This window comes from Ambystoma mexicanum, chromosome 3q (genome assembly GCF_040938575.1).
Source record: "Ambystoma mexicanum isolate Mex_15411 chromosome 3q, UKY_AmexF1_1, whole genome shotgun sequence".
Classification (NCBI taxonomy): domain Eukaryota; kingdom Metazoa; phylum Chordata; class Amphibia; order Caudata; family Ambystomatidae; genus Ambystoma; species Ambystoma mexicanum.
This window is the reverse complement of record NC_090926.1, coordinates 735,481,133-735,625,311: the sequence shown is the minus strand read 5'-3', so window position 1 is coordinate 735,625,311 and position 144,179 is coordinate 735,481,133. Positions and strand designations below refer to the sequence as shown.

General features: G+C 47.4%; 1 long non-coding RNA gene and 2 other non-coding genes across 3 annotated transcripts; all 3 read left to right on the top strand.

Moving 5' to 3' along the window:
- The first annotated feature begins 97,755 nt into the window (after positions 1-97,755).
- On the top strand, positions 97,756-100,112 carry LOC138582919 (uncharacterized). The gene is made up of 5 exons (XR_011305107.1): positions 97,756-97,871; positions 98,167-98,241; positions 98,719-98,770; positions 99,354-99,431; positions 99,897-100,112. It is a non-coding gene; the product is annotated as an uncharacterized lncRNA (long non-coding RNA).
- Positions 99,482-99,549, top strand: LOC138448226 (small nucleolar RNA R38). The gene has a single exon (XR_011260069.1). It is a non-coding gene; the product is annotated as a small nucleolar RNA R38 (small nucleolar RNA).
- A 176-nt stretch (positions 100,113-100,288) lies between the features above and the next one.
- On the top strand, positions 100,289-100,418 carry LOC138448246 (small Cajal body-specific RNA 24). Its single transcript, XR_011260088.1, has one exon. It is a non-coding gene; the product is annotated as a small Cajal body-specific RNA 24 (non-coding RNA).
- The last annotated feature ends 43,761 nt before the right edge of the window (positions 100,419-144,179 follow it).

Genomic DNA, 144,179 nt, shown 5'->3' with positions numbered 1-144,179 from the left:
CCTGCTGATACTACACAGAATGCAGTGGTGAGCGATCAACCAACTGAACTATCTTTCCGCTTATTCTTCTTTTTTAGCACTTTCTACCTTCTCCCCACCCCCTCATGCACTTTCACCCTTTCCCTCTCCCATGCACTTGCACATACTCAATGTCACTGGGCCCAGTAAGATCGTTGTTTTGTTCTCCCCTGTCCACCTCCCTTGCCTCATCGCACTCTGAATCACATGTATACCAGCACAATACAAACAAAATATCAATCAATCAAAGCAAGAATTAACAGGATAAGGTGACTGAAAGGGAGCTTCCATGATCATTTTGATTGCTGCGAAGCAGCCTATCCAGCTATGGGTTGTCAATACGTTGAGGGGGTCGTGACCAGATATTTTGGATCTTTTAATTCCTTTGGTTCAGTGGAGGAGGGACCCCAAAGGTGTCCATGCCCAGGGCCCCAAAAGTGTTTAAGATGGCCCTGTGAAGGCAAGCCAGGCAGACCAACCAGCAATAATTCCTTGGCTCAATGCAGTCTGTCTGAGTGTGATGTGATTACTCCTCCCTGATCTTACTGTGGGCCTCCACCTGTTTTCTTTCTGCCCTACTAATGAAGGACATTACCATCAAAGATTGTCTCCAGGTGTCCTCAGCACTCAACACAGTGGCCAGCACACACCCCATGAGTACACCAGCCCCCTCTGCCCAGAGAGCCCGACTCCTATCCTTGCTTCCTCACCAAGTGTTATGAACCCAAAGCCTCAAATAATGGCCCCTCAGTGCTGTTCACTTGCAAGCCCAGTCCAATAAACTCAGGCTTCTTATGTGGTTACCAGCACTGCACATACGAGCCTGCCAAGGCCCCTGTCATGTCGTCTCCCGCCCGGGCAGCTGTCAGCCCACATCGTTATGTGGGCGGACCGCTGTTGCGGTCCTTCCCGCGGGAAAAGGGAAATGACGTTGGGGCTAGGGAGGGGGCGAGGGGAAGTTCCGGCAGTTACTGCCGTGTTTAATAAAAGCAAGTTGTAGGCAGCCCCGGCTCCCGTGTGATATGTGTTGTATGCGGTTCTGGTTCCCGCACAAAACCCAACAACTGGCGATGAGGGGTGTTTGACACCCGCTCGTGCCACTCCGAGGACCGCAGTCGAGTGGCTTGGTGCGTCAGCGCTCCTCGCTCCAACAATTCAGGAGAGGCAGCCACAGAGCCCCGGGGCACGCAGGCTGAGTCACGCTCAGGGCCAGTAAGGCAGCCCCGCCCCCACGTAGCAGCCCTACCGGCAACGGGCTTCGTGCTGCACCTAGGAGTCCCTGATAAGCGCGTATGCTCAGCGCGGGCCCATAAAAGCTGAAGCACCTCCCTGCGCCATGTATAAGGAAGGCGAAGGAAGACACGTGGGCCCAGAGGCCTTGTGTGACAAACCCCGAAAAAGGGGAACAGTGAAGCCAGCAAGTGGCATTTGGAATAACAACCAAAGAAGAAACATCAGAATCCCTCGCAAACAACATGTCCAACCCTTCCAGCCCAGGAGCATCCTCCTCTGCAGCAACAAGGATGGCACCGGATGACGCACAACAGACGCCAGGAGGCTCGGCCCAAAACATGCCCATGCCTAGCCCTTTTGATTTTAGAGACACATCCAATCTAGGACCCAGGTGGGTCATATGGCAATGCGACTTTAAGTTTTACACAGGGGCAATAGGCCTCACAGATGATGCAAGACTTAAAAACACGCTCTTCATGGCCGTTGGTCCAGCTGTCAGAGACATTGCCGGTGAACTACTAAATGTGGACACAGTAACATACGGGGAACTTCATGGCAAACTATCAGAATACTTTGACCCCCACACCAACATTGACCACGAGCGTCACATATTCCATACCACGAGGCAAGAAAAAGGGGAGTCGATGGACAATTTTGTGATGCGCCTCCGCATCAAGTTAAAATATTGCGAATTCCACAAATACTCGAATGAAGAGGCGCTGAGATCGCAGATAATAGCGGGGTGCACATCACAACCGTTCAGAGAACAACTGCTTCAAAAGCAAAGGTCGCTGGAGGACATACTCGCACACAGCAGCCGACGGCAAGCACGGATATGATTAACAAACTATACAGCACCCCCACACAAAGCGGAAAACGCGCAGACGCCACCTGCTATTGATGTGGTTACGAATATCCTCACACTGGTGAATGCCCCGCAGTAGGACAACAATGTGCCGCATGCGGCGGTATGGACCACTATAGAGCGGTCTGCAAAAAAAACGTGCCAGGACCCGCACCCAGCAGTCAGAGATATCAGGAAAGACGGAGGAGTTCATGCACCAGCCCACCAGCCAACAGGGGAGAAGGTGAACAAGAAGGATCGAGAAAGGAAGACAGAGCCCGAAGGAGATCATACGCACGGGATGACAAGAGGCCATCAGAAGGCTCCAGAAGCTCCCAGAGAAGAACATTTGTCAGATACATTGAGATGCGATCCCCATCCAGCAGTGCATCTCAGTCATCGGAAGAGGACCATAGGAAGAAAGGATACGTGTGGGCCCTTAACAACACTACGGCACCCAGCATAGTCCCACCCTCACACTACACGTAAACAACAAGCCACTAGAATCCTCATTGACACGGGGGCGACAGTCAACATAATAAGCGAACAAGCATACAACTCCCTTGTCAGTCCACCCAAGATCCGCAAGGCCACCGTTGACATTTATCCCTACGGAGCAACGACCCCGCTACCCTGTAAAGGCACAATCTCAGCATGGTGTATCCACAAATCTCATGCTGCAAAGATCCCGCTACATATTTTGAAAACAGAAGCCAACAGCGGCTGCATACTAAGCTTTAAGACTACGGTGGAGATGGGACTCGTCCACATACTAGACCAATTTATGGCCCACAAATACTTTGCCCAGCCCGACGCCATAGAGCAAGCTTTTCCAAATCTCTTCAAAGGCCTAGGGAAGCTGAAAAAAAAGAAGGTACAACTTCACATCAACCCAGATATCCCTTTGGTTGCACAGCACTACCGCAGCATACCCGTGAATATACAACCACAAGTAGAAGAAGAGTTAGACAAGCTCATTAAGCTTAATGTCATCAAACCCGTCTCTGGACCAACACCGTGGGTATCACCCATAGTCCCGGTCCCAAAGAAATCCCCTGACGGGTCAATACGCCTGTGTGTGGACATGAGAAGGGCAAACGTAGCAATTGAGAGGGAAAGGCATCAAGCACCCAGGATCACAGACATGATCCACCTTCTTCACAGATCACAAGTATTCTCCAAGTTAGACCTAACCAAAGGATACCATCAAATCGAGATAGCCCCTGAATCGAGATATATAACAACTTTTGTAACCCATCTAGGACTCTTTCAATTCAAGAAACTCCGTTTTGGCATTTCATCGGCCGCCGAGATTTTTCAAGAGGAAATCCACCGAGTGATCAGACACGTGCCCAATTGCTTAAATTACTCGGATGACGTGCTAGTCTTAAGGAAAAACCAAGGAGGAACACGATACTGCACTGCAAAGGGTGTGTGCGGCGCTAGAGGTGGCTGGACTCACACTCAACAAAGCCAAATGCGAATTCGGAAAAGGCTCTTTATGCTTCTTCGGACACATTGGGCTCATTACACGGTAGGCGGTGAACCAAGGTGCTATTAGCACCTTGGTCCATGCCGGTAAAATACCGGCACCTCCTTGGAGGAAAGGGGAATTACCGCCCTATTCCAAGGTTGGCGGGGCGGTAATTCCCCCTTCCCCCATTGCCCTTCCCCATTCCCATTTTTGCCCCTTAGGGCATAATGGGAATGGGGGGGTTGCTAATTACGGTACCGCAAATTGCAGTAGCGTAATTAGCACCCTGGTCCCTTTGCAGGTTGGTTTTTAACGCCTGCTAAAAAGCAGGCGTTAAAGTACCAACCCGCAAAGGGACCTCGTAATCAGGAGGTAAGGGTTAATGGTCATCGGTACCATTACCGGTGACCGTTAACCCTTACCGCCTACGATGTAATGAGGCCCATTGTCTCCAACAAAGGCATGCGGCCGGACCCAGACAAGGTAGCTGCCCTCAACTCAGCCTCGCCCCCCACAACCACAACAGAACTGCAATCGTCTCGGTTTGGCAAGCTACTGCTCGAGATACTTAAAGGACTACGCCACTGTCAGCAACCCCCTACACCTACTAACGCGAAAAGATCAACCATACGTCTGGTCTGTGACTGCCAGAAAGCGTTTGAAGCAATACGCAATGCCATTGCGAAAGCAGAAGACATGGCCTACTTCGATGCCAAGAGGGACACTGAAATAATAGTGGACTCCAGCCCGGTCGGGCTAGGAGCCATCCTCACGCAAAGAGACCCTAAGACACCCACAAACCTCTACATAGTAGCATACGCCTGTAGAAGCCTCACCCCTACAGATCAAGCTTACTCCCAAGCAGAAAAGGAGAGCCTGGCGGTGGTATGGGCGTGTGGGTACTTTCATTTGTTTCTATATGGGAAAGAGTTCATGATCACGCCAGACCATCAAGCCCTGCTCACAATATACGGAGACCCAAAGCAAGAATGCCCCCGCAGATAGCCAGGTGGGGTTTACGCCTACAAGACTACAAATTTGTCATCAAACACCGCCCAGGCAAAAAGGACAACACGGCAGACTACCTGTCCCGTCAGACGACAGGTCCAGCGAGTACCCAGCCATCCATAGCGGACGCGTACATCAATTATGTCGTACACCACCTACAACCCCTGCCAGTGGGGTGGGCAGACATCATCACACAGTCAGAAAGAGATCTGACTCTCTGGATCGTCCGACACTGCATACAGACAGAAAGGAGAGCACACATGAAACAACAGGCCAGACAGGCACCGGAGGCGGTGCAAGAGGACATCAAGTGGATAGACCACCTCCGAGATTAACTCTCCATTGTAGATGAGCACATAGTATTAAAGGGTTGCAAGGTGCTCATCCCGGAAGCCCTGCGAGAGAGAACAATACACACAGCACATGAAAGCCACCGGGGGGTAGTCGCCACAAAACGGCTACTAAGGCATAAGGTATGGTTCCCGAGGCTCGACGCCATGGTGGAAGAAATAGTGGGGAAATGCCTGACGTGTCAACAAATAGCACCATCACCACACCCGAACCCGCTCCAGATGTCACCCTTACCAGCACAAGTATGGGAGGAACTAGCGGTGGACTTCTTTGAGCCACAACCAGAAGGCACCTACGTGCTAGTGTTAATAGACGAACACTCGCGATTCCCGGAAGCGCAAATTGTGGAGTGCACATCCGCATAGAGCGTCATCCCAGCGCTAGACTGCATGTTGTCCACCTACGGGATCCCAAGACTGATAAAATCTGACAACGAGGCGCCATTCATGAGTCAGGACTTTGAGAACTTCTCCAAATACATGGGTTTTCAACACCGAAAAATAACACCCCAACACCCCGATGGCCACAGGCAAATGGCATCGTTGAGAGATTCATGGCCAATGTTAATAGAACACTACAAATAGCCACCCTTCTCAACAAGCCGTTCAAACAAGCCCTCTAACAATTCCTGAGGGACTACAGACACAGCCCCCATAGCACGACGGGAGTATGCCCGGCCGACCTAATGTTTAGAAGATCAATCAAAACGCGACTGCCAGAAGATCCCAACCCAGGAGTCGCAACACCGCTAGAACAGGGAGCCAAAGGAAACGACAATGACCCGAAGGCCAAAAGGAAAGCCACGGCTGATCAGAAGAGGCGAGCTCGGGAATCAATGGTGGAACCAGGAGACCAGGTGTGGATGCGCCAACCAAAACAACGGAAAGAGGATGCCACATTGGCAAAAGAACCACTGACCATGACCCAAAAGAAAGGAACAATGATCACGGCACAGAGATTGGATCAATCCTCAGTAACTCTCAACGTCTCACACTTCAAGCACATGATGTCTCGCCCCGAAGACACAGGGGACAAGGAAGCCCCCTGTATGGGGGAAAGACAACGAGACGAACCCTACTTAGGAGACAGCGAGGCCTCGGAGGGTGAAGACAGTCAGGCAAACCACCTCGAGACCTGGGCGACTCCTCGCAGCACAAGGAGACCACAGAGGAGTTGCATAAAACCTCACAGACCTATTGCAGAGATGGAGTGAGGAGAGGTGAGGACCTTATACGTTAAAAAGGGGGGAGATGTCATGTCGTCTCCCGCCCGGGCAGCCGCCAGCCCACATCGTATGTGGGCGGACCGACGTTGCGGTCCTTCCCACGGGAAAAGGGACATGACGTTGGGGCTAGGGAGGGGGCGAGGGGAAGTTCCGGCAATTACTGCCGTGTTTAATTAAAGCAAGTTGTAGGCATCCCCGGCTCCCGTATGATATGTGTTGTATGCGGTTCTGGGTCCCGCGCAAAACCCAACAGCCCCCATTCCTCACTCCCATTCATGCTACTGCTCCTTCCATTGTCCCTCCATTCCGGCCCAAGTCAGGGCCAGCCATGCATTCTCAATTGTGGCAGCCTGGAGCCATCGGCAACCACACCGGAGAGCTGCATACCCCGCTCCTGAGAGGTTGCTGGAGGATCACACAAGGCTTGGCTGCTGCACTGCGGATCCTATCCGATTCTGGCTCTGGTCACCTCTGATCACCCGCTGCACTGTTGCTCCGTCCCATGGCTGCAGTGCTGGTGCGCTGGGCAGAAAGCAGAGAGCGCCACTGCACAATTGATTCCAGAAGGTTCCGGGGATAAGCCGCATACCGGCCGGGCAACCCACTAGTCTCCGGGTTCTGCTTCCCTCATGTAATCCAGTAGGATGCAGTCCTTGCTGAGGGGAGGGTGGGGCGAAGGGGAGAAAAGGTGTTTCAAGGCTGGGGTGAGCTTTAGTAAAAATGGATTTTGAGGGCAGGTTCAGTCAGTGGTAGTAAGTGATATATCTTCTGACTATAGTTCATAAGCAAACAGAAATGACTAGGACCCAATCCCTATATCCTTTAATTGGAGAAATGCTACGACATGCAATTCTCTATAAATGTAGCGTGTACACATGTGTTTCTGAAACAACATTTAAATATAATACTGTGAAATAATGCCTTCTGTGAGGGATGAATATGCTGAGAAGCTTTTTTATTTGTATTACTAAAATGATGCAGGTAGATCTGTCTTTGAAAGTGGTGCCTGCTAATTAGAGCCCACTTTCCTCATGCTCCATGCTAGAAAAGCATAGTGCACACATGTGACTTTGTTCAGCTTTACTAAAGATGCCTTTCAGCAGCTGTCTTGTGGTTTGGCAACATGGTAGCCACAATGTGATATGTGCACTCCTGCCAGTCACTGTTAGAGCCAAAGACCAGCAGTCAGGATCTGCCTTTAACTGTGGGCAATCCTGAGCTTGAATTAAATGATATAATTATGTACTCCCAGAACCTGGTGGCAATGGTAAATGTAAATACAAGCCATGTTTGGTTTTTACAAATCAATTCACAATCATACTTGCCAAGGACCTATTCATGTCATTTTATTATCAGAGTTGTTACTTGTGATATTCCCGGTCAGGGGATCCCATGTATATACTGCCAGGAGTGTTACCCAAAAGAAGCAATATTGGTTACACCCCAGCAAAAGCCTTTTCTTCCCTTGAAAATGGTTTGAACTTCCCAGGAAGACAGGACCTGTCTCCAGTGGGCAGGAAGCTTTAAAGGATAGGCTCATACAGTCCAAAGAGACTCATGCTAGAGTGTTAATTAACATAGACCCTTTGATGTAGGAAGAGAGAATAAGGGAGCAGACTAGAGTAGGCCAGCTGTAACGCTCACCTGGTATCCACAGGGATGTCACTCAGCCTGTTCTGACCTCTTACGACCTCGAACCCTTCCCTGGAGTCTACTCGACTAGAGACTGGGCCTTGTTTTCTTGGAAAGTGTGCTCTCCGTACTACTTTCAGCGCAGGGGCGCGTTGATTGATGCGGGCTCGTTGCTGCCTAGTTACTTCACTGGCAAGAGTCCGACAGGTAGGTATAATGAGTCTTTTGAACAGTTCTCTAACTTCGTTCCTTTCCTTCCTTAGATGGTGGCCGGCGTCCGGGGATGCCGACGTGCTGCTGAGATGAGTAGCGCTGAAGGTGAGTGAGCGCGCGATGCGCGATGCAACCCTTTCGTATTTGTATTGAACTGAGTCCTTTTTCTGTGTCTTTTAGGTGCCGCGACGTTTTCAGCGTGGATGCCAGTTATGAAGAAGAAATGCAGTGAGTAAGCACGCTATGCGGCGCCTCTAGATGTTCCCACGCTAACCTGGAGTGTCTTTTCCCTCTTGCAGATGGATGAGAAGTTCCGGAGACAGAGTTCCCCCAGAGCGGCTGGGATTCAGGTAAGCGTTTGAAGCTCGTACAGTCTTTAAAAATAAGCGAAGATTTGCTGAATGCTTTCTAATGCCTTTTTTCTGTTCTTTTCCCTTTTCCTTAGGAAGCGGTGTGCCAGGATGGGAATAACACCGCCGAAGATGCCCGCAGAACAGAAGGAGCGATGAATGATGGGCAGAAGCGCGCAAGGTAATGCTGTTCCTAACGGTGTTCTTGTTCCTGCAGGAGCTGTGCGCAGAAGAAAGATGCAGGCCTACTGGAGACCGATCCGAACACGTTGAGTGTCACGCTGCAGGTGCAGAAAACACAAAGCATGTTTCTCAGCCTGGGCGTGGCTTAAATAGCCTCTGGGTATCCCAGGTGTCTCTGGGCTGAACCACACCCAAAAGACTAGACTGCACATGCAGTTCTGGAAACCGAAATATGTAGGGGCATCCATCTTGTCCCCATCAATGCACTACAAGTCCAATCCCCAATGTTATCCTATGGGAGTGAGTGAGTCTGGTGCCACAAGCACCAAGTCTAACTCCAAGTGGGTCTTTGGAGGGATGGAGAGGCCCTTGAGGGCCATGTAGGTGATCCTGGCCTGGCTCCAGCCTGACATCTTTGAGGGCTGGGGACATGAGGGGCAGGAATCATGACAGCACTCCCCCCCAAGGCCCCTCTCAAGGTGGCTCTTCTGTCTGGTCCTGGTTTGTTTGGATGGTTTTGATGAAATCGTCTAAGCAAGCCAGGTGCATGAATGTACTCACAAGGCTCCCATGTCCTGTCTTGTGGACCATACCCCTTCCAGTGTACTAAGTAGTATAATTTGGATCTGACATACTTTGAATCCAGGATGTCCTTGACTTCGAATTCTGGCTCCCTGGCGACTACTACTGGCTGCGGTGGCGTTGCTACCCGGGTCCCAGGTTGAACAGGTTTAAGGAGAGACACGTGGAACACAGGATGAATCTGCATGTTTGACGGCAAAGCTAGTCTGACTGCCACAGGATTTATCACAGAGGTGATGGTGAATGGACCCAGGTATCTTGGACGAAAAGTTCGGGTTCCTTTAATAGACACGTATTTAGGCGCCAGCCAGACTTTGTCTCCCACTTGGTAGTTGGGGGCCTTTGCTCGGTGTTGATCAGCAAACTTCTTTTGGCGATTCTTAGCTTGAAGTAGGTGTTCAGCTGCCCTTTTAAAGGTTTGAGAAATGATTGTGTGCAAGGTTTTGACTGCTGGCATTTCCAGTGTTGTAGGAACGTCCAACTCAGAAGAACGTGGGTGCCTGCCATACATGGTATAAAAGGGTGTCTGCCCAGTGCTGGTGTGAAGGGAATTATTATAAGCATATTCAGCTATCCATAATAGGATGAACCAGCTTCCTTCAGCTTGGTGTAACATGCAACGCAGATACTGCTTGAGCGTCTGATTTGTCCTCTCAGTTTGACCATCCGTTTGGGAATGGTGACTGGTGGATAGCCGGATGTCGATCTGGGCCATAGAGCAGCATTTTCTCCAGAAGTTAGATACGAATTGAGTAAGTCGGTCTGAGACTAAAACTGAAGGAAACCCATGGAGCCGTACGATGCCTTCAAGAAATACCTTTGCCAGAGTGGAAGCATTTGGGGGCCCCTTAAGAGGAATGAAATGTGCCATTTTTGAAAATAGGTCCACGACAACAATAATAGTGTTAAACCCTTGACTGGGTGGTAAGTCAGCAATAAAATCGAGGGACAACGTGTGCCAGGGTGATGGTGGGATTTCCAATGGTTGTAATAGCCCAGCCGGTTTCTGCTTGGATGACTTATTTGAGCACACACTCCACAAGATAGGTTGAATTGGATAATGTCTTTACGCCACGTGGGCCACCAATAATTTTGTTTTACCTTGGCTAGGGTTTTAGCAATTATGAGGTGGCCCTCGATCAAGGAATCATGATAACCGGACATGACTTGTTCTCGTAGTTCTTGGTTTGGTAAGAATAAACGATTCCTGAAGTAGGGCAACTGATCTTTTATCATGTAATGTTCTCCTTGTGCACTCCACCCTTGTAATTGCTCCGGACTCATCAGGTTTTGGATTTCTTCATGTAATTCTTTCTGTGTTATGGTTGCTGTGATTCCTAGGAGCTTGTCACACGGGATGATTGCTATTGGGTCAGGGGTCTGATACCCTTGCTCTTCCACCCCTATACGGGAAAGGGCATCGGCCTTCCCGTTTTTCACCCCTGGTCGAAATGTAATCACGTAGTCATATTCAGCAAAAAAAAGTGCCCAACGTAGTTGTCGTGAGGAGTGGGCCTTTGCCGTTTTTAGGTACTGGAGGTTCCGGTGGTCAGTTATTACGGTGATTGTGTGTCTGGCTCCCAAGAGGTACTGCCGCCATGCCTTAAAGGCTGACTTAATGGCCAGGAGTTCTTTGTCTGTGATAGCGTAATTGAGTTCAGGAGCAGGGTCGGACTGGGATAAGAAATAGGCCCGGACACTGAAAAAAAAGTGGCCCACCCCTCGCCTCACAAAAGTGGCCCACCCCTCGCCTCAAAAAAAGTGGCCCTCAAGCCATCATCTGTGAATCGTGTCAATTCACGACTTTACAGAAAATGCTACTTATGGAGCGTTCATGAGTTTCCCACATTACATCACAGCTCATAAAATATCGTAACTTTGCATACAAGAATGGATCACGATATGTATCATTAATATCTGTGTGTATAGATCCATATTGTCAAATTACTGTGAATGCAAGCAATCGTCCAAGGCCAAATGATAATATGTTATTGTATAGCACTTACGCTTAAGCTCTTTTTTATAGAACAAATTTGCATACAATATCACCCAACCTGTGTTGGTACTCATTTATCGACCTAAGAAGGATGAAAGGCTGAGATGGACTTGCTGGGATTCACACCTGCAGATCGAACACACATCGCAGTAGCGAGCGCTCAACCCACTGAGCTATCATATCGGATATAGTAAAATGAGCAATTATTATTTGGTGATACTGACAAAGCCTCACACAGTTTTGCAGCTGTTCAAACTGGTATACATTTCTTACATTTTACAGACAGTTCTCTGCTTAGCTTGTATAAAGATGCTTTTTATATTCTGCAAATTTTGTGGTTACACTTTAACTGTACATACATGCCTATCATTGCCATTTTTTTAATCACTCTTTTAGTATATAGAATCTTATGACTGTAATCTGTTTGTTTTCATTTCTGTATATTGCCCTGTATATCATATTTTATGTCAATCTGCCATGTAACCTAAGTGATGCGCTCAGATGCCCGAGGCCAGGTGCGCTTTATAAATAAAATACAAATACAATTATCTCTTTATTATGGTGAATATTGTGACCAATCAAAACAGAAGAGTCCATTATTCGCTTAAAAGGTTTTCTTAATAACTCAATATAAGACATGTTTAACATTTAAAATTGTGGACATTATGTTGTTCACATAATGCTCAATGCCTTTATGCAAATCGTCAGGATTGGGTTCTATTTAGAGATACTGTGTTGCACAACCTGCCCCCTCCTTCCCAAAGCCCCGCCCCTCCTAAGAAGTCGGTTCCCCCAATAAATGTTTTCCATGTTCAGCTGACTGGGTGCACATCAAGGACACCATACATGAAACCTTACTAACTCACAGCACTAGACGTTTTAAACCACGCGTTCGATTACTATTAACCTTATGCAACCCAAACATTTCCAAGTTGCTTCAAATATGTTGAAACAGGCTGCGGTTGTATCAGACTGTAAAACAGAAAACTATTATATATGCATGTTCTCCTTTAGCAACTTAAAAGTTAAATCTATAACTTCCGTTCCGTTAAATTAACCGTGACATGTCCGCTAGGTTTGTCAGTTTGATTTATAGAAATCCATTCAAATGGCACATCAGATTTTAGTCCTTACTTCCAGCGACACGCTGTGAACAAGCAAGGTCCCTTGCACACCTTACTAACATGGGGCTGCCGCGGCATAGCATCAATCACAGTACCTCTTGGCGCCAGTAGAAACCAATTCTCCAAGGACAGCGCAAAAACATTTTCTTTTTCTTTAATCTCCAAAAGTATCCCGAACTCCAGGGAAGCCTCTTCTCGAGTACGCCTCTTACGCCTGTCACTTCTTCTTTACTGTAAGGTTCCATGTGCGTCGCCACGCAAAGAGCGTTAAGAGGGCCCTTCCTCTAACGAAAGGAACTCCTGCTTGCCTGCAGTCGAAGGATCGCCAATGGTGCCGGGCTGTCCTTGGGTTCCAGCAACGGCAGGCTCCAGTGTAATACAAAACACTGGGAGGGATCAGGCCGGGCTGAGGCAGCTGCGCCCAGCATTGCCGCTCCCTCCCAGTGTTTTGTAACACTGACTGCTGCTGGCGCCAGGGTGTCGCGGCCGGGCCGCGGCAGTTGGCCGCCGGCCCGCCGCATTTATCAAAGAAAGGTAACACTTCAGTGTTACCTTTCTCTGCATCTGCGGCGGGCTGGCGGCGGCGGGCGCAGGGCTGCAATTGCAAAGGATCTGTAAGTTGCTTACTTACAGATCCTTTGCAACTTGCATCCATCCGTCCGGCGAGGCTGAGGCCCTGGGGGCTGGTTCCTGAAGTGTGAAGGCTTCACAATGAAGCCCATGCATGGGCCGAAACCGGCCCACATGGTCTTCAGGAACCAGCCCCCAGGTCTCCAGCCATGATTTTGCATCGGCCACGGGCCGATGGGCCGACGACCCAATCCGACCCTGTTCAGGAGGTGTGAATTTACGCGACGAGAAGCAATCCGACCCTGTTCAGGAGGTGTGAATTTACGCGACGAGAAGGCAACAGGGTGTAACTGGCCTGTTTCGGGGTCCTTTTGTGAGAGGACGGCTCCCACAGCCATGCTTGAGGCGTCCGTTTCCACCAGGTATGGGAGATCAGGGCGAGGGTGGCTTAAGATTGGGGCAGATGTGAATCTTGCTTTGAGTTCCTGGAAAGCTTCCTCAGCTTCTGTTGTCCACTGGAACTTTTTGTTGTTCCTTAGCAATGACGTGATGGGATGCACGATTTGCGAAAATCCTGGGATGAACCGGTAGTAGAAGTTTGCAAAACCCAGGATACTTTGAACCCCCTTGAATGAATTTGGAGATGGCCAGTTCAGGATAGCATCTACCTTGTGTACATCCATTCGGATTCCATTCGGGCTGAGAATAAAGCCCAGGAATTCCACCTCAGAGACGTGGAATGAGACCTTTTCGAGCTTGGCGAAGAGCTGGTGTTGACGGAGTTTCTCCAATATGGATCGGACGTGTTTAACGTGGTCCTGCTTTGATGCGGAATATACTAGAATATCGTCAATGTACACTAGAGCACAGACATCAATCAATTCCCGTAGGACATTGTTCATGAAGTATTGAAATGCTGCAGGCGCATTGCAAAGGCCAAAGGGGATTACTTGATATTCGTACAAGCCGTATTTGGTGCGAAAAGCGGTTTTCCATTCGTCCCCCTGTTTTATGCGAACAAGGTGATATGCCCCCTTCAGGTCTAGTTTTGTGTAGATTTGGGCATCTTTGACTTGATCAAGCAATTCAGGGATCAGTGGCAGGGGGTAGCGTTTTTTACGGTAATCTGATTCAGTGCGCGATATTCGATGCACGTTCTTAAGTCCCCCTCCTTTTTCAGTACGAAGAATAGAGGACTGGCTGCTGGAGACTTCGATGGACGGATGAACCCGTTGGCCAGGTATTGGTCAAGATATGCCTTCAGGTGCTGGTTTTCTGGTTTCGTGAGTGCGTAAATTCGCCCACAAGGGATTTGTGCGCCAGGTATCAGGTCGATTTGACAATCGTATGGTCTATGCGGTGGCAGGGTATTAGCCTGTTCTTTCTGAAAGACATCTTGAAAGTCCTGGTATTCACTTGGTAGGGTGCCGATTGCCACAGTCGAAAGCGTGGAGGTTCTGGTGTCTATTGGTTGTTTCTCTTGGTGATAACATGTGTGGGCGCAAGTCTCGGGAAAGGCCAATTCTTTTGCTCGCCAATCGATTCGAGGATTGTGAGCTACCAACCATGGCATTCCCAAAATCAACCGGAACTGTGGTGCCTTACTGAGGTCAAAAACGATAGATTCTTGCTGTCCATCCTGGCACAGAAGGGTTAAAGCTGCAGTTCATTGGGATACTGGACCAGAAGCTATTTTCGTGCCGTCGACAGTGGTAACAGTGTCGGTGGTTGATTTAGGGCGTAACGGAAGCCCCATCTTTGCCGCAAGATCCTGGTCGATGTAATTCCCAACGGCTCCACTGCCAATGTACGCTCTTACTGCGTGCATCCGAGATGGTTGTTGGTGATTGATCAAGACCACAGATAGTGCAAAATGGGAGGTCTGTAGTTCTCTTTCTTCACTTGAGAAGTGGACCCCTACACTTTCCGGGATGGGGAGTTTTCTGATTCCTTGATGGTATATTCCTTGTCCGTGGCCCCTACCATCCTCCTCGGTGGCTTCACAGGGCACCCTTTAAGGAAATGACCTGACCTTCCACAGTACAGACATAACTGCTGCTGTCTCTTTTTATCCCTTTCCGCTTTAGTCAAGGGGGATCTGGCCCCCCCGATTTGCATTGGTTATCCTGAACCTTCCGTTGTGCGGGCAATATTGTCCTTTGAACACACATACATAGGGCGAGGGTCCAGTCTGGTTCGATCTGCTCTTCGGTCCTGCAGCCTATGATCCAGTTGAACAACAAGGTCAATGAATTCTGAGCAGTCTTTCGGGGGGTTCACTACTTGTGCGAGAACATCCTTGAGCTCCCCCCGCAACCCCTGATGAAAAAACATGGTTCTCTTCTCCACTGGCCATTCTGCTTCAACTACAAGTCTATTGAACGTGGATATGTATGTTAATAGGTCTTCATTCCCTTGGCGTAGGGACAGAAGTTCGTTGTCTAATGCCTGCCCATGAGTACGACGGGCGAACAGCTTTTCCATCTCCTTCTGAAAGCCCCTGAAGTCATGCAGCAAAGGATCGTCTTGGGCCACAAAGGGTACAGACCAGTCTGCGGCGCTACCACTCAGGTAGGATAGCACAAAAGCGACCCATGATTGGTCATTCGGAAAGGCCCCTGGTCTACAAAGGAAGTGCAGGCGGCACTGGTTCATGAACGTTGCAAACCTCTTGGGATCCCCCATAAATCGTTCGGGTGGAGGGAACTGCACCAGGAAGGGTTATCTGAATGGGATTGGCTGATGGTGCTGGCATCGAGGGCACGCTTCCCGGCAATGGTGCATGCCCTGCTTGTGACTGGAGAAGTTGCTGGCTTAAATCATCAGTGCGTTCTTTGGCTACTATCAGCTCTCTCCTCAGGGTGTTGGTCTCCTGCCTGGCTGCATGTACTTCGGAACATAGCTGCCCCAACATGTGGGCTAACTGGTCCGTTTCTGACGTTTCCATGACGCCCAGGTGGATTTTGATGTGAGGCTTTGTGTTCTGTAACACTCACCTAGTATCCACGGGGACGTCACTCAGCCTGTTCTGACCTCTTACGACCTCGAACCCTTCCCTGGAGTCTACTCGACTGTAGACTGGGCCTTGTTTTCTTGGAAAGTGTGCTCTCCATCCTGCTTTCAGCGCAGGGGCGCGTTGATTGATGCGGGCTCGTTGCTGCCTAGTTACTTCACTGGCAAGAGTCTGACAGGTAAGTATAATGAGTCTTTTGAACAGTTCTCCAACTTCGTTCCTTTCCTTCCTTAGATGGTGGCCGGCGTCCGGGGATGGCAACGTGCTGCTGAGATGAGTAACGCTGAAGGTGAGTGAGAGCGCGATACGCGATGCAACCCTTTCGTATTTGTATTGAATTGAGTTCTTTTTCTGTGTCTTTTAGGTGCTGCAACGTTTTCAGCGTGGATGCCGGTTATGAAGAAGAAATGCGGTGAGTAAGCACGGTATGCATCGCCTCTAGATGTTTCCACGCTAACCTGGAGTGTCTTTTCCCTCTTGCAGATGGATGAGAAGTTCCGGAGACTGAGTTCCCTCAGTGCGGCTGGGATTCAGGTAAGCGTTTGAAGCTCATACAGTCTTTAAAAATGAGCAAAGATTTGCTGAATGCTTACTAATGCCTTTTTTCTGTTCTTTTCCCTTTTCCTTAGGAAACGGTGTGCCGGGATGGGAATGACACCGCCGAAGATACCCGCAGAACAGAAGGAGCAATGAATGATGGGCAGAAGCGCCGCAAGGTAAGGCTGTTCCTAACGGTGTTCTTGTTCTTGCAGGAGCTGAGCGCAGAAGAAAGATGCAGGCCCACTGGAGACCGATCCGAACACAGTGAGTCTCATTACACGGTAGGCGGTGAGCCATGGCGCTATTAGCGCCATGGCTCATGCCGGTAAAATACCGGCACCGCCTTGGTGGAAAGGGGATTTACCGCCCCATTCCAAGGTTGGATGGGCGGTAAATCCCCCTTCCACCATTGCCCTTCCCCATTCCCATTTCTGCCCCATAGGCTCTATGGGAATGGGGAAGGCGCTAATTATGGCACCGCAATTTTGTGGTGCCGTAATTAGCTCCGAGGTCCCTTAGCGGGTTGGATTTTAACGCCTGCAAAAAGCAGGCGTTAAACCCCCCAACCCGCAAAGGGACCTCGTAGTAAGGCGGTAAGGATTTACCGGTACCGGTATTTTACCGGTACCGGTAAATCCTTACCGCCATCCGCGTAATGAGGCCCACTGAGTGTCACGCTGCAGGTGCAGAAAACACAAAGCATGTTTCTCAGCCTGGGCGTGGCTTAAATAGTCTCTGGGTATCCCAGGTGTCTCTGGGCTGAACTACACCCAAAAGACTAGAATGCACATGCAGTTCTGGGAACCGAAATATGTGGGGGCATCCATCTTGTCCCCATCAATGCACTACAAGTCCATTCCCCAATGTTATCCTATGGGAGTGAGTGAGTCTGTTGCCACAAGCGCCAAGTCTGACTCCAAGTGGGTCTTTGGAGGGAAGGAGAGGCCCTTGAGGGCCATGTAGGTGATCGTGGCCTGGCTCCAGCCTGACATCTTGGAGGGCTGGGGACATGAGGGGCAGGAATCATGACACCAGCAGAGGACTTTCCAGTTAGGGAATGGTTCCACCATCTAGGATGTTCCTAGAGCAGCAGCCATTATTGGAGTACTTACGGCAGACTAGAAGGGAACCAATCCACTGAGGCCTTTTTTCAATTTAAGGAGGAAGACCCTCCCCTTAGCTGACTCATTATTGGACACTTAAAGGATACACCTGGAAATCTTTTTGGAGTAGAATGTGCTCTTACATAGAGGTGAAGACAGAGAGTTCCAAGGAAGAGGCATGCTCTTCCACCTAACCATCCTAATGGAAATGTGGGAGCCTGCTGGCCAAATAGTGCCTTTGGCTGCTGAAACCACTAGTACGGATGATCCTGCTCACTGAAGGTGACAGAACCCTGCAAGTGCTCTCTACAAACCATCCTAGTTCTGTGGTGGGTGCGGAAGAAAGAACTTACCTTGCCTTTTGAAGCCATGGCCAGGGCTTCCCAGCACCTAGAAGTCAAGAACCAGATCTTGACCCTGTTTTGCGCTTTGTTTGACTTTCGGTATGAATCGACCATTATAAGGCACTTTTTGAGACGCTTCAAGCATCCCGTGTTGCTTTTTCCACTCGCCGTTTTTATATATGCTGTGGGGTCGTCGAGTCGCTTACTCCAGCCATAACCTGCCTGCACTCCAGCCCTTTTTGAGCAGAGCGTCACTGAAGAATTGCATCACTTTGTTGGTCCTGTTTTAGACGACTCACGATTCGAGACACAGGGCCTCATTACACGGATGGCGGTAGGGAATTACCGTTACCGGTAATGGAATACCGGTAACGTTAAATCCCCATGCGGATCACGACCCGGCACACCGCTATTAGCGGCATCGCAAATTACGGTGCCACTAATAGCGGGCAGGCCGTGTGCGCGCGACCCTCCATCCCGTAAATTACGCCATGCCGCTATTAGCACAGCATCACAAGGCCAGTGGACATGCTAATAGCGGCATGGTAAATCCACCCAAACCCCTTACCGCCATGGTGCTAATACCGGCATCGCGGACCACCCGTTAAGAGGAATGAGCAGTGTTCCCACCTGCCACAGGTGGACACAATCAGCACAGGTGGAGGCAATGGAGACTGTGGCAGCTCAAAAGGAGCACACCACACCCCTTCCCACACCCCTTCCCACACAAAGATGGTTCCAATACTGGCAGCAATACATGGCCTGGGGGACCTCATTGCAGCGCAGCTGATACTACAACAGGCAGCACAAAGGAGACGCAGGAGGAGGAGGAGAGCAAGACAGGCACAGCAAGCACCACAACGGCACCTATTCATACCACAGAGGCACCCACCAATCCCCAGGATCAGAGCCAGTCCATTCAACCTAACCCCTGAGCAGATACACACCCTGTACCGTCTGGACAGGGTTACCATCACCAGCATCGTGGACATGATCCACGACGACATTGTGAGCCTCATAGACATCAGAACTGCCATCCCCCCGCTACTGAAGGTGGTGAGTGTGCTCCACTTCCTGGCCACAGGCACCTACCAGCATACAGTGGGACACATGCATGGCATCTCACAACCAGTATTCTCACGCACGCTGAACCAGGTACTCGATGCACTCCTGAAGCATGCACCTGAACACATATCCATGCCACGGACTGCCCAGGAGATTGCAAACACAAAAGTTGGCTTCTATTCACTGGCAGGCATCCCAAGTTGCATTGGGGCCATCGACTGTACACATGTGGAATTGGTGGTCCCACATCACAATGAAGTAGTGTACCGAAACAGGAAGCAATTCCACTCTATCAATGTCCAAATGGTATGTGACGCCAACAAGATAATCACACATTGCTGTGCCAGATTTCCAGGATCAACACATGATTCCATGGTCCTGCGGAACTCAACTATCCCACGCTACATGGAGCGACACCCCGGACAACGTTTGTGGCTACTCGGTGAGTAGCAGGGCAAGCACATGGCAACGTGATTGGGGGGGGAGAGAAACATACTGCAACTGGGAGTGATTGGGGGGGGCGGGAGAGATACATACTGCAACTGGGAGTTGACTGTCGTCCGTAGGAGAAATGGACATACAGATGTACACCAATGTGCATTCGGGAAGGCCACGATGTACTTGAGAAGAACCCACATGCAATTTGAAGCTGCACAACATCGACAACAATGCAGGTTGCTAAATATTACACATCCATCCACATTGAACATCCTACCACGCCACATTTCACACAAATCTGCTACATGGCGTCAAGATAGTAATACACAATCAGTGCAGCACAACATCAATCCAGCAATGCGCACTTGAATGCATGCAAAGGGATCACCCCTAGACATAGCACTGAACCACACACCTATAGCACCACTGAAGTGATGCCTGACAGCATGGCCACATTGGTGTCAGGATGTCAGTACACTCGCAGTGTGGTACCAAATTTGCCTGGGACAGGGACACCTAAGACCTGGCCACACCCAGGACATGTCAAATACTGTTGGAGGCATTAATGTTGCATTACTACTTGCAGGGTCAACCTCCCCCTTGCACGTTGCTGCCACACAGACCATCTGCATGTATGCTGTCAATTCAGTACTTGAATCACAATGCAATGTCAATTAGTGTGATGTGAACAGGCCGCTCTTGAGGTGAACAGTAACAGGACCCTGTTCATTCCCCCATACAGGTGATGCGGGCTATCCCCTGAAGACCTGGCTCCTCACACCTGTACGGAACCCACAGAACAGGCACGAGGAGGAATACAATCGTGCACATACCCGTACCCGCATCGTGATCGAGCAGACTTTTGGACTTCTGAAGTCACGTTTTAGGTGCATTAGCAGGTCTGGTGGTGCTCTCCTGTATGGACATGAGAAGGTGGCCAAGATCACCATGGCATGTGTCATGCTGCACAATATGTGTATCAGACGGAATGTGCCACTGCCCCCTGACGTTGAAATCGAAGCACCTGATGAGGATGATGATGGTGATGAGGACAGAGGTGAAGGGGATGCAGGTCTTGCAAGAGGGGATGGGCAGGAGGGACGTGCTGTGAGACAGCATCTGATCAACCAAATATTCTGAGGAACATGTTTTCGTACTGTCACATGGTAATGGGGAGTAATGCACTGGTGTATGTTTTCGAGCACAAAATGGACCCTGTCCCCAATAAAGTACACACACACAATGAAGTTGTCCAAGCCAGTGTTTAGATCAGAAACCAGTGTATTGAGTAACATTAAGGTGTGAAAGTGCAAGTCCCAAAACATCCCACCACCCTTCCCCCCACCCCCACAACAGACCCATAACACCCTTCCCCCCACCCCCACAACAGACCCATAACACCCTTCCCCCCACCCCCACAACAGACCCATAACACCCTTCCCACCCCCCCCCCAACAGTCCCTCATGTGTTTGCCAAGTTTGCCCTGGCCTATGCACACATAGGGATCTCTATCGACCCCCTATTTTCAATAGTCCTCGGGGGGATTCAAAGGGCTGGCAGATGTGCGCCTGGTGGTGCGCGTTGTGCGACGGAGGGGGCTTGTTTGTCTCGACCCAGAAGATGAGGATGGGGCAGACTGGCCTTGTTGGGAAATGTGGCGGTCCATAGTGTCAGCCATGCGTACCAGGACCTCCCTGAGCCTCCCTATCTCATCGCACAGCCTGTTGGTGTTGGCGTCCATCCGCTCTGTGGAGTGCCTCAACGCCTCCACGATGTTCTCACTGCGATTGGCAGCCTCCTCAACATGCTGGCACAGACAGCTCTTGTTGGCGCTGCAGGATGGTGGTCAATTGGAGGCCAGTGCTGGGTGACTGTGCACTTGAGGCTGTGCCCTCGGATGCATCCACTACAGCAGGTGATGCCAACATGGGGGACATGATTGCAGGGTTGGTGTCCTCAACTGTGGAATCAGACGCAGGGGTCTGGAATGGCACTGGCTCTGGTGATCCAGGGGGGCTTGGGGTGTGCATCTCCATGGCCTGGTCTAGGGTGTCCTCCAGATCGGATAGTGGGGCAGTGGCGGCTGCCTCACCAGTGGAGCTTGCCGCAGCTGATGGTGGGCCCTCGGTGGCTGGCATCGGTGCGGGTGGGTTCACCACCGGTGGTGGGGCCGCAGTTGGTGGTGCAGCTAGTACTGCCGTGGCAGTGGCACTCCGACGGAGTTTGGCACTCGTCTGGTGGGGCCTGCCCCCCTTGCCCCTTGATGTTGTTGGGGTATCCGCCGGCTCCTGTGCCCTTGGCCTCTTGCATGTAGCTGTTGCCTGTGTTGCATCAGCGGCATCCTCCCCATCTGTATGTGAGCCTGTCAGGGACGAGAGGGGGGATGGCATTGGTTGCGTTTCAATATACTTGATGCAGATTACATGAATGATGCAGTTATGGCCATTGGGACTTAGTGGTTGTGGATGCAGGTGATGTGCCAGTTCAGTGCCTCATCCATGCATGGTTGTGTGGTGTTGTGTGCATGTGTGTGTGTGTGGGTCTGACACAGGCATGGTGAGGGATGGATGCATGTGTGGATGTGTGTCCATGCATGAGAGGAGTCTGTGCTCACATATGGGGGGTACAGTACATTCACATCGCATCCTGTCATGTGTACACTCACCTCCATCAGAAGTGGTACCCACGCCGAGCTCCATGCTGCCTACTCCCTCTATTGACTCGACGGCAATCATGTTAGCGCACGTCTCCTCCCATTCCTTCATCCGGATTGGGGATCCATCTCCACCAGCACTGGCAATACGGTGGTTCTCAGCCAGGATGCCCCTCACCCGCAGCCTGAGGTCGTCCCACCTCTTCCTGCATTCGCGCACAGTGCGCGTGCTGGTGCCCACTGCACTGACTTTGGCAGCGACCTCCTCCCAGATGGCTTTCTTCCTCAACAGGGTTGGCCGGCGCATGTCATTCGCGAAGACCACCTCAGCATTCTCCGCAAGGGTCTGTGTCAACATCACCAATTCCTCATTGGTGTATTTTTCTTTGCGCTGCCTGTCAGTTGATTTCTTGAGTGCCTTAGGCATGATGCAGGTGTCCACAATTGTTTGGCACGGCTCACGAATCAATACAGGTCCAGGGGGCAGAGGATGGCAATGGATTGTGTTTTTAAAGATGGCCGCCGGGCTCTTTCCCGTTCCGGCGCGATGACGCTATTTCCGGTTCCGCTATTTTACGGTCACCGCTAATAGCGGTGACCGCTAATGGCGGTCACCGCAATTTGCATGTAGCGTGAGGGCGGAGGTGCTATCTGCACTTTCGTCAAAGCCGGTAAGGGACTTTTTGGGGACTTTTGCGGCATGGCGGTAGGGTCATTACCGGCATGGCGCTATGCTCGTGTCTGCGTACTCGTAATGGTACGTAATTAGCGCCCTCTTACGAGGGCGGACACGTTAATAGCGCCATGCCGCTAATATGCGGTTTTTAGCGCACAACGTGTAATGAGGCCCACAGACTCGACAAATCGCCTGCCTGTTCTTTAGCCTATTTGACCTAATCACCACTATAAAACTTGACCGCATCGATGGACTGTTTTGAGCTGACTCAACTGTCTCTGTGCGATCCATTGAACACTAACGACTTAAAACATCACAATGCTGACTCAATGCATTAAGAGCATCTAGAAGTCTGGCTACGGGTTTGTTGAGCCCCAGAACAAGAATTCAAAGGTATTTTATGTGGTTCTACCCCTTGACCTACCTTAAGGGGCCATAGTGACTAGTAAAATCCCACTCTCTAACTTTTTAAACATCAGTAAACTTTGTATTTAGTTATTTTCATGTGCGCCCCTATCTTTAAATCCAGATGGCCCCCTTTATTTCAAAATTTGCATTCTCTGTGTTTTTCCTTACAGAGGTGGGTTGTAGACTTTTGATTAAAGTGTTTCCATATATTGTTTTTTTAAATTCTGTATTTATTTATTTATTATTATTATTTTTCCCCCATATATTGTTTAATTACAATCTTGGTCGGTCATTATTTTTTTTTTGGATGCCACACTACTATTGTTATTTGGACTGCTTCTGTGCTACCTCACATGCCTCCTGAAGTATATACCCTGCCCTCAGCCTGCACTACTGAAAGAGGTGAAGGAGGTATACCTATTGGGATGTGCCTGTTTCACCTTTATGATTGGGGTCACTGCTGGATTAGTAGTAGCGTGGAGCTCAGTAGATGTTGAATTCATGCATTCATTTCTGTACAGCTGCACATCAGTAATCATTTTGTCACAAATATTTTTGGGATCATTCAACACAGCATCTAGAGCATATGATTAGACAAAGCACTACATAATGTGATAACAGATCCACTGTAATGAGTTAAACTGTTGCATCCACTTTGCACAAAAGCAGCATGTTAAAGCTGTCCTCCTAAGTGTGCACCTTAAGAATGCTGTGTAAATCAAAAGCACTATTAAAGCATGTATTTAATTAATTATATCTGTACATTTAAACGTGCCTCCAGCAAAAAAATAGGTCTTTGTTACTCTAGGCATCACATATATATATTCAAGTAAACATCTTTAGTTGCAGGGACGTTATGGTGAGAACGTAATGCAAATAAAGCCCCTGAAATGCAGCTAAAGCAACCTTAACTAAACGACCCCTGTTGCGCACCCTATGACCACAATGATGACATCACAGATCACATCACTGATGACATTACAGATCACATCATTGATGACATCACTGGTGACACACTAATTATATTGTATATAACAGATTACATCAATAATGGCATTAGATATAACATCATGTATAAGTTACCTTATAAAAACATTGATTATCATAATAACAATTTAGACCATGGACTTGGCAATGACGAAGGCTGTTGTCACTGTCCATCACCAAAGGCCATAGCTAGTGGTCGGTTAGTGTTGTAAAATATACAGTGGATATGGCTGAAAGCCATGCCTAGTGGCCCGTTACTGTTTTAAAATATACAGTGGGAAGGTCGAAAGCCATAGCCGTTGGCCATGGCTAAAGCCCATGGCCAGTGGACCATTAATATGTTACAATATACAGATGACACGGCCAAAGAACATAGCTAAGGACTCGTTAATCTTGTAAAATATACAGTGGGCACTGCAAAAGGCTATAGTTAGTGGCACATTAATATTTTAAAGTATATATTGATCATGGCTGAAGGATTTTTGGTGTAGTCAGGAAAGGACCCAATGACAAAGAGGGGTTCATGTTGCGCGCGCCAAATCTGTGACTGGGGTCCAGCGAAATGGGCGCAGTGTTGCAATTTCATATGTATCCAGTGTAGTTAAATGTGAGTGGGATATGTTACTTTAAGTGTTATTTGGTGTTCAAATTGATACATATTAGATTTGCACACGTGTAGAAAGACAAATGCCAAAACCACCAAATGAAATATAAAATACGATCCAGATATAACGTGCGATGAAGTGCCTAGAGGCTGGGCAGCGAGGAATTTATATAATGCACATGCGGGGAAACGGGACTGGTTACAGAGAATCCACTGTGAAGAGAGCATGACAGTTATTAAACATGCATGCACACGCGTATATACCTACACTGGGGTTTATAAAATCTACATGTAGTGGGCTTTTTTTATAAATGAATTTAACTTAGCAGTCAGTGTTTCGTGAGACAAATTTTAAGTGACTTGGAGAAATTGGTTTTGCAGAGTTTCAGAGGACAGAGGAAGGTTAAAAGAGTAACTATGACCTTAGCAGATGTTCAGCTCAAATAACAAACCGGCCAGAGTTTTTATGGCCTAGTAATATGGCAGAAATCAGATGTAATCTCTGTTAAGTGGCTGGGAATTTGCACAGGGGTCCAGATATTTGCTTTGACCTGTAATAAACGTAACGTGAAGGACGCATGAGGCCAGGGTTGACCAATACTCTCTGTGTTTCAATCGTTTTAAGGATGTGTCATGCGTGCAAATTGGTAGAAGTATAAATTAGAATATTCCAATGACACCAGTAAGCAGGGGTGAATGAGATAGCTATCGATAGTTCAAAGGGAACCTGTTCATTCTATCCTCTCTCATGTGTTGAAGTATCCATGCGAACCATGTGCAATTACGGTTCAGGGTTAAATGACTCAGGCCAGTTGTGACTTTTAATGAATTATGTATGTACACAAATGTTTAACTGTGTGATGATGTCATGACCTACCACAGACAAATCCGAAGCAGAGGTGTGTGCTAGACATGGCCTGAAGATGTTAGTTAAGATAACGACTACCAATGGGACTGGGAGAATTGGAGAAAGATGGGATTTCTTTGTACAAGTTTTGCCCATTCACATGCAGGAGTGGATTGGGTATCCAGTGATATTAATGAATACAAAACAGAATAACTTTAATAAAGAAACAATAATAATGAAATAATATCGAATTTGTGTTCAAAATGAATAAGGGGTGAGATAAGGGGTTAAAACGGGTGAGTTTAAAATCATAGGGAACCCCCAAAATAAAAAATAAATAATAAAATCAATATTTTGTGTTATAAAAGTTTTTTAATTCGTTATAACATGCAACAATGGATTGTAATAGAATATATATGGAGTGTTTTAACTGTTGCAAAAATTGATATAATATGTTAACTTATATGGTTTAAGAAGACTTGAGCTATTTTGACTTGACAGGGTCATCTAGCTCCTCCCCGGGTTGATTGCACAATAAACTTGCTTTACGTACAAAACATGCACTTGCTTCTGAAGTGGTGGGCCTGCTTTGGGTTAGGGTGATTAAAGGCTTATCGGCACATTTGGCGTCCCTAGGTGGGCCCCAGACTTTCTGAGACATTCAGGGTCTCCTGTCCGCACAACTTGGCTGCAGCGCCTTTCTGTGGGGACCAATCTTCCGTGCACAGTGAAAAAGACAGGTTTGCGAGTGCCATATTGGTTAAAGACCTGTCTGTTTCCCTGGAGACGTGGTACCATGGTCCAGCTGTGTAGGACGACTTGATCGAGCACCACATCGGAGTGCTTTGTGTCCACTTTTGGGAAATAAAGCGACGAGGGAAATAGGCGGAAAAGAGTATTTTTCTTTGATTTAAGGGGTTTGGTAAGGGGAAAATCTGAGTGTATGTGTGGAGTTAGCCGAGGTTACGGGGATTGAAAGGGTGACTGCATTGAAGGAGTGAACTGTTTTTCATTGTAAACCCTTTGTATATATTTTTATTTTAGAGGTGTGAGGTGGCGTCCTACCCAGCACGTCCATTGTGAGGTCTGTCCTGATACCCTTCAGTTTGCTTGTCTGGTTGGTTGGATCCCTCACCTAGAGGTGAGATGGCTTCTCATGGTAAGTCCACCCATAGATACCTTCCTGAAGTATACCCTTGGCATCCTTCATTCTGCATTGACTGGACGGGCATAGCCCTCGCCTTGCTTTTCTTGGTTAGTCGAAGTAGTGAAGGGAATCTTCCTGTAGTCAGGAAACGACAGTATTGTAGTAGAGAAGACCATACTAGTGATGAAGAGAGTGAGAGCAGCAGTCATGTAGTGAAAATCATTGCGCTCATTTTATGCTCGAGTGAAAGAGATATCTCTGAGATCTTTTGTGTAAGAGTGAGAAGTATACTTAAAGTGGTGCTGGACTGCCCATGTGGGCGGGACAAAGACTGATATGCATATTTAGACTGATATCTAAATGGATATTTCCCATCTGTGAAAGGTACAGTGAGCAAAAAGCATGTGCTGCAAACTCTCATCTCAGAACAAGTTATCATGCCATGTACTTTCTGGAGAGGAGCGCCTGCTACCTTTTTTGAAATATTTGAAAGGAACTTGGGGTTGGTCACCCTGAGTTACCTGGGGGCAACCAGACGTGGACTCCCTGCTCACTGTGCTCAGAGAGACAAAGCTTCACCTCACTGATGAGGCCCAACAAGGCTGAAACACGTGTATGGGGTTGCTTTTGGTACTGTTGTTCAGAGAGGAATTGCCATAGCATTTCGGTGCTGGACTGCCCATGTGGGTGGGACAAAGACTGATAGGCAAATAGATATTTCCCATCTGTGAAAGGTACAGTGAGCAAAAAGCGTGTGCTGCAAACTCTCATCTCAGAACAGGTTATCATGCCATGTTCTTTCTGGAGAGGAGCGCCTGCTACCTTTTTTGATATACTTAAAGTGGATAGCTAAGTGAGGAGATAGTGGTGAAAGCGAGCAAGGTAAGTGGTTTTGGGGAAAGACTAGGAAATCGGAAAGGGGTAAAAAGGGGGGTTCTGTGGGTGGACATTTTGTGCTGCAGATTTGGCTTTAGTGTTTTTTTTAATGAAATTACTTTGTGTAAATTGGGTTGGTTTATGGCGACTCAGCTGAATCATTTGTGTCAGGTTTTTCTTGTTTTTAAGGCGAATATTCTAAAACAACATCGGGAATGGCTGCAGGAAACTACAGGTAAAATGCTCAATTCTTGGCCTTTCGAGGGACCTATGATAAGGAGATATTGGAGAACCTGCATACTTTTTTGACTACAAAGCACAGCAGCTCAAAGTTAGAGAAGCGATTAAACATTTTACAGCTATGGAAGATGTACGAAAAAGGTGGGACGGGCCATAATGTTAGAATCTTTGAAGAGTTGCCGAAAAAGCAGGCTGCAGGAATTCCTTCCGCACCGCCCCATATGGGTGCTATCCTTTATCGCCCACAGAAGGGTATACAGACTCTGAGTTCGAACCTCCATTTTCCCCAGCAGCCGCTCCAGTGGTTGCGAAACAGACACATGTAGCACCTCCATCAGATACAATTTAGAAAATGGGACATTATGGAAAGTGGAACGGTAACTCCTTCAATGTTTAGAGCTGTAGAAAGATTGAGGACAGAGAGCGGGAAGGGAATAACTCCCCCGACTGCTGGGTTAGCAGAGAGATTAAGGGTGGATGAGCAAACGAGAATGAGGCCGGCAGCTAGAAGAGCGGGTGAAGGGTTGAAAATGAGGGCGAGCGAGGAGATTATGCCTTTTTCTGCTAGGATAGAGAATAGGTTGCAAAGAGTAGTAGAGACACAGGAGGGGCACAAATGGAAGAAGCACTGAGGCTAGCTGAGGACGAGGTAATTTTGTTATGGTGGCAGAGAAATGAAGAACGGGAAGAAGTGAATAGACAGGGAAAGGATGTAGAGGAAGGATAGTGAAGCCATGGGCAGGTTCTTGGTAGGTTGGATAGATTGATTATCAAAGAAGTCAATGTGGACCTCGAGAACAGAAATATTGCCATGGGTACAGGGATTAGCAGGGAGGATGGGAGCCCGCACCCTACAGTAGTGCTGAGTATGCTTCTGTGCCTGTAGAGGTAACAGGTGAAGTGATAACAGGAGTAGTAGTTGAAGGGGAATGGCAATCGGATGTTGAGCAGGGAGAGAAGGGCATACACGCCCTCGCTCCCGCTCCAGCAGTAGCAACAGAGAATACACCATGGAGTCTGAGGACACACCAGGGTACTCTCATGGCTGTAATAAGTAGTAGGAGAGAGATGGGGGAATCCCCAGTAAGAGCGGATGCAACTCGGTTTCCGTTGCTCCAGAAGGGTCAGGGAAAGGCACATTATGTCACGTGGTCACACATGAACTGGAATAATTTGATGAAGACACTCCCTTCACTCACTGCAGGAGTGGGGAAGTGGATTTATGCATTAGAGAAACACACCGTTGGTGTCATGTTGGCCAATGGGGACATGAAAAGCGTATTCATGGCTCTGATGGGGGGACAGTCTGTAAAGACCGGAGGGGGGGTCTGCACTTCCACTCTCTATATGGTAGAGGAGAGGCACAGAGACCCCTGCCAAGATTCTCTATTATGGTAACGTAGTCGAGCAATCAAGGCCTAGCTTCTCGGGAGGTGATGCAGGCTGGTTCTTACGTACAGTGTAGTTCCCAAGCACGTCTTTATATAATTAATATTCAAAGTCATATACACGATCCCGATAATTCACTTTGTGCTCCGAAAATCAACAATGGTAAATATGTACAATTCTAAAGTGGTACCACTAACGTTATTAGATCTTATTAAAGTGCATACGGTCAGAATGACACACAGATCAAAATAAAGAGGAAACCAGCAGTAGAGAGAGGAAGGAAAGCAGGATGGTTGAGCAATAGGCAGAGTACTACTGTTAAACACAACTCTGGGTGGAGATCCCCCCCACCTGGGCAACCTGTAGAAGAAAGATACAAGCCCAGTCCATATATTGTTCACCCTTAGACTTCCCAATAGTTCTGCAACCCCAAAATACCTTGCTGATGTAGCGTTCCGCGTCGGGGAAATCGACAACCCTTCTTGAGTGTCCTCCCTTTCAGGCAGGAGTCACGGGTCGTCGAACGTTCGACGGAGGACAGGTCGAGCTACGACAGTGAAGTGGCTGTGTCGTTCCTAGCGGTGCTCGTTGACAGCGAAGCGTAAACGTCCTGTCAGGAAGAGGCGTGCGGGGCACCTCGGTGTCGATAGTTCTGGACCGCAAAGAGTTGAAGAACTGTGGCCCAGCAAGGGCGGCGAGTCGTCGGCGTCTCTGTGGTCTTTGGGTGGCGGGAAACCCACCGGTGGATGCTCCTCGGCGCGTCGACGGTCAGCCTTTCTCCAGCAGGATACAGCGGCGGCGATGGGGATGAGAGCGTCCTTGGATCAATGAAGTTCTTAGGCAACAGGAGCATGGCGGCTCCGGTCGACGACGGTGGTCGGCGACAGTGGCAGACAACAGTCAGTGCGCTTCTCCTTGAAGTTCCACAGCAGTCCCCGTATTGGGTCGGCAGCCTGTCGAAGGTCTGTCTACCAGGGAGCTTAGGCAAAGATCAGCTGTGCACGATGGTCCCTCGTGGCTCCAGAAGAGGGCGCCTTACCAGGTCCTCTCTGGGTCAGTTCTTGAAGCACAGCAGCTTTCAGATTGCGAAGGAGAGCAACAGCAATTCTTCTCGTCCAGCAGGGCTCAAGGTTAAGCTTCACTCCAGTTACTCGTCGTAGTGGACTTCAACTTCTGAACACGAATCCTAGTGAGAGGTCCCCAGATATACTGTTGATCTTCCATTCATTCCGCTGGGTCGCACTCAAGCATCCAATCACGACTACGGGCATTCATGCAGGCAGGCAGCCAATCAGGCACACGAGGTATTCAGGCCATTCACTTCTCTCCAGACACTCACAATAAGTTATGTGTATTGGGACAAGTACTGAGCCATTCAACACTCCAAGCTGCATTCATACCGGTTTCGGGCAGGGCTGTCTCAACCATTGTGTCAAACACCAGATCGTAGACAGTCACAACATAAAATGTATATTCGTCACACACTCCATTCACCCAGGTCCCACCCACAGGCATACCCACAACATACGGTCGTTGAGAAGGCTCCAGCCAGTCTGGTCGGCACTTCCCCCACACTACCATATACGGAACTTCCACCCAACAGCGAGTCAGGGGGAAGGGACAGAGGCAGGGCTTCCCGGGACTTCGGGAAGATCAGTGTAACAGGTGATGGAGGGCAAGAGGCCATGGGGGCCATTTTGTCTCCATCAGGAATCTACCGATTCCAATGACAGGGCCCAAAATGGAGGATGCTCAGGGCACCAGTCATTTCAGCACGGAGCTGCCACCAGCCGTAGCCTGCTCTGTGGGTCACACACAGGTGCCCAAAAACATACACTAGGGGCACAGGATTGTACCCCTACCCATGGGTGCCATAAGGGTATCCCACGGGTCCGTTCACCAAACCAAAAGGAGAGAGAGCTGCACCGGCAGGAGTCCCACATGAACTCCTGCACGGAAAACACGACAGAACACACGATAAAAAGCACTAAAGGACAAGGATACAGAGGCCTTGTCCTCCCGATGCATTTCCAGCATCACAGTCGCCCCCCCAGACTGAGGTGGAGGGTGCCTAATCTCCCACGGGATAGACACCCTCATCCAGACGGTCAACATACCTTCTGGAAAGGCCATCTGCATTATGTGACTCTTCCCTGGTCTGTGCTCAATGGTAAAGTCTAGTCCTAGTAGACTAATGGACCACCTGAGCAGTTTCAGGTTTTCACCCTTCATCTGCATAAGCCACTTCAGGGGCTTATGATCGGTTTGGACCTTGAAGGTAGACCCGGTAAGGTAGGGTCTAAAACGTCTAAGGCTCCAAACAATACTAAAACATTCCTTTTCAACAGTAGCCCACCTAAGTTCCCTACCCTTAAGTTGTCTACTGATGAATATGATCGGATGTTCTCTTCCTTTTTCATCTAACTGGGACATGACAGCTCCAATTCCAGTGTTGCAGGCGTCAGTTTGAACGATAAAGGGCTTGCTGTAATCAGGCGCACACAACACGGGTGCCCGACACAGACTTCCTTTCAAGCCATCAAAGGCCCTCTGACAGTCTTCAGTTCAATTAACCTTCCGAGGTTGTTTGGGCGAAGTCAACGCTGTCAGGGGTGCAGCCATGGTTCCATAGTCTGCCATGAAATTGTGATAATACCCAGTGAGGCCCAGAAAGGCTCTCACCTGGGTTTGAGTAGTGGGAGTCTCCCAGTCATGTACATCCTGTACTTTACTGGGGAGAGGTTGGATTTGACCCCCTCCTACCTCATGACCAAGATAGGTGACTTTCCCCTGAGCTATCTGGCACTTGGTGGCCTTGATAGTGAGGTTAGCCCTTTTTAACGCCTACAACACTTATTTATTTATTTATTTATTTATTTATTTATTTATTTATTTATTTATTTTATATTTATATTTATATAGCGCGCAGACAGCCCAGGGGAATTGTGGTACTGTTACTTGCAGGAACTTAGTTACAGGGAGTACAGGATTGGTAGCAGTCATTGGCACATTGTGATTGCTACAAACAGATTAGTCATTACAGCTCATGCATCTTTGGTTATAACATTACAGACAGTTGATTGGCAAACATGGTGCTGCGAGAGCCCTTATGTAAAGAGGATGGTTTTCATAGCTTTCTGGAAGGCAATGAGGGAGGGCTCACCTCGGATTGTTGGAGGTAGGGCATTCCAGTGTGATGGTGCGAGTTAAGGGAAGCTGGATCCTCCAGCTCTGGCTCTTTTTACTAGTGGCACACAGAGCATGTTGGTATATGGCGACCTGGTTGGCCTTGTGGAGGAGACAGGGTGGATTCTTTGTGAGAGGTAGACCGGGGCGGTGAGGTGGATGCACTTGTGGGTCAGTGCTTTGAAAATGATTCTTTCCCTTATTGGTAGCCAGTGGGCTAGTTTCCTGGCCTCAGAGATGTGTTCTCGTTTCGTAATACCTTGGGCGGCGCGGAGGGCATTGTTCTCTATGATTTGTAGCCTTTCCAGGTTTTGTTGGAGGTTCCTAGGAAGAGTACATTGCAGTAATCTAGCCTGGAGCCGGTGATTGCTCTGGCTATGTTTGTGCAATTCACTTTGGAGAGGAAGGGTCTGACTGAGTTGATTAGTTTGGCGTGGTACGCAGCTGAGGAGGCTATTGCGTTGACTTGTCTGTCCATGGAGAGGTTGGAATCCAAGTAGACACCAAGAGTTTTGACCGAGTCTGAGACAGGTATTTTAATGGAGTCAATGGTGAAATGACTGAATTGGGAATCTAGATTTTTTAGCGTGTCGGGGGAACCTACCAGGAGGAGTTTGGTCTTGTCGGAGTTGAGGCATAGTCCATTGTCTGCCATCCAGGCTTGGATGGTGTTGTAGAGGTTGTTGAGAGTCAGTGAGTAAGTGTCATAGTTGCCAGTGAGGGTGAGGAGGATCTGGGTATCGTCAGCGTAGTTGGTGTAGAAGATACCCATGGCATTGAGATACCCATGGCATTGAGGATGAGGAAGAGGGGTCGTGTGAAGATGTTGTAGAGAGTGGGGGAGAGCCAGGAGCCTTGGGGCACACCACAGAGGATGATGGTGGGTGAGGCGGAGGCTAAGTCAGAGAATACTTGCATGGTTCTGTCTTGTAGGAAGGACGTGATCCATGCTGTGGCCTCGGGAGAATTTAGCGGTAGTGGCATAGGACATCATGGTCTATGAGGTCGAAGGCCGCTGATAGGTCGAGAAGTAGGAGAAGTGCTGGTTTGCCCTTGTCTCTGGCGTCGTCCATCTGGTTTTTCAAATCAAGTAGCGCGCTTTCAGTCCTGTGTTTGGGGCGGAAACCAGATTGTCGGAGACCTAAGAGTTTATTCTCTTCAATGAAATGCTGAACCTGCAGATAGGCTGCTTTGTCCAGTATTTTGAGGAGGAATGGGACAGTGGTGATGGGTCTATAGTTGTTAGGGGAGGTGGGATCAAGAGTTGTTTTTAATAGAGGGCGGACCCAGGCTTCCTTGAGGGAGGCGGGGACTTTCCCCGTGGCAAAGGAGGCATTAACAAAGGCTGTCAGGAAAGGAGCTAGTGCTTCAGTGCAGTCCTTGATGAGGGTAGCTGGGCATGCATCACCTTTACAGTTAGAGGGTTGATATTCCTCATTATGTTGATGATATCTTTTTGCTGTATGGGTTTGAAAGAGAAAGGTTGGGAAGTGTTGGAGGCTGGCGGGGGGACAGGGATGTGGGTGTTGGGCATGGCTTGTTTAGTGGCTAATATTTTCTTTTGGAAGAGGTTCAGTTTGGCTTGCATGGCAGTTTGTATTTCGTCGCACCAGGCTTTGTCTTTGGTGAAATTCTGGGTGGCGGGGCGGGCGTCTCTAGCTCCCTGAAGATAGCAAATATTTCTTTAGTGCTAGATTGGGCCTCTGAGATTCTGGATTCGAAGGATTTAGCCTTTGCTTGGGTGATTGCGTTTTTGTATTTGGTAGAGAGGGCTTTGAAGATCATCTTATCTATGTCCGAGTGGGATGTTTGCCATTGTGTGATTGCAACCTTTTTTTCGTTGCGGAGTGTGAGAAGGTCTGGGGTGAACCAGGCGTTGGAGTGGGTGGTGGGTTTGGATTTGCGAGGTTTCAATGGGGCAATGGAGTTCATGGCTCCTTTGATGGAACTGTCATATGCTGTTGCAAGTATTTCTGGGTCTGTGGAGAGAGGAGGTCTGAAGGCTGGGCCTTGGAGGAAAGGCAGTAGCCTTTCCTTCGTGAGCTGACGGGAGCTTCTTGCGAAGCAGGGTGGCAAGGGTTGGGGTGCCGGGGTGGGGGGGCTGGTGGTTAGGATGCTGAAGGTGATGATATGGTGGTCAGACCACGGGGTGGGCGTGTTACCAGTGATGGTGAGTGGACAGTTGTGCTGTGCAATCCAGTCGAGAGTTTGTCCCTGGGTGTGGGTAGAGCTGAAAATGGTGTTTTTGTAGCCTAGTGCCTTGAGGGCTGAGTCAAGGGATTTAGCTGCCGAGTCCTTTCAGTCAAGGAGGCCTAGGTTGACGTCCCCAAGGGGAATAGCTTTAGAGTTCTTTTTAAGGTTGTCTGAAAGGAGGTGGATGTGAGAGGCTTGAAAGTCACCTATTGGGCCTGGAGGGCGATAGACAATGTGAACAGCAATGGTACAGTGGGGAGAAAGGTTGATTTTGACTTGGAGGTAGTCACTGTTGTTGTGCAGGGATTTCTCTATCTTTCTAATGGAGAGAGAATCTCTGGCAATGATTGCTACACCTCCACCTTTAGAGAGGCGATCTTGTCTCGTGATGGAATAGCCAGGAGGTAGTGCAAGGGAGAGTGCAGGACCGGAGGCTTCATGTAGCCAAGTTTCTGAGATCATGAGCAGATCAAGATCATGGGAGATTATGAGGTCATGGATGTCCAGAGTGTGAGCATTAACGGACCTGGCGTTGATCATGGCGCATTTGAGATGGGGTTGTGTAACAGCTAGAGGGGGGGTAGAGGGGAGTGAGGGAGGGGTGGAGGACACACATGGAGTAGCATTTGGCACAATAGCATTCAAAATGGTGGTAGAAGATTTGCATAACACAGATTTTGCATTGGGGGCACATTTTCAGTGGTGGTAGACACACATGGAGTAGCAGTTGGCACAGTAGCATTCAAAATGGTGGTAGAAGATTTGCATAACACAGATTTTGCATTGGGGGCACATTTTCAGTGGTGGTAGACACACATGGAGTAGCAATTGGCACAGTAGCATTCAAAATGGTGGTAGAAGATTTGCGTAACAAAGATTTTGCATTGGGGGGCTCATTTACAGTGAGCGCATATGGGGTGACATTTAGTATTGAGTCAGTGTGATTAACAGTGGGGTGCGTTGCTTCATTGGCAGCTATATGGGACTTGACTCTAATGTCTCTGCAAGTAGGGTGGGAGGCTCTGGCCTTAGTTGCCTGTAGAGTGGCATCTTTGTAGCAAGTGGGTTGCAGAGTCCGGGAGCATAGTCTTAAATTGCAGGTGCTTTTTGCGAGTGGTTGGGAGCAGATGTTGGACTTAGGAATGCGAGCACATAGTTTGAGGTTTCTTGTGGTAACAGGGGTGAGGTTAGAATACAGGTGGGTATGGTCTGAATCCTTACCTGCCTGATGCAGCATGACCTCGTGGCAGGTGGCGAACGAGCAGCGAAGAGCTGCAAAGAGCACAGAAGGCCTTTTCTCCTGGCCTTCTCTCATCGGCTTCGCCTCACGGCCCTCTCCCCCTCCATTTAAAGCACGAGGGGAGGGGCGGGCGGGCTGACGTAACGAATAAGGACCTTGGGCTGCGGCAGTGAACTTCGTGGCTTCAGCTGATCCTGTTGTAGCTGAAGACATGGAGACGCGGGCATCCATCTTAGATGGGACGGCTGAACACGCGGCCGTGAGCGGGCTCGAGCAGCAGCCTGTTCTGAAACTAAAGTGAACAGCTGATTTCACTTCCAGCTGATGGGGGCGGAGAAGTGCTTGCAGCGGATCTGCAAAGAGCACAGAAGGCCTTTTCTCCTGGCCTTCTCTCGTCGGCTTCGCCTCCCCTCCACTTAAAGCAGGAGGGGAGGGGCGGGCGGGCCGACGTAACGAATCAGGACCTTGGGCTCTGGCGGTGAACTTCGTGGCTTCAGCTGATCCTGTTGTTGTAGCTGAAGTCATGGAGACACAGGCATCCATCTTAGATGGGACGGCTGAACATGCAGCCGTGTGCGGGCTGGAGCAGCAGCCTGTTCCGAAACTAAAGTGAACAGCTGATTTCACTTCCAGCTGATGGGGGCGGAGAAGTGCTCGCAGCGGAGCTGCAAAGAGCACAGAAGGCCTTTTATCTAGATGAGTCAAATGCTCTTCCCAGGTGGAAATGTAGACAGCAATGTCGTCTAAGTACGCCACGCAAAAGGCTTCCAGCCCACTGAGCGCATGGTTGACTAATCTCTGGAAAGTGGCAGGGTCGTTCTTCAGCCCGAAAGGAATGACTCTAAACTGGTAGAGTCCCTCTGGTGTTGAGAACGCCGTCTTTTCCTTGGCATGGTCCATCAGAGCTATTTGCCAATAGCCTGAGGTAAGGTCAAAGGTGCTCACAAATTTGGCAGCACCTATGGTGTCCACGAGCTCATCCGCCCGGGGCAAAGGGTGCGCGTCAGTTTTGGTGACGGCATTGACTCCTCGGTAGTCCACACAGAACCTCCAATCCTTGGTACCTGCCTGGGAACTTGCCTTGGGGACAAGGACCACGGGACTGGTCCAGGGACTGGTTGAGGGTTCAATAACACCCAGATCCAACATCTTGGCGACCTCAGCCTGGATGTGGTTCTTGACGGTATCTCACATACGGTAGCACCTGCTTTTGACAGGCACACTGTCACCAGTGTCAATCTCGCGCCTACACCACGGTGTAAGGCCTGGTGTCAGTGAGAACAGAGAGGCGTACTGCCGGAGTAAAGCCCGGCAGGCCTTTTGCTGCTCTGTCATCAGATCGGGAGAGAGATGCACTCCCTCCACTGAGCCATCGTGAGGGTTGCTATGCAGCAAATCAGGAAGGGGCTCACTCTCATCCTCTTCTTGCCCAGAAGCTAACAAGAGACATGAGACTTCGGCCCGCCTGTGGAAAGGCTTGAGCCTGTTAACATGGAATATCTCAGGGGCTACCCCAGCGGCTCCCATGTCAACCAGATAATTGACCTTGCCCATCTTGGAGATTATCCTGAAGGGTCCAGTCCATTTATCTGCCAAAGCCTGAGGCTTGGTAGGCTCCATCATGAGGACCTCCTGTCCGGGAGTCCAATCCACTTGCGATGCTTTAAGGTCATGCCAGTACTTATACAATTCCTGGCTGGCCTTAAGGTTCGCTGTTGCCTGACCCATCAGCTGTGTCATCCTCCGTCTGAGGCCTAACACATAGTCCCCCACTTGCTTGGCGGGACCTGGAGGGGTAGCCTCCCAACCTTCTCGGATCAAGGCGAGGGGCCACCTCACGGGATGTCCAAAGAGTAACTCAAAAGGGCTGAAACCAACACCCTCTTGAGGTACCTCTCTGTAAGCAAACAGCAGGCATGGCAGGAGAAGATCCCACTTCTTCCTGAGGGGCTCTTCCAAAGCGCCTAACATGCTTTTGAGAGTTTTGTTAAATCTCTCAAGCAAACCGTTGGTCTGAGGGTGGTAAGAGGTGGAGAATTTGTAAGTTACCCCGCATTCTTTCTACATGGTTTTCATGTAACTCGACATGAAGTTGGATCCTCTATCAGAGACAACCTCCTTAGGGAATCCAACCCGGGTGAAAATGCCCAGGAGAGCCCTGGCAACCACCTTGGCCGTAACCGCCCGAAGGGGTATAGCCTCAGGGTACCTGGTGGCATGATCTACCAAAACTAGGATGAACCGATGTCCACCCGATGTGGGAGGGTCAAGGGGACTGACGATGTCAATGCCAACCCTCTCAAACAGTGTGCCCACCACTGGCAACAGTTGCAGTGGGGCGATGACTCTGCCTCCAGTCTTGCCAGACAACTGACAAGTTGGGCAGGTCCTGCAGTGGGACTCCACTTCTACTCCCATCCGTGGTCAGTAGAAATGGGCAGAGAGCCTCTCCTTAGTCTTCTTGGTACCAAGATGACCAGCCAAGGAGAGAGTGGCACTCTCTCTGTCCCTTACAGAAGTCCGCCCGGGAGGGTCCCCCTTCAGCCAACAATCATTGAAGGTCGGGATGATCCTCCGGGTTAAGAGCCTCTCCCACAGGAAAGTCTTCTGGCTGGTCTCCCACAGGAGTTGAGACAGGATTTAGTACTGGACCCAGCCTGTCTGGAGCATGGATCCCAATGGGTGCTGTCGGAACAGCGGGAGGAGTAGGAGCTCCCTCCACAGGGGCGGCCTTCTTACTCCTCCGTTTCTTTCGTGCCTTGGGTTTCCCCGTTGGCAAGGATACCGGGCTCGCAGCCGGACCCTGTGTGACCTGCGATCGGGTGAGCCATGGGTAGACCATCCGTGATCATCCCCAATTCAACCAAATCGTTTCCTAACAAAATATTTGCAGGCACGTTGTCCTGAACCAGGACCGGAAGCTTTGCTGTCTTGTCTCCAATCGTAATGTTGACTAAGGCTACAGGCGATAATTTGGGAGGCCCACCAGCTAACCTGGTGGTTCTCAGAGGAGCACCTACATAGTCCTCTGGCTTGAGCAGGGTCCTGTCCACCACTGTCATGCTTGTCCCAGTGTCTCTCAAGCCAGTAGAAGGCTGGCCATTCAGGAGGACACTTCTCAAAAACCTACGAGTGCTTTGCGGGATAGTTGCCAGTACTTTTGCGTAGTGGTCCCAGGCCCCAAGGGACACTAAGGAAATCTCTACGGGAGCACCGGAGGTGACCCCAGTAGAGGAGGGGAGGACGGTGGACTCCACCTCAGGTACGGAGTAGGGATAGGTCAGGCTGACAGCCTGGACTCCAAGTGCCTTACCCTTACACTTGGGGTCACCCCTTCGGTGATCCAGAGCCCCACAATCCCAGCAGGTGCCGGGCATGCGGGGTACGGTACTGGAACCACTGGGACCCTGCTTTGCAGCAGGCGGACCACTACTCTTACTCCCACCCACAACAGACTTCTCCCCACTAGGTTTTTGGGTCTTCGGAGAGGAAGGTTTTGGTTTACCCGACTGTGATTGCTTTTGGGACTCCTTAGCTTTCTGAGAGGCTCCTTTTTCTTAGTCCTTGTCATTCCCAATGAAGTCCTTAGGGGACACCTGGTGGGAGACCCACTTGTAAGCCAACCTAGCCAGCTTAAAGGGGTCCAAAATGTTCTGGTCAGCAACATACTGACGCAGCTCATGTGAACAGGCTTCCGAAAAATGCTCAAAAAACAAGAGGTGAGGCAATTCAACAAACGTTTTCACTTTGTAACCATCAATCCACCCCATCATGTTCATGTGCACAGCACTCACCCAGTCAACCCAAGACACATTCACTCGTTTCTTAAAATCCCTGAACTGTTTAAGATATTGGGTAGGTGTTTTGCCAAACTTGGCGATTAAGGTAGACTTCATGCATTCATACTAACCCCTTTCTTCCACACTCAGTTTCAGAATACAGTCATACCCAGTTTGAGGCACTCTGCTTAACAAACACTTAGCCCAATCTCTCTTATCAACATCGTGAATTGCACAAGCCATTTCAAATGCTTCAATCTATTGGAGGATATCAGAACCCTCTGCATACACACCAACCAAATCTTTCATAAACTTGGTTGCTGGGGACCTGACACTCTCAACTGGTTTTGCTGACTCGAGCTTTCTCTAGCTGGATTCGTTGACATTCAGTGTCCTTGTCTTTGAGTTCAAGGTCCGTATTTTTGAGTTCCACTTGCTGTGCCAACTACTCTTTCTTAAGTTCAGCATCTAGTTCCAACTTGCGATATTGAAAGGCTAACTTCATCCTCAATAACTGAAGCTCTAAAGAATTGCTGGTGTTTGGAACAGAGGCAGCAGGAATGGTGGTATTCCCAGAATCAGTTTCGGTGACAAGCCCCGGGGTAGAGTCCTCATTGGTTGCATACCCCCCTTCAAGAGTTTCACAATCGATCTGGTAGCCCACCAGGGCAGCGATCAGCTCGGCCCTAGACTTATCCACAAAGTCTAATTCCCTGGCTTCAAAAGCACTCTGGAGAGTAACTAAGCTCATCTGAGTCAATTTACCATTCGCAATAGATTCCATTGCTTGTAATGCAGTTATCTTGTACACGACTAAACCTTAATTTAACAAAGTGCAGATATCCTTCGTAAGTGGCACGGTTATACACTGAGTCTTAAAACCATAAGCATCCCACCGCTGCCACCAGCTGTAAAGACCGGAGGGGGGGCCTGCACTTCCGCTCTCTATATGGTAGAGGGGAGGCACAGAGACCCCTGCCAAGATTCTCCATTATGGTAACGTAGTCGAGCAATCAAGGTCTAGCTTCTCGGGAGGTGATGCGGGCTGGTTCTTAAGTACAGTGTAGTCCCCAAGCACCCACAAAGGAATGTCCACACACTGCATTGGTTAAAACACAGTCTTTATATAATTAATATTCAAAGTCATATATACGATCACGATAACTCACTTTGTGCTCCGAAAATCAACAATGATAAATATGTACAATTCTAAAGTGGTACCACTAACGTTATTAGATCTTATTAAAGTGCATACGGTCAGAATGACACACAGATCAAAATAAAGAGGAAACCAGCAGTAGAGAGAGGAAGGAAAGCAGGATTGTTGAGCAATAGGCAGAGTACTGGTAACTACCGTTAAACACAGCTCTGGGTGGAGATCCCCCCACCTGGGCAACCTGTAGAAGAATGATACAAGCCCAGTCCATGTATTGTTCACCCTTAGACTTCCCAATAGTTCTGCAACCCCAAAGTACCTTGGTGTTGTAGCGTTCCGCGTCAGGGAAATCGACAACCCTTCTTGAGTGTCCTCCCTTTCAGGCAGGAGTCACGGGTCGTCGAACGTCCGACGGAGGACAGGTCGAGCTACGACGGTGAAGTGGCCGCGTCGTTCCTAGTGGTGCTCGTTGACGGGGAAGCGTAAACGTAGTGCCAGGAAGAGGTGTGCAGGGCACCTCGGTGTCGATAGTTCTGGACCGCAAAGAGTTGAAGAACTGTGGCCCAGCAAGGGCGTCCAGTCGTCGGCGTCTCTGTGGTCTTTGGGTGGCAGGAAACCCACCGGTGGATGCTCCACGGCGCGTCGACGGTCAGGCTTTCTCCAGCAGGATACAGCTGCGACGATGCGGATGAGAGCCTCCTTGGATCAATGAAGTTCTTAGGCAACAGGAGCACGGCGGCTCCGGTCGGCGACGGCAGTCGGCGACAGTGGCGGACAACAGTCCGGGCGCTTCTCCTCGGAGTTCCGTAGCAGTCCCCGTATCAGGTCGGCAGCCTGTCGAAGGTCTGTCTACCAGGGAGCTTAGGCAAAGATCAGCTGTGCACGATGGTCCCTCGTGGCTCGGGAAGAGGGCACCTTACCAGGTCCTCTCTGGGTCAGTTCTTGAAGCACAGCAGCTTTCAGATTGCGAAGGAGAGTAACAGCAATTCTTCTCGTCCAGCAGGGCTCAAGGTTAAGCTTCGCTCCAGTTACTCGTCGTAGTGGACTTCAGCTTTTGAACACGATTCCTAGCAGTGAGAGGTCCCCAGATATACTGTTGATCTCCCATTCATTCCGCTGGGTCGCACTCAAGCATCCAATCACGACTACGGGCATTCATGCAGGCAGGCAGCCAATCAGGCACACGAGGTATTCAGGCCATTCACTTCTCTCCAGACACTCATAACAAGTTATGTGTATTGGGACAAGTACCGAGCCATTCAACACTTCAAGCTGCATTCATACCGGTTTCGGGCAGGGCTGTCTCAACCATTGTGTCAAATACCAGATACTAGACAGTCACAACATAGAATGTATATTCGTCACACACTCCATTCACCCAGGTCCTACTCACAGGCGTACCCACAACATACGGTCGTTGAGAAGGCTCCAGCCAGTCTGGTTGGCACTTCCCCACACTACCATATACGGAACTTACACCCAACAGCCAGTCAGGGGGAAGGGACAGAGGCAGGGCTTCCCGGGACTTCGGGAAGATCAGGGTAACAGGTGATGGAGGGCAAGAGACCATGAGGGCCATTTTGTCTCCATCATAAATCTACCGATTCCAATGACAGGGCCTGGGCATCCCAAAATGGAGGATGCTCAGGGCACCAGTCATTTCAGCATGGAGCTGCCACCGGCCCGTACCCTGCGCTGTGGGTCACACACAGGTGCCCAAAAACATACACTAGGGGCACAGGGTTGTACCCCTACCCATGGGTGCCATAAGGCTATCCCACGGGTCCGTACACAAAACCAAAAGGAGAGAGAGCTGCACCGCCAGGAGTCCCACATGAACTCCTGCGCGGAAAACATGACAGAACACACGATAAAAAGCAGTAAAGGACAAGGATACAGAGGCCCTGTCCCTCCGATGCATTTCCAGCATCACACAGTCAGACAAGATTTGGAGGAGAGCTGATTTTCCGGGAGTTCAGTTGGATAACAAATGCTCACAATGGAGCAGTTTTGAATAATTGTAGGGCGCAGGTATGTGGGGGTCCTGCGGATTATGTATCCCAATACGCCTGATATCAATTTGATTCAAGCTAAAACAATGAAGTTGGATGATGATCCTGCCGCACACATCCAATTAATTCAGGAGATGTGGAGGGCAAGAGATGGGAGAAGCATGAGATAAGAATGTGGTGATTTTTAACACAGAAGGAAGTCCAGCATGATTGAGATAAATTAGTTGGGCTAGAGGCCAAGAGATGGGCAGAAATGCAGGCACATATTGTGCATTTTTGTAAAAGGAGACAAGAGAAGGAAAAGGAAAGTATACAGCAGGCACAAAAGGCAGAGGCCAAACTGGTTCAGAAAAAGCAAGCAAAAATCTGTTTGGCAGGTGCAGTGATTACTTGTTCCATGGAAGGACAGCAGGGACAATTGTGACAACAGGGACATGGTGAATCGGGTATGTCACAGGGTTGGATGGACTGGTGTGCCCCCGGTCCAAGGCAAATGAGAGTGTTTCCGAGGAGTAGGGCAGGATTTCCACAGGGAAGTGGGTCATTTTTCAGGGTTGGTGGAAGGAAGCCCTGGTTTAATGGGCCAATGGTAAACAACTATGGAGGGTTGTATGGGATTCAATGTTGCTTATGTTAGAAAGATGGGACACATGTCACGTGATTGTCGAAACAGGTCACAGTATTTCAACGGGGGAGCTCAGCAAATGCAATCCACGACCATGCCATATGCACCAGGCTCTATAATCGCAGCAGGTATGGGTTGAACAAAACCCAGTGACTGAGGCTGCACAGACCTATGAGATTCTGCAGATTATGCCAGCGCAGGCACCGGTAGAGAAGAATCCTTTACCTCAAGGAATGGTTACTCATTACACTGGAGCAAGTGTTTTTGGAGGAAGTGCTTTTTCGCTACCCAGTGCTAATATGTACCAAGAGTAGGACAGCCCACAAGGATCTCTGATTTGTCCAATCCTGTCCATTACAAAAGATCCGGAAGAGGAACCCCGAATAGGTGTGCAGGTAGGTGACCAAATGTTTTCATTCATGGTCGATACAGGGGCTACAAAATATTGCATCAAGGAACGTGAGTTTCTCTTGTCAGGCAAAAGGATGGACACATAGGGATTCTCTGGGGCTATCCTGTCGGTTCCTTATACTGAAGATCTGCATATCAAGGTAGGTATTCAAAATGTATATGCTTCTTTGTTGTATTGTACAGATACCCCAGCAAATATTTTGGGCTGAGACATCTTGAGTAAACTTTGAATGTCGATTGCTAGCATGGAGGAAGGTGTAGTATACTCAATTCCAGGTTTGTACCCAGCAAGAGAAGCAGTGCGCTTGCATGCATATTGTAGTGACAGCGTGATAAGGGGGGGGTCCCTGTATATTAAACTTTGTTTTTTTATGGACTAATGGTTTCGTTGAGTTGGGTTCTGGGGTTCAGGAATCAGACATGGCAGGTACTGATTGAGTTTTCTTTTTACCTGTTGTGCTGCAGTAGGTAACACCAGGCACCATTGTAACACTTCTCCTAGAGGCAGTAGCAATCAGGATGTACAAGGTGGTTCTCTCAGGCACTGATGAGGAAGGCTGAGAGTGTTGCACAGTTCTGTGTAGCATCGATCCAACCTTGTCGTTAGGAACGGGTCCACAAAGAAATTGTTCAAAGACACCATAGACACAGGTTTTTCTAGATTGAGATGCCTTGCCAGATAGCGATTGAGTAAAGGCAAGTAGCACAGACCATGCTCATCGTTAGAAATACATCCTCACAATGGAAGGAGGATTTGGGAAAGATGCTGGACCATATATGGACCAGCAATCCTCAAGATGTGGGGCTGATGAAGAGTGTTGGAGCAGTGCAATAAAAATTGAAACATGGTGCGATATTGCCACAGGTTAAGCAGTATCCTGTGTCTAGATAGGCAGATGAAGGGTTTCATGAGACCATTAGGGCATTGTTAAAACAAGACATGATACAACCTTCTGTGTCCCCGTGTAACACGGCCATCTACTCTGTGAAGAAGGCGAAGAGGTCCAGTTGGAGGATGGTCCAGGATTGCGCCCCCTCAATAATATTTTTTAAGCACCAAATCCTTCCAACATTCTCTATAATATCCCTACTGGGTCGACCCACTTCACTGGATTGATTAGAAGAATGCATTTTTCTATGTCCCCTTAAACCGCAATTCTTGGTAGATCACAGCGTTTGCTTATTGTGGTCAGAGATTCGAGCACACAAGGTGGCCCCAGTGGTACTGTCAATCTCTTGGTGTTTTTAACAGGGTGGTTCAAATGGATTCGGGGAATTTACATGTGTCCAGTACATTCATCCAGTACATGGACGATTTGCTATTCCTTAGCACTTCAGAAGAGCAGTGTTGAGGAGATTCAATAATGCTCCTCACCCTGCTTAGGAAGAAAGAGTAGAAAGAGGACAATAAAAATTGCAGTACTGTCAGACAGAAGTAGTATATTTGGGGCAAGTGATATCACCTGCAGGAAGGAAGGTAATGCCAGAGAGAGCCATCCCAGTTCAGAATACGCCTCAGCCAGTCACGGTGAAACAGAGGTAGTAGTTTTTCGGGCTCTGTAACTATTGTAGATCGTGGCTCTTTGACTATCTAACCTCTGTGTGGCCCTTGCTGCAGGGATTTAAGGGAATGCAGAAGAAGGGTCCGATATAATGTTCTGAAGAGATGGTGGTGTTCTTTTGGGAACTCAAGGCTGCGATCAGCAATGCTCTGATCTTAGTGACCCTGAATGACAAGAAGCCATTTTATTTGTTTTCTCACTGGAATGGGCAGGTAATGACAGTGGTCTTGACCCAGGAAACATCGCTAGGCCATAATCTTTTAGCATACTATAGCAGGCTCCTAGACCCAGTGATGCAGGGGCAGTGCCCTTGTGAACAAGCTTTAGCGGCAGCAGATTTTGCAATTCAAAAATCTTCAACCATTACCATGGATTGCCCGGTGACATTGTACATGAAGCATGCAGTCTTTGCAATCTTATAAAAATACAAGTCAACTTTGATGGCTCAAAGAGTTTTGGGTACGAATTAACTCTATCAAATGCATCCTGTACGGTGTCACCTAGTCAATCCTGTGATATTTGTAGCCGAGCCAGTGAAACCTGAAGATGTTGTTCATGATTGTGCAACTTATGAGGGAGAGTAAGAGAGGATGGGTGCTAAGGAGGATGCCTTGGAGGGACATGAGGTACTTTTTGTTAATGGGTCCTCAACAATTAATCAGGACACTGGTGAGAAGAACACAGGTACAGCCATTGTGGGCCTTGTGGATGGGGAATACCAGGTCAGACTGAAGAAACGGTTGCTTTTGCATTACTCCGCGCAATCGGGAGATCTAGTGGCACTCATTGAGGCGTTAGCACTGAGTAAGGGGAAGGCAGTCACACTTTATTCAGACTCTGCGTATGTAACCTCCACAGTACATTCAGGGTTATCAAGGTAGCAGAGTAGAGGTTTTAGGAAACTGACGGGACCCCTGTCCAACATGCTATGCTGCTATCCAGACTAATTGAAGCATTAACCTTGTCCAGAGAAGTAGGGCTTCTAAAGTGCACTTGTACGAACCCCATAGCACTTGGAAATGATTCCACAGATAGGGTGGCGAAGGAAGCCGCCTACATGCCATTTACAGTTTTCCAGAAAATGGAAGCCGTGTCCCAGCAGGTACAGTTGCCAGCCCCGTATGCTGCAGTCCCAGTGCTTCAAATCATAGAAATGCAAGGGAAAGCACCTTAAGATGAACAGGAGCTTTGGATGAAGAGAGGATGTGCCCTCTCACCCACAGATTTGCTGTGGAAACAGAAGCTGGCAGGGAAGGTAGTAATGCCTGTAGAACTGCTCCTTGTGGCTGTGGAGCAACTACATTGCCTGTCGCACACTTCTTGATGAAAAATCGCAGCAGAGCTCCAGGAGGAATGGTTTATACCAAACCTCCAGGAACATGTAAGTAGATTTGTAGGGAACTGTATAGCTAGAAAGGAATTAAATCCTGGAAGCACCATGTGGTCACTAAGGGGAGTTTTGCTGAGGCCCTCTGAGACATTTTGGGAGCTCCATATAGAATTTGTGGTTATGGTCATGAAGTGTAACAATTACTGGTATCTTATTATGGTAGTTTGTCCATTCTCTTGGTGGCTTGAGGTTGGTCCCTGTGTACACCCTGATGCTAAGTCTGCAGCAACATTCCTGGTGAGAGAGGTATTTCCACAGTGGGGAATTTGTGAGGTCTTGAAATCCGACAATGGAACCCACTTCTTTAATGACTTGTTCGCAGATATTACTTCGCTCTTGGGAATCAAGCACACACTGTGTTCAGTGTACCACCTGCAGGCCAAAGGGATCATAGAGAGGTTAAATAGGGTCCTTAAGACCCCGCTTGCTAAGATGTCTAACAATTTCAGTAAATAATGGTTGCACTGTCTGCCTTTGGTGCTGTTTTATTTGAGAAATCAGCCAGGCAAAGAGCACCACCTTAGCCCTCACGGGATCATGATGGGGTTTAGATTACACACACCACTCTCACCTGCACACACTGCATCAGACGCACATAAGACTGCAGAGGTCCTAGGTGAGGAGTTTAGGGAGAACCTTTGGGCTTTAACCAAAGGTGCCAAGATTATATCTTCACAGGTTGTGGTCTTCTCAACAACAATCTGCAGGAGAAAGCAGCAAGGAAAACAACGATCAACACAAGCAACCATTACTCTCTGGAGACTAGATCTAAATACAGACTTTCGTTCACCGCTGGAATGAGCAACGTTTCCATGGGCCGTAAATGATGTTTTATGCAACTCTCACTGCTGTGAATGTGGAGGGCAACAAGAGCTGGGTGCATGTTATCGATACATGAAGAGATACCATTAGCCCTCCATGGGCACAGGAGCAAGAGCAGGCTCAAAGTTAAGTATGCCCTAACGATTTGTAGTTCATTCCGGTGGAGAAGGGGGGTGAGGATAGAGATCCAGGAGCTGAATTTCTGTGTTTTAAAAGAAAGAAGAAAACTGTGAATTTATAATGTTTTTTAGGATGATTGTTTATATTTTGTTTGTGGTTCTTTTTTTTATCATGTTCAGTGATGGCAAGCAATGTATATATGAATGGTTTAAATGCATTCAGTCGTATGAAATTTGAAAATCTATTATTGAGTCCAAAAATAAATATTTATGTTGATTTCATGAGTAATGAGGACAATGGAGAGATAGACCCAATAATAGATACACATGGTTTCGCAGCAGACAATGTATGGTACATCCACATGACGAGGGTTGGGAGCGGGAGATCTGTAGGATTTTGCTGCATCTGCTCTCTCATCCCCCATGCTTCTGGGGTCCCTAGGGTGTTTTTCCCAAATGAAATAGAGTTAGCATATGCACTTAGTCTAGCGCATCTAGCTTTGTGCAGGGTTTGAGGTCAATTCAAAGGGCAATCAGTCACAGCATCCATTTTACCTGTTGACGAAGAATGTTCAGCTACAGAGCGTCAAGAGCAGAACAGTGTTCGGTGTATACAAAGAGTCCAAATGAGTTTAGAAGGGGCTATTTTTCTAAAAATCTATGGGAGCAATGAGTGAAGAGTTGCGGAGCTGGAGGAATGAGGGGATTTTGTGAAGAAGGGGTGGTACGGGCAAACCAAGAATGTGGAAATGTGGAAAAACTATCTGCAGCATTTGATATGACTCAAGGAGTCAGAAAAAACCTGTTAAGATACAGACAGCTATCCATTTTCTCTATGTTTTATGATATGATGTGATGTGATATGATATGATATGGCATTTATAACGCGCCTGTACACAAGTGTTTCGAGGTGTGACAGGACGGGGGGAAACAGAGGAAGGACAAAACAGCGATCTTACTAGGTCCTGTGTCATTCAGATCATGCAAGTGTGGGGAGAGGATGGGGAGGAGTGCCAAAAGAGGGCGCAGGGGGATGGAGAAGTGTAGGTAATCAAAATGTGTAGCCAGCTGGTGGCTCAGTGCAGGTAAGGAAAGTGCAGCCAACGGGTGGCTCTTAAGTGCAGAGAGAGGGGACTGTAGGGTTACAGATACAAACCAGAAGTGCTGTGGGAGCCAGGCGGCAGTGGAAGGTAAGTGCTGCTGGACATGCGAGGACCTGGGCCCAAGTTCAGGCCAGGTGACCAGTGCGTGGACAAGACGGGTCATCAGCATGGGAGAGCAAGAGAGAAAGCGTAGGTGAAGAGGAAGGTCTTGAGTTGCTTGCGGAACCAGAGGTGGTTCTGCTCAAGTTTGAGAGAGGCAGGGAGGATGTTCAAGAGGGGGGCCCCAGCCAAAGAAAGAGCTATGCCCCCAACTCTCTGCTCGGAAAAGAGACTGACACTCAGAGATTTGGAGGTGGATGAGCAGAGAGCTCGAGAAGGGAGGAAGATAGCATTGGATGTAGAGCAGTCCCAGGCCCCAGAGCCTTGTTAATAATGCAAAGGGTCCTGAGCTTGATCCTTGCCACCATTGGGAGCCAGTGAAGAGATTTCAGTGCTGGAGAGATACGATCCCTGGGCTTGATGCCAAGGACGAGTCTCGCATTCCTATTCTGGATAAGTTATAGAGGACAGAGAGTAGAGACAGGAAGATTTACTAACAGGCTGTTGCAGTAGTACATCGTAGAGAGGATCAGTGCTCTGGAGACAGTGAGCATCTGGAGGAGAGCGAGGAAAGGGAGAATACCTCTGAGGAGGTGCAGCTGATAGTTTGACTTCTTAGAGACATCAGAGATGTGAGTAGAGAAGGAGAGGGTGGAGTCGAATATGACCCCAAGGTTGTTAGCCTCACTGGTGGGAGAAGGAAGAGGGCCCAGAGTGGGTGGCCAGAGAGATAGAGGAAAGGAAGGAGCTGGTGTTCCGATAAGGAGAATCTCAATCTTACTGGCACAAAGGCAGAGATCATTTGCGGCACATCACTCCTGGATTGCGGCTAGATAGTCATGAATGAGAGAAGGAGTAGAGGTGGCTGAGGAGAGCCTGAAAGAGAGCTGGGTGTAATCCTCATAACACTAAAAGTTGGTGCAGGGAGTAGCTATGCGGGTGGCAAGAAGTCTCAGGTATTGGTTGAACAGCCAGGGAGAAAGGTTAGACCCCTGGAGTACACCACAGGTAGAGATAGAGATAGAAAAGAGAAAGGACCTGGCTGGACCTGGGAGTGTCCATCAGTGAGAAAGAAGGTCAGCCAGGCCAGAGCCTGATCAGTGATACCCAGGTTATCATGGAGGCAGTTGAGCAGGATGGCATGGTTGACCGTATCAAAAGTAGAAGAAAGATCGAGGAGAATGAGAACAGAAGGAAGGTTAGAATCTAGGTTAGAGAGCAGGTCTTCACAGATGTTGTTCAGGATAGCAGTTTCCTTGCTTCTGGCTGCTCTGAAGCCAGACTGGTGGTCGTGGCGTGGAGACATCCAACAGATTCAGTGTGCATCTTCATTTACAGGTTGCCCAGGTGGGGGGATCCTCATACGGAGCTGTGTATAGGTAACAGGGCAAGTATTCTGCCAATTGTCTAACCACCTTATCTTCCTCCTAAGTCTATGGTTGATATTGTTTTACTGTTTTGATTCGTATGCTATTTGAACTGAGTACAGTTGATTCATTTTAATGGAATCAGAGTAATCGTGATACCACCTAGAACTGTATATATTTACCATTTTAGAATTGTTGGAGCACAAAGTGTATTATCGTGATTGTGTATATAGCCTTGAACCTTATTTATATAAAGACTGTGTTTTAACTTATACAGTGTATGGATATTCCTTTATGGGTGCTTGGGGACTACACTGTTCTCAAGAACCAGCCCGCATCACCTCCTGAGAAACTAGGCCTTGATTGCTCGGCCATTGCTACCAACAATAGAGAATCTTGGCTGGGGCCCTCTGCGCCTCTCCTCTGCCGTATAGAGAGCAGGAGTATAGACACCCCCATCTGGTCTTTACACTGGTACATTGGGCCTCATTACCGGTCGGGCGGTCCGGAATTAACAGTGGCGGTAAACCCGCCGCCACTGTTAATTCCGGACTGCCCGATCCCGACCCCTGCAGGCGGAAGGTGATCTTCCCGCCAGGTCTGACCTGGCAGGTTGAACACCTCCCGCCTGCAGGCGGACGTGGAAACACCAGCACCATCACGTGATGGTGCCAGTGTTTCCACTTCCCCATTCCCATTGAGTCCTATAGGACTCAATGGGAATGGGGATTAACATCATTCCGCCTCCGTGACTCCCGGTACACCGTGGCTGTTATGCCCTGGTAATTCCGGGAGTCACAGAGGCGGAATGGTAATACGAGTCCGGCGGTAACCAGACGGTTTTACCACCGCGGTTACCGCCGGACTCGTAATGAGGCCCATTGTGTAACCTTGCCACTTACAAAATATCTGCACTTTGTTAAATTGAGATTTAGTTGTGTACAAGATAACTACATTACTAGCAATGGAATCTATTGCAAATGGTAAATTGACTCGGATGAGCTTAGAGGCTCTCCAGAGTGCTTGTGAAGCCAGGGAATTAGACTTTGAAGATAAGACTAGGGCTGAGTTAATAGCTGCCCTGGTGGACTACTAGACTGATTGTGAAGCTCTTGAAGGGGAGGATGTAACCATTGAGGCCCCTGCCCCTGGGGTTGCTGTTGAATCTGATTCTGGGAACACCACCATTCCTGCTGCCTCTGTTCCGACCTCCAGCAATGTTTCTTCAGGGAATTCTGTGGAACTCGAGTTATTAAGGATGAAATTGGCCTTTGAATACCTCAAGTTGGAAATAGAAGGTGAGCTTAAGAAAGAGGAGTTGGCACAGCAAGTGGAACTCAAGAACAGGGATCTTGAACTCAAAGACAAGGGGCCTCATTACACGGAAGGCGGTAGGGGATTACCGGCACCGGTAAGGGCACCGGTGCTGGTTATCCCCACCGCCCTACTACGAGGTCCCTCAGCGGGTCCCGTCCTTAACGTGTGGTCAGACCACACGTTAAGGACAGGACCCGCTGAGGGACTTCAGTGCAAATAACGGTACCGCAAATTGCGGTACCGTTATTTGCTCCTTCCCCATTCCCATTGAGACCTATGGGGGCTCAAATGGGAATGGGGAATGGTTCCCGGAATGGGGATTTACCAGTCCCGCAAAGGTGGGAGTAGGCCGGTAAGTCCCTATTCCGGGAACCCGGCCTCCGACGGCGGTAAGGGGGTAGCCATGGTGCTAATGGCGCCATGGCTACTGCCTTCCGTGTAATGAGGCCCAGGGACACCGAATGTCAGCGAATCCAGCCAGAGAAAGCTAGAGTAGAGACTTCAGTGAAACCAGTTGAGAGTGTCAGGTCCCCAGGCATCAAGTTTATGAAAGATTTGGTTGGTGTGTATGCAGAGGGTTCTGATATCCTCCAATGGATTGAAGCATTTGAGATGGCTTGTGCAATTCATGATGTTGATAAAAAGAGATTGGGTTAAGTGTTTGTTACGCAGAGTGCCTCAGACTGGATATGACTGTATTCTGAAACTGAGTGTGGAAGAAAGGGGTCAGTATGAGTGCATGAAGTATGCTTTGATTGTCAAGTTTGGCAAGACACCTACCAAATACCTTAAAAGGTTCAGGGAATTTAAGAAACGAGAGAATGTGTCTTGGATTGACTTGGTGAGTGCTGCGCACATGAACATGATCGGGTGGATTGATGGTTACAAAGTGAAAACGTTTGTTAAATAGCCACATCTTTTGTTTTTTGAGCATTTTTCAGAAGCCTGTTAACCGGAGATGGGTCAGTATGTTGCTGACCAGAACATTTTGGATCCCTTTAAGCTGGCCAGGCTGGCTGAAAAGTGGGTCTCCCACCGGGTGTTCCCTAAGGACTGCAGTGTGAAGGACAAGGACAAAGAAAAGGGGACCTCTCAGAAAGCTGAGGAGTCCCAAAAGCAATCACAGTCGAGTAACCGAGAACATTCCTTACTAGGACCCAACAATCTAGTGGGGATAAATCCTATGTGGGTGGGAGTAAGAGTAGTAGTCCACCTGCTGCAAAGCAGGCTCCCAGTGGTTCCAGTACTGTACCCCGCATTCCTGGCACTTGCTGGGACTGTGGGGCTCTGGATCACAAAAAGGGTAACCCCAAGTGTAAAGGTAAGGCACTTGGAGTCCAGGCTGTCAGCCTGATCTACCCTTACCCCATGCCTGAGGTGGAGGCCACTGTCCTCCCCTCCTCTACAGGAAACTCCTTCGTTGCTCCTGTAGAGATTTCCCTAGTGTCCCTTGGGGCCTGGGACTAGTACGCAGAAGTATTGGCGACAGTCTCACAGAACACCTGTGGGTTTTTGAGAAGCGTCCTCTTGAATGGCCAGCCTTCTGCTGGTTTGAGAGATACTGGGGTGAGCATGACAGTGGTGGACAAGACCCTGCTCAAGCCAGAGGACTATGTAGGTGCTCCTCTGAGAACTACCAAGTCAACATTACGATTGGAGACAAGACAGCAAAGCTTCCTCTCCTGGTTCAGGACAGCGTGCCTGCTAACATTTTGCTAACATTTTGTTATCCATGGTCTATCCATGACTGCTGCGGTGGTCACCCGGGTCCGGCTGAGAGTCTGGTTCCCTCGCTGACGGGGAAACCCAAGGCACGAGGAAGAAGCAAGAGCAAGAAAGCTGCCTTTGCAAAAGGGACCCCTTCTCTTCCTGCTGTTCCTACAGCACCCACTGGGATTCTTGCTCTGGACGGGCTTGTCATGAAAAGCCTCTAGGCGCTTGAAGTAACCTGCACTTGCATTAAACCACTGGGCTATCTTGCGTGTATTTAGAGCTCATTCGAAGTGTGGAGGAAAATGCTGAACCAGCCAGGCATCTTGATCTGAGTGAGCCAGCATGCTTGCGAGGGGTTAACTGCGAAGGCCCTTCAAGACATAAACATTTAGTTTAGCATGAAGCCCTGCGCAGATAACACAGGAATGTAGAAAGGCGCTTCCCACAACAACGTGCACTGAGCCTGAGACAGTAACTTTCCAGTGAAAAACATGTCTTGCTGCCTGGAAGGGTGAGCCTAGAAGATTCTCGAAGAGCTGGTATGTCATAGTGATTGACGTGCAGCCCCTAATAAGAGAACTTTACTTGGGCCAGTTAGGGAGGGACTCATCCTGGGCTATTCGTGAGACGCGTGCACGAAGAGGAACAGCACGTGGACGACCAGCCGTGCACTAGAGGGCCGAGACTCCTAGCATCACATCCCTGCTCTGGTGCAGGCCATCTGGGGGCTAGGCCAGTCCCCGCCCTTCACGAGGGGTGCCGGGCACTTTGAGTAGCGTGGGTCCTGGTTGTGATTCAATCGTATCTCCATCCACGATTCCTAGGAGCGTAAGATCCATAATTGCATATTCATCTGTGATTGATAATTGGTATTATCCAGTTTGCACTTTCATTCCCATATTATTATAAAATGCTGCTTAGTTCTCATTAGACACTGTAGTAATAAATGCAAGCATCAAAGTTTCTGTGTGATTGGCTTTCTTCCAGAGTGAGTTCACTGTGCTTCGCATAGATACTTACTTGTGTGGGAGGGTGATTAAGAATTATTTTATTGCACTAAGGTCTGGCCCCAGGGAAGTGCGGGTTCCCCTTTTCACTACAGGGCTGGATCCAGTGGTAAACCCAAACTCAACTCCTGAGGGAGAAGAGGCAGAAGACCCTCCTGCGGGAGAGGTGCTCAACCCAGAGGACCACCCCGACCTTCAATGCCTACTGGCTGAAGGGGAACCCTCCCGGGTCGGACCTCTGTAGGGGTCAGAGAGAGTGCCACTCTCTCTCGAGGGTCTGAGGAAACAGGCCCTGTCCTAGGCACAGGGAGAAGTGCCTAGGAAATTCTGGATCTATTGGGAGGGTAAGCTCCTTGTTAGTGAGCCCACTAAGCCTGAACCTGGTGCCCTCAAGAGGTTGGTAGTAACCCAGGTTTATAGGCCCTTCCTACTCCAGTTGACGCATGAGGTGCCCTTGGCTGGTCATCTAGGTATCAAGAAGACAAAGCAAAGGCTCTCTGCCCACTTCTACAGGCCCCGAATGGGAGTAGAAGTGGAGTTCCGCTGCAGGACCTGCCCAACTTGTCAGTTGTCTGGCGCCAAGCAAGTGGGGGACTATGTGTTAGGCCTCAGACGGAGGATGACACAAATGATGGGTCAGGCGACAGCGAATCTTAAGGCCAGCCAGGCATTGAACAAGTACTAGCATGACCTTAAAGCCTCGCAAGTGGATTGGACTCCAGGACAGGAGATACTTGTGATTGAGCCTGCCAAGCCTCGAGCTTTGGCAGATAAGGTGACTGGACCCTTCAGGATCATCTCCAAGATGCGTGAAGTCAATTATCTGGTTGACATGGGAGTCCCTGGGGTAGCCCCTCAGGTCTTCCATGTTAACAGGCTAAAGCCTTTCCATAGGCGAGCCAAAGTCTCATGTCTCTTGCTGGCTTCAGAGCAAGAAGAGGATGAGAGTGAGCCCCTTCCTGATTTTCTGCATTGCAACCCTCAGGATGGCTCAGTGGAGGGAGTGCATCTCTCTCCAGATCTGATGGCAGAGCAGCAAAGGGCCTGCAGGGCTTTGCTCCGGCAGTATGCCTCTCTCTTCTCACTGGGAACTTAGGCCTTACACTGTGGTGTAGGCACAAAATTGACACTGGTGACAGTGTGCCTGTCAAAAGCAGGCGCTACCATATCACGAAATTGACACTGGTGACAGTGTGCCTGTCAAAAGCAGGCGCTACCATATGTCAGATACAGTTAAGAACCACATCCAGACTGAGGTTGCCAAGATGTTGATCTGGGTGTTATTGAACCCTCAACCAGTAACTGGTCCAGTCCAGTGGTCCTTGTCCATAAGGCAAGTTCCCAGGCAGGTACCAAGGATTGCAGGTTCTGTGTGGACTACAGAGGGGTCAATGCCGTCACCAAAACTGATGCACAGCCATTGCCCAGTGCTGATGAGCTTGTGGACACCGTAGGTGCTGCCAAATTTGGGAGCACCTTCGACCTTACCTCAGGCTATTGGCAAATAGTTCTGACGGGCCATGTCAAGGAAAAGACTGCATTCTCAACACCTGAGGGACTCTACCAGTTTAGAGTCATACCTTTTGGGTTGAAGAATGCACCTACCACTTACCAACGTTTAGTCAATCGTGCACTCAGTGGGCTGGAGGCCTTTTGTGTGGCCTACTTAGACAACATCACCGTCTACAGTTCCACTTGGGAGGAGCATTTGACTCACTTGGATAAAGTGTTGCAGGCCTTGAAAAGGGCTGACCTCACTATCAAGGCCACCAAGAGCCAGATAGCTCAGGGGAAAGTCATGTAACTTGGTCATGAGTTAGGAGGGGGTCAAATCCAACCCCTCCCTAGTAAAGTACAGGATGTAAATGAGTGGGAGAGTGCCACTGCTCAAACCCAGGTGAGAGCCTTTTTGGGCCTCACTGGGTATTATCGTAACTTCATGGCGGACTATGAAACCATAGCTTCCCCTCTGACAGCTCTGACTTCGCCCAAAGAACCAAGGAAGGTTAATTGGACAGAAGTCTGTCAGAGGGCCTTTGTTGGCTTGAAAGAAAGTCTGTGTAGGGTACCTGTGTTGTGTGCGCCTGATTACAGCAAGCCCTTTATCGTTCAAACTGATGCCTGCAACACCGGAATTGGAGCTGTCTTGTCCCAGTTAGATGACAAAGGAAGAGAACACCCGATCATATTTATCAGTAGACAACTCAACAATAGAGAATCTTGGCTGGGGTACTCTGTGCCTCTCCTCTGTTGTATAGAGAGCAGGAGTACAGACACCCCCCTCCATTCTTTACAAGCACCAACCCTTATCCCGACCTTGAAGCTTGTCTCCATGATGTTGACTGATGGATGACAAAAAACCACCTCCTTTTGAACCCTGATAAAACCGAAATCATGGTGTGCGGCAATACTGCCCTTCACCCACATCTGCTTCCATGGCCCCCCTCCCTCGGCCCACCTCCCCGCCCCTCTGATATAGTCAGAAACCTAGGTTGTACTATGGACTCAGGCAAAAACCTCTCCCGTCAGATCAACAACGTTTTAAAATACTGTCACTACCACCTGAAAGTTCTCAGACGCATTTTGCCCTACCTCTCCTACCCCAACATACTTGCCACAGTTATGTCTATTGTGATGACGAGACTGGACTATGCCAACTCCATATACATGGCAGCACTGACATACCAACTCAACAAACTCCAAAGAGCCCAAAACGATGCTGCAAAACTCCTCCTCGCCCTGGGACACAGAGAGCACATCTCACCCGCTCTCCGAGCCCTCCACTGGCTCCCAGTCAGACGAAGGGCCACCTTCAAGACCTTATGCATCACTCACTGAGCAGTGCACAAGACCGGCCCAACGTACCTACAAGAGAAGATAAAACCCTACCTCCTATTTCGCACCCTAAAATCAAGCACTGCCCTCTTTCTATTGATTTCCACCTCTAACTCTGTCAGGATCGGAGGATCCGCCTTCTCAACCCTGGCCCCAACTCTGTGTAACTCTCTCCCCCCACATATTCGACTCACCCAAGACTATATGACCTTCTGTAAAGCTCCCAAGCAATTGACGCCACTGATTATAACTCCATCCAAACACTCACCTCCCAAATCACTATGCTTACTCTCTTCTCTACACCAACACACAATTGGAGTGCAGCTACACCCCTCGATCAATATCGGCCTAGCTGCTTCGATACGAACATTACTCTATGAACACCTCAGCATTCTAATAAAACGCAGCTACATCCCACAAAAACCAGCCTAGCTGCACACATATGTGTCCTACACAGGCCTAACACAGCCAGAACACAGTCTTGGTATCCATCCTCCAGACTGCACACATTCAACTGATATCAAATACCACCACACCTAATACTAGGCTGCAGCTACCATTATGCACTCGCATTGGCTGTCTACATGTAGAGGAGGTCCCAAATAAAGCCTGCACTCCAGTCGCCCATTTTGAAGTACCAGGAACGTTCACACCGAGATATGTGATGTATGATGAGCAAATAAACCAGCAGAGAGCCACAGTAGGGCTTTGCCCAGTGCCTATCAGAAGAATAATACCCGTTGAAGTACCAATAACCAGACAACCATGGACAGTAAGGTATCCATTGAGAAAACCCTACCAGCAAATGAAATGAAATGAAGATTGCTTAAACACTGTCCAGGAAGAAACTCAGAAGGCCTTAATTGAAGATGAATGGTGACGACACGAGGGCCTGGACAGACTCACAGCTGAAAGAAACGACAACCAAAAGATGACACACAGAGACGAAACACCATGAATAAGGACATTGTGAACTTAGAAGGAGAGACGATGTTGAAATATAAAGAAACTTAAGCCGTAAGCAGGATGAAGATATTCAACCAGCTAACGCCTGTACATATGCTTGGAACCGCAAGAAGCTAAGAAAACAGTGTGGCTTGCTATGCTAAGTAGAAGATAGACTGCGGCAAGCGCCACCTTTACATATCTATCTCAACGAAGCACACTATGTAATGCGAGTCCACTTTACACAAAAGCAGAATTAACTCAGGTTACTAGAGGTCAAACAGGACAGGATTCGTATTCCAGCTAAAACGAGAAGAGATGGCTCAATCGAAACTCAGCAAGAGCAAACCATGCCTGGGAAGCCAAGGTCAGACCCAGAGAAGGAGCGAACAGTAGCTTTGCGGAATCGAAACTTAAGAACAGAACAGCCTAGATCAGGAAGGCCGAGATAAGTGCCTCCTCACGCTTCTGCTCCTTCCAACTCTTGGCCCCCGTACACTGGAACTCCCTCCCGCTCTCCATCCGCTCCACCCCTACCTACTCATCCTTCCGCCACTCCCTGAAAGCCCATCCTCTTCACTCCCCCCGACTTCCCTTCCCTACCCCTCCCATCCTACCCTTGCCCCCCCGCCCTCCCCCATCCTCTCTTCTTCTCCTCTGACCTTAAATTGGTAACAAATACTATTTAATGGCAATGAGGACACCAGATCACTCCCCCTTCCCTTGCCCCCCTTCCGCTCCCCCTATCTCAAATCCCACACCGTAACTCCCTTCACATACCCCCTCCTCTAACAATCTGAGCAAGAAGAGGCACAGATTCACACCTACGCCTGGCTGTCGCCCAGACAGAGATATCATAACTTTTTCTGACAAGAAGATACAGGGGCGAGGCCGACCACAGCCAACTAATTGACACATAGCAACTAAAGTAATGATTGATGGAAGGGAGGCCGGGTGAATCTTGGGGCATCCTGCACCTGGTTGACCATTTTGCATGCTGCTAATTAAAGTGGAGATTTATGCATGGGGTTGAAGCCAACCCAATCACAATTGACCAAATAATCTAGGGTCCTATAGATATTAGAACCAATGGGACGTCGTACTTTTAGTGACATCTACCGTAGTCATTTGTGAAGGAAGGGCTTAGATGCCCACCTGACAGTGTTTATCCAAACCCCTCACTCCGTTAGCATATACAGATATAGCACCTATATTAAAGTTACCTTTTTCCAACCAATAGAATTGCATGTTAATTTTTGAGTGTTACACGTCAGATTATGATGCGTTTTTGGCATAAAAGTTATGTTTTGTATGAAGTTCGAGGGAGTTGAAGCGAGATGGGCTGTCGCATTACTGTCGATTCCATGTTTCCCCGTTTTCTGTACTTGTCATTAAACGGACTCCCCTTTGCCAAACCATTGAGTTGTCCTTATTGATTGGTGTTGGAGTAAGAAAACCTGCACCCCCATCCATCTCAAGGTGCAGCTATCTTTGTCTTAAAGTACTGCAGAGCAAACCCCGACTCTATGGGCCGGCTGGGGGACTCTCGGTACACTTGATAGCAAAGATCGGATGGTTTATCGACTATTGATTATTGATTGAAGTAAGACACCTATTGACCGTCGACATAAAGTAACTCTAGGTCTTCGGCAATATCACGAGTCCTTTGCCATTCAGCTGAGTAGACCGTGAAGCTACCCGTAGACAATGGTAGCGTAAGCAAGAGACTGCAGTCAGGACCTGAAGGGACCCGTTTTCCCAACACATCCCTTCCCATTCCTACGGGCAGCCGATCGGGCGAAAATCTGAAGAAGGCGGTAACAAAGGAGGTGATCCTGAGGATCCAGAGATGAACCACGCGAACGGTGAGTGAAGCAAAAATGTAGTGCTTTGGCAAACAGTGCATGCCTTAGAACAAGTAAAGGGAAAAAGGTATCAGAGGGAGGAGGAAAAAACAAAATATAGTTAGAAGTAGAGAAGGCTGTATATACATAAGGGGATAGTGACTCGAGAATAATTAAATAAATAGAGGTTACCGGGGTGGACACCCAAGAAGAGAGAGGTTACCAGGGCGGAGTCCCACATAATGGGGAACAAATAGACTACCACAACGTTTAAAGACGTTGTGAAATGGGTTTGTTTACACTCCATGAAGGGGTAATGATTAGAGGCAGAGATATTTGTGTCCAGCTGGTGTCTGTCTAGTCTGTTAAGCGTCTGTCTTACATGTTTTCTGTCATGACGTCATATGTATTGAACATTTTCTTGAGGAAATCGAGTTAAAATTTCATGCGATTTGATAGCTGAGACACAATCGCACATGAATTGATGTTTTTTTTTAGCAAATTGGTAACATAACATTTTAGTGGAAAATTTGGATTGTAGCTTGCAGTATTTGGTGCTCGCTCATATTGTCATAAGGTGTTTAAACCACACGAAAGCATTGACACATGTTATATAAGAGGAAAGGGAACAGATTTAAACATGGAAGACATAACTCCATTAGCACACTTATGCAAGCAATTCCCAAAACACGCACCAAAATTAAAGAAATATAGCACCGAGTGGGTTAAAGGTACCGCCCACAAGATGTTTATGCCTTGGCCACAAAATGGGTCTTTGTCTAAAGCAGTCTTACAGCATATGACGACATATTTGCATGCCACATATACAGGCAAGAAGTTAGAAAACGCCTTGTTGTTCTTGAGTTGTGGAAAATGTACAAACAAGTAAAGGAGGAAGAGCCGCCTGCAGATTGGATACTTAATGTATGCACAGAGGGGGGTGAGACGCCTACCGTGCCACCTGCCCCGCCCGAAACTAAAATTGAAGAAAGTAAGGACGAGGGATTATACCCGCTAAGGGAGCTCAAAGCAGCCACGGGGTACAGCAACCCCGCATATGAGTCACCTACACACAGTAGTGACGAGAATCAAGGGAGAGAAAAGGACAAAAATATTGCCTCTGTAGTTCCAAGGGACAAGGGGAGACGCGATTATGAAAGAAAAGATCAGGTACAGACATGTGCATCTCTCGACGAGGAGAGAGAAGGGAAGAGATGGAAAGGGAGCGAAGACCGAACTGATGAGATAGCATTCGCAAAAGACAAATGGATGGGAGGACAAATCTTATTGAAACTCGATGGGAAAGGCAGTGATGACGTGAAACCAAAAGAGAGGATAGATGAGACACAGAGAAGGGAGAAAGAGAAGGAGTTAAGAGACAAAAGGATAAGAAGGAAAGACAGCCTAAGGCGAGAACAGCTATATCGTGAAGAGCAAGAAAAACAGCTTGATCGCAACCCAAGAGCAGCCTATGATCAAGACAGACAGAAACAGCAAAGGTTAGAAGTAGATCAAAGGGTACGTGAAAAAAGGATAAGGAGACGTAGAGATGAGGAAATACAAAGGGCAGATGAACGTAGAAATGAAAAGAGAAAGGAAGAGGATAGGGTCAGAGAAGAGGCAAGGAAACGCAAAGAATTTGATGACGATATTGAATGTAGGCAAAGACAGAGAGCATGCGATCTTGAATATTTGGAGAGGGAAGTTAAAAAACCTGATCCAGTTGTAGACTGGGAAGACATTGAAGAATTCTTTCCTGCGTACGATTCAGTACCAGGCACGTCTAGGGCAAATATTGAAGAGGACTTCGACACCAGAAGCATCAGGGAAACGATCGATAAAATATATGATGAAATGGGGCTAGAACAAATACCCCAAGGAGAGGGGGAGGACGAGCGCTTGGAAAGCACTCAGCTGTATGACAGTGAGGATGTCACCCGAAGTAGTGGGAATAGGGAACTTTGCCTGGATAGATTAGAAATCAGTAGAAACAATGAAGAGGCAAAATGTTGCGTGAATTGGGGACAAACAATGTCCGACTCCGAAAGGGAGGAGCACGAGGAAAACGAGGAAGGGAGACGGAGCGAAAGACGATTCACAAGGGAAAGAGGGATACGATGGTGAGACACTTGCGAGTCCGCACCGAGGGCATCAGAGTCAGCCACGCAGTCTGACCGACATGAAGGAGTACCTCATGGTCCGAGGGGGGTGTCTTCACCGCCCTATGTAGACAGACTAAGGACATTGCCAGGTAGATGGCGATGCGGGAATATTACCCCTGCAATAGACAGGAGAACTATGAGAGAAGAGAAAGAGGGCTGTGCATTCCAATTTCCGCTACTAGAGAAGGGGTAGTAAGACCACAATATATTCCATGGCCACACATGGATTGAGAAAACTTGAAAAACAAGCTTCCAATGCTGACATCGGGAGCCTGAAAATGGATACATGAGTTAGAAAAAATGACAGGAGGAAACACGCTAGCTATTGGGGACATCAAAGGTCTCCTGATCGCCATACTTGGTGATAGAGCAGACGATGTGTGGGCACGAGCAGGCTACCCTGGTGTAACCACAATTAATACCGTGCATGACGGAGCGCCATTTAACAATTGTAGAAAAGCAGTATGGAAAGCGCTACGAGTACTTTACCCAGATACTTCCGATATGGGAGCTATAATGACTCGGAAAAATGAAGGATTCTGAAGATCCTTTAATTTATATACAGAATTTCCAAGACGTGTGGGTGCTCGAAACGCATGAATCTTGGATGAAATCAATACCTGTGTTTTACCATATATTGTGCCAAGAGTTGCCAGAACCGGTGCAGAAACAACTCAAAAAATTGGAAGGAGTTGAGGCTAAACTTTGGGCAGAAATACAGTTGACCATCGCACATTATTGAAGGCTGTTGTAAGAAAAGAATCGCAAAAAGGAAGCAACTCGAAAGGGTGAGGAAGTTGTAGTGATACACGAAATTGCAACCTTGCCAATCAGGGCTTTAGATGACAGCATTAGCCGCTGAAAGCCAATAGTGTATTCAAAGTATGTGCTAAAAATGCTGACAGTAGTCTGTTGTAGCACTTCCATTATGCAGTAGTGAGCTACAAGGAATATGCAGGCCTAGTATGAGATAGGTCAAATTAAACATTGTTGATAGACAGGCAGGGAGGGCCCCTAGCCATGTAGCTAATAGGTTTTTGGAGTGTTTGGAACATCATGGCACCTATATAGCGCTTAGATAGCCAGTCTTAAGCGCTATAAACACTAAGCTATGAGTGCATGCCTTTTAGAGCTTGCAGATGGGGTTAATACATCCCTGCTTCCCTTAGAATATTCAGCCTCACTAACGTTAGCCCTGGCTCCAAGCTAATCTTCCTTTTCTCTGGGAAGGTACTGATAAGACATTCCTCAGCCAGCGCAGATGGGAACAAGGGAGGGGGTAGGAGCGAGCAGGGAGCATCTCAGAGAGAGCTGGGTTTTTTCCATGAACCAGCCTCACAGAGAAAGTTCTGGAACTATGCGTCATGGTGACTGACAGCAAGAGAGTATAAAGTATCCATGCACACATGGGATCAGGGGGAGATCGCCTGTGGACTTGATTCGTGCAGAAACAGGTGCCCGGCATTGGCTCATACGGTGTCCTTCAGCATTGTCCTCTGAGCGGGGCTTGTTTACAGCTAGCTTATGAGGGCCCAAGGTCTCCCCAGTGCTGATTAAAGGGACGTAAGACTGTGTTTCTCTATGTTTCTCTATATTTCTCTATGTTTCTCTATGTTTATCTAAGTTCCATGTTTCACTATATTTTGCATTGCTCTAAGTGTTATGCTTTGTAATATTCTGTAACTTGAATCCCAAATGTATATGAAATTCACTGCTTAGAATAAATATGCTAAAGCTTTGAGGGTGTCATTTGTCACTAGCATGAGATCACTGCTCAGCACAATAGAACCTGTATTTTGGGCTGAATTGGGTATTTTTGCTCTCAAAGGGCTGGCCCCGAGGAAGATTTTGCCCAATATCAAGACATTTGGTGGCAGCTTTGTGGGATTGTGAAGAGCAGTGCCATGCTGACATGACAAATGGTGTGAGAGAACACAGTGTAGAGTGGGGAGCAGGCTGTCGCATTTCCTTGATGGTCTCACTGCAGCTCTGAGACTTCAAAAGGCAGCAATGTTGTGTCGGCTTGCCGTGGCCGATAGCTTGTGTGGTTAAGACTCCCTTCAGTAAATCAGTCGTGACTGACTCATTGCATGGGATTGGTGCCAGGGAGTACAAGGCAATAAACGAGCGGGAAATGGCTTTGTTTAAAGCACTCCGATGAATGGTTAAGAAAGATGTATGCTCAATTAGAAAAAGAATTTTATCATGTGGTTTCCCAGTTTAAAGTTGTCATTTGGAATGCATAATGAGACGGAGTTCTCATCTCTATTCTGTCATGAGGGCAGGAAAAATAATTGCAAGAATTTGACATGCAAATTGTGAATAGTGATTTAACCATTGACTCAGCCCCAGTGTGCTAGCGAGTGGGGGCTGTAATGTTCGGAGGCGAAGGTTCGTCTTTTTTGATATATGCTTTTGAAGGGTTGGCATTCCTGAATAATGAGGAAGGGGAATGAGCCATGCTTAGGAGAATGAGTAACATCTGTGCTGAGAGCCTAAAGAGTTTTTTCTTTCTTTTGGCAACTGTAAAATTCCATGTGCTAATGGTGGCAAATTCTGTTTAAAGGAAACACACTAAAATGGTTATATTGCATTTTAGGCTGTGCCATGCTTTTATTGGGTGAGAGACTCACTTAAAAGGAAAGTGAGTGAATGTTATTTGGATTTTCGATTTTTGTGTACTGATTTGAAATTGCAGAATCAGTTTGCAATGGTTGGGGGGAAAAACAATTTATATTTTTCTAAATTGCCCCTGGAGTATTTTTTGATCCCATGCTATGCCATGGATTTGTGCTGTTGCCTTATAAAAGTGATGTATGCTTTGAAAATAGTGACCTGTTGACTGTGATACATGGGGAAAAATGTTGTTGACACATTAAACAGCCCACAAGCAATAGAGTGTGGGTTGTTCTTGCAGAAAAAAAAAACGTGCAGGGAGCTGCACTAAATATGGCATTTTTATTTTTTAAATGCACTGAACTGAGTGGTTATAGTTTGGCAATGGTACAACAGAATGAAACATCTGTGTGTGATAAGATAGCACAAAGATTTAATGGGTTGTGAGTTCTCTTGAAAGATCGCACATTACAAGAAAAAAAAGACGCTTTGACATTTTGCAAAATTACATGGAGTAGAAAAATGACAAGAAAAGTGCCGCTTTTGAAAACAAGAGTCTTGCTGTGTGTGCAGAGCTTGTGCCTTGAAGCTGTCTTGGGCGAGGTGCGTGAAGGCAAACAAAAGCAGAAACAGTACAAGAAAGAGTTAATCTGGATGAATTGTCTGAAACGAGTGAAGCCGCCACAGTATAAGAGTTATAGGCAAAAGAGATAAGCTGCGTGCTAATGGCGCTGCCAGGTGCACACGAAAGATAAACATGCCTGCATTCCTGAGGAAGGGGGAGCAAAAACAGAGAGCTGTTCAAAAAGTAAAGAATTTGCCCAGTAAACTGTGGTACGGAGCAAAGGCTTCATGCAGGATGGCAGACGGGCACATCACATCTGAACATTTACCTATGCATCTGTGAATGGGCCAAGAAAAGACAGCTGCCCATTCCAACAGACATTACTGTGCAAACCGCATTCCCATGTGATGTGATGTGAAGTGAAGTAAAGCGCTATTGCTGTGCAAGCTGCATTCCAATGCTCCATGTGATGTGAACTGAAGTAAAGCGCTGTGCACTGGAGAAGAAACCTCTAGGCGCTTTGAGAAGAGAAAATACACATCTGGCAAACTGCAAGCTACATTGCCAGGGGATGGAGTAACTGACAAAGACATTATGGCATTCCAGATGGAAGCAAAACTGACAAAAGTGCTTAGCCGTTTTGCAAGAGACAACATGCAGAGCGGGGCTTTGAAGTACAACATGAACACTGCACATTAGCCATGATCCAGAAGCCACACGGCTTAGTGCAAGAATGAATGATTTGTTGAAGCAACAAAAGAAACTGGCTTAGACTATCGCACTCAAAGGGGTGGTTCAAAAACAGCAAACGCCCTTTGAAAAAATGACAAGTGAAAAAACCAGAGGCTTGAAAAGACACTGCTAAGAAAAGAAAGATAAATAAACAAAGCTGCTCGTACAACTGCAAGCGGTATTGGACTTAAAGACTTTACCTTTGAAAAATGGAGTGATGCCAGCAGGGCAACCTAAACCAAGATCATGGGACACTGGAAGCAAGTTGGCGCCTGGCATTGGTGATCGCTTTGGTGAAAAAAGAAAAGCATTGTGCGACCTGGGTACTTACTATATGGCTTTGTAAAAGCACAGATCAGTCTGAGGTACCATTGACCAGCTATGATTGCATTGCACAAATGAGTTTGTGATTAGGCAGTTACACCCCGTATGGTTGAGTGTAAATAAGCCCCCAGAAACATGCAGAAAGGTGATAAATAATTGCAGTAGCAATGACAAAGTGTGTAGTTACCTGATGAGACTTTTTGAAGATGGGGGTGGTATTATGGGAAGGGGTGGATAACGCTGATATTGAAGTTTTGATGAAATCCTAACATTTCTGTTTGTATTTTGCCTAGGCAAAGCACGACAAGACATTTCATAATATCAAAAATTAATATGCAGTTTGTGGGTGACACTGATCAAAGAAGGGTCAGACGCATTCTCAGAGAAAGCGAGCCACTGCGACATGCTATTTCAACTTTAACGTGCCCTGCACCGCACTCAATGCTGTAACCTGCGAATAGTGTCCAACAGAGTAATAACTTTTGCTGAACTGGCACGGTGCAGACTTGGCTAATTATCAAGTATTTGATGCTACACATTTAAATGACATGTTTTGCCCTTTCTTGTTTAAAGGACTATGGACAATGAATTGTGGACTGTAACATCAGGCACCACATACAGCTGTGTGACACAGCAATTGAATGCTAACACATTGAAAAATGGTTTTTAAATGCACTGTTGAGATGAATCTGAAAAAACCAAATGGTTTTACTCTTCCAACTGAATGGCTTTAACCAGAGATGTTTTGTTTTTTGAAAAAAAAAAAATATTCTACATTGCACGTAGGCAGGAGAATGATTTATGAACTGTTGGGGCAGCAGAATTATGCAAGCAGGAGTGTAATTAATTTTGAGATAAGATGAGTGCGCACATCAAAGTCACCTGTGCGTAGGTTAAGATTCTTAATTGAAGTAATGCTGCCAAGTGTATGAGCTATAATTTGAAATGGTAATCTTTGAAACACTGGATACTTTTACAGCCAGCTTAAGGCAGGTAAATGAAACCATGACTGACTTGATGTTTGATTTTTATGACACAGAGTGTGACACGGTTTTTGTTAAACCAACCAGTTTCATGTTTTTGTGGGGACAGCTGTCTCCAGCACACTAATGCAAAGAGTCACCTTTTGATTGTAAACATTTGGAATAATTCTTTGGAAAAGCGCTGCAAATGAGTATCCACATGGAATTGCTAGAGTACTGGCCTGGCACATTGTCAGGCATCTTTTGTCACTGAATGGATACCATTTGTTTAATTTGTCTAATGTGATGTTTTCCTGACCAAGAACTGCAGCGAGTGTTCTCGCCAAGATTTAATGAACTATAACTTGACTAAATGAATTTTTTCCATGGTGTGATGAAACAGCCACTGCCGGATAGTAGTATGGTGTTTGTGGCTAAAGTTATTATTGTATATGGTAGATATCCCACTTGAAGAAGGGTATTCTCCAAGTCACAGAAGGTAGACACTGTGAACCTGTTAGATTTTCCAGTAGTAAGACAACATGTAAATTGTAGACTGGTAATGCACACCTTCATTATTACAGTGCTACACTTAGACATAGATTTATCATGAGGCAATGTTTCCTTAGTACTACCAAGCTGCTACAAAATGGAGTCCATTTCTATGGCCCATCACTAGAGTGCGCGTAGCTAGGGAGCTAGATTCATTAATTGCAGGAGCTTTATATGCTTGTGACATAGAAACTGTGCACTATAAGCTAGCCACTATGGGTTCTGATGCCAGCTCTGCTATAGAACTTCTGGCCTAGTGGGGCCCATTGATATGCCCAGCACTGCTACAAGTATTGACAGCCAATTGAAGATAACAGAATTTTAGACATGAAGACATTTTTGTCTGCCATAGGGCAGGTCAACAAGACTGCTAAATACACACGATGCATTGTATGGCAAACATTGTTAAATCAGCAGGTGTTGGCTTTTTACTGGGTGGGGGCAACCATCCTCCACACACTGGCACGCAGAGCTACAGTTACCAGCATACATATGGATTGAATTGCTTGCTTTTGATTGCATGTATAACACATGCCATGCTTTGATGTAAATTAGTAGAATTGTTTTTATTTAGACAACCTGGTGCCCATGGGTTCACCTTGTTCACGAAATTAGATGGTTTCTGGTTGGGTTCCACCTACCTGGGGGAAGTGTCTAGTCACACAGCCCATAGTCACGCTTGAATGCCCTGGGATCAGGGGGAGGGTAGGCCCTTAGGGTGAAAGGCTGCCAGGTTTTAGAATTGGTAACCATACATAAATGCAATAGTGCATTGTAGATTAGACTACACTGGATTGCCTTGACATTTTAACTGCATGCTGCTTTTTAACTGACAATCAGTTATACAAAATTGATTTAGGTATTTTTGTGTAGGCCAGGTTTTGGCTAGAGTAAATGTCCATGTTCACTTGGCATAGGTATTTTTGTGTAGGCCAGGTTTTGGCAAGGGTATATGTCACTGTTCACTTTGTGTACATTTTTGTTTAGGTAGTGTTTTACCTTGCATGCCACGCTAACTAACCGCTATAAGATAGTTTGCTTAAACCTCTTGCAAAGCCCCAAGGTCTTTATCGCTGCACTAAATACTATATTGATAGGTATTAGTCAGCATTTTGTCGCACACACGTTGAATAGGGGTGGAATGTAGTGATACACGAAATTGCAACCTTGCCAATCAGGGCTTTAGATGACAGCATTAGCCGCTGAAAGCCAATAGTGTATTCAAAGTATGTGCTAAAAATGCTGACAGTAGTCTGTTGTAGCACTTCCATTATGCAGTAGTGAGCTACAAGGAATATGCAGGCCTAGTATGAGATAGGTCAAATTAAACATTGTTGATAGACAGGCAGGGAGGGCCCCTAGCCATGTAGCTAATAGGTTTTTGGAGTGTTTGGAACATCATGGCACCTATATAGCGCTTAGATAGCCAGTCTTAAGCGCTATAAACACTAAGCTATGAGTGCATGCCTTTTAGAGCTTGCAGATGGGGTTAATACATCCCTGCTTCCCTTAGAATATTCAGCCTCACTAACGTTAGCCCTGGCTCCAAGCTAATCTTCCTTTTCTCTGGGAAGGTACTGATAAGACATTCCTCAGCCAGCGCAGATGGGAACAAGGGAGGGGGTAGGAGCGAGCAGGGAGCATCTCAGAGAGAGCTGGGTTTTTTCCATGAACCAGCCTCACAGAGAAAGTTCTGGAACTATGCGTCATGGTGACTGACAGCAAGAGAGTATAAAGTATCCATGCACACATGGGATCAGGGGGAGATCGCCTGTGGACTTGATTCGTGCAGAAACAGGTGCCCGGCATTGGCTCATACGGTGTCCTTCAGCATTGTCCTCTGAGCGGGGCTTGTTTACAGCTAGCTTATGAGGGCCCAAGGTCTCCCCAGTGCTGATTAAAGGGACGTAAGACTGTGTTTCTCTATGTTTCTCTATATTTCTCTATGTTTCTCTATGTTTATCTAAGTTCCATGTTTCACTATATTTTGCATTGCTCTAAGTGTTATGCTTTGTAATATTCTGTAACTTGAATCCCAAATGTATATGAAATTCACTGCTTAGAATAAATATGCTAAAGCTTTGAGGGTGTCATTTGTCACTAGCATGAGATCACTGCTCAGCACAATAGAACCTGTATTTTGGGCTGAATTGGGTATTTTTGCTCTCAAAGGGCTGGCCCCGAGGAAGATTTTGCCCAATATCAAGACAGAAGTGAAGTTGGTGCAAAAGAAATTATCAAAGTATGCTCTTCAAGGAGCCATGCTAACTAGCGCAGCTGAACAAAGTATGCATCAGGTGGCTAGTCAACAACAGAATAATCAGTGTAACGTAGGGTTTTACCAACGGGGAAGAGGATTTAGGGGAAGAGGATGACAGAGCAATCAGGGAGGTTTCCAAAATAATCAAGGAGGCTTTCAAAATATGCTGAAGGGTAACCAAGAAATGTCAAATGGGCAAATGATCCAACCACTGCCAGTATGTTGGCTGTGTGGAATGACAGGGCATTTGGCGTGCACATGCAGAAGTCAAGGCATGATGCAGAACGGCCAAGGAATGGGAGCAGGCACGGCGAATCCACCTGCAATTTTACAACAGGGCATTGCACAGAATCACACGGTGCAACAACAAGCGCCAGGAGCGCAACGGGGAGCGCATCCTCAGAGCATGGGCAGTTTTCCACAAAGCCAACAGGCACCGGTGCAAGTGTCACACACGACGAGCACAGGCAGACCCAGAACCCTGGAAGGGGAAGTAACAATGGGAATGGGGAAAATCCACATGTGTACAGTGGGCCAAACATGTATATGAACTAGGACAGCTCACTGGGAACCCTGATGTGCTCTATCCTATCAGTGACACCAGTGCCTCATAGGGAACCTAGGGTGGATGTCGTTATAGGGGGTAAAGCTTATTCCTTCCTAGTGGACACGGGTGCAACACGCTCGTGCATACGTGAAAGCAAGTTTTCCTTGTCCGGTGAGGCCATAGATACTCAGAGTTTTACAGGAGCTCACAGTCGAGTTCCCTTTACAGACGCACTCGTAGTCTCCATAGGAGAGGGCGAAATGAATGTACCTTTATTATATTCACTTCAGACCCCAGTAAACATTTTGGGTCGAGACTTAATGACAAAGTTGAACCTGACAATTTCGTTCACGAAGGAGGGCATAGTATGCTCCACTCCAGGAATGCACTACCCAAATGTATGTGAAATGATTAAAGCATACTCAGGACACATAGCCATGAGGACCATACCATTGGAGCCAGAAATCTTCGCAATGGCATGTGAGTGCTTATGGCAGGATTGCTAGGCCTTGCAGACAGGTTCATGAGAACCCCTGATGAGTTTTTATTCAGACCAAGAATACCTATGCATGAGGAGGAGTATTTCCCTTGATGATACACACAGCTGCAGTGCGAGTGAAAGTGGTATTGGTTGACGGTTACGATGATGAAGGCAGACAGTGGTGCGCAATTATCGCTATCGAAGAAGAATATCGGGTGACTGACGTCACCGATGACAATCTGTTTGAAGAACAAGCAGAAATGGGAGAGACAATGGTGGAAGTAAGTCTCACCTTTTGGGTAAAGATGATTAAAAGAAAAGTGCCTCAGAGAATGATGTTGGCACTAAAACGTCCTGAATATTTTTATGACGATATAGCTACAGTGCCTGTCTCAGTGTGGACTACCGGACCCTATGGGTCTCTTGAAGGGGGTTGGAGAAGTGAAAATTAAACTAAAACCAGGATCGATTCTACCAAGAGCCCGACAATATCCCATGTCCAGAGAGGCAGATGAAGGGATTTCTAAGACAATTTCTGCCATGATGGACATGGGCATCTTAGTGACGTCAGAGTCACCATGTAATACTGCAATTTACTGCAGTTTATCCTGTCAAGAAATCAAAGGGGGGGTCTTGGAGGCTTATTCAAGATCTTAGACTGATAAACGATTTTGTTGAGGCCGAGTTCCCTTTAGTCCCGAACCCGGCTACAATATTATGCAATATACCCGTCGAGGCTAATTATTTCATGGTGATTGACTTGAAAAATGCATTTTTCTAAATCCCGTTGCACTGTGACTCACAAGATCTGATGTCATTCACGTTCAGACAAATGCGTCTGAAAAGCATGAGGCTGCCAGAGGGGTATTGTGAGTCCCCTTCTATCTTCAACAGAGTCCTGCAGATGGATTTGAGCAATATTGCACTAGAAAGTGTCGTCTTACAATATGTGGATGACATCCCAATTTGCAGCACCACAGAAGAGCAATGCAGGCACGATTCTGTTCAGCTACTGACTATACTGGCTGAGAAAGGTTATAAGGTTGACAAGGAAAAGTTACAATATTGTCAACAAGAAGTGCTGTACATAGGCCAGCTGATCTCACATGAAGGCAAGAAAGTGACCCCAGAAAGGGCTGAAGCCATTTTGAACACAGCTAAGCCACACACGTTAAAGCAGATGCAGAGCTTTTTGGGCCTATGCAACTATGTCAGGGCATGGGTCTTCGATTACAGCTCTTATACTAAGCCTTTACTTCAGGCCCTAAAGAAGGCCCAAGTGACAAAAGAAAAGATTGAATGGACTGAAGCCATGTAGAAAGGGTTTGCTGAACTCAAAAGAGCGATTTGTACAGCTCCAGTTCTCAGAATTCCCAATTACGCAGAGGAATTTTTCCTGTTTTCACACACAGATGGCAGCGTTATGACTGCAGTGCTCGCTCAAATAACCTCCTTGGGGTACAAGCCGCTAGCATATTACAGTGGGAATCTGGACCCAGTAATGAGAGGTCATTTTCCCTGCGAACAAAGTTTAGCTGCCGCAGCGTTCGCCATAGAGAAGGCAACAACCATTGTAATGGGATGCTCCATGACGTTGTACGCCGAGCACTCATTATTTGCCATTCTAGAGAAACCAAAGGGCACATTGACATCTCAGAGAGCTTCTGCTTATGAAGTGATCATATCAAACCCATCGATTAAAGTAGTCCGATGTAAGATCGTGAACCCAACTATGTTTATAGCAGAGCCAGTCACTGAAGGAGAGCCGATACATGACTGCACAAATTATGAAGACTTCTATGATGAAATTCCCAGGGTAAAAGAAAATGCCTTGGCATGAGGAGAGATCGTCTTTATTGACGGGTCTTTGAGAATCGAACAAAGTGATGGGCAAAGATACACAGGCGTTGCTGTGATAAAGCACACAGCGAATGGAGAGTTTCAAGTGCTTCTTAGTGCACGAATACCATCTCATTATTCAGCACAGGCTGCAGAATTATTGGCGTTGATACTCACCATTGAGAATCACGCAGACCAGGAAGTAACAGTACACAGTGACTCCGCCTATGTGACGTCAAAAGCGCACGCAGCTTAGCGTACCAGGAAGTAACAGTATACAGTGACTCCGCCTATGTGACGTCAACAGTGCACGCAGGCTTAGCATGCTGTAAAAGGAGGGGCTATCTCAGAGCGGACGGCACGCCAGTGCAGCACGCAGCATTATTGGACAGGCTGATTAAGGCACTACAGCTCCCAGTGGGCATAGCGGCCGTGAAATGCACCGCCCACACGAAAGGGACAGATTTTGTCTCACGTGGAAATCATGCAGCAGACACAGAAGCCAAGTGTATGGCATCCAAAAGTGAGACGATTATGGAAGTGGAAGTGGCATGCACGAACCACACCTGAAGGTTACAACGATCTTGGGCAAACGCAGCTAATGGAACTCCAAGGGGAGGTGCCGCAGGATGAGAAAAACCTGTGGAAACGTCGAGGGTGTTCTTTAAACCCCTCTGACAGCTTGTGGCGACAAGACAGCACTGGTAAACCAGTAATGCCTGTAGCCCTATTTAAAATAGCGCTGGAGCAGTTACATTATCCGGCGCATATGACAAAAGAGAATCTAGCAGCAACGCTCACGGAAGACTGGTTCATACCAAATTTAGCTGAGCATGTTGCATTCTTTATGGTGAACTGCATAATCTGCCAGCAATTCACTGCTGAACACACATTAAAAGTAATGAGAGGAGTCATCCCCAGGCCAAATGGGCCTTTTCAGCACTTGCATGTCGATTACGTCGACATGATTCAAGTGTGTAACGGGTACAGATACTTAATTGTTGCAGTGTGTCCATTCTCTAGATGGATAGAAGCAGGTCCATGTACATACAAAAACTCTACCTGTGCGGCCAAATCTTCCTGGGTGATATCAAGCCATACATCTGAGGAACCCCCCTGCCTGCACCCCATCGCGAAGAGACTACAGACAACGGGGAAGAACCACAGCATGTGCAGACGAGATCTATGACGAGGAAGAAGGACGCATGACCAGCAAAGTAAAGACAAATAACGTTTTGCAAGTTGTGGCTTAACTTGGACACTTCCTCTAAGCAAAAAAGGGGAGAAGGACATAAAAAACACACACTCTGTGCATCCTAGTTGCAGGGTGAAGAAGAAAATTGCGTGTATAAGCCACAACATGTTTTGTTGATATGACCTTTGAACTGAGGCACACTTAAGCCGTGATGAGAAAAAAGACTATGACAAATTTATATTTACATTGGAAACAGATACAGTATCCCGATTCATCCAAAACCGAGACTTTATTTGGAAGCACTTATGGTGTGTCTTGATATTGGGAAAATCTTCCTCGGGACCAGCCCTTAGAGCAAAAATTACCCAATTCAGCCCAAAATACAGGTTCTATTGTGCCGAGCAGTGAACTCATGCTAGTGACAAATGACACCTTCAAAAAGTTTTAGTATTTATTCTAAACAGTAAATTTCAGCAACATTTTTGGATTCAAGTTAGAGAAGATTACAAAGCACAAAACTTAGAGAAATGCAAAATATAGAGAAACATAGAACTTAGAGAAACATAGAGAAACACAGTCTTACGCCCCTTCAATCAGCACTGGGAGACCCTGGCCCTCATAAGATAGCTGTAACAAGCCCCGCTCAGAGGACAGCGCTGCAGGGTGCCGACAGAGCAGCAGGTTCCAGACACTTGATCTTGCTCGAACCAAGTCCACAGATCGATCTCCCACCTGAGTCATGTGGGCATGCATTTTTATAATCTCGTGCTGTCAGTCCATGACGCACAGTTCTAGAAGCTTCCCTGTGCAAAATATAGGCTTGCTCATGGAAAAACCCAACTCTGTGAATTTCCACTGTGCTCCTTTTCTGTGCCCCTCCCTGCTTGGAGCCCATCTGCGCGAAAGCTCAGGAATGTCTTATTAGTGCCTCCCCAGATTGTCATGCATGTTAGCAGCATTGAGTGCGGTGCAGGACAGGTTCAAAGTTCAAATATCATCTCGCAGTGACTCGCTTTCTCTGAGAATGCGTCTGCTTGACTGATCAGTGTCACCCGCAAATTGCACACATCTACCCCAATCATGGCACGCCTAGGCAAAATACAAACAGAAATGTTCTTCACGTTAGGATGTCATCAAAATTACAATATCAGCGTTATCCACCCCTTCCCTTAACACCACCCCCACCTTCAGAAGTCTCATCAGGTAACTACACACTTTATCATTGCTACCACAATTATTTGTCACCCTTCTGTATGTTAATGGGGGCTTATTTGCACTCAACCATACGGGGTGTAACTGCCTAATCACAAACTCATTTGTGCAATGCGATCCTAGTTGGTTAATGGTACCTCAGACTGACCTGTGATTTTACAAAAGCCATATAATAAGTACCCAGGTCGCACTTCTCAATGGATCAATGCTTTTCTTTGTCACCAAAGCGATCACAAATGCCAGGCGCCAACTTGCTTCCAGTGTCTCATGATCTTGATTTAGGTTGCCTTGCTGGCATCACTCCATTTTTCAAAGGTAAAGTCTTTCAGTCCCATACCGCCTGCAGTTGCACAAGCAGCTTTGTTTATTTTTCTCCATACAGCTAGTGTCTTTCAAGCCTCTGGTTTTCCACTTGTCATTTTCCCAAAGGGTGTCTGCTGATTTCTTGGGCCACCCCTTTGAGCACGATAGTCTGAGTCAGTTTCTTTATTTGCTTCAACAAATCATTCATTCTTGCACTAAGCCGTGAGGCTTCTGGATCATGGCTAATGTGCAGTGTTCATGTTATACTCCAAAACCCCGCTCTGCATGTTGTCTCTTGCAAAACGGCTACCTTTGTCAGTTTGCTTCCATCTGGAACACCATAATGTCTTTGTCAGTTACTCCAGCCCTGGCAATGTAGCTTGCATTTTTGCCAGCTGTGTATTTTCACTTCTCAAAGCGCCTAGAGGTTTCTTCTCCAGTGCACAGTGCTTTACTTCAGTTCACATCACATGGAGTACTGGAATGCAGCTTTCACGGCAATGTCGCTTTACTTCACATCACATGGCGCATGGGGATGCATCTTGCACGGCAATGTCTCTTGAAATGGGCAGCTGTCTTTTCTTAGCCCATTCACAGATGCACAGGTTCCCCAAATGTTCAGATGTGATGTGCCCGTCTGCCATCCTGCATGTAGCATTTGTTTTCCTTCCAGTGTTGATACTGGGCTAATTCTTTACTTCTGATTAGCTCTGTTATTGCATGCCAGTGTTAGAAAGCATGCGTACATCAGCATGTGTAAGGTAGATTGCACTCTTTTTCAATTTCTCACTCACAGCAATTATTGCCTTCAGTTCTGTTTCAGCATTCTGTCTGTGCACCCCCCTCCTCAGTTTTTGCTCACACTGACGGTGTCTCTCACAGGGGATGGAATGCAGGAATGTCATTATTTATATTTCCTGTGCACTTGGCAGCGCCATGAGCACACAGCAAACTTATCTCTTTGCCTATAACTCTTAAACTGTGGCGGCTTCAATGGAAGGCACTCGGTTCAGACAGTTCATTCAGATTAACTGTTTCCTGCACTGCTTTCCTCCAACAGTTATTTTCTTTCGCGCACCTCGCCCAAGGCAGTGCAAGTTATCTTCAAGGCACAAGCTCTGCACAGCAAGACTCTTATTTTCAAAAGAGGCACATTTCTTGTCATCAGATTCTACTCCATGTAATTTTTCCAAAATGTCTAAGCGTCTTTTATCCAGTTTTGAACTGATCAATGTTCCATGTAAAGGCATACATTTTTTTTTTCTTTTTCCTCGTAACCTTGTAGTTTGGCTTCACAAACTCACTCCAATGCAATGTGCGATCTTTCAAAAGAACCCGCAACTGTAACGCTCACCTGATTCCCACGGAGGCGCTGGTCTTGGCAGGAAGGTGTCTGTGACTCGAAAAGTGATGTGCAGGACTCGATTGGCTTCTGGGGTCGAACCTCTTCTCACTGTGTGGCGAACCCGAAGGGTAAGGATTCTGTAGGTGAAAGAATATGGGGGTTAAGGGTCTGGGCTGTTGAATGTTCCTCTCCCTCTCTTCCTAGCTTCTCCGTAGAGCCCCCCCCCCCCAGGTCACGTGCTCACCTTAGATAGGTGAATGCTGGACTCTCCATCTGCGTCTGGTGCAGGGTGCCGTTGCCAGTTCCTTCACTGGTGAAACATAGGCCTCTTGAACTCAGAGGATCGTTACCGTCGTTAACTGCACGAGCGGTGAGTTTCCGGGCACCTTTTTAGTCTTTATTGTCTTTAGGTGCGTGGCGCGTTAATATTGTACAGGACTCTGTATAATGCTTTTCCCTTTTTGTCTTGCAGGACTCTGGAGATGGAAGATGGAGTGAAGCGCCTGGAAATGAGTAAGTAAATGCAAGCGCCCAAACTGTCTTTTTCCCTTGCTGCTTAGTCCGTGCTGAAGTATTTGCAGGCATTCTATTGACGAGCGCGATGGGCGTAAGTAAATACCTGTCTAATGTCTCTTCTTTTGTTTTCACAGGCGGCGATGCAGCGTGAAGAAATCCGGAATTCGCGGAGTGCCGGTGAGTAATAACAATGCTTTTGTCTTCACAGGCGGAGGTGCAGCGTGAAGAAATCCGGAATTCGCGGAGTGCCGGTAAGTAATAACAATGCTTTTGTCTTCACAGGCGGAGGTGCAGCGTGAAGAAATGGCCGCAGCTGATGGATCAGGTGAGTAAGCACTGCTTGTACAGGTTGCCTTGCTAACCTGTTGTTTCTTGTCCTTGCAGGTGCTGTTGTCGACTGGATACAGGAATGGTAAGTATAATTCTTGCAGGTTCAGGATCGAAAGAAGAAAGGCCGGAACAGACTCGGTGAGCGTTCTGCTGCAGATGCAGAATAACACGAAGCACGTTTCATCTATCGGGTGTGGTTTAAATAGCCTTGGAGTGATGAGGCGTCTTCCTCCACGGCCCCGCCTAGGTAAGAAAAGAGTTCCAGTTCCAGAAGTGTTCCATTGCTGTATCCAGGGAGTGGAGCTTGCCCCACCCAGGTAAGAAAGTAGTTCCTGTTCACAGAGGACTTCTAAGTGGCTGGTAAGTAAGCAGCATGGTCTGCTGCAGGTAAGTCCACCCAAGCATCTTCATACATAATATGAGCCCGGCGCTTCCAGTGCCGGGACCGATGACTTTGATGAGCCTGGTGCCACCGGCGCCAGGACAAGGCCCAAAAGGTCCCAGTGGGGACCGGCTGGTGCCTAAGATAACGGTTAGGGGCCTGCTTCCAAGGATGTTGGGCTGTTCCTGACTCCTTGGAAGCAGTGATCATGACAGCACCCCCCCTCAAGTCCCCTCCCAAGCGTGTCTTCTCCGGGGGTTTTGGCTTGTCGGGGTGATTCAAATGGAATTTCTTGACCAGACGAGGTGCGTGGACATGTTCTGAGGGTTCCCAAGACCGTTCCTGGGGGCCGTATCCTTTCCAATCAACCAGATAATATAATTTAGATTTGGAGATTTTGGAGTCTAGGATGTTCTTTACTTCGAACTCAATTTCTCCATCTACTAAAACAGGTTCTGGGAGTTCGGTCAATCGGGTTCCTGGTTGTACTGGTTTTAGTAAGGAAACATGGAATACTGGATGTATTTTCATATGCGAAGGCAATTCCAATTTAACAGCCACTGGATTAATTATAGCAGAGATAAGATAGGGTCCAAGGTATCTCGGGATAAAAGTGCGGGGTCCTTTTAGAGGTAGGTGCTTAGTGGATAACCAGACCTGCTCTCCCACTGCGTAGTGAGGGGCCTCTTTACGGTGCTGATCTGCTCTTTTCTTGAATTGAGCTTTAGCTCTTTGCAGATAGTCAGTGGCTTCCTTAAGAGCACAAGTGATCTCCGAGTGCAAGTGATCCACAGCAGGTGCCTCGAATTCTTGGGGAGGATCCAGGTTAGAGGCTCTAGGATGGTGTCCGTATAATAAGAAGAAGGGAGTCTTTCCGGTTCCAGAATGAGTCGAATTGTTATAAGCGTATTCAGCAATCCAAAGAATGTCCTTCCAAGGGTTTTCAGTTTGTTGGAGCATGCAACGTAGATATTGCTCTAGAGTTTGATTTGTCCTCTCGGTTTGTCCGTCAGTCTGGGGATGATGACTGGTAGAAAGTCTCACATCTATTTGGGCTAAACGACAGCAACTTCGCCAAAAGTGGGAGATGAATTGACTTCCCCTATCGGAAACCAAAACCGAGGGAAAACCGTGTAACCGAACGATGTTTTCTAAGAATTCTCGGGCCAATACTGAAGCTGAAGGTAGGCCCTTCAGGGGAATGAAGTGAGCCATCTTGGAGAATAGATCCACGACTACTAAAATGGTATTATACCCTGAGCATGGAGGTAAGTCTGTGATGAAATCCATGGACAGGGTATGCCATGGACAGGGAGGGATGTCTAGTGGGTGTAAGAGGCTGGCTGGTTTCTCCTTCAGACTTTTATTTTGGGCGCATACACCGCAAGAGATTACAAAGTCTCTAATATCCTTTTTCCATGATGGCCACCAGAAATGTCTTTTGACCTTTTCCATGGTTTTGGTTATGCCAGGGTGACCCTCCATTAGTGAATCGTGATAACAGGAGATTACCTGTCTTTGTATCTTCTCACTGGGCAAGTACAATCGTCCTCGGAAAAAAGGTAGATCTTGATCCACTGAAAATTCTTTTCCCCTTAATTGCCAGTTCTGTAAGTCAACCGGAGTTAGAAGTGATTTGACTGTGGTCTTGATGTCTTCAAAGGATTGAGCGCTGACCAAACCCAAAATCCTTTGTTCAGGGATTATGGGTATTGGTTCTGGATTGGTCAAATGTTCATCTATTCCCATCCGGGAAAGGGCATCTGCTTTTCCATTTTTACTGCCAGGTCGATAAGTAATTATAAAGTCAAATTCCGCCAAAAACAAAGCCCAGCGAAGCTGCCTGGAAGACTGAGCTTTGGCCGTCTTCAGATACTGTAAGTTGCGGTGATCAGTCATTACGGTGACTGTGTGTCTGGCTCCCAAAAGATAATGCCGCCAGGCTTTAAAGGCCGATCTGATAGCTAAAAGTTCCTTGTCTGTAATTGAATAGTTGATCTCGGGAGCTGAGAATTTGCGGGACCAAAAGGCTATAGGATGTAACTGATGTGTGACCGGATCTATTTGTGATAAAACTGCCCCCATAGCAAGACTTGAAGCATCTGTTTCTACGATGTAGGGGAGTTCTGGACGAGGATGTTTTAGAACAGGTGCCGAAATGAATTTAGTTTTTAAGTCCCGAAAAGCTTGTTCCGCCTCAGTAGACCACTCAAAACGTTTGTTTTTCTTTAACAGAGCAGTGATGGGCTGGACTATTCGAGAGAATTCAGGAATGAATCTGCGGTAAAAATTAGCGAAGCCTAACATGCTTTGGACTCCCTTTATAGAGGTTGGTGAAGGCCACTTGATAATTGCATCGACTTTCTTTGAATCCATATGGACTCCATTGGGTGACAATATGAATCCCAGGAACTCAACTTCAGTTACGTTAAAAACACATTTTTCGAGTTTAGCAAAAAGGTTATGTTGACGTAGTCTCTTGAGGACCTCTCTAACATGTTTCCGATGTTCTTCTTTAGATGATGAATAGACGAGGATGTCATCAATGTAGACAACAACACACACATCTATGAGTTCTCTAAGGACATCATTCATTAAATACTGGAAGGCGGCAGGAGCGTTGCAAAGTCCAAAGGGCATAACTTGATATTCAAACAGCCCATACTTGGTGCGGAAGGCCGTCTTCCATTCATCGCCCTCCTTTATTCGTACCAAGTGGTAGGCTCCTCTGAGATCCAACTTTGTATATATACATGCGTCTTTGACTTGATCCAGGAGTTCAGGGATCAAAGGTAACGGGTATCTGTTTTTAACGGTGATTTGATTCAGGGCGTGGTAATCTATACAAGTCCTAAGGTCTCCTTCCTTTTTCGGAATGAAGAACAAAGCCGAGGAAGCTGGAGATTTTGAAGGACGGATAAACCCGTTGGTTAGGTATTGGTCCAGATATTGTCTGAGGTGAAGATTCTCTGGCTCGGTGAGGGCATAAATCCTACTGCAAGGAGGAGTTGTTCCGGGTATCAGATCTATTTGACAGTCGTACGACCTATGAGGAGGCAGGGTGTTAGCTTGATCCTTCCGAAAGACGTCTTGGAATTCCTGGTATTCGGGAGGTAATTTGGGAACCTCAGAAGAGATTGCCGCCAGTGAAACATCAGGCCGAGGATAACAAGTGGTAAAACATTCTGGAAACTGAACCGTCTTTGCTCGCCAATCGATCTGAGGATTGTGCTTCTCTAACCAAGGAATTCCCAGAATGATCTGGAACTGAGGGGCCTTGATCACATCGAACACGATTTTCTCCCGGTGTCCATCTTGGCTCACTAGCGTCACTTCTTGGGTGGCGTGCGTTACTGGTCCGGAGGCTATCTCCCTGCCATCCACTGTAGTAATGACGTCTTTTACTGCCTTAGGGACAAGGGGTAGGTTCATCCTTGATACCATTTCACAGTCCACATAATTACCGATTGCACCGCTGTCGATGTAAGCTTCAATTGCATGCAAACGATCCGGACGATCATGACTAATGAGGACCATGGGCACCACGAAATGCGAGGTCACGGGACAGATCTTAACGCTCGGCAAGAGGACCTCTACACTTGTCGGGCTAGGTCGTTTCCCTGCTCAGAATTTGTGGTACAGGTATCTGCGGCTCCTACAGCCTTCTTAGCTGGTTTCACTGGACAGTCTCGAAGAAAGTGCCCTGAGTTTCCGCAATAGAGGCATAATTGCAGCTGTCTTCTTCTTTCCCGCTCCTTTTGGGTTAAAGGTCCTTTCATGCCCCCTATTTGCATGGGTTCCACAGTGTCAGCTCCCCTAGTAGAGGTCTGTGGTTTAGAAAACACTCGGGTATCAAATTTGGAACGATCAGCCTTCCTGTTCTGTAATCTGTGGTCCAATTGGACAACTAAGTCAATATAGTCTGAGCATTCTTGTGGAGGATTCACAACTTGAGCTAACACATCCTTGAGCTCTCCACGCAAGCCTCGGTAGAAAAGCGTTATTCTCTTATCCTCGGGCCATTGAGTTTCCACTATAAGTCTGTTAAATGAGGCTATATAAGTCAAGAGGTCTTGATTACCCTGTCGTAATGAAAGAAGTTCATCGTCCAAGGCCTGCCCTTGCGTATGTCTTGCGAACAGTTTCTCCATGCTGGACTGGAAGGCCTGGAAATCATGTAAAACCGGATCATCCTGGGTGACTAAAGGGATCGACCAATCTGCTGCGCTGCCACTGAGATAAGAAAGCACGAAAGCCACCTTGGTCTGATCTGTTGGGAATGCAGCTGGTCGACATAAGAAGTGTAGGCGGCACTGGTTGATGAACACTGCAAATTTCTTTGGGTCACCAGAAAAGCGCTCGGGCGGAGCCAATGGCACATTACCGGGTAGATTGATTTGCACTGGATTTAAAGATGATGCAGAAGGAGAACTACCTCCTGGAGCGGGCAAAGGTGTCTGTCCTGCCTGCGTTTGTAGCAATTGCCTAGCGAGGTCCTCTGTTCGCTCCTTGGAAATTATCAGCTCTCTTCTTATAGAGTTTGTTTCTTGACGAGCAGCATGTACTTCTGCTCTTAATTCCCCAAGCAACTGGGCTAATTGATCAGTGTCTGAGATTTCCATTGCGCCTGGGTAGGAGTTTTGCGGTGGGCTTCGCGTTCTGTAACGCTCACCTGATTCCCACGGAGGCGCTGGTCTTGGCAGGAAGGTGTCTGTGACTCGAAAAGTGATGTGCAGGACTCGATTGGCTTCTGGGGTCGAACCTCTTCTCACTGTGTGTCGAACCCAAAGGGTAAGGATTCTGTAGGTGAAAGAATATGGGGGTTAAGGGTCTGGGCTGTTGAATGTTCCTCTCCCTCTCCCTCTCTTCCTAGCTTCTCCGTAGAGCCCCCCCCCCCAGGTCACGTGCTCACCTTAGATAGGTGAATGCTGGACTCTCCATCTGCGTCTGGTGCAGGGTGCCGTTGCCAGTTCCTTCACTGGTGAAACATAGGCCTCTTGAACTCAGAGGATCGTTACCGTCGTTAACTGCACGAGCGGTGAGTTTCCGGGCACCTTTTTAGTCTTTATTGTCTTTAGGTGCGTGGCGCGTTAATATTGTACAGGACTCTGTATAATGCTTTTCCCTTTTTGTCTTGCAGGACTCTGGAGATGGAAGATGGAGTGAAGCGCCTGGAAATGAGTAAGTAAATGCAAGCGCTCAAACTGTCTTTTTCCCTTGCTGCTTAGTCCGTGCTGAAGTATTTGCAGGCATTCTATTGACGAGCGCGATGGGCGTAAGTAAATACCTGTCTAATGTCTCTTCTTTTGTTTTCACAGGCGGCGATGCAGCGTGAAGAAATCCGGAATTCGCGGAGTGCCGGTGAGTAATAACAATGCTTTTGTCTTCACAGGCGGAGGTGCAGCGTGAAGAAATCCAGAAGTCGCGGAGTGCCGGTAAGTAATAACAATGCTTTTGTCTTCACAGGCGGAGGTGCAGCGTGAAGAAATGGCCGCAGCCGATGGATCAGGTGAGTAAGCACTGCTTGTACAGGTTGCCTTGCTAACCTGTTGTTTCTTGTCCTTGCAGGTGCTGTTGTCGACTGGATACAGGAATGGTAAGTATAATTCTTGCAGGTTCAGGATCGAAAGAAGAAAGGCCGGAACAGACTCGGTGAGCGTTCTGCTGCAGATGCAGAATAACGCGAAGCACGTTTCATCTATCAGGTGTGGTTTAAATAGCCTTGGAGTGATGAGGCGTCTTCCTCCACGGCCCCGCCTAGGTAAGAAAAGAGTTCCAGTTCCAGAAGTGTTCCATTGCTGTATCCAGGGAGTGGAGCTTGCCCCACCCAGGTAAGAAAGTAGTTCCTGTTCACAGAGGACTTCTAAGTGGCTGGTAAGTAAGCAGCATGGTCTGCTGCAGGTAAGTCCACCCAAGCATCTTCATACATAATATGAGCCCGGCGCTTCCAGTGCCGGGACCGATGACTTTGATGAGCCTGGTGCCACGGCGCCAGGACAAGGCCCAAAAGGTCCCAGTGGGGACCGGCTGGTGCCTAAGATAACGGTTAGGGGCCTGCTTCCAAGGATGTTGGGCTGTTCCTGACTCCTTGGAAGCAGTGATCATGACAGCAACCCACTAAATCTTTGTGCTGTCTTATCACACACAGATTTTTCATTCTGTTGTACCATTGCCAAATTAAAACCAATTATTTCAGTGCATTTAAAACATGTCATGTGTAGTGCAGCTCCCTGCACGTTTTTCTTCCTGCAAGAGCAACCCACACTCTATATTGCTTGTGGGCTGTTAATGTGTCAACAACATTTTTCACCATGTATCACAGTCAACAGGTCACTATTTCCAAAACATACATTACTTATAACGCAACAGTACAAATCCATGGCATGGCGTGGGAACAGTCAAAAATACTCCAGGGGCAATTTAGGGGCAAATTAGAAAAATATAAATTGTCTTTTCCCCCCAAAACCATTGCAAACTGATTCTGCAATTCCAAATCAATACACAAAAATCGAAAATCCAAATACCATTCACTCACTTTCTTTTTTAAGTGAGTCTCTCACCCATTGTAAGCATGGCACAGCTAAAATGCAATGTAGCCATTTTAGTGTGTTTCCTTTAAACAGAATACACCACCAGCACATGGAATTTACAGTTGCCCAAAAAACAAATCCTTTAGGCTCTCAACACAAATGTTACTCTTTCTCCTAAACATGGCTCATTCCCCACGTTATCTTCAGGAATGTCAACACTTCAAAAGCATACATTTAAAAAAGCGAACCTTCGCCTACTTACATTACAGCCCCCCACTCGCTAGCACACTGGGGCTGAATCACAATAGTTAGATCTATTCACAATTTGCATGCCAAATCCTTGCAACTATTTTCCTGCCCTCATGACAGAATAGAGTTGAGAACTCCGTCTCACTTTGCATTTCAAATTGCAACTTTAAACTTGGGGAAACCGCATGATAAAATTCTTTCCTAATTGAACATAAATCTTTCTTGATCATTCATCGGAGCGCTTTAAACATAGCCATTTCCCGCTTGTTTATCGCCTTGTGCTCCCTGGCACCATTCCCAAGCAATAAGTCAGCCATGACTGATTTACTGAAGGGAGTCTTACCCACACAAGCTATCGGCCACGGCAAGCCGACACAACATTGCTGTCTTTTGTGTCTCACAGCTGCAGTGAGACCATCAAGGAAATGCGACAGCCTGCTCCTCACTCTGCACTGTGTTCTCTCACACAATTTGTCATTTCACAGCAAGGCACTGCTCTGCACAAATCCCCAAGCTGCCACCAAATGTCTTGATATTGGGAAAATCTTCCTCGGGACCAGCCCTTAGAGAAAAATTACCCAATTCAGCCCAAAATACAGGTTCTATTGTGCCGAGCAGTGAACTCATGCTAGTGACAAATGACAACTTCAAAAAGGTTTAGTATTTATTCTAAACAGTGAATTTCAGCAACATTTTGGGATTCAAGTTAGAGAAGATTACAAAGCACAAAACTTAGAGAAATGCAAAATATAGAGAAACATAGAACTTAGAGAAACATAGAGAAACACAGTCTTACGCCCCTTCAATCAGCACTGGGAGACCCTGGCCCTCATAAGCTAGCGTTAACAAGCCCCGCTCAGAGGACAGCGCAGCAGGGTGCCGACAGAGCAACAGGTTCCGGGCACTTGATCTTGCTCAATCCAAGTCCACAGATCGATCTCCCACCTGAGTCATGTGGGCATGCATTTTTATAATTTTGTGCTGTCAGTCCATGACGCACAGTTCTAGAAGCTTCCCTGTGCAAAATATAGGCTTGCTCATGGAAAAACCCAACTCTGTGAATTTCCACTGTGCTCCTTTTCTGTGCCCCTCCCTGCTTGGAGCCCATCTGCGCGAAAGCTCAGGAATGTCTTATCAGTGCCTTCCCAGAGAAAGGAAGATTAGTTTACGAAGCCATGCAGGGCTACAGTTAGAAAGGCAGAATATTCTAAGAGAAGCCGAGATGAATTAACCCCATGTGAGCAAGCTCTAAAAGGCATGCACTCATAGCTTAGTGTTCATAGCGCTTAAGATTGGCTATCTAAGCGCTAAATAGGTGCCATAATGTTCCAAACACTCCAATAATATCTATTAGCTACAGAGCTGGGGCCTTCGCCCTGCCTGTCTATCTACAATGCATAATGTGACCTACCACCCCTACTAGGCCTGCATATTCCTTGTAGCTCACTACTGCGTAATGGAAGTGCTACAACAGACTACTGTCAGCATTCTTGGCACATACTTTGAATAAACTATTGGCTTTCAGCGGCTAATGCTGTCATCTAAAGACCTTATTGGCAAATTTGCAATTTTGTGTATCACTACAGGTGTCCCACAGTAGAGACATCACAAGGGACGTGGTCACCTATTTCAACCTAGTGCTAAGATCATACCCGTCACTGGTAGGGAGGCTCACCAGTGTCACAGACTTTCTCCAAGATCCTGAAAGCGAAAAAATAATAAGACAACTGCTTACTGTCATTGCCGAGCAATTCATTATACTCCCTGAGTACGGCGAGAAAGAAGCAAATGTTCCCTACACAAGCGGAAGTAGATGAGCTTATCAACACACTGTTCTTTTGCATAATCGAAGACTGTCCAACTATTGTCAGGAGAACAACAGACACTCTCACATTCCTTCGAGATCCAGCGAATACTGAACATTTAAGCCATTTTTTAAATAAAATAATCATTTTGGTCGCACTCCACGTGACCGGACAGTCCAGACATTGTTTACATCAGGAAAAAATCATATAACCCTGAAACAAGTAAAGACAGGACAAATGTCCCTGTCACCAAAAGACAGCAGTTTGGCGCACAGTGTCCTTTTTCGCCTAGTTACTGACTTTCCAGAAGTGGTGGGGAGACCTATCGCGGTTGACGTCCTCACCTTCATCAGAGACCCAGCTAATGTCGCACAGATGGGAATGTTCCTGCATGGAATCAAACTCCAAGTGGAACTTTCCAATCATCAGAGAGATTATCTGAGGAGCTTCTGAGGAAACTTTTCGCCGAGGGACAGATCGAGGGAGCAGAGTCAAGAACCTTAGTTGTTATATTTGTTGTCATTTCTTCCCTATTTCTTCATACTGACCAGTGTCCAATATGTCCTCCGGACTGAAGCAGATAAGAGGAGTGGACTGGGAGCTCACGTATTTTGAACATGCACAGTAAAAGCGACTCACCGAAGTATTATTTTAATCTATTTTTCCCATAGTTTAGCAAAGGAACTGTATCCTGCATTAAGAGCCAATTGTCACTCGCAAGAGGGGGGACACTTGGGAAGCCCCTGACAGTTTTTGACACAGAACTCCAAGAATTATATTGGGTGGGGGAACAATAACATTGACATTTGGCGAATGATCGAGATGGGGGCCCAGAACAGCAACCTGTTCCTCCCACAAGCAGAGAGGCACCCCCGCTTCTCTGGAAGGAAATGCTGTCACCTCACATATCGAACCATAATGTACTTATGCATTGTATTTATCATTATTTTACTGTCATTAACAATCAGAACTGCATTCTTTATTGATGCATGAAGCATTCCAATTTCAGTGCACCCACCTGATGATATACGCATGAAACCCACAAAGCACCCAGACCCTATATAGTCATTCCAGTCCCTAGAAAATCTGATGGCAGAGTAAATGAACTTGAAATGAACGTGATTAACAATGATACACGCGCACTCATGGTAACGAATGAGCAGGAAAGCCGGAGACAGGGTCGGCATGAAATGAATGAAGAAAAAACACTGACAACTACACGCACACACACACTGAATGCACACGAAACAGGCCTAGTGTCAATGACCACAGAACCACAAACGAAAGCAGCAGAGAAGATGAGACTGCCTACCCTAAAAACCTTCACAGGAGATAGTGGGTGAAAACAAGAAGAATTAAGAGAAAGACAAACAGAAGCAGTCATATCAGAAACCCTTAAGAAAACAGAAGTGGCCTCAGAAAAACTCTCCGCAAGGACACACATGTTAGTAGACTTCCTGTTTCCGCACATAGCCAGAGTGAGGAAACGACAAGAGGAACTGAAGAACAAAACGACAGAGACTGTATTACCAGCACACATATTCTAACACAAGGGACAAGTACCAGACCTACAATACAACCATATACCTGACATCTAGGAAACAACATTTGGTACCAGAACATGAAAGAAGTTGGAAGACGAAATTCAGAAGGAGAATGCTTTGTTTGTGCACTTCTACCGTACAGCATGGGGAAATCCAAGATCTTCGTGGCTGTAGAAATCGATGTCCCAAAAGCACACTGTCTCTAACACATAGCAATGTACAATACCAGAGGCCAGTTCATGGGAAGTGATGCCTCGTTGATATGGGCAACTGAAATAGCTTATCCCGATGAAGATGATTATGTCCAGAATATTAAGACGAGAAATAGAGACATACTAGGAATCACGTGATCAGGTACGAGAAACCTGAAGTTAAAGGAGCAGGAATAAGATCGGAAATAAACCTGAGACTGACTGTCCAATGTAAAATTCCAGGAGAGGCTCAAATTTTGAAAAAAAGAGGCCAAATGCAGATTTGGGTAACAGTGCTTTCACCAAACGTATGGGAAGAAGGAGTAGTGATCTGCCGAGCATGGATGGTCCTTGGAGCCTGCAAGGAAGCAATAGAAAACTCACAGAGACTGTGCAAACCACTATGGCCAAAACTTACAAAATTACTGACATGGGTCGGAGACAGAGGAGGACCCTTGCAGATAGTGCCACTAGAAAGCCCAAAATTGTGCTTCAGGAACAATGGCACAAGGAAGATAGGAGAGAATCAGAACTGCAGACAAATTTTTGAAGCTCCGGGAATGACTCATGGGACTGCAGTAATTATGGATCATTATTGAGCATGTGGATCTAAAGCATACATCAGACTGCCGAAAAACTGGGGAGGCATATGCACAATAGTGAATGTCCACGTTCCAGCACTAGTGATCCCGAAAAGTGACCTGAATATTGACAGTTTCCCGAAGGCAGATGCCCACCTGAGGAAGAGGAGATCTGTGGAACTGATAACTCGAATGAAGAGAGAAAATTCTTTTTCTACCAAATCAGAAGAAGCATTTCATGCAATCCCATATGAACACAGGCTGTTCAGCCTCACCTCATCAGTGTTCGTGATAATCTTCATGCCAAAATTCGAAGTTGGAGCAAATACTAAATGGTTGCAGATAACCAGGTGGGAGTTACTGCAAACCATCAACACGACAATAAAAGGATTCAATGCGATCAAGGAAGAGTTAAGAGCCATCCGACTGATGACTCTGCAGAACAGATATGTTCTTGGCATGATCACAGCTATGGATGGAGGAGTTTGTGCAAAATTTGGAGAATCATGTTGCACATTTATACCTTCTCACGACGAAGAAAATGGAACTTTAACAGAGGCTATACGTATGCTGACAAACCTACAGAACCAGATGATCAATAAAACCGATGAAGTTGATGATGACAGCTGGTTTGGATCGCTGTTTTCATGGGTTCCGCAATGGATGGCGGATGCATTCAAGTTCCTATGAGCCCTGCTAGTAATGATATTACTAGGATTTTGTGTTATCAAGATAATAATCTCGCAATGCCAGAAAACTGCAAAGAAAACCACAGGGATGAAGATCATGATTGATGTCAAACCAGGATGGAAGCCCAGAGATCTGACTGATGAAGAAATAAGAGACTTCCTGAAGGCTAGCAAACTCGCACCAGAAGGTACGAAGTTTCTTTATCGCAGGAAAAGCAGAAATTATGAAGGAAAATGGATTTATTGCAGCCCAAATGGACAATGTCAGCTGATGACATGGAACAAAGACCAACATGTAAGGACAGCAGGAAGCCCGAAAGGAGTGATAAAAATATGGGCTCCAAAGAGACACTTCTTCAAACCATCATGTACAAGCCCAGAAGATGAAGAAGGAATGAACCCAGAAGATGAAGTGAAGATGGATACAGAAGAACCAAGTAAGAGGAATCCAAAGGAGGAAGCGGAAGTGGTCGATGGATCGACCAGAGGGGGGAGTGTAGCGGAGGTCTCAAATAAAGCCTGCACTCCAGTCGCCCATTTTGAAGTACCAGGAACGTTCACACCGAGATATGTGACGTATGATGAGCACATAAACCAGCAGAGAGCCGCAGTAGGGCTCTGCCCAGTGCCTATCAGAAGAATAATACCTATTGAAGTACCAATAACCAGACAACCATGGACAGTAAGGTATCCATTGAGAAAACCCTACCAGCAAATGAAACGAAATGAAGATTGCTTAAACACTGTCCCAGAAGCAACTCAGAAGGCCTTAATTGAAGACGAATGGTGATGACACGAGGGCCCGGACAGACTAACAGATGAAAGAAACGACAACCAAAAGATGACACACAGAGATGAAACGCCATGAATAAGGACATATTGAACTTAGAAGGAGAGCCAATGTTGAAATATAAAAAAACTTCAGCCGTAAGCAGGATGAAGATATTCAACCAGCTAAAGCCTGTACATATGCTTGGAACCGCAAGAAGCTAAGAAAACAGTGCCGCTTGCTAGGCTTAGTAGAAGACAGACTGTGGCAAGTGCCACCTATACATATCTACCTCAACGAAGCACACTATAATAATTTGGCATTTATATAGCGCCACGAACCCTCAGGTATCTGAGCGCTGCTTATTATTACCCACGGTGTGTGGTGCTCATTTATCGACCTCGGAAGGATGAAGGGCTCAGTTTGGCCACGCCGGGACTCGAACCTGCGTTAGGAAGCTCTGCACGGATGTCAAAGTGAACGCTCTACCCGCTGTGCCATTTGACCGAGAGTCCACTTTACACAAAAGCAGAATTAACTCAGGTTACTAGAGGTCAAACAGGACAGGATTCGTATTCCAGCTAAAACGAGAAGAGATGGCTGAATTGAAACTCAGCAAGAACAACTCATGCCTGGGAAGCCAAGGTCAAACCCAGAGAAGGAGCGAACAGTAGCTTCGCAGAATCGAAACTTAAGAACAGAACAGCCTATCTCAGGAAGGCCGAGATAAGGAGGCCCAGGCAGGTGGCAAGCTGAATAAGAATTAAATGCCCAAATAGAAGGAAAACCAGTCAGATTCACGGTGTGAGCCGCACGTGACCATCCGAGCAAGAAGAGGCACAGATTCACACCTACACCTGGCTGTCTCCCAGACAGAGATATCATAACTTTTTCTGACAAGAAGATAAAGTTTAGAGGCCGACCACAGCCAACTAATTGACACTAAAGTAATGATTGATGGAAGGGAGGCCGGGTGAATCTTGGGGCATCCTGCACCTGGTTGACCATTCTGCGTGCTGCTAATTAAAGTGGAGATTTATGCATGGGGTTGAAGCCAACCCAATCACAATGGACCAAATAATCTAGGGTCCTATAGATAGTAGAACCAATGGAACGTTGCACTTTTAGTGATGCCTACCATAGTCATTTGTGAAAGAAGGGCTTAGACGCCCACCTGATAGTGTTTATCCAATCCCCTCACTCCATTACCATATACAGATATAGCACCTATATTAAAGTTACCTTTTTCCAACCAATAGAATTGCATGTTAATTTTTGAGTGTTACACGTCAGATTATGACGCGTTTTTGGTATAAAAGTTATATTTTTTATGAAGTTCGAGGGAGTTGAAGCGAGACGGGCTGTCGCATCACTGTCGATTTCCATGTTTCCCCGTTTTCTGTACTTGTCATTAAACGGACTCCCCTTTGCCAAACCATTGAGTTTTCCTTATTGATTGGCTGACCACAAAAGTGATGGGTGGAAGGTTTCGAATGAATCTAAACCACTGGCAATTGCTCTGGGCAACCTTCCACAGCCATGTGAAAATCAGTCAGCAGCTGCCGCCACCGAAGGTAGCAGCCCAGCCCGAACTGCTAGGCCATGTCCCCTCTGCACAGAAAACCAAGCAACCCCAGACATGTTTCGGCCTTGTTGGACCTCCTCAGTGAGGTGCAGCCTGGTTCCCTGTGGTGCAGTGCGCAAGGGACCGACGTCTGGGCATACCCTCTCTCACAAGGAGAAACAAACTAACCAGAAAAGTGATGGGTGGAAGGTTTCGAATAAATCTAAACCACTGGCAATTGCTCTGGGCAACCTTCCACACCACCGTTTTTTAGCCCGTCTGCGCCATTGCAAAAGGGGACCACCCATGTGCAAATCAGTCAGCAGCTGCCGCCACCGAAGGTAGCAGCCCAGCCCGAACTGCTAGGCCAGGTCCCCTCTGCACAGAAAACCAAGCAACCCCAGACATGTTTTGTCCTTATTGATTGGTACATGTGTACGAGTGCTATACAAATAAAATATCAATATCAATACTTTTTTGTTTGCCATGAATGCATATTTTACATTTATAAACGTCATTGGTCCATATCACTTGCAATGATCCAAATATTCCCCTTCAATGTTCTCCCATCTCATAGTCATCAACACCCCTCACATGTACCAATTCCGTACCACAACATACATTTGAAAACCTCTCACTCTTCCAGTCATGTGTATACTCTCTAGCCATGTTACATTGCCATGGTACAACTTCTTTTTCACAGTCGGATATCTGTGGTGTGTGGTGACATGAAGGTTATGGGAATTTATGTATTTTTGCTGGTAATAACAGTATTTTCATCCATGACAGCTACTCCCTACCCTTGGCAGGACAGCCCTTAAAATCTGGATGAATAAAACATGGCTATTTTTTGCTCTCCTCCCATCATTTGGGTGTGGCACAAGTAAAGCCATTTAGCTAGCAAGGGGCCAGAGAGACTGTAAACTTAAGATGGTCGCCTAGTCCATGTTATCCTCCACCACCAAAGCCCCAGTCTGTCGCTGCCAACACACTGCTCTTTACCATCCTGCAGCTGTCTCAGTTCCTTGTGCCCTTTTTCTAGGTCAACTACACCTTCATTTTGTACTGCTCCTCATTTCATCGTGAAGAATCCCCTACGGGGTTGAAGCATCATTCTGGTACCAAAGGCCTGGTGCTGCATCAAAAACTGGTGAGATGTGGCTGTTGGTAGCGGGGGAGCTGTGCATCATCTCACAGCCTGCCAACCAACATACTATACTAAGCAAGGTGAAATGGGGGATTACAGCCCTCAAATTTTAAGATGCAATGCCACTTAACCTTAAATTCCTGGCTCTCATAAGCCTTAGCAGGTTATAGTAATGGCTGAGCTGCCAAACCAACCCTTTCCTTCCATCTGCCAACTCGCAGATTCTTGAGAGAGAGCGAGAGAGAGAGAGAGAGAGAGAGATAGAGATAGAGATAGAGAGAAAGAGATGGCATTGGGAGCTAGGGGTAAGAATGCAGGGTTGCAGGTTGTTTTGTTTTCCCTTGTAAGGCCTATACCTGCCTTTCCCCAACTAACCGACTCCACTCTAAGATCTATCACCTTACCACACACACACACACACCCTTCACAGAATGCCACAACAGGCCTAGCAGTTAGCACATCCACACTAGCAGAGCCACGACTGAGCTCTCCTCTTTAGCCCTGTCACACTCTTCCGCATCAGTGGCTAGCCAGACCGAAAGAGCTGTAGTTTATCAGATCTTGGGCTCTTCCCTATGGATAACATACTGCCAACGTTCTACCACCAAGACCATAGAAAGCAGATTGCCATTCAGGTACTGGGTACTTCCAACCTGCACCCATCAACAACACACTTTTCACATCTGCCTTTACCACTGTCCTACTAATGATCCCTACACCATTTTTTCTTACAGATTCTTTATTTTTGTCATGCAGTAGCAATACAACGCTACTTAGATTGCATTGCATTTTAAGGGGTGGGTGAGCCCATTGAAATCTATAGAGAATATGAGTATTGCTGTGAGGTTTAAATTAGTGCGTGCAGTGTGATATTGTGTGCCAGGTCTAGCTTTTTTAACTTTGTGTGCTAGTGTTGCTAGGGGTATACATCACTTTTTCCGAATGGCAACTTCACCAAATACATTTTTGCTGCATTTATTTGCTGCTTTACTTTACAAATAACAGGCACAGGTAAGTCGGGTAAATGTATAGTGGGAGGGTGGGGGTGGATAGAGGGTCGAGGGGTGTCTCCCCCTGCTTTTTGTGATAAAAAAGCAGCTAAATCACCCCAAAGTCTCATTGATTTTGTCATTATTCAAACCGGAGACTGGTCTCCAAGCGCGGGACCAGGATTTGAACCGGTACTGCTCTGCTTCCAAGACAACAAGACAAATGTCTTGTCTCTGAGCAGTGAGCTATCCTCCCTATTTATAATGAGAAAAACAAAATTACAAGTCCCAGAGTTCAAAAGGAAAATCATGACAATGGTTGCATGGCAGCTATCAGTAGGCAGTCGGAGTGAAGTCAGTGTGGAGACACAGGAGAACGAGTCATGAGGTTACCATAATATTATATATATATATATATATATATATCATTTTTTGTTATACTGCGCTAGTTTGAAAAAAACTCTGTCCCCCGGGTGCCAGCTAATTATGGCCTATTTCTTTGCGCCTGTTTATGATGAAACTGATGGAGGCGGTGATTACTCCTCAGCTTTCTAAATTCCTGGAGGAAAATCAGTGTCTGCACCCATTCCAGTCGGGGTTCCGACCCAAGATGGGTACAGGGTCTGTAATGATTTCACTGTTAGATGATCTTGCATTGCTTCAGGACCGGGGAGAGACCTGAGTACTTATTCTCCTGGATCTCTCTGCGGCTTTTGAAACGGTAGATCATTAAATCTTACTGACTAGGCTGGAACAAGCTGGGATCACTGGGCCTCCGTTTGCATGGTTTAAATCGTTCCTGGAGGGGAGATCTCAGACTGTTTCCTTTCAAGCATGTTTTTCTTATCTTGTGGAGTTCCACAGGGATCTGCTTTGTCCCCCCTCCTTTTCAACCTGTCTGTCCGACTTCTGGCTGACCTTATTGCGGAATGTGGAGTCTTGTTTTCTTCTTATGTTGATGATACTCAATTGGTATTCTGGCTGGACTCCTTACAGGCAGCACCCCATAAGAAATTGCGGGACTGCCTGGAGAAAGTAGGCAGCTGGATGTCGGCAAACTGGTTGAGGTTCAATGGTAACAAAACAGAGGTTTTTGTGGTGGGTCCTCCTGGAATGGATTATCTTTGGAACTCACAGTATGGGCCTGAGTCACTTGGCCCTTGCACGGTCCCCTGTGCTTCAGTAAAAGTTTTAGGGGTAAAACTCCTCCCTAATGGATCGTGAGAGGCTCAGATTTCTGCTATCTGTAATGTGGGTTTCGGAAGATTGAAGGCATTAAGGAAGTTTCTTCCATTGCTTCCCCCTGCAAACCGTACAGCACTGGTGACATCCACTATAATGGGCTCCCTGGACTACTGTAATGTTATTTTCCTGGGACCGCCCAAGTACCAGATCCAACGGATGCAGGTACTTCAAAATTCGACAGCACGACTGGCGCTGATGGTCCCTCGCCTGACCCCTTCATTAGCGCTACGGCACCGTTTGAACTGGCTGCCGGTGGCCACCCGAATTGAATTCAAGACTCTTTGCGTCATCCATCAAGCTGTGCACAATTTTGGTCCTCATTACTTAAAAAACGAAATTGGAAAGGTATTGCCCAGCGAGCAATTTGCGCTCTGCATCCCGTCTGCTTCTCAAGATCCCTAAATATCAGTGAAAGCGATTGGGCGGTCGTTCTTTCTCAGTTCTAGCCCCCAGCTTGTGGAATGCACTCCTGTTATCTTTGAGAACACTTGCTGACTATTTCCCTTTCAGAAGAAAACATATATGTTTTAATTTAGTTTCTCCGCTTGGTAGAGTATAAAATGCAATGGGTTTTCTTGGTCTGCTGCTCTCCCTTTTAGCGTCTGGATGCCTTTGGCCCTACCGCCTGCAGATTTGGATGACAGATGCTACTGCTTTTTATACAAGGGCAGGTAATTTATGTGACTCTAAGGCAGGCTGCCTTAGACTGGGCCCAGGACAAAGCATGGAACACATTAATTAGTCTGTCTGTGAGGTGGGCTGGTGATTACTTCGAGTGATGGGCTCAGACCAATCCACTGACCTGACAGCTATGTGACCCTGGCCTGCACTCTCGCAGGGACAAGCCATAGGTGAAGGTAAGTAGCAGAGCGTACCACCATCACACAGCATCTGCCTATCAGACTGATGAGAGTACCATTCTCCATGTCGTTCAGTGTTCAACTTGCACTGGAGAAATAAATATGTATTAATCAGGCTGCTGCTACAGAGCAGTGGCAAATGTTGCCTTCCAGTTCTGTGCGATTACCTTCTGTGAAGATAGGTAATTGAATTCAGTGTTAACTTAGCATTCAGAATTAAACATTTCAAATATTTGTACATCTTTCCATGTTGTGCTGTTTGATGGGTTGTGTATTTTAGAATACTCCAATGGTGCCAACAATGTATGTTTTGTATTTTCCTGTGATGTCATTGTTATGCTATGTATTATTTTTGAAACTTGAAAAATCCTACATCTTTTTGGTCACAGAATGTTGGCAAGTACATAGCTCTCAACCATTTATGTTGCAAAGGCGGGTGAAAACACCCGATTTTATTTTTGGCAGGTGAGAGGCCCATTGAAACGAATGTGCCTGCAGGAGGCTTTTTACAAATTGAGTAAAAAGCCAGCGGGTGAGTCAGCTATTTACAAGGTGAATGACACCCGCCAAAAGCGTGTGAGTTGAGAGCTATGCAGGTATGCCACCATAGTGGTCTCAAATCACATAGCTCTCAACCATTTGTCTCGCAAAGGCGGGTGAAATCACCCGATTTTGTTTTTGGCGGGTGAGATGCCCATTGGAATGAATGGACGTGCAGGAGGCTTGGCGGGTGAGTCAGCCCTTTGCAAGGCGGGTGACACCCGCCAAAAGCGGGTGAGTTGAGAGCTATGAAATCACATGCCAACATTAACTATTAATTTCGATTGACTTTAGTCCAGTTAGTTTTACCTTTGCATTCTGATACTTGTAGTCCTGGATTTCCCCATTGCAAATATGGGACAGCAAGTCTCAGACTGCAAAGTTAAAACCGGGACTGGACTTCTGTCTCCCGAATTGAAGGGATAATGTTGGCATGTGTGGTACAGCTCTATCAAAACCTTTGTATATTCAAAATTGAAAAACTTATAAGAGTGGAAATCGTTGGGCAATCTTTGATTACATTATTTTCTTGATTTTTATAATAATATAAATTCACCATTGACCCAAAAAGACACTTATATTCTCTTTTTTTAAGTGGGTTTATTTAAACATTAACGAAAACCTGTAAATGTTAAACACATATTTTGCACAGTCTGCTCCATAGTTATTGTTGGGGGTGCTGCAGCTTCTATTCCACCAGCATGGCGTCCACGAACGCCTCTATTTCTGATGTAATCAGGTAGTTAGCCCTCTAGTTTTTCATTGGACGGAATGAACAGCACCTAGAACTACATTTCCCGTCACCCCAAGTCCCGCGAGACCATGGACGAGATCTGGCGGAGTTAAATCTGCAGGAAATCCGCTTGCTCGTTCTTTTCGCTTCTGTTGCGCTGCAAGATGGAAGGAGCGATCAGTGCTGGTCTGGAGCCGCGAAGCTTTCCAATGGGCCCCTGCGCCTGCATACGACGCAGCCGCCTAGTTTTTAGGTAAGTGGTAGTTTTATAATTGCCGGTGGAGATACTGTGGTGTGGGGATGCTCAAGCCAGAGATATACTGTAAACTTCCGGCCCCCATTGTCCCGTGGTCTGTCATGCACTCCCAGCAGCATGTTCCTAGGTTTGTGCGAATATCTTCTAGATGTACTGTAGGATAGACCACCTCCCTACCCCCCACCCACGTTCGTAGTACACGCGACATGAACCTGCGCAGCCACGTGTCATGATAGTACAAGTAGGGTGTCTTCGTCTACGTGCTATTATACCATCCTTTGCATGTCTTCAGGAAACGTGTGAGCTGATGGAATGGAGTGCACAATAACATCTAAATGACCAAGGAAGCGAGCGACGCGCTTTGAAGGTATGGCGATTTCGGAGTAACCAGGATGCTTTGTGTTTTACGTGTTTCCACTAAATGCATGACTCCAAAACGGTTCAAATGCCAGCATCCCATTGGATGACTCGGCCCTAATTTAAAGCGATTGTATGAGTTTTGCAGTGGGTTAATGGTGTACAGTGTAACTACATTTCGAGGGAGCCATGGATTGTGCGTCTTGTGTAGTTGGGATTATCTCTGCACTCCTGCTCACTGTGCCGTTTAACCGCTACGCCCCCCGCACGCCAAAAAAATCGGTGTTTCAACCTCCCTGCGACACGTATGTAACCCGATGCTCGGGATCGCGTTTTTTCGCATATTAACGTGCACTCAGTTATTCTAGTTTAAGAACCCGCTAATTGTACACAACGTAATCAAAATAAATAGTTGACATTGTTAGCGTTCACTCTGTGGAAGCACGAATTGTGTACCAAGTTTGAAGTTTGTGTCCTTTGTTCTCAGGCTGTGCCGCACCGGGTGTTGCTGTTCTGGCAGAGAATCCGGCATCAGGCAGGTAAGCATGCATTTGATATCTCCTGTACTGGGTTAAATGGGGGCGGCGGGACTTAGTCCCGTGTGCTATATGAACGACACCCTTCCTAGCAAACACATGCGCATGTTCACCCGTGTCAATGAGCCTGTGATGATTTGTTATCCCTGTCTGAAAACTCGCGTGAAGGGAAGCACTATTTTCTGAGGCAAAATATTTTTATTTGGGTGTGGTCTCATTTTGATATAAACGTATGTTTTTTCACTCATTTTTAGGATACTGAATACGCACTTTATGCTCCCCATATCGTATTGGCTCTTAGTATTGCCCCCTGATGCTGTAGCACACGCACGTAACCAAGCCTTATATCCTGTGCAGTGTTGACAAAGAGGCACAGTTAGGTTTGGGGAGGAACCTCTCACGCCCTATTAGGACATTATTTCACCGTGGTTAAAACCCTTACCTCGCCGATTCCAGACCTGCCTTAAGATGTATAGGTGTAACACTGCACCACAGGCTAACGTTTCCATCCACAAGCTTCGGCCTCACTGATGCTTCCCGGATGGTTGTCCTAAAGGTAAATTCTCATCCTTTATCTCTTATGTAGATGTGACTTCTGGACCTGTACATGTAGCAGTTCTTCACTTTGATCGAAAAATGACCGGGCACAAAAAACGAAACTCTGGTGAGTGCGTGGAGGTTTGATATAGCCGTCTCTAGCGTGGACTTAACACATTGAGCCTGTGATGATTTGTTATCCCTGTCAGAGATTAAGTGTTGAAGCTTTTGTTTCTGAGGCTCAGTACATTGTGTAATTTGCCAAATGGTAATTTACTTTCATGAAGTGGGTGCCGTGTTTTTGTGAAAATCTTGGGCAATTTTCTGTAGGATTTTTGCTTTTTATTGAGCCTAATAACTAGCCCACACCGCATATTATGTAAACCCATGTATTATACCTTCTTACTAATTCATTTGATAGAGATACTGCTGTCAATGTTGTACGGATACTTTTTTTCCCTCGAGTAAAATTGAGTGCGAGGTTAAATGCACTGCTAAGCTATGTCGCCCCTCGATTTTTCTTGGTATGAGAGATGCTTGTTAAGCCACAATCCTTGCCCGATTAGTAAAATCTCCCGCTTTGTTTTTTCAGATGTCATCCGTGAATCACAAGAGTTCCTGTTGTAGACGTGCGCTTCTAATTATGGTGTTAAAAGGCCGTCCTGAGCTGTACTCTTACATGGAGTTGGCTGCTTTTTAACTGTCTCGCATAACATGCTAACCATGCTTTTATTTGCGGTTTGCACACCAGAATTACTGGACTCTACTGTTTGCTATTTCGTGTAGGTAAATAAAGTATTTGCTGCTAGTTTTAGTTTGTCTTGTCATTGTTTTCCCCGCAAGTGTTGGCATGTCTGGTAAATCATTACATATTGAAAACTAAGTACATGAAGCACATGAGTAAGTGTTGCGGTGTTGGGGAGGGTGGGAACTTGCACCTAGTGTTTTTCGTGGAAAAGTGTTTTCATACACTGGTCCCCTTTCTGGACGCTTGGGTCTTTTCAGTTTCTTCATGCATGGAGATAACTGTACACCAGTGTCCTACAGCAACACAGAAGTTATCTGTTCAGCCATGGGAAGCTCAGTGGCCTGAATCGTTCCACTTCTGACAGTGTATTTTCGAGTTCTCCTGTAAAGCTTCTAACCTTATGACTGTTTCCATGTAGCAAAACATTAACATGGTTGTGAGGAGCTGTTCTGTTTTGATGCCCCCTGATTTGAATTCCACTTCACCTAGCATGACAATGTGGTTATCCGGAACAATTTGTTATGCAGTATGTCAATGATGCTCTCCCTAGTACCAGTAGGCCTAAATTGGCTTATCTGGCACTACAAGAAGCACAGAATGTGATAAGTGGGGTGGTGTATGGTGCCTAGTGCGGTTGTTTGTAGTGGTTTTGGTCCGCGGAGGGACCACCACTTGGGATAACAGTCCTTGGCAACATCTGTTGTGATCGACGTTGCTATGAGCACCCTCATGGTGCTTAGGGTAGGAGGGTGTATAAATCCCCAATGGTACTTCGTTGGATTCCCTTCTACCTGTAACCTAGGGAGAGGCTTCTGATCTGGCACATTGCTTCCTAATTGCAGTCCGTCGTATTGACCAAATGGATGTGTCTAGGCGTAGGAAGTTTTTCAAAGGCTTGGGTTTGTTATTCCTGTGGGATGCACTTGAATGAATTGTTTCCTGTCCACCATTTTAGCTGGTGGAAATGGTTGCAGAGATATTGAGGTCTGAAAGACATGCCTATTGAATACTACATATTTGCCTGTGCATTTGTGTGACCTTGGTAATTATTTAAATTTCTTACAGGCAAGATCCTTGGAACAAGCTTTGTTTGCACACTGTGGCTCTATTTTTGAGCGTTTATAGTGTGCACTGTACAGCACAACGTGTTTATGGGTGGCACTAAGCAACAAGCGGTGGGAGAATAGAGCAGACAATAATTGGCTGTGTGACCTTAAGGTCGTGTGGGATGCGGAGGGGCTTGACAGTAGGACTGAATGCCTGTAGCAGGAAGGTATATAACACTAAGTGGCGGCGAGAGTGAGGTATTCAAGTGGGCAGATATTTTTTTTTAGACCAGGGGTGTTGTACTCAAGGTTTGGGAGAAGTTTCTGTGCCTCTGATCGCAGACGCGTATTTGGTGTGCTGTCAGTTGCAAAATTACCATCTTCAATAAGTTTGCACAGGAATGGGGCAGTGGCGATAGGGTGGTTAACTGGGCTTTTTTTGGGTGGGGGGTGGTGCACAAGTGAGTGCTTGAGGGGAAAGTGGGAATGAGCCAGTTGCATAATAATGGTAACAGAAATCGGACAAAGTAGGAGGGAGTGGAGACGTCCTTGCATCTGTGGGAAGCAACTGTTTTGAGGAGACTTTTGTAGAGTGGACAGCTTTAGACACGAGTTAGAGGGTTGTGAAATGGGCCAGTGCAGTACAGGGATGGAAGAGATGTGGATACTTAGTAGGATTGGCGAGTTCCTTACAGATTTTGAAGTGCTGTAGTATTGTTGGTGGCCCTGGAGATGGGGACCCTTTTCCTGGAGTGGATGGAGACAGTATTTCCTTTGGACACTTTGGGTGTAGGTGACTGAATTCTCACATGCAGCTGTGTGAAAATCCTGTTTCAAAGAATGGATGAGGTTGTGGCCGTTAATCCCACTTCAGTGCACACTTATTTATGGTGGTGTATCTAGCACCTTTCAGGGCATGGGATGTGGTAGAGCTCAGTGGCATGGCAACAAAAAGTTTGCGTTGCAGACCAAGTCCATATTTGTTACCCTGTGGACTAGGAATCGGATGGAGTTTCTTGCCCTAGAGATCCAGAGAGTGGGTGCGTGGCAAGAAAGGGATTCTTTGCAGACTTTTGGTAAGCTGCCAGTTGGTCTTTTTGCTGCTGTACTGTGTGCCACCAGTGAAGTTAGCTGCAAGGTATGCCTGTGTGCCACTTTATTGAACTGATTTCTGGATTGGAGGATGGGGGTGATTTTGTAATGGGATACTGCTTGTTTTAGTGCCGTGATGGCAACACCTGGCTCATGGTCCATTACTAAAGTACATAACCATGTACAAGGATGGGGAGGACTTGGGTATAGCAAGGAGTATTTTGTTGGTCTGTGTATATACAATGCAGGCGAGGATGTGTTTGAATTATTGCAGTAGGCTGTACTAGGATGTGTTTACTGCCCGAGATGGAACTTGGTGGAGAGGGGGGGGGGTCCTAATGCTTTTTTTTTGGCTGGTGGTATGTTTTGTAATGTTAGGTATAGCGTAGTGTGGAGCTGGTAGTGGGAGGGTTCTTAAACAGTATTCACTTTAGTGAAGTGGTCGGGGGAGGAGAGGGCATATGTGGAGTGCTGTTTATTGGTAGGAATAGGGCCTGGAATGTTGGAGGCCATAATGATGCGCCACATGGGTGTTTGAGGGACAGGTTTTCTGGCACCGAGCAAAGATCTTGTATTTGGAAGTTGCTGGGAGGGGCTTTCATCCTGAGCGCAGTGAAAGCTTTGGTATCGCTGCTCCAGGGCATCTGAGGGGGTGGGGTAGGTTGTCAGGCAAGTGCAGTGCCTGGGTCTTGTGTTGGGATCTGGTTGGGGGGTGGTCAACAGGCGAACTGGCAATTTTATAGGCGACAAACCTGCAGGAGATAGATTTGGCCATGTTGTGGGACATGCTTGTACTAGTTCCTCTTGTGCAGCAGGCTTCTCTGTTCCATGCACTACATTAGGTCGTGCCCTGGTTACATTTGCCCTAACAATCAATGACCTCCGATCTTATCTTGACCCCAGACGCCATTGTGGCGGGAATCGGGTTGGTGGGTCTGACAAGAATGGTACTTCTCATTGAGGAGTGGCACAGAATGGTGATGCTTGAATATTAAAGCACATGTTTATGGACATTAGTTTAAGCCTTCAATCCCGGTATGAAGGTATGGTGCGAGATACGTTGTCTCACCATTATGCATCCTCCACTTGCAGTGTCGCCATGCACCCTCATAAAGAGCATGGGTGCAAAATAACCTACTTGAAACGCATATCCGGGAACAGCGATATGAGCATACCTGTATTGCCTCTATGGGCATAAGGGAAGAACACCAACACTTGCGTCTCCACAGCTCCTCGCACTAACGAATAATTGTACTCGGACTAGCAGAAGAGATATGCACACACCATATAAGGTTACACAAAATGGCTCAATATAGGCAGTTTGTTAATGCATACAAAAATTTGTCACCCGCTATTCCACAATTGCAACTGATGACCCTGTCCCTTGTCTATTGGGAAACCGTTCCAAAACTGGGGTAATGGTTAGTGTTTGGCTAAGCGCTTGGAGACCACAAAAACAAGCTGCCATTGTGTAAGAAAGTTCCTTTTTCTTTACACTTTAACTTGTGGGCATATGGGTGATGGCAACTGAATGGGATACATCAGACTGCCTCTTGCCAAATGACTGCTTTTCACAAGCACTGTTCTGATGGCTAGCAATAGACCAGCCCATCTCCTTCCAAACTGTAAGCATCCACGTAACACAAGACAAACCAGCAGCAGGGCAGTGCCTGAATGTATGTTTGTAATGTGTGCAGGTAAGGTATTGCTAACAAAGCAAGGAAGCAGCAGAGCTCTGTACAGTGAAAGAACACTATCCACACAGATGTTCATGGGATTCGCTTATGACAAAATGTACTGAGGACTGGGATTTCACATGTTCTGACATTCTGTAACCTATGCTTTTCACAGGTAGACCGTCACCAGTGAGAATATCATGCTGGCCCCAAGGGGTTAAACCTGGTGAAAGTGAAAACAGGGAGGCCAACTGATTTAACATAACTTTGCACTCCTCTTGTTGTTCATATGTCAGTTGAGAAGAGAGATTGACTCCTATGTTCCCATCTAAAGGTTGGCCTCTGAGGAGGTCAGGTAGAGGTTCACTCTCCTTCTCTCGAGCTGAAGCTAGAAGCAAAGCTCCCACTTCTGGTCTCGAGACATATGCCTTCAAACGGTTGGTGTGAAATACCTCCTTAGGTCTGCCTAATTCCACCAGATAGTTCACCTCTCTAAGTTTGCCCACAACCTTGAAGGGTCCTATTCATTTATCCTGCAAGGCCCTCTGCCTTGTTGGCACCTTAACTAGCACAAGATGGTCTTGAGTAAATTCAACCATGCGGGCCTTCTGGTCATGCCAATGTTTTACCAGAGTCTGACCTGCTTTTAAGTTATCACTAGCTTCTGCCATCGTGTGTGATATTCTTCCCTAGAGACCTATCACATAGTCACTGACTGGCTTGGGGGAAGGAGCACTGTCCTACCCCTCTTTAATCAGGGCCAAGGGGCCTCTGACTGGATGGCCATACAGAAGTTCAAAGGGACTGTAACCAACTCCCTCCTGAGGGACTTCTATATAAGCAAAGAGAAGGCATGGCAGGAGAAGGTCCCACTTTCTTTTAAGGGGTTCCTCTAAAGCACTGATCATAGTACGATTAAACTCTCTACCAGTCCATTTCTCTGTGGATTATAGGCTCTAGAGAACTTGTAAGTGACACCACAGTTTTTCCACATGGCTTGCATGTAGAGGGACATAAAATTGGCTCCCCTGTCTGATACCACTTCCTTAGCAAACCCTACCCTGGTAAAAATACCAAGTAGAGCCTTAGCCACAGCCTGAGCCGTAACAATCATCGTAGGCAGGGGTATTGCTGGGTCTGGAAAAGATCTGGGGCTAGTAAGCCTTTTGGTTGTAGCCCTTAAGATTTGATCCGGGGCTATAGCCCCTTAAGCACCCCCTTCCCCCCAGCAACGCCTCTGCCCATAGGCATTGCTTCAGGGTACCTAGTAGCATGGTCTACTACAACTGGGATAAACCTGTTTCCTGAAGAAGTGGGAGGGTCAAGGGGACCAACAATGTTGATACCCACCCTATCAAAAGGAACTCCCACCACTGGGAGAGACACCAGGGTTGCCACATTCTTGGCTCCACTCTTGCCAGAGGTTTGGCAAGTGTGACAGCTGCTACAGAATTTGTCAACTTCTGAACCCATTTGAGGCCAGTAGATGTATAAGGAGAGCCTTTCCTTGGTCTTTTTGAAACTCAAATGACCATGACCAGCCAAAGGTTTCTCATGGGCCAACTGTAGGAACGGGAGTCTGTTTTCTAGGGGCACTGCAAGTCTTTTGCAGTACCCAGGGATAGACTCAGTCGGTTCACTGTAGAAGAGGCCATCTTCCCAGCTCAACCTATGCTTTCCAAATTCTTGCCCATCAAATTGAGAAGCTGCCTGTTGTCAAAGACCAGTAGGGCACTCTCTTTGTCCTCTGCTGAAGTCTGCCCTGGTCGGTCCACCTTCTGCCAGTAAAGACTGCAGATCAGTATAGTCAACAGGGTCAAGATCTCCAACTAAGACAATGTCTTCCTCCAGATCTGAAAAAAATGCATCCCTGCGGTCAGCAACCTCTTCAGGTGATGGATTAATAGTCCACACGACATGTAACCCAAATGTAGACTTCCATAGGGCAGCACGACAAAGTCAACGTTTGTGATGGATGACACATCTGCAAAGGCTACCCATCCCGCCGAAACTGCAGTCACCCTGACGGGCCCAGAGCGCATCCACTCCCTCAACCTGAAATTATCAGCAATGCCTCTTTGCACACAACACCTGTGCAGATGGTGCACAAAGGTATTACCTACAATAAGCACTGTGCGTCTCTCCATCTCGACTACCCTCACGACACAGTATCGGGAGGAAATGGTACTGCCCCTTCCTGTGAACCACGCCCTAAACTCCTACTTGCCAATTTCCCACAATTCCATTTCCCTTTCCACCCTGCTCATAATGGCAGGTTGTGCACATGCGTTTTCCCACCTACAGTGAGGGCCACTGCCCAGTAAAGCTGAGACAGTGCTTCTTCCCTGTGCAGTCAATTTTGTGCAGCACTCCCCCCATTGGGTGTTGTCAAATTTTCAAAACAAGCATGCAGCAATTACATACAAAACCTCTGCATTGCACTGTCCTGTTTATACAGTACTCCATATTTACAGTTGAACACTCGGTACACGTTCTGTTTCATTGCAAAGCCCCTCCACCAGAAACCTCTGCTAAATAAAGCATGATTGCAGCATCCACCAGTTTGTGAGGCCTGGTTGATGTCAGCATTTTCCTCCACGCTTCGAATAGGCTCTAATACACACAAGATAGCTCAGTGGGTTAGTGCAAATGCAGGTTACTGCAAGTGCCTAGCAGTTTATCACGACATTCCACCCCTTTCGAAGTGAGGCCTGAAAATGCTGACTCAGTTCCATGATTTGGAAGCATGCACAGTGTGCTGTAGGCCAATTAAGCGTTTCTCTAGCGCAGTCATTCTAGTATAAAGGAAAGACATTCTGCACAAGAGCCCAATGAAGACGATAAGTATGAATATTAGGGAAATCAGCAACCACAGCAATGGGTGCAGTATTATATTAAGCAGCTTAGTGGAGGAGGGAGACCATCCAGTGAATATATCCCATCAGTGGTGAGTAGTAACTGATTGCAGATGGTCAGCAGTTTTGATTGATTGGTTTCTGTCTATTATCAGCTTGTACTCTGCAGAAATAACTGAGGTAGCTAGCGTCTGGAAATCTTTCCAAGCAGTTTGAGCAAACTGTCTAATAGCTTGAAGCCGGGCAGTAATCACTCCATAGGATAGAGTCCAGTTAAGCAAATGCGTGAGCTCAGCATGCAGAGTAGTGTGAGACCACTGGGTTAAAGAATATAAGGTATGAGTAACAATGTCTAAGATAGTCACAACTTGATCTACGCAAAATACTTGAGGATTCCCTAATAACCTATAATTGTTAATAAGCAAGGAATGATTAGTAACTACGCAAGCTTTATGCTGATCTATCTGGAAGATGTCAGTCCCATTAATGTGGTATTGCATCCAGGTACACTCCCCTGCTACGGGATGTATGCATGGGCCCGGAACCCTCCCAGTTAGGGGACACACCCACCCTTGATCCCAGGGCATGCAGGTGTGACTGTGGATGGTGTAGTTTTGGCAGTCTAACCATTCCCCTCGTATTTGCGGAACCCACCAGGAACCATTGATTTTCATAGGCAATACTATAAAAGGGCACCATATTTCTAGAGCATAAGCGGTCCTACTAACTTGCATTAACGCATGGCAGGTGTTATTCATGCAATCAAAAGCAAGCGGCTTAATCCATATGTTTGCTGGTAACTGTAGCTCTGTGTGCCAGTGGGTTGAAGATAGTCGCCCCCATTCGGAGCGGAAAGCCAACACCTGCTGATTTAGCAAAGTTTGCCATAAAATGCATCGTGTGTCTTTAGCAGTTTTGTTGACCTGTCCTATGGCATAGAAAATGTCTTCATAGCTGAAATTCTGCCACTTCCAATGGTTGCCAATATGTGTAGCAGTGTTGCGCAGGGTAGGACTTATTAATGGGCCCCACTGGGCCAGAAGTTTTATAGCGCCGCTGGCATCAGAACCCATAGTGGCTAACTTGTTGCGCACAGTTTCTATGTCAAAAGCATTTAAAGCCCCCGTTCCCACTCCCGCTGCACCCGCAATCAATGAATCTAAGCCCCTAGCTACGTGCAATTTGGTATTGGGCCGTAGAAATTGACTCCATTTATAGCAGCTTGGTAGTACTAAGGAAACATTGCCCTGTGACAAGTCTATGTCTAAGTGTACCTCTGAAATGATGGAAGCGTGCATCACATGTCTGCAATTTAAATGTTGTCTTACTACTGGAAAATCTAGCATGTTCACAGTTTCTACTTTGTGTGATTTGAAAAACACCATCCTCCAAGTGGGATGCCTACCATATACAATATTGGTTTTTGATATAAACACCATACTACCATCTGGTAGAGGCTGTTTCAACGTACAATTGTATGAAAGGCATTTGGTCAAGTTATAGTCCAGAAAATCTTGGCTTGTACACTCGTTGCAGTTCTTGGGGCAGAAGAAACATGAGACAGCAAATACATTATTTGATCCATTCACTGAAACGTTTGGGCCAGAGATTTCGTAAGCACCAGTCATATGAGTTAGTGATAAAAGGTGTCCGACAATGTGCCAATCTAGAACTCTTGCAGTTCCATGTGGATACTCATTTGTAAAGCTTTTCTCACAGGTTACGGTGCGGTTGTAGTTATCACGCAGGACTGGAGCATCAGGTGTAGTGCATGCGATTCCAGAGTCCATGTAGTGTCTTGCAATAACCCACTCTTTACAGAGAAAGCGTTGGTTTGGCAGGCCAGGAGCACCCACAGCAAGGCAAGTCCCATCCCCTTCATACTGCTCTACGTTCGTGGTGTGAGCCTAGTAGCGGGAATATAAACAGGTATGTCAGAATTATGCAAAAGTACAACATAAGTACTTCCAACACCTTGACTTAACACTTCCCCAGCCTCAGTCTTTTTGTTAGGATGGTGCACCCACACCTTTTTTCCCGTGCTACTGAAGCCTCCTTCCCCCCTCAATGTAGTGTCTGGGGATTGCTTGCTCTCTACTACTAGGGGGACAACTGCTTGTTCACAAATCAATTGTGCAATTCGGTCATATTTGGTTAATGGTACTGCAGATGCACCAGCATTATGTAAAAGTACCGAAACAGTCCCTCTATAATCAGGATCAATCACACCTCCCAATATGTCAATACCTTGTTTTGCCAGGCTGGATCGTGCAGCAATGCGTCCATAAGTACCAGCCGGCAATTTGATGCCAATACCCAGCGAGATAGATTTGGTTTACCCCTCCGGTATAACATCATCTTCACAGGTAGATAGATCAAGTCCAATGCTGCCTGCAGTGGCTTGCACAGGCAGCTTAGCTTCTTTGTCGGTTTTCCACACAAGAGTCTTTGTAGATTCCACTTTCTCACTTGTCAGTCTCACAAAGGGTGTCTGGCAATTTCCCAGTGGACGATTGTTCAGCTCAGTGCTTGTGCCAGATGTTTGGACCACCCCTTGAGAGTGTGAGTCTTAGTCAGCTTCTTTATTTGTTGCTTGAGCAGCCCATTGCTACGTTCCACCATAGCAGAGGATTCTGGGTATCGGCTGATGTGCAGTGTCCATTTTATGCCTTGCTCTAGTGCCCAGTCTTGCACATTGTGTCCAGCAAAATGGCTGCCTTGGTCTGATTGGATATCATCCGGGATGCCATAGTGTCTGATGAGGTATTCCATGCCTTGCAAGGTAGCCCGTTGATCTGCATGGGCGGCTGGATAAGCTAATAACAGTCCAGAGTATGTGTCTACCATGGTCAACACATAATGCTTTCCATTCTCGGGCGGTAAAGGGCCAATGTAGTCAACTTGCCATACGCTAGCAGCTCTTTCACCTCTTCTCAAAGGGCCTTGAGGCTTCCTCTCCAGAGGGTAGTGCTTCACTTCACAGCACACGGAACATTGGGAGGCAGCTTGTCTGGCTTGATCCCTGGTAATGGGCAATTGTCTCTTTTTTGCCCAATGATAAGTTCCTGTTTGCCCTAGATGCCCTGAGGTTTGGTGTGCCCAATCCGCCATCCCTTGCAGCACCTCAGCTTCTTGCGGTGTTGTCACTGGGCGAATCTTTGCCATTTGGTCCACTTCATTGTTGAACAGGGCAGCCAGTGAGGTGTCAGGGGGCATGTGTGCATCGACATGCCCAATGCAGATTTTGCACCTCTCACCTTTGCACCACATCTCTTCCCAGATGTCTGGCCCTCCCCAGATCAGCGTGTTCTTGATCTGCCAACCATCTCTTCTCCATGCCGGTGCCCAATGTGTCAGGCCTTGATATGTGGCCCAACTGTCTGTGTATATTTATGCAGTCTCTGTTTCCTTCACCTGTTCAATCACGGAGGCCACTGCCTGCAGTTCAGCATACTGACTTGATCCTCCCACACCTTCTCTCATTAGCAGTGTTTCTCGGTGGGGCTGGAATGCGACAGCTTGCCAGTGTCTTTGCCCTTTATCATACTTTGCGGTGCCGTCCGTGAACCATGCAGACTTTTGTCCTTCCTCTGTCAATGTATCATAGGCGGGTGCGACTTTGAAGGGAGATTCTGGCAACGCCACAGGGGTGTTTGGTTCAGGCATGGCTTCCAGATCTACTGCCTCCAGCATTTGTTCTTGCAGTCTGGAAACCCCTGTGCGGCCAGCTTTTGCACGTTGCTGTAAATACCATTTCCATTTGACATGAGTGACGTCTTGTGCTCTGCCACTTTTCCCGCTTGTAGCAGTGTCACGCACCCAGCCCATGATTGGAATTTCTGTGCAAATTGTCACTGGTTGCTCGCCTGTGATTCTTTCAGTTTCAACTAGAGCCCAGTAGACTGCAGCAACTTGTTTCTCAAGCAGAGTATATCTTGTCATAGGATCTGTGAGTTTCCTTGACCAGAACCCCTGTGGCACTCTTTTCTGTCCTTGCTTTTGCCACAAGCTCCACACAGCCACGTCATTGTAGACAAGAATTTCCAATTCAAAAGGATCAGTTTTTGTCAGGGGCCCCAGCGTGATGTAATTTTGCAATGCGTCTTTAGCCTGTTGGAAGGAAGTCTGTTGCTCTAGGCCCCATGTAAAGTCATGTTTCTTTCTGGTGACTTTGTAAATGGGTTTCAGTATCAGGCTTAAATGAGGTATGTGATTTCTCCAAAAACCCATTAACCCAATGAATCTTTGTGCCTCTTTTTTTATCTGCTGGTGGAGCCATCTGCTGAACCATATCAATTACCGGGTTGGGAATTTTCTTAACTGACCCAGACCAGATTGCACCTAGAAATGTCACCTCTTGAGAAGGCCCCGGTACCTTTTTGGGATTTATGGCCCACCCCTGATTTTGCATGTGTGTGATCAACTTTTCAGCAGCGTTTTCTACATGTTCTTTCTCTTCACTGGTCAGCATGATGTCATCAATGTAATGAGCAATAAATACATCATCCAACTCCACCATCTTTAAGTCTCTGGCAATCAATCCATGACACAGAGTGGGACTATGCACATACCCCTGGGGCAATTTAGTAAAGGTAAATTGTCTGTCTCCCCAAGTGATAGCAAATTGGTCTTGTGATTCAGTGTCAATATCAATGGAGAAAAATGCATTGGCCAGGTCAAGGACCACATGCCATTCACCCACTTCTCTCGTAAGGTTTTCAATCAGGGTGATGATGTCTGGCACCGCCGCAGCTAAAGGCGGCACCTTTTTGTTCAAAATGCGGTAATCAATCATCAGACACCACGCCCCATCCGGGCGGCGGACAGGCCAGATCGGCGAGTTGAATGGACTGACTGCCGGCCTCATTATGCCAGCTTTTACCAATGACTCAATAGTTTCACCAATCTCTTTATGTCCTCCTGGCAACCGGTACTGTTTCACGCACACTGGGTCAGCAGGAGGAGGTAAATGCAAGGGGGACCATTTGGCATGCCCAACCACAACGGGGTTAATAACTCTCAAATGGATTTTTCGATTGCCAAAAACAAATTCACCTAAATCTGTAGTCACACTTTTGCCCAACAACACATCCATGCCAAGGATGTACTCCGGTATATCTGCAATCAAAACATTTGCTGTGAAAGGCAATCCCTCGCCAATTGACATTTTTACATTAAAGGCTTTTGCAACAGTTTCTGCTCCCCCATAACCATTGACCAAAACTCTGGGACCAGATAATTTACTGGGATTGCCATTCAGAATGGTTACCTCAGCTCCTGTGTCTAATAGAGCCAAAACATGTTTTACTTTCTCATCCAAGTACAATGTAAGTGGCACAAAAGGGCTTCTGTCTCTCGGACTAGTTTTCTTTATTAACCGTACCTCAAAGAAAGAGCCAGCCCTTCAATCAAAAATGGGGTCTGGGACCTCCCACTTGTCCTTTGCCAAATCAGGGTAACCTTTTGCTCGCACTTTGGGCTTCAACACCTCCTCTTCAGAGGGTGCAGAGGGCTTAGTTTTTCCCAATCCCTGTCTTTTTAATTTCTTCCATTTCTCAAGCAGCACAGATATGGGTTTACCATCTATCTCTTCCCTTGGAATTCCCGCTTTTAGCAGGTCCACCCACATTTGTCTGCGTGTGATCTCGACAGTATCAGTTTTCTCTTTAGACTTTACATTTTTGCCACGCTTTTTCTCTGAATCATTGTTTGCAGCCACTAGGCGCGCTGCTTTACGCACATCCAGCCCTTCTAATTGCCCTAACAGAAGTGCCACTTCACCAATGGCTTTGCCCTGCGCTGGACCCAGCAATGAAAGCAATGCGCCCTTCATGTGACTCGGTGCATTTCTTAACAAACGTGCGCGCATGCCAGCTGTAAACAACTCCATGTCAGGCCCTGCAAAATTTGCACTGTACAGTGCACACTGTTAACGCATCTCTCTAAGCTGATCTGTTGCTTCAGTTAGTGATTGCCAACCGCCCCAACTCTCTTCCATATCCATTGGACTCCCATACAGAGTCATAAGGGCAGTCTGAAGCCAATTAAACAAGGAATGAGAGCCTTGCTGCCCGAGCGCACCGCGCACTATCTGTCCCAACATCACATTAGTAGTGAGTGAACCCATCTTTAACAGTTCTTCTGGGGTTAAGAAGATACTATCGGCACCCGTGTCCCAGAGGCGAAGGAACCACCTCAGAAGTGCTTCACCTGGCTTCTGTCTAAATAATTTAGCAATCTCTAAAAGCTCTGTCTGTGTATAATCGCAGACAATCCTTGTATTCTGAATATTTGCACCGCCAGCTTGGCCTTTTGACTTATTAGTGATTAACGGCCGCGCTGGATAAACAAATTTCTTTGGAGCACATTCCAGCTCCTCTTCATCAGAACAATTTAATTCAGCAAGCCTAATTTCAACAGACTCATTCCAGTCATATGCTTGCTCAGTTTCGCTATCACTGACTTCACCCGACCATAAATTTGGGTCCCAGTTATCTTTCCTAATTTGCGCGCGAATCCTTATCTTTGACGGATTGCCCCGCCGCTGTCTGCGCTTGTGCGTGGCTACACGCACAGCTAAAGAGGCACACCTGTCCTCCATCTGATCAGCCAGCTTAACGGACGATTCAAGGGTCTCTCTCATAATGATTTGTTGCTCTTGGAGCAGGGAAATCTCATCTGTTAATTTGCAAATTTGTACATCTTTAAGCAATTCATTCTCATGCACCTTTCTGAGCGCCTGCAGGAATAACCAGCCTATGTTTCCTGCTGCCTTTAGCTCCCTTCTGCATTTCTCAAGCGGTAAACTCTCCAAGCACTTACTAATTACCGCCGGGGAAACATCATTTTCAAGCATGTCCCATGCCCTCAGTGCCGATGCAAAATATCTGCCACACCCGACCAAGCATTTGATGCCGGCCATCCTGGAATGTGACAGAGTGCACTATCCTCCCCATTGCATTCATCTTTTGCATGTTTTTTCCAGAATGGCATTGTGCTCGTAAACCCTGCTCACAGCGCCAAATGTAGTGATAAACAGTACCTGCACCTCCCTGGGATCCAGCCCTTTGTGCAAAGTAAATCACTCCTAATTACCTTCCCACACAAATAAGGTTTAAGACGCACGATGAACTCAATCTGGAAAAAAGCCAATCACACAGAATATATGATGCTTGCATTTATTATCTACAGTGTCTAATGAGAACTAAGCAGCAATTTACAATAATGTGGAAATAGAAAAGGGAAAGCTATATAATGCCAATTATCAATCACAGATGAATATGCAATTATTTGGTCTTACGCTCCTAATGAAATGTAGATGAAGGTACGATCTGATCACACCCAGGACCCTCGCCGCTACAGGTGCCCGGCACTCCTCGGAAGAGGAGGGGAGGACTGGCCAAGCCCCCACAGTCCTACACCAAAGCGGGGATGTGATGCTACGAGTCTCGGGCCAGATAGTGCACAGCTGGTCGTCCAGGCACTGTTCTTCTTGATACGCACGTCTTTCCAACAGCCCAAGATGAGTCCCCCCTTCCCTGGTCCAAGTATAGTTCTCTTATTAGGAGCTGCACGTCAATCATCATGACGTGTCAGCTCTTCGAGAAGCTTCTAGGCTCACCCTTCCCGGCAGTAAACATGTTTTCGCTTGGAAAGTTACAAGACTGGAAACAGCCAGTCTTGGCTCCCAGGCTTCGGGCACTGTGTTTTGAGAAGATCAGACATTCTTGCCTTATCAGTGCACCTGACTCGCAGAGCGAAGACGAGCAAAGCTGTGCCTGGCTCCCAAGGGCTGCATAGAGCCTCTTGCAAATGCTAGATGTTTTATGTCTTCAGAAAAGGCCTTTGCAATTAACCCCTTGCAAGCATGCAGGCTCACCCAGTTCGAGAGGCCTGGTTGATGTCAGCATTTTCCTCCATGCTTCGAATAGGCTCTAATACACACAAGATAGCTCAGTGGGTTAGTGCAAATGCAGGTTACTGCAAGCGCCTAGCAGTTTATCACGACAGTAAAATATTCCCAACAAAAAATGGGAGACATACACATAGAACCTTGTGTCCCTGCTGTCTCTCACACAGCTCCAAGGATATGTTCTGACCAGTAGTGCACATAATACCACAGGAAGAAACTGCTATTATAACTGCCTGATCGGAAGAAGTAAACACGTGTCTTGTAATGCATAACTAGATGCAAAGAAATAATTATTACAAAAACATTTCCGTTTCCCAGTTAAAACGTATTTTTACTTGCTTATGAAATACTCGCATTGGGAATTGGGCTTACATTTTTACTCCCTATAATATAAATTTACCCTCAACTTTCAAAAATGGGGAGTAAAATACTCACACTTAAAAATCATATCTGGAGCACTTGAGCAGACTGAGAATATAATGCAGGTGATGCACCATGACCCCGAGCAGGATCAGCACCAGATGTACACAAACGTAGATTAAATATATATATATATATATATATATATATATATATATAAATGATAGTTACGATGGTGGGCCAAAGTAAATAAATTACATCACAAGCACTTCCTAGAGCCTTAGAAGCTTTCCTTAAATGACTTATAAGGGGAATGAACAGAACTGCCTCTCTGCTTTCTCCTGTCTTCTATTCTCTACTGTACTTCTCCCACAGCTCCTCTGTTACCTCCTTGACATTATGCCAAATTCACATGCCTCCAGACCTCCCCAACTGCTTCCTGTTACGCTTGTAGGGTTCCTGCTTCTCAAATAAATCATTCATCCCCTTCTCCACTGTTCCACTCCTCCTTTTTCCCACCTTGTTCTTAGCCAGATTCCTCTTGAATACTCTGCATTTTCTTCTCCGCCACCCCTCCCTCTTTCTCTTTGCCAATCCCTTGTTTAATACCCTTTCTTTTCTCATGCCATCCCCTCCAACTGCCTCCCCAATTCCTTTCTGCAGATGTTTCTCCCAACTTCCCCCTTATACTCCTTCTATCCTCTCTTGAGGTCTTCAGCAACCACCTTCTTAATGCACTCCTCTCTTCTGTTGTTGCCGCCTCCAATCACCTCTATACTTCTTGGTTTTTCTCCTCCGTTTGTGCCCCTTCCACCACCACACTACTAATTTTTCCTTATCATCTTTGCTCTCTTCACTACCTCCTTACTCTTAGCCACCACATCCTTACTCTTAGCCACTACTTTCCAACTATCCTGCACCCTAGTCACCTCTTCTCACGCTTTACCACCTCCTTTCACCGCTCCCTGGTTACCGTTCTCCAGCCACCATCCTCATTTTCCAACTCTATCTTGTCTCGCTCTCACCTTTTGCTCGCTCCATAACTCTTCTTCTGCAGCTATACACCCACACTGTGGTTACTAAGCACACAGCATATATAGCGGGTCGGCCGCCCCCATGGGGACCTCCTGTGCTTAACCACATTCAGGTGTTTGTGTTTTTCAGGCAGGGAACTGGATGGGCTATGCAGAAATGATTTGTTGCTTATCTGTCACCCTTGGATAGGATAGGGCTCTGTGCCAGCTGTGTGCAACAACCTTTGGCAATGTTTGCCCCACGCAAGGTCTTGAGCTCTAGATGTTCTACTACCCATGGTTGGAGCACCCTACAAGTGAAATGGGCACATTCCTGCTCCAGGGGACAAGCGCCTGACAGCAGACTGATACACTGAGTGGCAGACCGTGGGATACTACCTGCACTGCCCATGAGCACAGCATCTTCTAGCCAGTGGCGACAGACAGCCACTGTGCCACACACCCTTTACCCCAGAGTCAGGCAGGTTACTTTTTCCACATATCTCTGCTCTTCCTCAAATCTCCCTGCACGGGTATTTATGTGCATAACCCTAGGGTTATTATCTTTTATGAGGGTTGCAGGTGTGGATGATAAGCTGACAAATCACATTGCAGCTCCCAAATCCTCAGGGATTTTCTTTCTAGCAGTCCAATTTGGACTTTGCAGTCCTAATGCATTCTCCTACTCTTTCAAGTTCGAGGTGCCTCTCTTGACTCTGGCTAAAACAAATGTCCAACTAGGGAAGGCCAGCCCCTAGAATGACCTCTACTAGAAGTGCTACCCTGACAGCTTCCCCAAAGATGTAACTGTTGAGTTGTTGTAAGGAAGTTGAGCCAAGCCTTGGGATAAGCTTCTTGGTCCCTGACAACAAAAATAAAGTAAATGGCACCAATTTGTCAGTCAGCAACTGTTCTGGATAGACTGTATACCACAAGATGGCTGTCTGCCTATCCCTAGGTATTAACAACTGGTGTCCTTCCAATTCGATGTGCAGATTTTTGCTCTCACCTCTTTTCTGGTCAAACATGTACCTTCCATCAAACTCTCTCTTCATTACCCTGCTCGAGTGGTGTGCAGAAGCTCATGTCCATTTCCTCTGGTGGAAAGTTGTTGGAACAACTCTTGGCGATGTGCCCCATGTTCCCACTTAACAGCGAAACACCCTGGTGCTGTAGGCGTCACTTTCCTGGATTTAGGTGTGTCTGGTAGTTTATCAATTGGAGGGCTCCTGCGTAATCCTGGGAAGTGGCGTTGTCTGCATTGGATTGCATCAGGAAGAGCTGCTGTTTCAGGTCTGCTGGCCTGTACTGTCGGGTATGTTGATAGCCAGTAGCAGTTTGAATTAATGTCTCCAGAGAGGGCTGGTGGAGTTGGTCAATGAGATGCTGGAGGTTTGAAGATGAAGAATTCATGTCCCTTGATGAGCTGTTCCTTTACCTCGTCCAAGGACAGTTTACAGAGCCATCTTAACAACATTTACCGAAACCAGCAATCCATTTGCCGTGGAATTTCATGTGATAGTAAAAGTACCTGGGCAGCCTTTTTGCTGATGCTGTTCTTTGTCGTAGCCGAGTAATTCCAAGATCCCATCGCCTAGGGTTTCTTGGGGTGTTTGCCTGCTTGCATTAAGGAACTGGAAGGCTGCCTTTACGTATCCTGTGAGGAGGGGCACAATGTATTGGACCCATCTCTCCTTACCAGCTTATTTTATGCACTCATTTCTGAAGAAAGCCTTACAGTCGTCACTGGACACAGACGTCTGCAGCAGAGCTATGACTGGGAACTGGGGGTTGGATGGGTTGTGTTGTGGCATTTTTCAGGTGATCAAGTGGCACCATCTGTTCACTCACAATCTTGTCCAAAATGGTCTCCAGCTCCGGCGCCCCTCGCAGCTGATCATTCTCTGTTCCGTACGCCAAAGATTACATCGAATAGTCTTGGGTGGGAACTGGTACTTCACCTAGGCGGAAGATTTCTTTGCTAACTATGGCATCCATTGGGACTACCACTCCCTCTCCACCCATGTCCGATCATTCCAGATGTGCATCATGCTATGCAATGGGACTCGGAGTTTAGAGGAGAAAGTCCTAACAACTGGCAATAGGGAGGAGACAATGAGTTAAGACTACCAGTGTGGTACCTACATGCTTTGCATGAGGAGAAGCCCGGCACTATTCCCGCAGCTCCTGCCCATGATAAGCAGGCACAGCTATTGACCACCAGAGTAATAGGGCCAGTGCAGGTAACATTATAGGAGACACCACCACCAACTACCACCTGGGAACATGGACACTATTCCCATGTGGACCTTTTCCGTTGCACTACCTGTACATAAAGGCAAGATCATGAGAAAGGTTTCTGAATTATAAAGGTTTGAGAGGGCCTGCTGAACACCAGCACCTACTGCTTACGAAGCCTTGGCTGCCTTAGATGGAGCATTTGGAAACAATGCGCCTAGAGAAGAGCTAATGATCAAGTGTAATGCAACTATACTAGAGACTGTCGAGATGCTCACACATATTGAGTAGATTTTACAACTGGCATATCAGCGGAAGTAAGCAGAGACTGAACAATTTCATGGATGGCATCTCAGGCAAGTGCTGCAAGGAGCAAAGACAGCCCTGGCAACGTTCATACAGCTAAGGCTGAAGGAGGGTCTGCCCAATGCATCACCCTATCAGGTGCGGCTCTGTGACATCTGTACCATGGAAGGTGGGATGGGAGAAGGGAACACCTACAGCCAGCTTCTGCACGGAGGGGGACATTTGCCCGAGAAGCTACACGGGTATACCTCTTCAGTTTAAGGAATATACATATGATGCAAAAGCTACAAAACAAACTGACTGCTGAAGACCACCACAAACCCTACTACCCCAAGGGAGGGAGCAAGTGGTTTTGCACCTCCATCAAAAGAGAGAGAACATCAACATTTTTGGAAGAGCACAGAAACCCAGAAATTATTCACAGAGACAGAAGACCACACTGCAACCCAGGATGTTTAGCCATTGCTGTGGACATTCCACCTGGGTTTGTGACTATGAGCCTGATAAGGTTACTCCCCGTTTTGCTGCCTTGCAATTGAGATGCAAAACATTTCCAGATCCAGCCTACCATGCAGCATTAACTCAAGGTGATGTGAACTCTTGACTGTCAGATAGCCACAGTCAAGAGTTGACTTCACTTCTATTGCCACCAGTCATCGACTGATCCCTTCTAATGGTATCCGGTCAGATTCACCTGGTTAACTCACAAAAAGAGCAAAATCCGCAAGGGTTACTAATGATCTATAGAATGATCATGCCCAATGAATTTACTTGGAAACGTGGTATGGAGGTGCCATTCACAAATGTCACAGACCATGTAGTATAATTTATTGTGTTTTGTAGTACAGCGCCACTGCATATGATCACATTACTGCTATAATGTGGCACACATATAGCCAGCCATATGTCACCAGTGTAACATATGAGTATGCAAATGGAGACAGGTTTCAAATTTAAAAGCACCAGAATATATATATATATATATATCTTACTTTAAATGCCTCATTCACAGGAGACCACATTAGCTGTCTAATTGACTGACTTAATTAACCAATACTAACACTAGATAATGTGCTCTCCATGTGGAAAAAGAGGCAGGAAAGACATGTACTGAGATTCAGTTTAAACATGCATTTTTCTCTGATTTTCTCTGGCTGCGCTGAAATGTGAAGGACGGAAAGGCAACAGGAAATCAAACAGAAACAGTTATTACAGAATGAAGCAAACCTAATGCTCTTTCTGCTAATATGATTGGAGGGAAGTATATCTGCAGACAGACTGCGTAAGCAACAGCGGTCTGCTGGAAAAGATTTGACAGGAAAAAGATCAGAACACTTTTGCTGAGCTGCTGTGAAGAGGTCGCCTTTGCTGGGCTGCTGTGAGGAGTCGTTTAAGCTGCAGTGCTGACCTTCAGAGACTGGGGATTCCTGGTCACTTAGCACGGCTTGAGAACTGTAGATTGAACTGCATGTTCTCGCTGTGAATTTTAATCCTTCAAAATTAAAAAGAAAACCCCGGGCCCATTCCTCGGAGACGAGCGCAGGAAGGTCACGTGTGGGAGAACTACAGATAGATGGGAATTATCAAAGTGAATGGAGATTACTGAGACTGCTGTACGAATGATCTAGTATCAGGCAGGCAGGAAGGATAGGAATAGGGAATCCCCTGTGTTTAATTGACACGCTGTAATATTGCAAAGTGAATATTGTTCTTTTGCTGCATGTTTTCCTTTTTCTCTTTTTGTTACAGATGATGCAAAGTGAATAGCCTTCTGCTGCTGTACATTTTTCTGTTTGTTTCTGTAAAACAAAAGGGTAAGATGGTGTTTTGAAATGCAACTGTTTATAATACACAAAAATACATAAAAGCAAACCTGTAGTGTTTTTGTTTTTCTCTTTTCTTAGTGCATCTGGAATAGCACTTGTGATGGGGGAAGATTTTTAGGTAGTGCATTTGACATTTTTCTCCCATGTAGATAAAACAACAGAAATAATAAGTTGTCTAAAAATAAGACTTAGTGATTATAAATAACTGTGTGCGTGATTCCACTCAGGGTGTGAGTGTGGTTTCTGAGTGGAATATAATACAATAGTTCTTGCTGAGCGTACATGAATCAGCAAAAGAGGCCTATGGAAAAAAATAGTTCACTAATGTATATAAATTAGTGATAATACCACAAGTTGTTATGAATACTATATGGAAACATAGTTCACTGGTGTAGATAAATCAGTGATAACAGCCACAGGTGGCACTCTATATGAAAATGTGGTGTTTCTGAATAATGTAAGTCCAAGGCTCTCTATAGATCACAGAAATATTATAAGAATAAGGAAGGTTTCATATGATGGGTCTATAATGAAGGGAAGGACAATCATGCTCACCACTAAGTAATTTACCACCAGAAAATACCACCAACAAAAATGTATGCCACTAAGTAATCATATATACTGTAATAAGGAATGCTCACTGAAAGGAAGTAAGGCCCCAAACCTACACAACATACCCTACAACCATCTGCTAATCCTTCTAGTAGGCCTGGATAGTGTGTGCAAATTCACCCTGTGGAGACTGCAACTAAAGCCTATTTGACCAAGGTGCATAGTGTCAACTTTGATATGAAATGTCGGATCTTTGAGGAATCACCCATGAGCATCCAAGAAAAAAACATCTACATCAGCAGCTGTCAGATTGTGCTTAAGCATGGGACATAGGAAAGGCCCATGGAGTTGAGCACCATACATGAGTGATGGGTGACACTCCATTTATGGAGTGATTCTGCCGTATAAACCCAACCGATGTGGAAGATATCAGTTGTCATTTAGAACGCCTGCAAGTGGGTGTCATTCAAGAGTCCAGAAGCTCTTAAACCTCTTTTAAAAAGATAGCATGTAAAAAGAACACCATATGTGCATAGAGCTTCAGTCTCAGCAGCGGCACTATACCAGATCAATATACCACAACAAAAAAGGATGAAGCATTGGACTGTTTAAGAAGAAGCATATGGGTTTCTGTGCTTGACCTGCTAAGTGGGAACTATTAGAAGCTGACGTATCCTGAAGCCCGGGACAGACAACCATTATTTTTCCACTGCTGATGTACAAATTCCCCTGCATGCCATAAGGAATCTCTGGAGTGTAACCTTTTGGGAGTTCTAGTCTACCTGGATGATAGCATTGTGAATCAGAGTCTGTTGAAGGTCCTTGATTGACTGAAGAAGTGTCTTTGAAAACATGCGAAAGCAGTGAAAAGTACATGAACACGTGGCCTCAGTGTAAGGAATTGCAGTAGATCCAGTGAAAGAGGAGGCCTTAAGAACCAGGCCACTGCTTTAAAATCTGAAATAGATTTATTTATTTGTCATTTTTATAGCACCTATACACTTAAAAAAGCATTTCAAAGTGCTCCAATGCAGGGATGGAGTAAGTTAGCAATACAGAAATTGACATTCTTAATAGGCATTGGAGCATTCAGAATGGGCAAGTGCTATGCATTTGGAGGTAGAACAAAGAACAAACAGGAATGCAAACTGGTTACAACATATGACATCAATTATAGTATGTGCCTGACGGTCGTTTCAACAATGCAAGAGCTATACATAAACAAAAGGAGAGAGGGGAGGGGGAGGGTAGAATAAGACGAACAAGGAAAACGTCCATCAAACGTGCCCGACAGCGTTGCTGATAGAGATAAGTGCATGAGATGTGAAGTATAGTGGGGGGGAGTGGCAAGTTGTGGAACACCAGGAATACGAGAAGGGTGCAGATGTAAAGAGGAAGTAGAAAACAACTAAGGAGGGGGGCTGCACTGTAAAGTCCTGGCCAGGCACTAGGAGGCATACTAGATAGGAGGACACAACTGCATAGCAAAAAAGGAGCTGGTGTCAGGAATGTATGGAAAAAGGATCCACAAGTGTAGTGCATACGATGGGTGCAAGATGTAAGAAGCACACCCTCAAAAAAGAATTAGACAGAGCACAGTGCAATGTAAAATGGATGCAGTGATGTTAAAGGCACAAACCACCTAGATTCGACTTTAAACAGACACAATGCAATGTAAGATGGAAGTAGTGATGTTAAAGGTACAAACCACCTAGATTCGACTTTAAACAGACACAATGCCATGCAAGATGGAAGTAGTGATATTAAAGGCACAAACCACCTAGATTTGTCTTTAAATAGACACAATGCAATGCAAAGTGGATGCAGTGATGTAGAAAAGGCACACAAGCACACAAATGCAGTGAGATGAGCAGAGTAGGAAGGGAAGGTAGAGTCACAGAGTGCAAACATCACCAGTTAATGGTATGGGTGTAAGAGGAGGAGGCAGTATAAAGTTCAGGCAGCACTCTCGTGATCACCAGGGTACGAGGAGGACCAGGAGCCAAGGTCATGTAGGAGCAGGGGGTACCTAGTTTGTGGTCACCGCATGTTTGAGGGAGCACAAAGGTTCAGGGCCCCTCTGGGACGCCCATGCCGAGACAGGGGCCTTTGTTTGTGGACTTGGTGTCGAGGGGTGGGGTATTCAACGGTTGGTTCCCCATTGGCCCAAAAGAAGTGGAGAGGGACCAATCAGCGGAGGGCAGGGGCAGGCAGCAGGGCACTTCAGTGCTCGGGGGAGGCAGAGGGCAATCTTGGAAGGTGCTGCCCAGAAAGCATCATGTGGGCAGCAATGGCGAAATACATGTAGAAAGGGCTCCAAACCCTGGAAGATGAAGCAGGAGCACTCCATCAATGAAAGTAAAGCCCGTCAGGGCAGGCCCAGCATATTTTGTGTGCTTCGTCGTGCTGGATGTAAAAAACAAACAATAATGCAACAAGCCCTGCGAGGCCTATCTCAAATCAGCTGTGCAGGTGACCAGACTCCTGCAGCCTTGGATGAGCAGCTGCCAGGTTCCCCTCGCCATGAGAAGAGTGATAATAAGTTTCTTAAGTTTCTCTGGTTATGTCCACTTTGACCCAAATTGATCAAGGCTAGACACATTGCTTACTGACCTGACTGGGGATACCCACCTGCTCAGAAGAGTCTGATTAAAGGGCCATCTACTTACAGACCGACTCTAATCCGCCATTTCCTCTGTCTACTTACATCAAAAGGTCTCCAGTAATCAGCACCCTGGTATGAGGTGGTCACTGTGATGAAAAGACAGTCCTGAAGCACCAGTTCCCAGAGGAGCTCTAAATGAGTGTTCCTGTCCAGTGGAGGATGGCGTTGATCCTCCTCAAGAGGATCAAAGAGAGGCTCTCTGAGTTGTTTGGGGGAAAGGCAGAATCAAGCCTGTGCTCCCCCTTTGAGAATTTGCTAGGGAACGCATATGCTCAATTCCCATATGAGCTGCATATACTTTACTTTAATTTATAAGGCACACCAGGTGCCCCTGAGGTTTACGGCGCCAACAGATGGAGGACAAACAATAAAAGTACAACAATAAAAAGCACATACAGTTCAGGGAAGCGATTGGAATAGTAGGGAGCCTATCTGAACAAGAAAGTCTTAAGCTGTTTCCGGAACACATTCGTGGATTGAGTTTCCCTCAAGTCCGGTGGAATGGCATTCCAGGCTCTAGGAGCGGTCAACGAAAAGTCGCACTTCTTCACTAATGACAGTTTGCAGGGTGGAACCTTAAGCTGGTTCGTGTTATTGAATCTCAGGCATCTGGTACTGGATTTGTTATTCAAAACCTCACTCAGATATAAAGGACTTCAGCCCATCAGACACTTATGGGTAATCAGTAAGAGGCAAAATTCTATTCTTGCCTCCACTGGCAACCAGTGTAGATTGCATCTGACCTCAGACACATGGTCTCTCCTCTTGGGACCCAAAATGATTCTAACTACACTATTTATAGTCTGGTGCATTCTGATTTGGAGATGCCAACTTGCAGGCTATTACAGTAGTCAATGTTTGACCGTATAGTAGCTCTCGCTATGATTTCACAGTGCGCTTGAGAGATAAAGAGGCGAAGCTGCGCCAGCAGTTTGATATAGTAAGTGGTTGTGGAAACTAAGCTGCTCACATGCGCCTTCATATTCAAGTGTTGGTCTGGATAGACCCCTAAAGTTTTTACTTTTTCTTTGGTCTTAATATCGCATCCTGCCACTTGAAAATGGCAATAGTCTGATCCCAGTTGATTGACTCTCGCTTTCGTGCCGATCACCATTAACTCATCTTTTCGTTGTTCAAGGCCAAGCCTTTGTTTATCATCCAGTTTTGTGTAAGATCATAGATCTTGTCATTTTTTCATCATCATAATGATTGCCTGATGACGGATGACACATTGAGTGTCATCAGCATAATTTGTAAAGGCAAAAAAAAGGTACGTAAATATATTATAAAATGGGGGTGATAAGCAGGCCCCCTGTGGTACGCTGTATGTCATTGTAGTAGGTTGTGCTTCCGCATCCTTGCTGCAGACTTTGCACCAACGGTTGCTCAGAAAGGAGCTCCTCCATTGGACTGTGTTCTCTGAAAAACCTGCCAATTTCCTTAACCTGGCTGCCATCAACTCGTGGTCCACCAGGTCAAAGGCTGGGGTCAGGCCCAGAAGCATAAGCATCACGGTCTGCCCCTTATCTATGATCTGTAATAACCAAGACTTTAACTCCAGCAACTCCTTCTCTGTCCCATGGTCCTGCCTGAAACCGGGCTGCCATTTGTTGTGGGCATTTAAATGAGCAGCAATTTGTGTACAGGCTACCTGGTTCAAAATCTTCAAAATAAAATAGGGTATTCGTAATGGGACGGTAATTACATGGTATTTTAAGACACAACCCTGTTTTTTGCCAGCTGTGGCTTTAACCCAACTAGGGTGAATTCCCATATACTTAAGCTACAGTTCTGGGCTGTAATATGGTTTGTGATTGAGACATTTCATAACTATCTTTACAGCAACTCATTTACACCGAACTAACAACAAACCAACACTCCATTCTGCTCACAAATCACTGGCTTGTTCTGCTGTAAACCTATTGATGTTTTTTTTTTTTGCAGTTTTCTCTGAACACAAGGTGGCAGTCGAGGCCTTATTTTCGTACGGAGTGTTTGGGCCTTCAAAAAAAGTTCACTGCTGCTTTACTGAAAGTTTAAACCTTTACAGGTGGGGTCGTTGAAGCAGGCTGGCGGCTGCCCCAGATTCCTGTTAGAGTTAAATATTTACAAAATGGATCATCGGCTCCCAGGAGGATTTCAACTAAGCTTGTCAATTATACGAGGCGGTAGGGGGGATACTGTAAGATAAACAGAACACGGCTTGTGGTCAAGTAATTAGCGACGGCGGAGGATGAGCAAATAGGAAGACAAGGGTGCAGAGATAAGATATCTTGAAGCTCTCTGGGCATGACATGGCCTCGTTCCAGCCCAACAAACTTACAATGCATTATGTTAATCCAATTATGAGCTTAACTATTTATACGTAGAGCCAGGACGCACAAAAGAACAATGCTTACGTGGCCGTTATCTCCCTCACGGGGGGAGGAGGGTGGGCGTTGTGGCGCTCAAGTCTGCGATGACATAAGCTGAACCTATGGACAGGGTGGACCATAAGGTCATTAGGTACACAGACCTATTGGTGGGCCCAGATCAAAGGTTCAGGCAGGGCCAGCCGTGCGATTTGCAGGAACCTGTTAAAAAAGTTGCAGGACCCGCTAATGTGCAAATATAGTAACATCAGTGACATCACTGAAAATTACGTCATAGTGTACGTCTTTAGCACTTGAGAGGATCGTGGGAAGTTACAATAAAACAAGTGGCCAGGAATAACCTGAGAGACACATACACTTTGTCATGTGCAATATATAAATGCTCACTGTTGTTATTCTTTAAAGGGCAATGTCTTGAGTGAGGCTTTTTTGTAATAGTAGACTGTGTGGGCTAAATCACTTGCAGAGACTTCCAATTTTGGCAAATTGTTCATAGTGAGATATTTTGCCTGGTTAAGTGGCTCTGACATAATTCCATCTTGTGCATGTTGCCTGAGACTTTTGATTTGCATAATAAAATGATGCAGGTTATTCTGTTTCTGAAATTGAGATCTTCTAATCAGATCCCACTTTCATAATGCTCCATGCCAATGCACACATGGACCTTGCTGCAACCACTTCCCGACATCCGCAGCAGCTACCTTGAAGAGGCAGCAGGGATGGTTCAAAGGTCACATGCACATTCCTGAGCACAAAGTTTGAACAGAGGTGGCTTTTTTACTGTCTGCATCTTAATTACCAATATCTAAATATAAGCCATGTTAAGTTTTAACATGGTAGCTACTGACATTACACAATCATACAGCCGCAAGAATTGGATGCCATGTTATTGGACACCTTGTGAGCTGTGACTCATTCAAGACAGGGCCTGGTGTGTATTAGCCGTTTTGCCTGGGTGTACCTATAACCATGTTGGGTCCAGCACAGGGAGTCTCTCTTTGACACCCCTGAGGAGGATCAACACCTTCCTCCGCAGAACAGGAATATTCCCTTAGAGGTCCTCTGGGAACTGGTGCTTCAAAGGTTGTCTTGCCATTACAATGACCACCTCATACCAGGGTGCTGATTACTGGAAATTTTTTGATGTAATTAGACAGAGGAAGGGGTTAACTAGAGTAGCCCAAAGGGGAGGTTCATACAGAGAGGATTCTCACTGTCTTGGAATTTGCGTGCGCTCAGAAAGCTCCTGGTCTCCCTCCTGACTTCCAGGCAGACAAGGCACTCTGGGCGTGACATCAGCAGTCAAACGACATGTGTTACAACAGCCAGGTTTGGACTCTTAACAACAGGCTTGCTCTGGTCCAATCTGCTGTGACATTTTGCATATAAGGGGGGAGCCCCTCCTATTAGTTGAGTCATCTTTTGCACACTTTTGAAGTACACACCTGGAATTCTGTTGGGCGTACAGTCTGCTCCAAAGTCCTCTGAAAAAGAGGTGAATACAGATAACTGCAAGAAAGAGGAAAGCTATTTTCCATAACCATCCCAAGGACCTATTTGGGATGACCAGCTGGGTTCACAAGGCTTGCTCCAAATAAGACACCGGCACACAGAACCTGCTCACTGGAGGCGACAGAACCTTGCAACGTACCTCTACAAAACTTCCTGGGTAGAAAGGGCAGAAAATGGGTCTCACCTTGCCGCTGGACTGGATCTGAGAGGGACTGCAAAGCCAGAAAGCAGCCCAAATCCTCTGCCCCACCTTGAGACATTTCTTCTTGAACCGCTAAAGGACCCAAGGTGCTGCCTTTGTCACTCTAGTACTTCAAATGGCTTTCCTACTCTTTAAGCCATCCAGACATGGACTCCACCCATTGAAGCAGATTGTCTCGACTCAACCTGGTCGCTGGCTCCACACAGTAGAAGCAAGTAACTCTCTGGTTCTTAACCGCTGATTTAATCCATCATTGTCTCGGCTCAACACAAATGCCGATCCAGCATGCTAGAAGCCATCAACTTGCCAGTCTGTGACATTAATTAGATCCAGCAGAATCATTGTTGTAATACTGATTCCACCGCCATGTCAACCCTCTGTCATATATCAACTCAACTCATCTCAAACACTGACGTGATCCACTGGGAGTCCTAACCTCAAGCCATGTCAATGCCAATACACCAGTTTGAAGGCACAACTTGACTGTCTCTGCACTGACTTGACAGCAGTAAAGCACCTCAAATCCAGGCTGAATGCTGTTGAGCCCCAAAGACAAGAAAGAAAACATTTTTAAAGAGGCACTGGTCCACCTTAAAGAACCCTTTAACTTTTAAGTTCCCCCTTCTCTACCTTTTGAAAATACATATTCATTAACTTTGACATTTTGCTGCTGAAATCTTTGCTTGAGCAACACTGTTTACAGGCCCAGAGTGCACCTTTTTTTTAAAAAAAACCCAAAAAATATGAATGTCTGCTTTCTCTGTGTGTTCTCTTGCAGGGGTCGACCAGAGGTGCTTTTATTACTTCTGTGCATTTTCATTAGTATAATTAAAAATCCTTTTTTATGGAAGTTTGGTTGGATATTCATTTATTTTGGTACCAAAGTACGATTGGTGTTTGGTTTGGTTCTGTATCAGCTCACACCATGCCTGAAAGGTATAGCTTTTCTTCGGCCTACGTTACTAAAAGAGGTGAAGGAGATCTGCCAGTCAGACTGTGCCAGTGTCATCTTCATGATTGAGATCACTGCTGGGTTTGTAGCAGTGCCTGCATGAGCAGGTGCTTAAGCTACTGCTCATCCATGTGCTATTGCAAAGCAGTAGCCATTTTGTCACAGCAGGTATTTGAGACCAGATTTTAACTCTGGCACTTGAACACATATCTATTCAGCTGTAGTTGGTAGAAATAGTGTTTCCGCGGGTCCTTTTGCAACTTTGATGGGAGAACAGTATCTGACTTTGGAATGCAGCGGAAGAAAAGGGCGAGTGTGTTTTGCCATCTGCAGTGAACTGTTGTTTATGCAGTGTTTTATGATTGATTCTATTTTCATTGGGCGTATATTTGGCCATATTGTCCAAGCACAATATGGTTTTAATGCAAAAGCTAAAGCTGAGGATTATTTTGACTGTCAAAAGAAAGGAATCTCAAATCACTGTTTTTACATTTATTTTTCCAACATAAGGCAAGGATTGGTCTTAGTGCAAACAGAGCAAAGTGCCTCTCCTGCAGGATTGCGTTATAATGTGATCAGCACAGAGCCTATTTACTGGGGGTTTCTTGACAAAGGGAGAGTAAGCTATTTTGCAGGTCTTCAAATGTTAACAAAATCAACACATGGACGGGACTGGGAAAAACAACCTCTCCAGTCTCCAGGCCAGCAACCGCTGTTCCCACACCCCTGCACCTGGCAAATCATCTAGATCCACCTGCCCTCTCCTCTTTTCCTCTCTTCACCCCCATGTTTGGCTTTCAGCTGCACTCTGTTTTGAAAAGATGACTTGAAAAGTACATAAATGAAAATAACGCACTTGGACAAATATATAAGTCCTTAGCGAAATATCTTTAAAAAATGTTTTTTTTTAATAAGCATCCAGATAAACATAATAATAAACAAACAGTACCAACATCCCTCGCCCCTTACCCCCCACGCTACCCCAGCTCTACTAGTCCCCTTCTGAATCTCCCCCACTCTCTTGCTCTCCCGTTTCTGCCTCCCCGCGTCCCTAGTTCCACCCCTGATCCATGATTAAGCCATCTTGAACCCTTCCGTTGAATGCAGTCGAGTATAAGTGCAAATATCTTGGACGTTCCCATGTTCCACCGTATCTGGTGTATAGTCCATGAGCAATGACTGTGCATTTGTTCCTTCAGGGGGGTAAGTCATCCGCAAATGTTTGCAAGTCTGTGGGGAGACTGACCCACTCCATTTCCTAGGTATCTGATTTGTCACTTGTTTTTTGTTCATGCGCTATTGCTCTTTTCGCCGTGGCCCGTTTCAATATGTCCTGTGCCCACTGACTGAGTAGGGGCCCCTTGGGGAACTTCCAGGAAATGGACATGCAATGTCACGCCAGTGCTAAAAGGAGGGAGGCTATCTCATTTATATGTTTCCTCCTTTCCTCCCTCCCCCCATGAGAACCCCCAATAAACAGAACCTGGGGGTGCATTGCAACTGTCTACCCAATAAACCGTTCACTCTGCCCAGTAGTGCGCACCAAACATGGTCTATTATCGGGCACTTCCAGACCATATGCTAAAACCCGGAGGAGTCCCTCTTACATCTCGGCCATATGTCTGTGTAGTCCTTGTTTATCATGTGTAGCTTCTGAGGGGTAATGTAAACACGGTGCAGAATATTAAATTGAATGAACCCGTGAGCAGATGTTATTCCACAACTTCTCCTCAATTGCCCCCCCCCACTCCCCATATCCCTCTCTCATTTTTCTTTCATTTTCAATTGGGGTAACTTGTCACTATCATCTAATGCTATGTATAGTCGTGTTAACACAAGTCTTTCAGTTCCTATGGTCAGTATAGATTGAAGAAGTGGAGTGATCTGGGGTTTTTCAGGTATGGAGCTCCATTTATTCGCTAACGTCTTGACTAAACGTGCAAAATTTAGGAACTGTCCTCCAGGCATCTGTAAAGAGTAGCAACATTCCCCCCTCAAATATATCTCCTACCCTATGGAACCCTGCTTGAGCTCACCTGGCTGCACCATTATCCTCTACAATATCCGCCATCCTGGCATCTGCTCTTAAAGGCATGTGCAGGCTGTAACCAGTCCCCAGTTTTTTAGTTTGTTTTTCGTTCTGTGCCATTCCTGCTGGACCGCTCATATAATGCTGGAGATCTGGAGTCGTCCTGCTTCCCTCCACAGTAATTCCATCCCTGTGTGATATCGCAGGGGTTTACCCAATAGTAAACTGTCTGCCCCATCATCACTTTAACCACTTCACAATTTAGTTGTGTTACATTTTAAGAAACATTGTACTTAGCCCTTTTTCTTTTCTTTGTGATTTAGACTTTATTTGTTTGTCACCTTGTCCTGTGTCTCCTTTTGTAGAATGTCCCTTGATGGGTTACCATTTTCTCTTTGATACTGTAAATCACGATGTGATTGAGTGTTTGCTTTATGAAACACTGTAGTTTTAATTAAAAAACAAATTGGAAATAAAAACTCCTTTGATTAAGTCAAAATGCTAAGAGTGTGCTCAAATAAGGTGTGTGCTGAATATACCGGAGAAATTATACTTGATATATGCTTCTTTGAAATAACAGACCAATAGAAAATAAAAATAATAAAAATAATTTGGGAACTCTTATCCTTGTAGGAACACTTCCTGTTTCTCCTCCCGCATCCCTGACATCCCATCTGGTCGCATGTTGCAGTTGAGAGGTCAAGAAATATAACTCAAAGTCTGCGAGTGTGAGTGCCTCATCCTGGTATCTTCTCCGGAGCATTTTCAGGGACACCTTGCACCTTCCCCCGGCCCATAGGAACTCCGATAACTTGCTGTTAAGCAATTTGAAAAAATGTGGGCTTGATCATACATGGAATATTGGTAAACAGGTACATCAACCTAGGTGGTACAACCATTGTGCAAATTACTATTGTACCTATTAGAGATAGGGGTGATTTCTTCCAAAATTCAATATTGTTCACTGGACCCGTTAGTGTCCTTCCCACGTTATATTGAAAAGGGCCCGCAGCTGAGTAGTGAACCTGTATGCCCCAGTATCTTAAGGAGTCTTGTATGCCCACCTGCGGTAGATCCCAAATGGATGTTCCCTAAGGGTCCTCAATGGAAAGATTACTGACGTCTCCATATAGATCCTAAAGCCAGTAAGGCACCTACACATTCTAGCATGTCTAACATATATGGCATATGCCGGCCCAGATTCTGCACATAGAGAAGTTTGTCCTTCCAATATAAAGAAATCACATGAGATTAGCCATCCACTGTTATGCCTGCATCTTAAAATTGATCCCTAAAAATGTTTGCCAGGGTTTCCAGTGATAAGGTAAACAAGATGGGGGACAGTGGACACCCTTGCCATGTGCCCCTTCCCAGTTCCACATAGGAGATATCTCTTTGCAGTTTTTCACCCTTGCTAGCATATTATGCTATAACAGGTGAATAATATATTCAGACCCAGTCCGACTCTCACCAGTATCTGGATTGAGCCAGCTCAATTCCATTGAGTCAAAGGCTTTAACTGTGTCTAGCGAGAATACCACAGGTTCCACCTCTGCATTTTCCACCCTTTCTATGACATGCTGAAGCAGTCTCAACTTCATAGTGGTGTTTCTCCCCCACACAAAGCCACACTGGTCCAGATGGACCTGGTGTGAGGTCTGTTTCAGCAATCTATTAGCTACCACCTTGCCCAAAATGTTTGCATCTAGGTTTAATAGCGAGATTGGGCGGTATGATTTACATTGGCATGGGTCCTTCCCGGGTTTAATGGTACCACTTTTATCGCTTCCCTCAGGGATTGCGGTAGAAATCCCATTTGGAAGGCTTAATCATAGTCTTTTCACTTTAGGAACCAATGTGTCTGAGTATGTTGAGTACAATCCTGCAGAGAGGCCGTCCCACCAGGCATTTTCCCTGACCCCAGAGAATCAATGGCTGCCCTGATTTCTCCTCCTGTCATTGGCCCCTCCATTCCATCCGATCTAACACATCCCCCAGGCCTTCAGCTTCTGTTGGACCTATGCATTCGTAAAACCTGATATAGTACTCATGGAAGACCTCATTTATGCCCTCTTGTGTTGCGACTAGCTCACACTTCTAAGAATAGATCTGGGTGATCATATCCCTCGGTTCCTCCCTACGTAAAAGCCAGGCTAGAAGTCGGCCTGCTTTTGTCCTCTTCTCCATGTATCTTCTTCATGTACTTTGTGTAATCATTCTTCCCTAACCGTTCCTGTGCTTGGGCCTGGAGAACTGCTTCCATAGGAGTTCTGCCCCCCACGCGGATCTCTTGGCCAGTTTACCCTCCAGGTGCATCACCCAGGTCTCTGAGTTGGTCAAGTTGTCTCGTAACTCAGATCTAATCCCATAGATGGTGGCCAGGCATTTCCCTCATATGGTATGCCTCCCAGAGTTTTCCGTAGTTGTCCACTGAGGCTTTGTTAAACTCAAAGCAATCTTCTACGGCTTGACATAACTCTCCTTTGTAGAGGTCATCTTTCAGTGCCTCTGCTCTAATCCTCCAAGTGGGTAACCACTCATTTCCTTCCCCATGTTATAGTACCCTTCATTTGGGCATGGTCAGACAGTGTTTTCCCCAGGTAGGTAGCTTCCTTAAAATTATGGGACTGATCCCTGCCCACTAGAATATAGTCTATACGAGAATGTATATAGTACAGGTGCGAGTAAAATGAGTATCCCCTCTATTCCCCTTTTTGTTCAGTTCCATAGGTTGATTAGATCGAGGTCTAACAGACTCTGTTTCAGTGACTTCAAAGCTAATGCTTTGTGTATCGTTATGGGTTTAGTTGTGGGTCAAGTAGACAATTAAAGCCCCACCCCATATCACCTCCCTTTAGCTGTGCCCACACATCAATTGTACCACTTCTGGGAAGTATCTGTCTGTATCAACGTTGGGGGATTACGAATTTACTAAGCGTATTTCTTTTCCCTCCTGAGTACCCAGTAGCATCAGTGTCTGTCCTTTCCCATCCTTTATAACTTTGGATACCTGGAAGGGGACCCTTCGTCTCTATCCACATCAGTACTCCGCTGACGTACGAGGAGAAGTGAGTTTTGGCTTTCTTCAGCTCGGTGATGGTTAAGTGTGTCTCCTCTAAAAATGCGATGTGTATCCCTCATCTTTTTAGCAACCCTAATATTTTCCCCCTCTTGCTATCTCAGCCGATTGCTTGCACGTTCCATGTTAGTATCGTAAGGATTCCCATATTTTGGCAAATCTAAACCCCGCCCCCGAGTTACTGATAACATACTTAATTGCAAAAGCATAGTTCCCTCTCGGCGATGATGATCCAGGTTGGAACCATTCCCCCTTTCCTCTCACCATTCCCCCATCAAACCCTCCCAACCCCCAACCCAAACAACAATACTGAACAATTTAGGCCTACCCTTAAACTGGGGGGTGCTCCAAAATGAATACATACAACTTGGTGCTTGACGGGTGCTCATGCCCACCCAGGGGAGTGTTCTGCTACCATCTCGCGCTAGGCGTCCCGGTACCTCTTCATGGAAGATATGGTGTAAAGGTGGTATGGCGCCGGCAGTAGGCATCACACGTGTATTAGTCGTCCTGAGTGTCTGCCGCCACCCGTACTCCATTGTGTCGGTTCCTGTGCGATTCCTTCAGCTGTGGCATGTATTCTGCCGGGGATCTGGATTTTTCCTTAACTGCAGTGTTCATGGGGTATCTTCCCCAGGAGCCACTACCTCTGCAACCCCGTCCGCTTCCATCGCTGTCACTCCCATCTTCCCTGTCACCTGCAATGTGCCGTCCTCCATCACAGTAATCCGTTCACTGCTTGCAACCCCCGGTTCACGGCTCCCAGGTGTCGGATCTGGACAGCCCCTGTGTTTACATTGTTCTGAAGCCCTGCGCCTCCGCTGGTCCGTAGATGTATGGGTAAACCAACTCTCCTCTGTTTCCCACCATTCCCATGCCTCCTCTGGGAGTTGCAGAACCATGTCCATGGAGAGGGAGGGACCAACTTCCAGAGGCTTTTGAAAGATATCGTCTCTTTCAGAAGTCGGAACTCGACTTATGAAAGAAATGTTCCTGTTGCACCACGACATGAACGATCCGTTCCCGCTGTACAACCAGAACCTTTCCTTGTAATGGAGGCTCAGGCAACCCTTTGCACATGACAGGAAACAGGGAGCTGGGACTGGAGAGCCCATGCTTCCTGGTTCCTGTCAGCGTGGCACAGCTCAAGGGGCCAGATGCTTGCCTTATAGAGGAGTAATTCGTGCCAGCAGCAGGTAAGAAATACTTTTTTTTTTAAAGTGTATGTGCTTTGTGCATGCAAGCAAGGGTGTTTTCATGTGTATCATGGATGCTTGTATGTATGCGTGCATGTAGAGGGAATGATGAAGAGTATGTGATTGAGTGAGTGTATGCTGGCTGTGCGCATGCCTGTGACTGAAGGAGTGTGGTGTGTTTAGTGAAGCCCCTTTCCACACTTGTGCATTCTCTTGCACCCCAATCATCTCACTCGACTCTACCTCTGCTGTTGCCCTTTCCCCGTCTGTCACCCCTCCTCCCTCTTCCTAACTTCCTACCCTCCGTCCCTAACACCAAACTGTTCTTGTCATTCCCCTTCCATTTATTTTCCTTAGCATTGCCTATTCATGTCATCGCTTTTTATCTTGGCATTCCATGGGGTTGCGGACTGGCACCGCCCCCAGCTTTCAGTTTACCGATATGCCCCTTGCCCCAATAGGCCAGCACTGCTGCCTGTAAACCTGCTGAAGGAGGCCTTCCCTCTGCCAGATGATCCCTAATGTCTTCTTCCAAAATTATCTGCTTTCCTGATGGGCCTTGAATTAGCAACGGTGGTCGCAATCTTGTCTTGAGATGGAGCTGTACTGTGACCTGCCATTGCCTCTCCCTCACTGGGGAGGAAAGGGTTAAGCCGCTTCCCTGCCGTGTTCATATTCAAGGTTCTGGCCACTTAACCCAACATGCCAGGACAGTGAGTGACGTCACCTCGCCATTGTGTCATCTCTTCAATGGCCCAGGGGAGGAAATGGATGCCGCTCATCTGCAGCATTTTCATTCAGGATGCCGACCCACTAACCAATCAGGACGCGCTAGACAGTGACGTCATCTCACTATTTTGTTATCTCCTCCAAGACCCCACAGGAGAAAATGGATGCCACACCCATAGCGCAGAGCTCCGTGGGTGAACGCAAGTTCTACGGATTCTTCTGTGGAGAGTGGGTTAAGATTATTCCAACGATATTCTTTTCGTGTGGCCTAATTCTAGTAGTGGCGATGTGGAGTGCACCCTAGATAGTGGGCCTCATTACGACCCAGGCGGTAATCTCCCGTCATTACCGCCATGGCGTAATGAGCGTTTACGCCGTGGGCCGATGGCGTAAAGAGCGCCACATTACAACCCATCGCGCACGAGCATTATGCCATGGCGGTAATGCAATTAACGCCATGGCGGAAAAGGCCCCTACCGGCATCGTGAAGCGAGCAAGGTGCACTTCCGCCACCGTAATTAGCGGTCACCGTAATTTGCGGTGGCCGTAAAAAGCTGAACCGGAAATAGCGTCATTGCGCCGGAACGGGAAACAGCACGTCGGCCATCTTTAAAAACACAATCCATTGCCATCCTACCGAACAACACCTGTCCCAACCAATCACCCACCCATCCAAGTACCCGAAAATGCCTAAAGTTGTAAAGAAGGCATGTGACCGCCAGCGCCAGGAGAGATTCAGCCGGGAGGAACTCTGCATGCTTGCGGAGACCCTGCAAGACAACGCAGGTGTCGTATTCTCCCCAGAAATGACCAGGACAGCGATAGCGAAGAAGAAGGCCATCTGGGCCCTGGTGGCCGAGCACGTCAGCGCGGTGGGGACCGTACCCCGCACCCCACAGCAGTGCAGGAAGCGCTGGGATGACCTACGCATACGGGTCAGAGCCGTCATCTCTGCAAACCGCAACCTTGCCCTGGGTACCGGTGGAGGGTCGGAATCCCCACTAAAACTCCAACCGTGGGAGGAGATCTGTGCAACCACGATTGGCATGGAATCCATTGAAGGCGTCGGAGGGATGGAAAGGGGAGCTCCGACATCAGGCGATGAAGGTAGGTGCCTCAAACAAGACATGCCATAGTCACTGCAGTCCATTCATGTGTAGCACAAGGTTGCCCTACAGTGTAAATGCAACACATTTCAACACTGCCCATAGCCACATGCGAGCACCACCCTGTATACACTGCTGGCACCCGCATACCTGCATCCACATTCCACACTAAAAGGAGACAACCTGCATGGCCCTGCCTGAAATCTGCCTCATCTACTGCCCAGAATAATGTCAATCATTGTCATTCCAAAGTCCGCAGACCCATCAATAACGCCCTCCCTCCTTTGCTCCACCACAGGCACAGATTCACACCCCGAGGACCAGGACACCCCTGCGACGAAGAGAGCCAAGAAGGCCATCAATACCGTCCCCGCACCCTCAACCTCAGCTGCAGTGAGGCAGACCCCACAACAAGCAGGACCCACTGCGAGCATACCGGACGTCCCACCGACAAGCACCCCTGTAGGCAGCAGGCCAGCAGCAGCTGCTCCACCTCTACCGACATTGCCTGCCACAGAAGGCACCGGGTCAGCGGCCAGCAGCAACATCGGTGAGACAGCTGCAATAGCTGCATGTTCAGACTCAGACATGGAGCACGAGGTCAGAAGCCCCACTGACCTACTACATTCCCCCTGTTTCTCAGACGCCAGCCCCCATGAGGATCACACACAGGGGCACACAGAGGTAGAGGAGTGGCCTTCCACCCCATGCCCAGTCCTCACTCCACAGGAGGGGAGCAGCCCCTCCATCACACCACCAGCACTGGCCATGGGCCAGCAGGGGCAGCAGTCCCTCGAGGACATCACAGAACGGCAGCAACAACTGTCCACGATGCTGACTGAGCATGCCGCGGAATGTGTGGGGGCTAGGGCAACCATTGAACAGGCCACGGAGACCCTAAGGGCCGAAGTAGCGCAGAGCACTGCCACCCTGAGGGATGCCATGCAGGCCATGTCCAGGGACATCTGTGCTGAACTTGCCGGCTTGCGTCGTGCGCTCACTGAGCACACCCACACCCTACAGGACGTGCATGCACGGGGGCAAGCAGGGACATCCTCCACTGCCAGTTCTGCACAGAGCAGCCCCGTGCGACGTTCCGGACGTAACCTGCGCTCCACAGCCAGGGGTGCCCCGGGTGCCGGGAGAGGGGGCTTGTAACAGCCTGTGGCCACTGTCACAGGCATCTGTTGACACCTACATGGGGTGTGTTGGGGTGTGCAGGGGGGAGGTGGGGGGGTGTGTTGGGCTGTGCAGGGGGGAGGTGGGAGGGGGTGTGTTGGGGTGTGCAGGGGGGAGGTGTGGGGGTGTGTTGGGGTGTGCAGGGGGGAGGTGGGAGGGGATGTGTTGGGGTGTGCAGGGGGGAGGTGGGGGGTGTGTGTTGGGGTGTGCAGGGGGGAGGGGGGGTGTGTTGGGGTGTGCAGGGGGGAGGTGGGGGGGTGTGTTGGGGTGTGCAGGGGGGAGGTGGGGGGGTGTGTTGGGGTGTGCAGGGGGGAGGTGGGGGGTGTGTGTTGGGGTGTGCAGGGGGGAGGTGGGAGGGGGTGTGTCACGACGTTTCATAGTTTGAATACACTTTTTTCTTTCCGAAAAAGAATTGTGTGGACATTTTCATTGCGTATGTGTGCTTTATTGTTGTACAGTCCACAGTGTGCATGTCCCAGAGCCACACAGTGCCCCAAGTGCAGTCACCATGTGATACACACCAGCCGTGTGTGCTAGAAGCAGTGGTCGATGATATTTCAGCCAGGTGGAGTATGCATCCCCCCCCTTTCAGCCAGGTGGAGTATGCATCCCCCCCTTTCAGCCAGGTGGAGTATGCATCCCCCCCCCTTTCAGCCAGGTGGAGTATGCATCCCCCCCCCCTTTCAGCCAGGTGGAGTATGCATCCCCCCCCTTTCAGCCAGGTGGAGTATGCATCCCCCCCCTTTCAGCCAGGTGGAGTATGCATCCCCCCCTTTCAGCCAGGTGGCGTATGCATCCCCCCCCTTTCAGCCAGGTGGAGTATGCATCCCCCCCCTTCAGCCAGGTGGAGTATGCATCCCCCCCTTGCTTGCCTTATAGAGGAGTAATTCGTGCCAGCAGCAGGTAAGAAATACTTTTTTTTTTAAAGTGTATGTGCTTCGTGCATGCAAGCAAGGGTGTTTTCATGTGTATCATGGATGCTTGTATGTATGCGTGCATGTAGAGGGAATGATGAAGAGTATGTGATTGAGTGAGTGTATGCTGGCTGTGCGCATGCCTGTGACTGAAGGAGTGTGGTGTGTTTAGTGAAGCCCCTTTCCACACTTGTGCATTCTCTTGCACCCCAATCATCTCACTCGACTCTACCTCTGCTGTTGCCCTTTCCCCGTCTGTCACCCCTCCTCCCTCTTCCTAACTTCCTACCCTCCGTCCCTAACACCAAACTGTTCTTGTCATTCCCCTTCCATTTATTTTCCTTAGCATTGCCTATTCATGTCATCGCTTTTTATCTTGGCATTCCATGGGGTTGCGGACTGGCACCGCCCCCAGCTTTCAGTTTACCGATATGCCCCTTGCCCCAATAGGCCAGCACTGCTGCCTGTAAACCTGCTGAAGGAGGCCTTCCCTCTGCCAGATGATCCCTAATGTCTTCTTCCAAAATTATCTGCTTTCCTGATGGGCCTTGAATTAGCAACGGTGGTCGCAATCTTGTCTTGAGATGGAGCTGTACTGTGACCTGCCATTGCCTCTCCCTCACTGGGGAGGAAAGGGTTAAGCCGCTTCCCTGCCGTGTTCATATTCAAGGTTCTGGCCACTTAACCCAACATGCCAGGACAGTGAGTGACGTCACCTCGCCATTGTGTCATCTCTTCAATGGCCCAGGGGAGGAAATGGATGCCGCTCATCTGCAGCATTTTCATTCAGGATGCCGACCCACTAACCAATCAGGACGCGCTAGACAGTGACGTCATCTCACTATTTTGTTATCTCCTCCAAGACCCCACAGGAGAAAATGGATGCCACACCCATAGCGCAGAGCTCCGTGGGTGAACGCAAGTTCTACGGATTCTTCTGTGGAGAGTGGGTTAAGATTATTCCAACGATATTCTTTTCGTGTGGCCTAATTCTAGTAGTGGCGATGTGGAGTGCACCCTAGATAGTGGGCCTCATTACGACCCAGGCGGTAATCTCCCGTCATTACCGCCATGGCGTAATGAGCGTTTACGCCGTGGGCCGATGGCGTAAAGAGCGCCACATTACAACCCATCGCGCACGAGCATTATGCCATGGCGGTAATGCAATTAACGCCATGGCGGAAAAGGCCCCTACCGGCATCGTGAAGCGAGCAAGGTGCACTTCCGCCACCGTAATTAGCGGTCACCGTAATTTGCGGTGGCCGTAAAAAGCTGAACCGGAAATAGCGTCATTGCGCCGGAACGGGAAACAGCACGTCGGCCATCTTTAAAAACACAATCCATTGCCATCCTACCGAACAACACCTGTCCCAACCAATCACCCACCCATCCAAGTACCCGAAAATGCCTAAAGTTGTAAAGAAGGCATGTGACCGCCAGCGCCAGGAGAGATTCAGCCGGGAGGAACTCTGCATGCTTGCGGAGACCCTGCAAGACAACGCAGGTGTCGTATTCTCCCCAGAAATGACCAGGACAGCGATAGCGAAGAAGAAGGCCATCTGGGCCCTGGTGGCCGAGCACGTCAGCGCGGTGGGGACCGTACCCCGCACCCCACAGCAGTGCAGGAAGCGCTGGGATGACCTACGCATACGGGTCAGAGCCGTCATCTCTGCAAACCGCAACCTTGCCCTGGGTACCGGTGGAGGGTCGGAATCCCCACTAAAACTCCAACCGTGGGAGGAGATCTGTGCAACCACGATTGGCATGGAATCCATTGAAGGCGTCGGAGGGATGGAAAGGGGAGCTCCGACATCAGGCGATGAAGGTAGGTGCCTCAAACAAGACATGCCATAGTCACTGCAGTCCATTCATGTGTAGCACAAGGTTGCCCTACAGTGTAAATGCAACACATTTCAACACTGCCCATAGCCACATGCGAGCACCACCCTGTATACACTGCTGGCACCCGCATACCTGCATCCACATTCCACACTAAAAGGAGACAACCTGCATGGCCCTGCCTGAAATCTGCCTCATCTACTGCCCAGAATAATGTCAATCATTGTCATTCCAAAGTCCGCAGACCCATCAATAACCCCCTCCCTCCTTTGCTCCACCACAGGCACAGATTCACACCCCGAGGACCAGGACACCCCTGCGACGAAGAGAGCCAAGAAGGCCATCAATACCGTCCCCGCACCCTCAACCTCAGCTGCAGTGAGGCAGACCCCACAACAAGCAGGACCCACTGCGAGCATACCGGACGTCCCACCGACAAGCACCCCTGTAGGCAGCAGGCCAGCAGCAGCTGCTCCACCTCTACCGACATTGCCTGCCACAGAAGGCACCGGGTCAGCGGCCAGCAGCAACATCGGTGAGACAGCTGCAATAGCTGCATGTTCAGACTCAGACATGGAGCACGAGGTCAGAAGCCCCACTGACCTACTACATTCCCCCTGTTTCTCAGACGCCAGCCCCCATGAGGATCACACACAGGGGCACACAGAGGTAGAGGAGTGGCCTTCCACCCCATGCCCAGTCCTCACTCCACAGGAGGGGAGCAGCCCCTCCATCACACCACCAGCACTGGCCATGGGCCAGCAGGGGCAGCAGTCCCTCGAGGACATCACAGAACGGCAGCAACAACTGTCCACGATGCTGACTGAGCATGCCGCGGAATGTGTGGGGGCTAGGGCAACCATTGAACAGGCCACGGAGACCCTAAGGGCCGAAGTAGCGCAGAGCACTGCCACCCTGAGGGATGCCATGCAGGCCATGTCCAGGGACATCTGTGCTGAACTTGCCGGCTTGCGTCGTGCGCTCACTGAGCACACCCACACCCTACAGGACGTGCATGCACGGGGGCAAGCAGGGACATCCTCCACTGCCAGTTCTGCACAGAGCAGCCCCGTGCGACGTTCCGGACGTAACCTGCGCTCCACAGCCAGGGGTGCCCCGGGGGCCGGGAGAGGGGGCTTGTAACAGCCTGTGGCCACTGTCACAGGCATCTGTTGACACCTACATGGGGTGTGTTGGGGTGTGCAGGGGGGAGGTGGGGGGGGTGTGTTGGGGTGTGCAGGGGGGAGGTGGGAGGGGGTGTGTTGGGGTGTGCAGGGGGGAGGTGTGGGGGTGTGTTGGGGTGTGCAGGGGGGAGGTGGGAGGGGATGTGTTGGGGTGTGCAGGGGGGAGGTGGGGGGTGTGTGTTGGGGTGTGCAGGGGGGAGGGGGGGTGTGTTGGGGTGTGCAGGGGGGAGGTGGGGGGGTGTGTTGGGGTGTGCAGGGGGGAGGTGGGGGGGTGTGTTGGGGTGTGCAGGGGGGAGGTGGGGGGTGTGTGTTGGGGTGTGCAGGGGGGAGGTGGGAGGGGGTGTGTCACGACGTTTCATAGTTTGAATACACTTTTTTCTTTCCGAAAAAGAATTGTGTGGACATTTTCATTGCGTATGTGTGCTTTATTGTTGTACAGTCCACAGTGTGCATGTCCCAGAGCCACACAGTGCCCCAAGTGCAGTCACCATGTGATACACACCAGCCGTGTGTGCTAGAAGCAGTGGTCGATGATATTTCAGCCAGGTGGAGTATGCATCCCCCCCTTTCAGCCAGGTGGAGTATGCATCCCCCCCCTTTCAGCCAGGTGGAGTATGCATCCCCCCCTTTCAGCCAGGTGGAGTATGCATCCCCCCCTTTCAGCCAGGTGGAGTATGCATCCCCCCCCCTTTCAGCCAGGTGGAGTATGCATCCCCCCCCCCTTTCAGCCAGGTGGAGTATGCATCCCCCCCCTTTCAGCCAGGTGGAGTATGCATCCCCCCCCTTTCAGCCAGGTGGAGTATGCATCCCCCCCTTTCAGCCAGGTGGCGTATGCATCCCCCCCCTTTCAGCCAGGTGGAGTATGCATCCCCCCCCTTCAGCCAGGTGGAGTATGCATCCCCCCCTTTCAGCCAGGTGGAGTATGCACCCCCCCTTTCAGCCAGGTGGAGTATGCACCCCCCCCTTTCAGCCAGGTGGAGTATGCATCCCCCCTTTCAGCCAGGTGGAGTATGCATCCCCCCCCTTTCAGCCAGGTGGAGTATGCATCCCCCCCCCTTTCAGCCAGGTGGAGTATGCATCATCCCCCCCTTTCAGCCAGGTGGAGTATGCATCGGTACGTCATTCACCTGCCCACTTCCATGACATTGGACTCACCGAGTAGCCAGGATCTTGGCCCTGCATGTCGCTCCATGTAGCGTGGTATTATGGAGTTCCTCAGGACCATAGAATCATGGGTTGATCCGGGGAATCGGGCACAACAATGTGTGATGATCTTGTTGGAGTCACAGACCATTTGCACGTTGATTGAGTGGAACTGTTTCCGGTTGCGGTACGGTACCTCCATGGCACGTGGAACCACCAATTCCACATGGGTGCAGTCGATGGCACCAATGCAACCGGGTATGCCGGCTAGTGCATGGAAACCCACTTTGGTGTTTGCAATCTCCTGGGCAGTCCGTGGTAATGAGATGTGGTCGTCTGTGTGCTTGAGGAGGGCATCGAGCACTTGGATAAGTGTTCATGAGAATAATGGTTGTGAAATGCCATGCAGGTGCCCCACTGTGTGCTGGTAGGTGCCTGTGGCCAGGAAGTGGAGTACAGACACTACCTTCAGTAGGGGGGGGATGGCAGTTGGAGTTTCTATCATGTTGACGATGTCGTTGTGTGTCATGTCTACGATGGTGGTGATGGTGTCCCGGTCCAAACGGTACAGGGTGTGGATCTGCTCAGCAGTGAGGTTGAATGGATTGGCTCTGATGCGTGGGATTGGGGGCTGCCTGCGTGGTGGCACTGGCTGTGCTGGTGGGGCTTGCTGGGCCTGCCTTGCCCTCCTTCTCCTCCTGCGTCTCCTCCGTGCTGCCTGTTGTTGTTGTTGCTGTTGTAGCACATGCATTGCTATCAGGTCCTCCAGCCCCAACATTGCTAGTCGTATTGGTATCATTGTGGAGTGTGACTGGGTGTGGGAAGGGGTGGGGTGTGCTCTTTTTGTACTTCCTGAGTCTGTATTGCCTTCACCTGTGCTGTTTCTGTGCACCTGTGGCAGCTGCATTCACTTAACATGGCCCTTTACGGTTGGTTCGCGATGGCGTTATTAGCACCATGGCGGTAAGGTACTTAACGGGCTGGGTGATGGCGTTAAGTGCATGTCCGCTTGGGTCGGCATTTGCGTACCTTTCCGCCATGGCGCTAAGTACGGTGTGGGCGGTCTCGTGCGTGCACCCTTGGCGCAGTTAGCGGCAGCGTTAACTACGATGCCGCTAATGGCATCGTAGTTAACGGTCACGGGTCATGA